This window comes from Pituophis catenifer, unplaced genomic scaffold, assembly GCF_029215685.1.
Source record: "Pituophis catenifer annectens isolate HBS135680 unplaced genomic scaffold, rPitCat1.0.hap2 SCAF_7, whole genome shotgun sequence".
Classification (NCBI taxonomy): domain Eukaryota; kingdom Metazoa; phylum Chordata; class Lepidosauria; order Squamata; family Colubridae; genus Pituophis; species Pituophis catenifer.
The window spans coordinates 21904889-22049067 of NW_027256887.1; the positions used below are offsets into that span (position 1 = coordinate 21904889).

The following is a 144179-nucleotide window of genomic DNA, read 5'->3' on the forward strand; positions in this document are numbered from 1 at the left end:
TCCATCCCCTTCAACCCAAAGTATGTTCTCACCATGCTCCTCCACTTTATGGAGCTCAATTTCTATTATGATTTTTGTCTTTCTTGGGCCCGAAAGATTCCTGGTGTCCTCCAAGATGGAGGTTGAAGGACTTGCTGGCCTGGCATTCCTTCTCTTTGTCCTCCAACAGCATTGGAAGATTTCTCTGCAACGTTCTCAAAATCTCAGGAACCTAAGAAAAGGAATGGAAGGCAGTAAAACCCCTTTGCCAGACTCCACCTGCTCTACCTGCTCTGTGTCTGGGACAGAGGGAGCATCTGGGCAAAGAGAGAAGCTCCTTCTGTGTAAATCTCTGTGAAGGAGCCCAGTCCTGAGGGCCTCCCTTCCCTCCCTTACCCCTCTCCGTTTCCCCATTCCAGGGCAAAGGCTCATAAACAAACCTTCCACCTCCCAAACAAGAAAAGACATGGAGAAGCTCTTTAGAGCAGCCCTTCTGAAGACCTACTTACGTCTTCGAAAACATCTTGGCTCTCCTCAGTGACAACTGGCAGTTGGTGACCTTTGACCCTGGATGGATGAAGTCCTACAGCCAATAGAATTCCCAGAGGGCTGAAGGCCTCCTTTGGGATCTACCAAAGGATCTGCTCCACCTTTTCTGCATACACTGTTGGCAGCCAAAGATCTCTAGGAACCTACTAACAAATCTCTCAAGCTGCCTCTTTCTCACCTTTTGGTAGAGAAGCCAAAGCTCTTTGTATGTAGCCTGCCTTTTTCTACAGGAGCTCTATTAAGCTCTATGATTAAGCAAGGCTCACCAATGCAGCTTCTGGTCAACTTCCAGTCAAAATCAGTTCTTTTGCAAGGTGTGTGTGTGTGTGTGTGTGTGTGTGTGTGTGTGGGGAGAGAGAGAGAGAGAGAGAGAGAGAGAGAGAGAGAGAGAGAGAGAGAGAGGGAGAGAGGGAGGGAGAGAACTCTGCTGGGTCTAGAGTAAGCTCCCTCTGTTCTATCTGCTTAGGTGCAGATACCGTTTTCTGCATGCCAAACTATTTTTTTTAAAGTTTTGTTGATTTTCTATTGTTTACATTTTGTTAGTGGTTAATAAACATTGTGTTTTCTGGATGATTTTATTTCCTTAGACATACAAATTACATTCTTATTCTCCACCCCTTTTTTCCAACCACTGGTAAAATGAGTTCCCTGATTGATAATATTCTGTATCTTCTTTCTGTTTAATCTTCAATGTAAGTCTGTCCATTTCTGCAAAATCCAGTATCTTCCTTAATTATCTCTTCATCTCGTGATATTTCTTCATTTTTCCAATATTGTGTAAATATAATCCTCACTGCTGTTAATACATGCAATATTAATATATATATATATTATTTATAAATTTTTTCTGGTGTTATACCTAATAGAAAAAGTTCAGGTTTAAAATCTACATGTTTTCCTATTATCTTTTCTAGCCATTTATATATATTTTGTCCAAATTTTTTTTCTTTAACACAGGCCCACCACATGTGGTAATATGTGCCTGGTTTTTGGTTACATTTCCAATATTTGTTAGACATATTTTTAAACATTTTAACTAACTTAGCAGGTGGTAAGTGCCATCTATAAAACATTTTATATAAGTTTTCCTTATAAGAAGTTGTTAATTGTTAATTGATAGTTTCTTTCCCATAAGTTTTACCATTTCTCAAATATAATATATCTAAAGTTTTTTGCCCACTCTATCATTGTGTCATTTACTTATTCATCCTCCATTTTCTGATTTAGTAAAAAAACTAGGTGTCCATTTTAAGTCTTGAGATATGATAGAACCTAGAAACGTGAGGTCTCTACTGTTGATACTGTGTTGTCTGGTATTGTAAGAGGTTGACCCTGGTTACTCAGCCAACAGTCTTGATAGTCCATTTGTCAACAGATGCCTAGAAACTCCAAAACTTAGCACAGCTCTTGTTGAGCCAGGCAATGACTGATTTAGTACAGGATTCTGTAAATTATGTCTCATCCTATCATCATACCGTATCTAATCTGATGAGACCTGTCTGATATAGCTCTCATGTTCTTCAGAGCACACAAACCCCATATCTATGTCAAGATAATACCTCAGTAGGGGGTTATTTTTGTTATTATTGTTGTTTCATGACTTTTGGTGCATTTGTGTCAATCTTGAACTCAAATTCCTGGACCACAGTAGTCCCTGTTTCTTTTTTCTTCTTCTTCTTTTTCAGAGATAGTTTGCCCTTCCGTTCTTCTTCCTATGGTGGAAAGAGTGTGATTGGCCCAAGTTCATCCAATTGGCTTTGTGCCTAAGGCAAGACAAGAACTCACAGTCTCCTCATTTCTAGCCTGGTTACTACACCAAACTGGATCACCTCTCTTTCCCTGCTTCTCTTTCAAGTAAAAACAAAAACTGAACCTTGTATGACACTGCTTTTTGTCTGAAATGAGATTAGAAAATGTTTATTGAAAGCCTGACGAGCCCCTTGCTTATAGGAAGATATACTGGCAAGAATAAGTGACCCCAATTTTTTACCATTTTGATGAACATCTTGGATTGGATCCAACTTACTTTTTCCACTTGTTTTAGTGGGTGTAATGTAACCATGAGTATGCTTTCACTAAACATACAGCCCATAAACGGCATCCTTAAAAACGGAAAGAAACCTTTTGCTGGGTGCAGGCTTCCCTTAACTCTTATTACCATAAATAGATTTGCTGCAATTAATAAAATATTAAGATAAAATGGTGGCCCAAAGTCAAGTGCTACTCTGAAATCAAGACACAATTTTAAATAATAAATTCACTGAGAGTCTTCTTCATGCTGAATAAATTATAATAAAGATTGGTAACATTAAAACCTAATTCTAAAAATACTAATTATTTCTGCTACTTTTAATGGGATGTTTTCCTTCATCCTTTTATTACTCGTGACATTTTTCTTTCTTTACAAACATCGCCATCTACTGTTCGTCATAGTAGCCACAGATGAAACCAAATTCTATTGCAAGAATTTTTGCTAGCTAGCCTTATCGCCTGTTTTAAATAACAACATAAACTTAACAACATAAACTTTTAATTAATAACATAAACATTGCTTATTTGATGTAATTTGATGAGAAGGTAATTTGATAATTGCAGGATTATTTGCAAATATTCTCATTTGAAAGAAAGCTATCTTGAACGTCATATGAACTATTTGGATGGATAGCCAGCTCTTTAAATGCTATCCACTTCAGGATTAACTTCTGGATCATTTCATAAAAGACTGAACCTCTAAATATATGAAATCCCACCAGAGCAAATAAAGAAATAATAAAAATGCTAAAGCTGCTTTAGTAGCAAGAAATAAAGAAATTAATTAAGATGTTTCTTCAGGAATTGGAAAAATCCATGCAGGTATTGCAGAGATACAGATTAAGGAAAGTAATAAAGTGACTGTAGGAAGACAGCTTGAAGTTGATACAGAAATCAGATCTGGGGAAAGGAGGAGAGACACAAGAGTATCCCAAAGAGTAGAGACACAAGAAATGAAATTCAGAAGATCCAAGGTATGGAGCTACAAATGCAACCCACGTACAACATGGAGAAGAAAGGAAAGTTTAGACTTACAACACATCTAGAAAAAAATGAGAGAGGGTAAAAGACTCTACCTGTGATGACCCAGGGCTGGGCATGGAAGCAACACAGCTGGACCGAAGGCCTAACTCCCCTTTATTGCTCCAACTTTCCCCCCAAAGTCCCACCATTCACTGCAAGTCCAGGAGCAAAGCTCTAAACATGCACATCCAATAGTGCCTGGCTGCTGTTAGTCCAGAGGAGCAGCCCAGTTCTGAGAATAGCCACAGTTCAGGGAACTTGGTCCCAGGGAGTCCTTGTCACAGGAAGTGTTCACTGGGACTGCAGTAGAACCCGGAGCAGAACTGTGTCACTGCAAATTCACACTTAGCCAGGCCAGGCAAGCAAAGCAAAAGAAGACAAGCAAGGCAAGCAGGGCAAGGCTCAAAGTATCCAGATGTCGGTAACAACACATGAGGCTGGAAAAAGGCAATGTTTGTTCCCCACAAGCGCCCCTCCCAATGGCATCTCTTTAAATCTCATTCCCCACGGGAGCCTTGTGAAGAGGGGTGGGGTGCCCTCCTCCCGAGTCATTGGGTCGCCCTGTGCTGACTCAGCCTCCTCTCCATTTTCTGTGCTCAGCAATTGGGGGGAGGTAATGGTCATTGCCAGAGCTTCATTGTTCCTCTGCTCCACTGCCTGCCCTCTCTTCCCCGTTCACTTGGTCATCCTGCACCCACTCTTCTTTGCTGGCGACCCTTCCCCAGCCCGAGGGACCTGGGACTACCTCGTCCTGCTCCTCCGGTCGTTCTTCCAGGGCCAGAGAGGCCATGCCATCTTCCTCTGTCGCCCCTAGCTCCATCTCATCCTCCTCCGTGGACCCAGGCTCCGACGGGACCATGACACTACCCTAGAAAGAGGCAGCCTAACCATATAAAAGGAATAAGAGATAAATGTTTAAATGGAAAGGTAAAAAAGATTCTTAAAGGTAAGTCCTTGACTTCCAACCACAACTGAGCTCACAATTTTGATCATACATTGTGACATTCATAAAGTGGGTCATCACTTGACTGTGCCCAATTTTACAACCTTTTTGTGGCAGTTGTTAAGTGAACACAATGGTCATAAAGCAAATACCATGGTTGTTAAGCAAACCTATTGCTTGTTAAGGGGCCAGACCCTTTGTTTTCAGAAACCATGTTTCTGTTTCTGGGATGGGGGGAAAGTAAATTGCAGTCATATGACTGTAGGACATTGCAGATTGCTGTAAATGCAAGTCAGTTGTTGGGTGCCCAAAATATGGTCATGTGACCATGGGTGGTGCCTGGATATTTTACTTTTGAATCCTAGTTTTAAGTCCCTATTCCGAGGTCCATCATAACTTCAAACAGTCGCTAAGCGACTGGTCATAAATCAAGAATTACCTGTATTATTATTTTTTAAATCAGATTGTCCGGAAGGGAGAGAGAAATAATCCCTTAAAGCCTCTGCTAATTTGAGACTTGGGAGCCTACATTTTTAAAGTAAATTATTAAAAAGCTGGAAGGGATCTTCCTTGGATAATATGTGAGATAGCTAGCTCTTTAACCTTAAAATAGTTTCTGTGTTGAAACATATCTGAGATCCAGTTTCAAATCCTCATTCATCTAAATCATATGTTGTGTATTTTTCCCCAGAATTGCCAGGGGTTTTAATAATAGTTCTAACAACAGTTCTAACACATGCACATTGAAAAATGCTATATAGGTATCCTTCGTCTTATAACCATTTGTTTAGTGGTTACTAAACAGCACTGAAAATAGCAACTTACATAAGTTTTCACACTTACAACCATTGCAGCATCCCCATGGTCATGTGATCAATATTCAGATGCTTGGCAGCTGGCAGTGGTGGGTTTCTGCCAGTTCAGCCCGGTTTTGGGCGAACTGGTAGTGGCTCTGCCTACCTGCCCGACATCATCACGGACACTCTGTGCATGCACAGAAGGTTCTGTGCCTGTGCAGAAACGCCATGCATGAGTGAAGTGTGCACACACATGTGCGCGCTCCCGGTTCCGAACCACTAGCAAAGGTAAGAGGCACCCACAACTGGCAGCTGGCATATATTTATGATAGTTGCAGTGTCTCAGAATCATGTGACTACCTTTTGTGACCTTCTGATAAGCAAAGTCAATGGGGAAACTTCTGAACAGTAAAATAGTCCAGATTAATCCCAGATATTGAGTGACATTAGGATTGTCCAACAAAAAGACTTGTCTAGGAGCACCTTAAGAAAATAATGGGGATAATTTGTGTTTCTTCTCAAGATTATTATAAACTGCTCTACGATTCCATAATAGTCTTCATTTTCTTAAAAATTCTATGTGAAACCAGAGAGAAATCAGCTAAGAGATCTCAAATGAAATGGCATTAGCATTCAGATGTTATGAAGTCCTGGTGCTCATTTTCGACCCACTTCTCACAGGAAAACTTCTGCTACCATCAGACTGTGATAGTCCAGTAAGGAATTAAAGATAGGCCAGAGATAGAATGGACTTTGCAGCCTTTCTGAAAAAGCTAAATATGCACCTTTAGAATCATGTAGAAATTCCAATGGAAAAGCAAGGGTTAATGGCCAGAAATGATTTTTAACTTGTAGGAAGTTAGCACCCACCCCTTTCCTGGAAGAATGAAATATTTTAGGAAATATTAAAAAGGCAGAATATTATATTTCCCTGGATGAGAAATGGAGAAACATGTTTAAAGACAAAGCAGCTTCCTGCCTCCCCCCCCCCCCACACCTTTGTTAATGGGCCAGAAGCAGAAACTCAATCCTTTGTAAAGGACCATCATCTGCAACACAATAGGCATCTAGGATAGAAACTCACCACATGGCACCTGGGAAGATTACATCAGTCAGCAAGGCTAGCTAAGACCCTCACCCCCTGGGAGTCTGACAACCAATCAGGATACTCTTTCAGGGCCCCAGGAAGTTCAAAGCCAGGGAAAGCATAAAAACCTGGGGACTCGCTGTATCTCACCCCTTTTCTGTTCAGGAATTCAAGCCATGTGATCATGTCCACCATCAAACCATCTTTCCAGTGTCTTTTTCCCCACTTGGAGCTGAACCCAGAAGGATATTTCTTCCCACAAACTAGTTTATGTGGAAGGTACAGGTGTTGTATCTGTAATGTATTAATAACTGTAATAATAACTAGGCTGTGATCCTCTAGAATATAAACCAGTGTTGGAGAATATAAACCAGTGTTCCTCTCTGTTCTGCATAAACCATAGTTTATGTCAAACCATAGTTGGAGTATTGTACCCATTTAGGAAAGATATGGATAACTTTAAACATACCGAAAAGAGCAACCAAAGAAGAAGATATAAAAGAAGAAAGATATGAGAAATGCGCAAGTTTGAAGAAAACAGTGGTGAGATACAATAATTACTGTGCTGAGAGGTTATAAATCTCTAAGTTTATGCATTGACCAGCGAAGCGAAGGGAGGCTGCGCTGTTAAACATTCTTTATTAGCGCGCCCAATAGCGAAAAAGACAAATTCAGATCGCTCGCAGAACTTCACTTCGCCAAGAGCGCATGCGCACCTTTCCTGTTCTGTAATTTCCGGGTTACAAATGAAAGAGTGAAAAGGGCTAGAACGTCTTGGTAGGAGAAAGGCAGAGGATTTCGTTGCGGGTTCGCGCGTGGGTCCGGGGAAGGACCGTTTCCCCCCCCCCCCGCCTTTCTTTACGCATCTTTCCCATTAAATGTGGGTCCGGATCAAGCGCCATGCCTCTGGAAGTACTGAGTGGGTCCCTTAGGGTGGTAAAAAATTCTCTGCCCAACCACCTACAGAAAGTCGATCTCGAGCATTTGCAGCTGGGGCGCGATTATACGAACCAATACATCCAGGTAAAGGCAGTTCATGCATTTCAGAGGCATTTCCAATGCCAGCCTTGAAATACGGGTAGAGTTACGGGCTGCAGAAAAGTTGCTCTGCCTCTAGTTTTCCGACATAAAACGTGGTCAAGGAGAATGGGGTATATTTAATGTTTATTTTAAAAAATGGGTTTATTTATCCATTGGGACGGATTCCCAAATAAATGGATGCAATTTGTCTTCCTAAAACAGCCCACTTGCTAAGGAGGATTGTCCTTTGAGCGTTGCCCCAAATGTCAGGGAGATAGATGTATCTTTGGAATTCCAAAGCTCTGAATTTAATCAGAATCAGAATAATTTAAGAAGACACTTGGTTGATACCTAGGATGCTGGCAGCAACCCGTATCAACCATTAGCACCAGTCAATCGTATTTATGACACTTTTTTAAATGTTCAGTTGACTTGAGTTTCATGTTTAATGAATAAAAGAGATAATGTCATTGTCATCGGGTCACTTGGTACCATGTGCAAGAATTTTACAAAACACATTGCAGCTTTCTACAATAACATCAGCGGAACTGCAAAAAACTGCGCTACTTGGAACATCATATATTTTAAGAAGATACTTGGTTGATACCTAGGATGCTGGCAGCAACCTGTATCAACTATTAGCGCCAGTCAATGGTATTTATGACACATTTTTAAACAATCAGTTGACCAAGTTTCATGTTTTGTGAATAAAAGTTAATAATAATCTTTAATATTACAAAACAATATCTACCTATTCCAGGATCTTGGGCAGGACTCAGTGGGTAGACAAAGATCCAGTCTGAAAATCTAGCTAACTTTATATACAAGTATAATATATTACATTATATGCCAGCTGACTCTCAGCATCTCTGGGTGGTTTACCCTTCCTCTCTTGTGACTAGATACCCTACACCCTCTTGTAATAAGCATTAGGTTCAGCCAAAGTTAAATCTCGTGTGTGTTTTAGTCCTACAAAATGAAATACACAGTATCTGTCTTGCATTGCTTCAGTTTAAATCTAGTCGCTGTTAAAATAGGTATCTCTTTTCCTGATCTTGAATAATACCAATTCCTGTGGGGGGGAAAAAGATCCCAAACCTAGACTATTTTACACAAGCAACTTGGTAATTCTAAATTGGATCTTTGACACGAAAACATGGTTTTTCAAATTGGTCTCTTATCCTTAGGATTTGCCCAAATTAACCTCAGTTTAAGAACCACAGGTCTAATATATAGATATTTAGAAATAAACAGGGATTTTAAGTGAACCTTTTCCACATGGGAATCCATATGATCCATTCATGTTTTAATTTTAACTTTTATTTTTGTTTTTTATTTCTTTTTCTGAAGACACACAGGCGCCTTCTGAAGGCACAATCCTAGGCGATATTACTCTATTGTGGGTATATAATATACAACTTAATTTGACTGATACAGAATTACAGCTTGAGAAATCTTTAGAATATAAAGCTAACAGTGCTGGAATAAAAACCTATCTGGTGAATTATTAGGACTTTTTAAAAAAATAGTTTATAAAGTCTCCTAGCCATTTTTTTAATTGGTAAACCATATCAGAAGGTTTTTTCTTTTTATACAATATAGAATGATTTCTATGCCTGTCAGCAATTTTTTGTTGGAAAATTGGAATAGTTATTCCAATATAAAGAGAAGGTGTGTTATGTTATATCACCTACTGTATGTGATTCAAGGTACAATAATATGTATTGGGCCTGTTGTTGACATTTTTAGTTACAGATTCCAGTCTTTCTTGGGGATCTTTGCTTTTCCTTGATGTTGAACAAGTATTTCAGTTGCTGTTTACATACTATTTATGTTTATTCTGAGGAAAACCTCTGCAGAAAAATCATGCAATCAGACTTCATTGGTATTCATATATACAGCGTGCATGACATTATGCCAAAGATGATGTGTTTTTCATTGCTGATAATGGGTGAACTGAAAACTACAAAGTAAAAAGGAGCATTAGGAAGAGCCACAGGAGTTTTGTAAGAAAAATATTTTAACTCAATTTTATCAGTTTTACAAAACGCTTTCAAAGTGGCCAGCAACGTAGTTCTATGTCTGCTCAGAAATAAATTCCACTAAATTCATTGATACCTATTACAAGGTTAGTGAAGTTAGGATTGTAGCCTGAATGGTCGTCATCATCCCAATCATAATACTTATTGTCAATGGTCCACTGTGTAAATACTGGCTTGAAGGGAAATGAAAATTATTTTATCTAACTGTATTGAGTTCCTCTGAGAATTGCTTGTGGCAGAGAAGTGATGATGTTGTCTTGCCAGCTTGTATTTGCCTTATATTTATATTTTTAGGAACATTCTCTTAATTTCTCTGCCTCTATAAAATCCCCTATATCTCTTTAGTTAGTATTCTAGAAATATTTCAAAGGGATGTGGGAGATAATATTGTCTAAAGGTATAGTTTTAAGTTCTGAATATGTTGATATGTATAAAGTTTCAGAATTAGGGTATTTTTCTCTGTTTTAGGGATCATTTGTTACGTCCTATCAATTGATTAATCTTGGAAATGGAACACCTTTCTTCAAGATAGTACTTCAAGGTATTTCAGCACAATGAGTACTGTATTCTCATGATTATATTCTTGCTTAGGTTTATGAAACAAGGTGTGTATTCAGCATGGATGATGTGGGTGAGAAATAACAACAGCAGTGAATGATCACAGAACATTTATATAGTTCCTAAGGGAATGGGTACAAGTTCTATTGTGCAGTCTAAATAATGTAAATATTGCTTGATATGATTTGAGAACAAAAACTTTCCAAACTATGAATCTTGCTTTTTAGTATTTGTTCTCGGTGCCTACCTGTAAAGCAGTGGTGAATTTTTTTTTTCTGCTGGTTCTGTGGGCGTGGCTTGGTGGGCATGGTGTGGCTTGGTGGGCGTGGCAGGAGAAGGATACTGCAAAATCCCCATTCCCTCCCCATTCCTGGGGGAAGGATATTGCAAAATCTCCATTCTTACCCCATTCTGGGACCAGCCAGAGGTGGTATTTGCCAGTTCTCCAAACAACTCAAAATTTCTGCTACTGGTTCTCCAGAATCTGTCAGAACCTGCTGAATAGCACCCCTGCTGTAAAGTGAAACAAGATGAGCATAATTTTGCTTGTAGAAAGACTTGGGGGACAGTAAATTCTTTAAGCATCCTTTCCTATTAAAAATGTTCTGGAACCTACTGCATATAAAGGAGTGTTTTCTTAACAGTCCAGGGTTTCCTTCACACTCTAATTAGAAATAATCTGGTATGCTTAGTCATAATATTGGCAAATGCGGGAGCAGGAGGTGTTGTATTTAGAGATATGCAAATAGTGATACTGTGATATTTATCTTTTCAGAATCAGAAAACTCATCTTCCAGGAATAGCAGCATCTATATTTTAATATTTGGGAAACTGGCAGAAGATTGTGCCAAAGTTGTCCAACAAGGGGTAAGGGATTTTATTTTTCTTGTTAGTAATATTAATATAGATTGTATATCTATTTTACCCAATTGATACATGTGGTATTGCAACACCAACCTATGTATCTTTATTTTAATTAATCAGTGTTCATTGTCATTTTCCACAGATTTCTTGCTGGTTTTCTTCTTTTTGCCTCATCTTTTTTAAAAATTTTGCATGGTAGTATGATGAATGTTAAATTTTTTTTCTTTCAGTTGGCTTCTAATGGTCTTACAACCATTCACATTTATAATTTTTGCAGACATGTTTTTTAGACAGACCATTGTAATCCAACACCATTTCTGTTTGCTCTAAGTGAGCATCTATTGAAGCTATCCAGCTCACAGAATTTCATATGTAAAAAAATATGGGCTATTCTATACCAAAACCAGGAAAGATTCTTCTGTTATTTCTACCGGTAAGACAAGATTTAAGGCTATATGTCAATCTGAGCAACAGCATCATTATCTTAATATCCTGAAATCCAAACGTATGTTGCTTTTGTAGAACAGACAGTTGGCAAAATAATTTCTGCTGTTCAGGTGCACTTTTATGAAAGTTACAGAATCAATAAGGCCCTCATTGATTTCCTCATCTACTATCTAAGCAGATTAATCTGTTAGTACGAAATTAGAACTATACTATTGAAAAAACAATGCATTAAATTCTGTGTAACCTACTATTAAGAATAAGAACATAAAATGATTTTGAACTGAGTTTGACTCCTGGTAATTCCTTGGACACATCCATCTGGTATTAGCAACGTTTAGGTATGGAATAAATATTTTCAATAAATACATTTCTATAAAAATTATATCTTTGAAGTATGGAATTGGAGAGAAAATCTACTTTGCCAACTCTAATTCAATCCTTCTTCTATAAGTGTCCCAGAATGGATGAAAAAGATGAAAACTAACAAAAACAAAGTTGACATCAATAAAGCAGCTTAAGAAACAGCAGAGGCAAATACTCATTTGGAAAAAAATAAATTGGCAGTTTTTAAAGGAATATAGATGCAGAACAAAGTGACAAAGTATAGAATGGAACGGAGTGCTAATACTAAGAAAGTATGAATAGAAACATCACTAATGGTTTAAGCAACAGCTATTGTCAAAGGCTCCAATAGGTGATTTTTAAAAGTTGCACAGATTCATATGAATAGAATGAATTGCAGACTCTTCAAGGAACCTTGTCAAAAGCCATTAAGAGCTTTAAAGCCTATAGCAAGAGCACTGACTTTTTCTAAAGAAAAAATGTGGGCAGCCAAGTCCACTGATAAAATAAAGAGCTTGTGTGATCCAAATAATCTGCCTGTTTTAAAATTGTAGCAGCTGCTTCTGCATTTATTGACATCTAGTAGCATTCAGTGTCAATTCAACAGAGATCATGTATGGATTTATGGTCAAGTAAAACAAGCTGATCAAGGATCTTTTTTCTAATTGTTAAAGCCGTCATATCTTTTTTCAGGCCTACTTTAGCTTTGGAAACTGCAAAACAATTCTCTAAATGGCATGGGCCCGGGGTACTTGCAGGATCACCTCCTACCGGCCTCCCACTGCCCAGGGCTGCCCTCCTTCGGGTGCCGTCAGCCAGACAATGTCGGCTGACGGCGCCCAGGATGAGGACGTTCTCTGTGGCTGTACCGACCCTCTGGAACGAGTTACCCACCGGGCTCCAGAGGGCCCCTGATCTCCGTTCCTTCCGCAAAGACCTGAAGACATGGCTTTTTAAGCAAATTGTCTGATTCTGTTTTGGGAGTTTTAATTAATTGTGGGATTTTAATCAAATCTTTTAATCTTATTTATTATTGCTGTTTTATTGTGATTTTATTGTTGTGAGCCGCCCCGACTCCTTCGGGAGAAGGGCGGCATATAAATTTAATAAATAAATAAATAAATAAATAAATAAATAAATAAATAAATAAATAAATAAATAAATAAATAAATAAATAAATAAATAAATAAATAAATAAATAAATAAATAAATAAATAAATAAAAAAAAAGATGTGCTCTTCCAAAGCACTTCTTTCAAGGATCAACAGATCCCTCTTATTCATTTGTTTAGTTTTTATTTATTTTTTAATGTGTTGCAGTACTCTTGAAGACTGTTTGTAACATAGCCCATAATAGGTCTTTGGCAGCGTATCAAAGAAGATACAGGTGGTGTTTACTAGCCTTATCCGAAGGACTGTGGCAGACTTCTGTTGGACTATTTATAAACTCTTGGTAACTCAGTACGTGCTGTGAATGAAAGGAATTCACAGCCGTTAAAATAAAGGGGGTTTTGGGACTAATTGTGTGCTTTTTACTATATCAGGAAGCCTAGGTCAGAACAATCACTACAGAAGTTTCCAGGAGCCAAGTCTGGTTCAAAGGCACAAACACATACACACACATACTGATACACACTTTTTTTTGTAATGCGTAAATGATTTGCTAGTTCTTTTTCCTGACTTGGGCCCATCCTGAGAAAATAAAATGTAATTGAATAATATTGAAATCAGTGGCACTTCTGCATGAGTCCATCACTTTCAATGGCATGTGCATATACAATTTGGTGAAAAAATATCCACCTCCCCCTTTGGATTTTCTAAACATTTGCATTTCTTTTCCATTGAAAGCTACGAGAGCTTTACGCCCTCCCAATATTATAAGTCAGTCTGAATGAACGAATTAACAGCAAAGTGCAGTTGGTTTCATAAAGTCATCTGCAAGCAATATGACATTGTGAAAATGTAATTGACCCTTTAAATTGAGCATCTGGTTGCACCAACTTTGGCTTCAAGAATTACAAAACACTTCTTTTCTCATCAGATTCAGTGGCAGAGGTACACAAAAAAGCTAAAAGGGAGTAAATACTTTTTCACAGAATTGTTTCCAAGTCCATTAGACCTACAACCTCTTTTAATGTCAAACATCAAAAATGATTTATACTGTACTGACACTGGAATAAGCTCTGTCACTACCCTGGAGATATTAGAAAATATTTTCTATTTTTCTGCCTCTGTGTGTGTATGCATAAGAGAGAGCTTTTAAGAAATTTCTGGGTTACTTATTCTGATAAGCTAATATAGTTTGGCTCAGATTGACTTCATTTCATCGTCACTTGCAAGTATTATTATATTATTTCTCCAGTGGAGTTTTCAGGTTATTGACATTTAAAATACTGTTTAGAAAGCATGCAATGGAAAGCTTCATTACAAAAGTCACTCTTCATAATGTGACATTTTTAACTTTATGACTATTTGGCTTTGAGTTAATACCATGTAGGCTGAAAAATATATGTGTATATTTGTATTTATATTCATATTCTGATTTATGAAATATATTGGTGAAGGGGTCTTTTATTAAGAATTGACTTTTTCAAGAAACATTTTTAATTTTTTTATTTGCACTTTTTCTTTTTCGGGCATTCTATTAGTTTTATCTTTATTATGATAAAAACCGACTTTTTCAAGAAACTTAATGTTTTTATAATTATCTTATTTAAGTGACTCATCGCTTTCATACTTGCACATTTCTACATCTGATTTTTTTTTTAGCTTAGTCTTATTTTGCCTTATTTCCTCTTTAATTTAAATGGTTACTTTGCTTACCATACCAGTCAGAAACAAATATGTGAAATAAACATTTAAACATCTTTCCTAGCATGAAAAAAAAATTACATGTATTTCTTGGTTAAAGTGGGTTTTATTTTAAAATCCCCATATATAACATGTGTAGTTACAATTATATAGACATCATTCAGACTGATATTTGTACTTCAAATTTCTGCTGTTCAGTTTTTCTGTTACCCAATTCTACCAAATTGTTACTACATCAAGGTTTCTTAACCAATGATAATCTGCAAATCTATATTCTATGCAATCCATTCTCCTTCATCTGTATTGTATTTTTTTTCTTATTGCATTTATTTAAAGCTCCTCTGTTTTTTAACATGCATTTTCTCTTTGTTAAAGATTTTAATATATGGAGACACTATTCATCTTAAAATGGGCAGTTTTATGTCTCATTTTATTCATTTTAGCGTTTTTCAAAATTATAGCAATAGCACTAGTATTTAGACTCATATACTGCTTCATAGCACTTTACAGCACTCTCTAAGCCAGGGCTGTCAAACTCCTGGCCTGCGGGCCGGATGCGTCACGTCCCAGGCCCACACCCGGTTTTGCGAAGGGGGAAAAAAGTCCTGATACATCACGTGATGTCTCCATGATGACGTGAGTTTGACATCCCTGCTCTAAGTGGTTTACAGAGCCAGCATATTGCCCCCAACAATCTTGACTTCTCATTTTACCGACCTCGGAAAGATGGGAGGCTGAGTCAAGCTTGAGCCGGTCAGGATCAAACTCCTGGCAGTGAGCAGAGTTTGCCTGCAATATGCATTCTAACCACTGTGCCACTACGCTCTTATTATCAGCATCTTTTTATCATTTTTAAAAGGTAGGGATAAAAGATGTGATGTAAATGGTATAACAATAGTGACAGATATAGTAACATGGTAATTGGCTATATATTTTTTTGTTTTCAATAGGATATCATCATGGTGGCTGGATTCAACTTGACAAAGTCCACTAATGATCCCAGTAGGCATGGGTGTCAGGTGGAAGTGTCTGAAGAAGCCAGCTCAACAATCTATGTACATTGAGCAAGGTTTTTTTTTCTCATTCTCTCCATTTACACTTAATCTCTAGTTGATTTAGGCAGTGATTTTAAAAGATGACTGTGGTTATTAAAATTAATTAAGATCTTTTATGATGATACATAAACTTGTCCCTTTCGTACATTAGAAACTGCCAGGTAGAAACCAGTTACGTTGCTTAAAAGTATTTCAAAGTTACATCTCTGTTTTATATTTTTCCTTTCTAGTAAATAAGAACACTAGTGGTCATTATCAATAGATAACACAAAGAATGAAGAAAGAATAATTTTAATTTATACATGATGTTTTATATTGTTTTTATGATGGCTGCTGGGAGTTTTTGAAGCAGAATGCAAATAAATAAGTATGGAACTAAACAAAAATACTAAAACCAATATAAATTTTATAGTTGCTTTAAAAGGAGTATTACTGTATACTATTAGAATGTTGTGTATCTCTGATATAGATTTAGATATATTAGTTACAATATCAAATAATGCTATATTTCTGGATCTTTAAATCTAAATACCTAAATTATAAAAAATCTGAATTTCTCATTGTCCCTTATTGTAAATAAGTGTTATAGAAGAAATAAAATCCCTAGGTAGGATTACAGTTATATTGGCTTAGTGAAGATGTTCCTAATTGGTAGGATATGCTTAGGGTTATGTTTTCAAAATAGTAAATTGGCAGTGAATCTATTTGCAAAGTAATATTTTATTTTAGAGAATGAACAATGATGAACAAGAAAATGACATCTCATTCATGAGATCATTTTCATTTTAACCTTCCATAGCACCTGAAATAAATATCCATTTCTGATATAATACTTAATTTAGTGTTTAATCTTAATAAATATTTAATGAAAATCTTGTTAAAATATTGGCATTAAGAGTCTGAAATTATTTTAAGTTTTTTATACTGCTAAGTATCTTTTTACAACCCCCCCCCCCCTCCCAGGTTTGTACTGGATCATCACGAAACGCAACTGGGGCAGAAACAGCATCCATGGTAAGTTTGAATCAATTAAATTTTGTGGGCTGAATATATAAAATTTGCCTGATGAAATCCACTACTTGAAAAAATTAACTAGTTTACATGAGAAAAAATCTCCCTTTTTTCATAATAGTTTCTACTATTTTAAATCTTAACAAAAAATAGTTCAGTCACAGAATTTTTGACCAGTTTGCCATAGATCATTTTCTAATTGGATCATTTTTATTTTATCTTGCCAGAAAGTTGCTCCCAAATACACATACACTCCTCTGAATCACCTTAAAAATGGAAGTGTTGTCAACCTGTATGGGGCTGTGAAATTCTTCAAGCCTCCATATTTAAGCAAAGGAACTGGTATGTATGTTTGAATATACACCATACCATTAGAATATGTTAGAGTATATGCCTTTTTTAAGCAAATGTGCGCCCAAGTAGATTGTGGAATAGTGGCCAATTTCAGATAAACTTCCATAGCTGATCAAGTAAACATTCAGTCATATCAGCCCCTTCTGGAGAAAGTTTTGGAAAAGGTGGTTGAATGATAGTAACAGAGGATCTTAGAGGAAATGGATTATCTGGATCCATTTCAGTCTGGTTTCGGGCCAGGGTACAGTGCAGAGGCAGTATTGCTCACGTATGATCATGATGTTTGGCAGAGCATGGTATATCCATCCTAGTGCCCCTTGTTCTCTCAGTGACTTTCAATACTGTTGACCATAATATTCTTCTGGACCAGTTGTGGGAATAGGAGTAGAGTACACTGTGCGGCAGTGGTTCCTCATGACTCCTTGTGTGTGGGGTGCTTCTGAGATTGATGATCTTCACTCTGCTAGATTTGCACTTCAGAGTGCAGTATCATCAGCATTCTGATGATAGTCAGCGCTACATCACCATCCCAAGCTGTGTAGGTGAAATTATCGTTGTATTGACCAGTGTCTGAAGGTTTTTCAGGTCTGGATAGGGTAGAACAAACTGCTAAATGTTAATAAGATTGTGTAATTGTTTGGACTCCCAGTACCTACAGCTGATTTAATATGCAGTAATAGGCAGCTCTCAATGTGCCCATGGGTTACCACTGCTACACAAGCTGCATTGACTCCCAGTGGCTTCCAAATGCAATTCATGTTATTGGCCTATAAGCCCTGTATGGCAGTGGGGACTGCATACCTGAAATAATGCTTGTCTCCAGTTGTTTATTGTCGTCAGAAATTCTGGCAGAAAGGATATGCTCTAGGTCCCTCCATTAAATGTTGTCACCTTGTGGGACTAAGGAAGCAAGCCTTCTCTGTTGCGGCCCCTTACCTTGGGACAGTGTCCCCCCCAGAGATCAGGACAACAGCCTCTTTCCTATGACTCTAGACAGCTTTGAAAATCTGGTTTTAGTCCAATTTGGAGTTGATGTTATTTGTTGAATGACTCCTGTTTTGTTTTAATATTAGAGCATTTTAATTTAGTGGCTGCCTATGATTTAATATCTTTAGTTGCTTTTATATCTTTTTTAGTTTTGTGCCCTGCCTGCGCAGTGTTTAATAATTTTGGTGGTTATTAAATTTAAATAAATAAATGAAATAAATTATGATCTTGCAGAATGGACAGGAATCTTGCAGAATTAAATTTAAAGAAGGGGGAAGTAGACATGTTCATAGCAGACAGTGGTCCAGAATAAAACCTGAATATGTCCAAACCTCTAAGTCCCATTAATTTATTTTTCTTAAGAAGATTTCTCTAATTTTATCTGACCTTAAAATTACTGAATTTAATTTTTATCTTATATCAAGATTACTCTCTCTCTCTCTCTCTCTCTCTCTCTCTCTCTCTCTCTCTCTCTCTCTCTCTCTCTCTCTCTCTTTCTGAAACTCTGAAGTTTATCACTCAAGGCTTTCTAACAGTAGAATGTTTTCTGAATTAAGTGGACACAGTCTATGGAGCAGGAAGAAAAGTTCAGCAGCTGTGTCTCTGCTGCTGAGTTTGATTACTCTCATTTGTCAATGCAGTGGCAAACTGCAGAAGAAAAGAGAAAAAGTCAAGAAAGAAGCAATAAGGACACAGGAAAACAAAGAACTTAAGAGTTACTGTTTCCTCCAAAAAAGAACTCTTTCAATTCTTTTCTTCTGCAGTTTTGCCACTGCATTGATAAGTTGGCCACAGGCTCTTCACCCATTATGGAACTTGGTTTAATAAGAGATGCAAACATTTTGCTAATGTAAGACTGTTTCCTATGCATTAATTTTGAAGGGATGCTGACTTGCATTTTTTTTCTTTGTAATTGTAACACTTATTAAGTGACCACATTGGTGTGAGTGCCTTTGGAGTAAGTAAAGAAAATATGCAATATTGAAGTAGCCAACTTTTTAAATTGCTAATGTACACATGCTAATGTATGTGTAATTTCATTTGAATTTGTTTCTGCATAAACACAATCTGAAATTTGCAGAGTCCTTGTGCAATTATATTTTTCCAAGAATAATTACTTTAAAACAGGGGTCTGCAACCTTGACAACTTTTAAGACTTGTGGACTTCAACTAGCTGAGGAATTGTGGGAGTTGAAGTCCACAAGCCCTAAAGTTGCCAAGGTGAAATCTCCTGCTTTAAAACATCCCAAACTAAAGTATACCGCCAGAAAAAGTTGGAAAGTCATGCAGAATTTTCAGAGGAGTGTTATATTCTTGTGAGTCTCCACAGATACTCAGCATATTTCTTCTGATTCTTATTTCCTAACAAGAAAGATGAAGAATACACTGTGAAATGTTGTGATTCTTTCTCATTTAAATCTCCCTTTTTTTTTCAGATTAGTCACAGTTAGGCTTATGTGTTTTGGAACGGTTATTATTGGTTCCTTTCCAAACAATTTACAAACCCATTTTGGCCTACAAACTTTATTCAAATATGCCAATAAAGTGTAATTTGGATAATTAAAATACCACTGCAAATGTAACCATAATCATACTTAGCTTTGAAAAAGTAAATTAAATGAACAGAAGTATAGGAAATTTAGATAATTTGGAGAGAGGAGTATAATTTCTTCATACTGTATAATTCATAGACTTTCTCTATTCCTGTAAAATCACTTATAAAAAACATTTTTGTTTGCTTGTGTGTAATGTGGGTTATAGAACCATGAGAAATCTTAGCTTATAAAACTAGTACAACAAAGTCATTGTAAATAATTGGTTGAATCCAAATTTGATGACATTTATTTTCATTGAAATAATTAAAATTTAATTAACAATGACTTTTGCCATTGTAATAAAATGGATTCATTGTTTAAAAGGGATTCAACTGCTTAAATAAGGAAATTTGCAATGACAAAATATGAATCCTCAAAACAAAGATTCTATGTAGTAATTGCTTTTAAGCATAAAACCATTGAAGTATAGAAAATAATCCTAGGAAATAGCTCAATTGAATATTCGTTTTTTCCAGTAGTTTAATTTAGATTTTCATAGATTACTCAATTCGCAGGGGGAAAAATCCTTATTTTTTACTTTTTAAATATTATGAAATGATTCCCACATTCAATAGTATTGTAAAATGTTACCCATTTTATAATAACAATTATAGTACATAGTTATTAGAATTTAGTTTCATTTATGAAGTACTCAAGACAAATATATGATGTGAGGCTGATCTGAAGGCATCAGATATTAACACTTAGAGACTGATTAAAAAAACTTATACTAAGAGCCAGAATTTTCATAGCTAAATAAACTAAAAAAAAAAGTTTATCTTGAGATATGAAAGAAACATTGGGGATGGTTTAGGTTTTTAATTAAGTTTAGATCTTTTTGACAACAGTAGGGTACTAAAGATAAAATGGTGTGCCACACTGAACTCATGGGCAATAGCAGTTCTTCACAATTAACTCTTTCTTTCTGCCTGAATTCTGGATGGATCAAAGTATTCTTGAACCTTCAATTGAAGGGTATTCTTTGTGATTTTAATTATTTATTTCAACAATTTTAATTCCATTCTATGAATATAAAAACTCTATTAGATATACAATGTGTATAGCATATCTAATAAACTGAAATCACTATTTTTTCTCTTCCCCCCCCCCCAAAAAAAATCCAACACCATTTATCTAAGGTATGATCTCCATCTAAACAATTCAGTTTCTGCAGCTTTATGTAAAAGGCCTGTAGCACGTTTCTCTTTCCCCACCATTTCTTCCTGCAAGATTTGTTGACTCTCTGATCATTTTGATCACTTTTTCCTTCTCTTATGTTTCTGCTAATATTTGCAAAGCAAAGCAAAGCTGGTACGCTTTCCAAGAAACTAAATGTAAGGATACTGTAAAGATCTTTTTAGTGGTATTCAATGGTATACTGGCAACGAACACACTTTACAGAGAAAACAGTAAAATTTGAAATCTTTTTACAGAATTAATGTACATGTAACCTACCTCACGGTGTGATTGTGACTATACATCGTAAAGCAGGTGAAGGAATTCTATATGTCACATTGAGTTCAGTTTTTCGTTTGATGGAAATGCAGAACGCAGGGTGGATAAAAATCAATGATTTTTTTAAAACAATCAAAAAAATCAGATTTTTTGATTTAAATCGGATTTTTTTTATTTAAATTGGATTTTTTTGATTTTTATCGAATTTATTTTAATAAAAAAATTTTAATAAAAAACTGGGGTAAAAATCTATTATAAGATAGTTTTCTATTTAAGATGCATAAATAATTTAGTTTATTCAGCATGAAATGGAGCTTAGTTATGTAGCATGAGGCTATATATTCTGCAACACTGGGACTATCGGTGAGTCAACAGTGGGTCAAAGGAGTAGCAGAGATGACAGTTGCTTTTTAAAAATTATGATTTAAATCGAGTTGATTTAAATCAAGCCTTTTTACTATGATTTAAATCATGATTTAAATTGTGATTTAAATCAACTCGATTTAAATCAAATCCACCCTGGCAGAACGTATAAATAAAGTTACAAAATCAAGTAATGAATAAACGAGCAATCAGTCATTGTTAATGTCCGATATACATATGAAGGATCCATTGCAATAAACTTGTTACCAAATCTTATGGTAATAGTTTCCATTTTTCACGCAAATTGTAATAATTTGGAACATACTAAAATAGCTCTCCAATGTGAAACTTTTGTTCAATTTCAAGTCTAGGAATCACACAGGAATTTATTTTAAGAGTGTTTACCTGTAATCCCATTATATCATGTGTTTTAAAATAAAGCAGAGTATTAGGACCTGAAAAAAAACCTTGAGGTTATATTAAATCTCCATAGAATGCCTGCAGTTTTAGCAAGTGTTAGTTGTACTTTAATACCAGAGTCTGGTAAATCCATAGGGGTATATTGACATTTGTTTCGCACTATAAATAACACAGTTGCTGTACCCCAATTTTTTTTTTTTTACACAATATAGTCTCTGTTCTTTGTGTAAAATTTTGTCCACTCTATATTCCATGTTGTTTATTGAACTGAAATAACCCATGAAAATACAAAATTGTAAATCTTAGCAATCAGAATATTTGTCTGGTTTGAAAAGGAGATTTCTTTCAAGAATATTTCCTTAGATCTTGTACAGTTTATCAAGATGTAATTTCTTGACCTTTTTTAAAAAATTGAAGCAAAATATATAATATATAAGCTTAGAATTAGATGTCAGTTCCCTTTACATCTTTTTGATAACACCATAGTGTATTCTTTTAAAAAATATAATCTGCAAAGTTAAACTATCAATATATTCAACATCTCAGCGTTCTATCCCATACTTCTCAAGACTATTCCTTTGAACATAGTAGCTCCAAAGTTATTATCTTCACCTGAAAAAAATAGTTAACATTTACTTAAATATATTAATTCAGGTGAGCATTGCTGTTTACAGATTTTTATGTAAATTAGATATTTTTGTAACATATTTGTTACCTTTTTTGATAGAATCTTTAATTTGAGAATTTATTCTACATTTTACAGTTATTCCACAGTTCCCACTCCAATTGCTCTTTTACCTTTAAAAAGAAATGTTAACTTTAATGTCAATTTTGCTTTGTCTATATGCAGTAGTTATCATTCCCATTGAATTTAATTAACCTTATTTACATATTTTATTTAATCCCACTAAAGAGAATAGTTATCTATTTGTGATTGGTCAAAACAGATCAGTAAAAATTCATATAGGTCTTCCTAATCCTGTGGCTATTAACATCCTGCCATAAAAATACTTTCAAGCGGTAATTTTGTCATGTGAGGTATAAATTTACCATGCATTTCAGTATACTGAAAGCAATTTGTATTATATTTTGGTTAGACATGGCATAAAGGAAAATATGCACATTCTCTATATCTGTGCTGGTGAACCTATGGCACTCATGCCAGAGGTGGTACGCAGAGCCCTCTCTGTACGCACGCCGTCGCCCCAGCTCAGCCAGCTGGTTGTCAGTTTTCTGATGCACACAGGCACGCTGGTCAGCTGGTCGTCGGGTTTCTGGTGCATGTGCGCACGCGCGCCTTCCAGTTTGGGCACTCTGTGCCTAAAAGGTTCACCATCACTGCTCTATATCCTACCTTTAAGGTTACAAACCAAGATTGAGCACTACTAAAAGAAAATGATTTAAGGAAAAGAGAGAAACATCAGTTTGATGGTAAAAGCAGTGAAATATAAATTATAACAGTAATTTAGCTGGAATTCAGGCTGATTTGCCCATCTTGATTTTTTGCTGCACTAGATTATTATACTACTGCACAAACAAAGATGTTCTTTCTCATCTGTGTCTCTTCAGGAGACAATAGTGGAACAGAGTTCTTCCTGCCTATGAAAAGTGACACAAGTTTCATACAATTAGAAATGTCTTGGATATCTGTCATTGATTTCTATGTGAGTGGATTTGCAAGTTTTTCTAAAATAAGGATCCCAACAAAACAGTTTTCCATTCAAAAACTTTCGTGAGAAGATATTTGTTTCAGAGTATCATGTATGAAAACAGAGGGATCTGTTTTTTGTTTTTTTGTTTTTTGCTGAGATAGAGAGCAAGAACTTTTTATTGTATATTTTAAAACTTTGGAAAAATTAGCATACAAAGATTTATTTTCTTGTTTATTTTTGAAAAAAAATACCTGTCAGGGAATTAATTTTAAATAAAGTAGATGCACAGAAAAACTCCAGCTAAAACCCTTTATGTACAAGAACCTGTATTTAAAAAAAAAAGTTTAAATCATTTATAGAACAGATTAATATTCTGATAACAGATTGTCTGATAACAACTATGAAATAGGTTGGATTTTATTGATCCCCTCATCAATTCATATTGTTTCTTGATTTTAAATCAGCAGATAGATCTAATTGATTTGTCCTGAAAGGAATACAGGAATACAGTTTGTTTGCTATGGGGGCAACAACACAACTGACAACAGTTTTGTGTGAAAAATAAGATATTGATAGAGTCAGTCTGCTAATAATTAGCCAGATTTTGCTATTTATTATATGAACTTTTCAAATATTGCTTTCATTCATTTATATTGGCCCTGTGAAAGATTGACAAGGAATTAGTAGTAAAGTCATATGGAATCTTACAGTTTAGTGCTTATATTCCTATGTACTATATGTCAGTTGTGTCAGGGAAATGAAAACCAAAGATAAACATTCTGTTCTTTTTCATTCTTTTTCTCAACATGTGCAGATTATTGTTCAGTGGTGACCATTGTAGATCAGTCCAATGTGAAGTTGGTGTGTTCATTTTTTAAGGCAGTCAAAGATGCCCTTCCACAGATCTACAGAATTGGGGATATTGTTCGATTTCACAGAATAAAGGTAATTTTAATGCACTTCCAGCCATGTGGTAAGAAAGCTAAACTATAGTCCGTTCAAAGGAAACAGAGCAGATACTTCTTGGCATTAATCTTTGACATAATTCTCTTTCATGAGATTGCTGATGTATATTGATTGCTCTTACCCAGTAAACTGAACTAGAAGGCTCTATGTGGCCTATGGGGGACATAGTGGGGGACACAGTGTAGCCAAAAAAAATTCTAAATTTTATTTTAATAGAATTAAAATTGGATTGCATTAATGATAGATAATAGGATAACTATTTAGAAATGTTGCTTTCTACTACATTAACACCAAGAGAAATTTTTAGACAATTCCTGGTTTTAATGGACTGCACAAAGTCTTGAGTCCTTGCCATAGCCATATTATTCTTGTAGATAACCAGAAGTGAAGCTTTCTTACAATACTGTGTGCATTTTGTCTTTGTCTTATGATAAGGGTGGGTTTTTGTATGTGATCTGTCACCCTGATGGTAGGTGGGTTTTCAACTCTATGACAGCAAGGTTGTTTCTGTTAGATATTTTACTTCTGTGCTATAATGTTTAAAGAAATGCAAGCATTCACAAATATTACTTAGAGATACTCTTTTGCTCCCTCTTCTTGGTCATTACTCTTCCTTATTTATTTTTGTTTGCTATTCTTTTAGCAGAATCTTAATGTCCTTGAACTTGTAACTCTCCTCTCTCACTTTTCAATATATTTCAATCTTGATGGTGCAGGGGATAATTGGGGTATTATTTTTCAACTTTGCCAAGTGAACTATGGTTGCAAAGTACATTTTACAGCTGAAAAATGTGAGTGTTTACTTTATTCACTGGGTTCAAATTAGGGAATATTCACAATAGTAAGCAATATTAATATTTGGTATGCATCATACCAAAGCATGTTGGTTTGATTGCATCACTGTTATTCTGGTGGAGTTTTTTTTTTTTTTAATTTTCAAATGGGACAACACATTTGTTCACTAGAGAATGAAATATAAGCAAACTTACATTGGACATTGATTTAGTTCCTGTTAGAACAGGGGTCCCCAACCTTTTGGACCTCAGGGACCAAGTTCATAATTTTAAATTCCAATGGACCACCATCCAGCTGAAGCACCTGGACTCCCAGTGACGGGATGGGGTCCTTCAGGCACTCTCCCTCCTCTCTCTCTCTCTCTATCTCCCACTCTTTCTCATTCTCTCTTTCTCTCCCCCTCTCTCTCCCCCACTCTCTCTCTCCCTTTCTCTCTCTCTCCCCCTCTCTCTTTCTCTCTCTCCCACTCTCTCTCTCTCATTCTCTTTCTCTCCCCCTTTCTCTCTCTCCCCCTCTCTCTTTCTCTCTCTCCCACTCTTTCTCTCTCTCCCCCACTATCTCTCTCTCATTCTGATTCTCTCTCTCTCTGATTATTTCATTTTGTCTCTCTCTCTCAGTCTCTCTCTGATTCTCTCTCTTTCATTCTCTCTCTCTCTCTCTCTCTGATTCTCTCTCTTTCATTCTCTCTCTCTCTCTCTCTGATTCTCTCTCTTTCTCTCTCTCTCTGATTCTCTTTCATTCTCTGTCTCCCTCTCTCTCTCTCTCTCTCTCTCTCTCTGATTCTCTCTGTCTTTCTCTTTCTCTCTCTCATTCTCCCTCTCATTCTGTCTTTCTCTCTCTCATTCTTTCCCTCATTCTCTCTCTCTCTCTCATCTCATGGGCCAGTCAGTGTCTTGGGGCTGAGAGGGAGTCAAGCATCTCCCTGAGAGACCGAGGTGCCCGGAGCACCAACAAGGGCCGGAAGAAGTGCGGGAGCGAAGCATTACTTTAACTTGTGCGGCATGAGCATTCACCTTGGTATATGGTGGCGGTGGCGCAAGGCAGCCCTCATCTCCTGCCGCTTGGGACTTGGAGTGGTAAATGGTGACTGGTCCGGGGAGCAGCCGGATTTTGCTCTCCATTACAGATGTCAGATCGGCCCCCTGCAAGCTCTCAAGGAGCGCTCCCTAAAGTGGCGCTGGAAACTTTGGTTGGGCTCCTTGAAAGACGAGAGCTTGCAGGGGGCCGATCTGGTGTCTGCAATGGAGAACAAAATCCGGCTGCTCCTCGAACCATAGAGATGCACAAAAGTTAGACATAGAATGCACAGACTTTTAATCAGTGCACAGACGAAGCAACATTCCTTTGTTGCTTATTTATTTAGATTAGAGATTGTATTATATAAACAAATCAAAAAGAGAATATTAAAAAGCAAGAGAAGAAAAAAAATTCACAGGTTGATAAGCCATTAAATGAGCTGGTTTATGCAATGCAGTACTGATTGTGACAGAAATTATTTAACTCTCCTAAAAAGCTTGGGGCAGTATCTGATAATATAATCCATCTATTTTCTATCAAATCTGTTAAATACAAAAGGAATCTGAAGATATGAGCATTGACTGTTATAGAGGAATACATGAGCTAAGGACTTCAGTTCCTCATAAACACATTTGCTCCAAAATGGGGATATTCTGCCTAGAACTGCTAGGTATCTTATTAATATAATATATAATATAATATAATATGCAAAAAAGTAAATAATGATTGAGTTTTTTAATATATATAAACATTTCTATATAGATATATATAGATGTGTATGCATTGGTAGGATTTTAAATAGGGGATAATAAGTTATTAACAATCTGCATCAGTAAAATAAAATAAATTCAAACAAGCATGGTGTTCTCAATCTGAATTTATATTTATATATTCTCGTTAGAAACACTTGTTTCTAATGAAAATATATAAATATAAATTCAGATTGAGAACACCATGGTTGCTTGAAACATAAGCAAACATTATATTTTGATCATGCGTTCTGTCTTTTGGAACAAAAAATTAGCTTATACTTAATCGTATTTAACTTTTAACATTTAATTTAACACCTAATCCAAAGATGCTGTTTTTTCTCAAATGTTGAAATCAAAACCATTATTCCAAAATTTAACTCAGTAGGCTGTCATTAAAGCCCATTCAAGAACAACCACATAATTGCTTCAGCAAGTTGAAGTTCTGCAAGAATTCACTGAGTCCCATGCAACTACTGATGGTAGTGAAGATAAAAACAAGATAAATCGTGCCATAAATCAATCCCTGCAGATGGAGATGCACTTAGGCGCTATGAGATATATAACCATTTATACATTCAATATGTGTATAAATACATTAAAGTTGATGATATAGTCTTTTTTTTTAATTCCCCAATCATGGATTCTTTATGGAAAGAATCCATTCCTTGACTGATGTTAACTGATCTTCTCCAAACCAGATGCATCCTTCTGGCCCAGTTGACTATACTAAGGACTTGTATCCCATTGCATTTGTGATCAAAAAACTGAACAAAAATGCAGTAGATTCAGTAAAGAGATTAGGAAAATAAATAGTCAGAGGAAGGAAAGATGACACAAATACATTATCCCATTGGAAGAAAATAACATTTGAAAGAATATTATTATGCTTGACAATGCATTCTCCTTATAGTATATGTTGGTGACCAGCTAAGTAAAGAAAATAGCCATTTCAAGTACTGATTACAGAAGCTGATTTATTGCATCAGAGACTAGTATTATTTTTATCTAGGAAGATTTATTACCTGAAGTACCTAATTTTGAAACTGTTATGCCTCTCAGATGTTGATCATTCTTTTAGCAACTAACTGCAAATAAAAATGCTATAATCAGATGTTTATTATAGCAGAACAGCTGTTTACATGAAGCATCAACAGTGCTGGCTTACATTGTTTCTAGTTCAAACACACTGAAATTCAACATTTTTGCAATCTAATGTCTTACTTCAGAAACAGAGAGGCAATCTGTAGTACTGTGTTAGTGTCTTTACTGCCACATTATTTAGTCGTTTTATGCGTTTAATTCTAGAAGGCATCACACTATGTTTTCTGCAAATAAAATGGCCATATGTCAGGAATGTCAAACTTGTTGCGTCACATTGTCTTGTAACATACTGTGACTTTTTCCCTCTTTGCGAAAATGGGAGTGGGCGTGGCCAGCACCTGACCCATTCCGGCCCGTTGGCCGTGAGTTTGACACCCCTGCCATATATGCTCAGTTTATATGTGCTGGATTTCAGATAATGACCCCAAACATATAGAAGAATGGAGGACTTTCTTGGTTCCATCAGTTGAAAATTTTAAAAAATTCAAATAAGCAAATGTTCTGAAACCATAGTTAACCAATTAAGTTGACACTTTCTAAGCATCTTTATTTTTTTTATTTCATAATTTTAGTATTGCAAGCCTGTATAAAGCCTTGACATTTTAGGAGGAACTTTAGACACATCATTTTTATTCTTATTCTGGTAGATCAGAGAATTTAATTGCCAGATGCAAGGGATTTCAGGCCCTGGATTTAGTTCACTTACATTTGATGGTAACGTTGGAACTCCAGTGATTCCCCGAACATCATCTAAAACATTTTCATTTACGGATGAAGACAGAAAAACCGTAGAAGACTTGCGTATTTGGGTGGCAAGTAATCTTTTCAGTCTGCCTCCCATGAAAAAATTGTGTGACATCCAACCACCAATGTTCTTTGAATTCACCGGCAAATTAATAGGAAAAGCTAAAGTGGATGGATCTTCCTATCTTCTCAAGGTCTGTTGTTATGATTATTCTTCTTGCACACATTATGTTTTCACTGAACAGTAATTTCATACTAATCATAGGTAGACTATAATTGAAAGTATGTTTTTCCCCCTCTCATTAAAACAATTTTTAAATCTTTTGCTAGAAATGCTGCATTTTAAGTTTCTTGAAACTTTTGGAGACCAAAGGTTTCATTCAAGCAAGTTAATAACTTACAGTTTTCACTTATCATATTTTAGTTCAATTTATGGTGGCAACTTTCCAAACTGACTATATTATTTGATGGGCCTGATTGCCATTCAAATAATTAATAATACTTTGCGAAGAAAATAGATCTATGCACTTGTAAACATCCCTGCTTGAAGCCATATCCTGTTAAATCTTTTATGAATCTTTCAGTATTTCCCAACTATGGGTTTTGATTTTTCCTCCTGTAAACCAGGGCAACTAGGATTGCTTATTAAACATAAATATATTCAAATAAAAATATATTTCCAAGGATTGAATTGCTTTGCTTCTTTCAAACCTTAATGCTTTTCAACTTGCCAATGAACTGGGGGGAGGGAAAGGGGAAATGGAATGCGAAGAGCATGAGAGTATGGAAACCATCAAGGTCACTGCTGCAGGTGTTGGAGAAAGAGATGGACTGTTCCCATAACAAAAGGACATCTCATAATTGGACACTGTGATCACCCAGGGGTGGGGAGAAGAGGAAGCTATTTTTTAACTAGGCAAGCATTTGCACGAGAAAACCAGAGTTGGTTTTGTTTCTTCAGTACCAATATGGTGTATCCAATAAAGATTTACTTTTGGGAATTGAAATCTCCCAAGACTGTTTCCTAGTTTTGGATTCGCTAGTTGTACAATTAACATTCTGTTCTAGTTCTTTTAAATTATTCTTCAGGAAGATTGCAAAATAATGTTCTTATACAGAAATATGGTCTCAGAGAAATTTAATAAAATGTATTTGTAGGAGAAGCTTTGGGAAGTTAGTCTTAAAATACCTTTAAGGCTCACGTTTTCCGTTCTTCATTGTAGTTTTTAATCTTTACTCTGGAATATTATTGGTACAATTTTCTCTAATTCCAAAAAGAGTGTTCTTTGTTTCATTGCAGGTATGGGATGGCACAAAATGCCCTTTCCCGTCTTGGAATGTCCTTGTTAAAGAAGAAGACCTAGAGGGAGATGAAAGTCTTCTCCGTCGATTAAAATACCTAACTGTGGATGTTGTAGCTTATGATAATCATGTGCATGTGGCAAAACTATTGAAGGTAAAGGAACTCCTTGACAATTATGGCTTCATTTTTATTTTTTTTCTAGTTCTGTTTAGGTTTTTTTTTGTTTTTTTTTAACTAAAAGTGAGTCTGGATGTACATTTATTTAAATTAAATTAATTGAATTTATATAAATTGTGTAATTGCCATGATTAGTCCCAACAAACCAAATCTCCCAGTTTGGAACAAGTAAAGTAAAGAAAATGCAATTAATTTATTATGAAACAGTTTCTTAATTAAAGGGCTATGAAATATCTTTTGGAATATAACTATGAACATTTGGAAAAGAGGTGAAGCCTTCTGTTTCTTTCCTATTACTCAGATACACTATTTTTTTTTAAATGTAGCTTTTCTTGTAAATTATACTGTTTCATTATTTTTTATTTTTAAAAAATAGTACTTTTTCAAAAAAAAAAACCATGGACTTCTATGAATTTGTGATTTGTTAGTAAATATTAATTTCTAAATGTTTCATTTTGTGATTCATACACCTTTTTGGAGTTCTGCAATGTAGAAAGAAAACATTTTAATCTTTATTCCTTATTAAAGAGTGACATTTTGCTAGGAAGGTTATTTGTAACGTAGGAATTATTACTGCAATCAGCTCTTAAATAAGGATATATCTAGTGGAATTGCACTTTCAATATTACAATATAATTTCATTCTACTGTTAAGGTTGAGGGTGGTACAGGTAATCATCCGCTTACTACCTATTGTTTAGCAATCAATCAAAGTTATGATGGACCTGCAGTATCTTGAGGTTACTTACAATTCTGATTCACAATTGCAATGGTGCTCCTCCCGTACAATCACATGACCAAAATTTAGACGCTCATCAACATGGCTGCAATTATACCTGTTTGCAACGTTCCAGGGTCATATGACTCTGTTTTACAATGGTTTTGCCAAAACCTGACAACCCACATACTGTATTTTTTGGAATATAAGACGCACTTCCCTCCCCCCCAAAAGAAGATGGTGAAAAATACACCAAATGCAGCCCCGCCCACCCTTCGGCTTTTTTCGGCCTCCACACGCTGTTTTAGATCTGTTCCAGGCTGCAGGGATCGCCACAGCACATTGCCGCCTCCGTGCCTCGTGTTTTTGGCCTCCGCGCATCACATTTTCGGCCTCCAAAAGCTCCATTTTAGACCCATTCCATGCTGCAGGGATCGCCACAGCACATCGCTGCCAATTGCCGCCTCCGCACATTGTGTTTTCAGCCTCCACGTGTCACATTTTTGGCTTCCACATGCTACATTTTTGGCCTCCGTGCATCACATTTTTGGGCGGTTCCAGGCAGCAGGGATTGGCGGCAGCCTGAAACCACCCAAAAACAACGCGCACGTCAAGGCAGAAAATGAGATGCGCAGAGGCCAAACTCGCAACTCGCAACACACAAAGGCAGCAATGGTCTGTGGCAATCCCTGCAGCCTAGAACAGCTGATTGGGGGTATTCCAGGAAGCCAATCCACCTGCCAATCAGCTGCTCATGCTGAATCAGGCTGCGATAATGTGCTGAAGCTGATTAGGCTGTTTGCTATTTGCTGCAAGGATGCTAGCCAGATGAATATCAATGGATGCTGGGAGGCAGAGGCAGAAAATTTTTTTCTTGTTTTCCTCCCCAAAAACTAATGTGCGTCTATACTCCAGAGCGTCTTACACTCTGAAAAATATGGTAGTTAAAAAACTTTTCCAACTTACCGTTGTTGGTATGTCTCTAATGTAGCTGGAGAAAGTTACATTTTCTTTTTAGCCATTCGCATTCTCACTTGCATTGCTGAACATGAATCACACTGCAATGCAGTCATGTACCAATTAATGCCAACCATGTCTCCGATTCCAAACTACCATATGGAAAATGAGCTCCAGTTGTTTGGGAATTTATATTTGTAGGTTTGATGCTTTGTTTTAAGCCATTTTCACTAAATAACCCTTAAGTTAAATTGGGATTTGTTTTCTTCAGTGCCACTTTTTAAGGGAAAGAGATAATTGTCTTGCCCTTGTTCACTGGAGATAAATCAAAGTTAGGGCTCCTTATTTTCCATTCTGCCTTAATTTGCTTCGGATTCTTACTAATTAAAATGCAGCAAAACAGCTTGTTTTACCTATGAGAGGTAGACTTCATCTTTTTGCTGGTACATTTTATGACAAAATAAAAACCTAATCCTGATACATTAATCCAGTTGTGCAAATGTATGGAAACTGGTTGTGTGCTCACTGTGTCAAATTCTGTTGTTCGGGAGTGAGCGTTTGAAAATCCATGCCAAGCAGAGATAGTATTCTGACCCAACTCCCCAAACACGACAAACCCTCTGAAGTGAACTCAAAAGATTCCTTCATTAGGAGTGCCAGCAGCCTTGGCAAAAAGTTTCTCTCTCAGGCTGACAAGTCCATCTGGCCGGGAGATGAATAATTGTCTATTCAGACAACTATTTAACAATAGTTGTCTGCCACATCTATTCATCTCCTCCCCCTGCCTTTTATCCCCAGAGATAGAGTGGGGCTTTGCTAGCAGCGGTGGCTCTTCCTTCCCCAGGATCAGGCCATGACTTTCCACTGCTCTCCCCTTCTCTGCCTTCTGCGCATCAGGCGCTGGATCCAGCAGTTCCTCTTCTTCATCAACCTCCTCCAGACCTGAGGGCTGTTGACTCTCCATCTGAGGGGGACGGACAACCCAGGCTCCACCACTCTCTCTCTCCCTCTCTCTCTTCTCTCTCTCTCTCTCTCTTCTCTCTCTCTCTCTCTCCCTCTCTCTCTCTCTCTCTCTCTCTCCTCTCTCTCTCTCTCTCCCCCCCCCCCTCTCTCTCTCTCTCTCTCTTCTCTCTCTCTCCCCCTCTCCCTCTCCTCTCTCTCTCTCTCTCCCAGTTCCATTCCCTCTTCCCAGTGATGGGATTCAGCCAGTTCGCACGACTTCGGGAGAACCAATTGTTAACTTTCTCAGCAGTTTGGCAAACTGGTTGCAAGAAATCATTAGGGCAGAGAACCGGTTGTTAAATTACTTGAATCCCACCACTGCCTCTTTCCCCTCAGAGCTCTCAGCCTGCCTTGATGCTGACCCTGACTCCCACGCCTCCTTCTCCTCTTCTGATTTGGTTGCTAGAGGGGCCGGCAGCTGACAGGCCACAACAGATAGATACAAGTGGCTCTTGACTTATGACCATAATTGCGGCCAGCACTACCACTGCTAACCAAGTTAATTGTGAAGTGAGTCACACACAATTTTATGACCTTTTTTTGCTTTGTTGTTAAGTGAATGCCATCGTTAAGCAAATCCGACTTCCTTCATTTGACTTTCCTTGTTGGAAGCTGGCTGGGAAGTTCATAAATGGTGATCCCACGATATCAGGACTCTGCAACTGTCAAAAATATACGCTAGTTGCCCTGTGCCCAAATTTTGATCATGACTCTCCTGCAACAGGTATAAGTTGGAGGGTCACTATTTTCAGTGCTGTTGTAACTTTGATTGGTCATTAAACAAAATGGTTGTAAGTCAAGGACTACCTGTAATAGGACTGCTTTGCTAGCAAGACAGGAGACTCTAACAAACAGAACAATGAGGTGAGGACTGAGTAGAAATACTTACTATGGAGGGGAGGTCATTGGAGAAGCAGTTGAGCAAGGGCATTGATGCTAAAGAAATGCATGAGACCATATCCTTTTGTTCCAAGAATGTTCTGAGTGCATTCGTCATCCTACAAGGATTTTCCAATGCAGGAGTTTTTTCTATTCATGGCTTTTTGGTTGCAGTTAAGCGGTTATGAATTTTTAAACATGGAAGTATTTCAATAACTAGTTTGTGCAGGCTTTTGCTTAGAATTTCCTGTTCACAAGCTAGAAAGGTAAACGTATGCAATGCTGCCACCTCCTGGAAAATACTGAGAGTGCACTAGAACTTTTTTCTAGTAAGTGGTTAAAGAATGGTTGCATTAGTTTTGTGTTATCTCACTGCTGAGAGGCACTGCTGATTTTCTAAACGACACTTGTGTGCAAAAATTCGTGCTCCATAAGTACACAACACCTGACACACCTTTGTATGATACAAAGTTAAAAAATTTTCTGAAAACTGCAATCCATATTTACTCCTTATGTTGACTTGCTTATAAATTTAACAAAAAGTATAAATATGGCCGGTGCAGAAGTTTAGATACTCTTTTGGTCAATACTTCGATATCTTTTTTGCAGAAACAATAGTTTCCAACCATTTCTTACAGCCAGTTAACTCTGTTTGTTTTTTGAGCTTTGTTTTTAACTTTTTACTACATAATTCTTTTAGCTCAAAAATATTCTTAGGTTTATTTACATGCACTATGCATCTGAGATCTTCCCATATAGTTTTAGTATTATTCAAGTTGGGGAACCACAAAAGCTGTTTCAAAATTATTTTCTTTCTGTCCTATACTTTCTTCACAGTTGATTTGAAGGTACAGTAAGGATTGAAGGATTGTTACCTTGCTGAAATATCCTACTTTCTTTCACTTTCAGTTTCTTCATTGACAGAGATATTCCTGATATCCATCCATCAACTTGCATGTCTTATGTAAAAAGAAATCCACTTAGAACTAAAGAATTCTGATTTGCTTTCTTTATATTCAGAATTGCGTCAGACTCCACTATTCTACATGCCTAGTAATTCAGTATGTCTTTAATTTTCTAGTGTAATTTTAGACAGCTAGGAAAGCTTACCATTCTATCCAGATCTACATTCAGTAACCATTATTTTACCATTTAGGATTAAGTTAAAAATTACTGTTGAATTACAAGAAAGTATACATTGTCATAATTATATGTTTTGTAGGTAGCAATAATTCAATTCTTTTTGTGTGTGTGTGTATGTTAAGATTGGACAGTTCATTTCAATGTACAACGTGCATGTGAAGACCCACAGTTCTGAAAATGGACGTGATGTCATGCAGTTTCTTCTTCATGGAGGCACCGGGCATGGCCGTGGGATTGCTGTCCTTCCTGAAAACCACCCAGATATCATAGAACTAAAGTCGTGAGTAAATAACATTTAAAATTTGGAAAGAAAACATGCCAATTTGTTCAGCCTGTTATTTCCCATTATTGGACCAGCCTTGATCAATTCAAGAATCATGCCTTGTCATTTTAATTCCATCCCCAAAATCGTAACATTCTCCAATTAACATTCCACAATTCTTTGACCAGAAATTAGAATTCTAAATGTTACGCTATTTATGAACGCTGATGTGAATCTTCGGTGCCTGTGGTAGGATATCTGTATTCCCAGGAGGGAGGGAGTGCGTTCCAAAGGACAAGAGACAGCATAGTTTAGATAGTTGGTGTGAGAGAAAGAAGGGGAAGATGGTTCCTCCTTAATAGTTCCCAAAATACATGATTTATGGTGCAAGTAGTCTGCTTTAGTTTGGCAAGACTTCTGTCTATATGTAAGGAACAGTGGTGGGTTTCAAAAAATTTTTACTACCGGTTCTGTAGGCGTGGCTTGGTGGGCGTGGCAGGGGAAGGATACTGTAAAATCTCCATTCCCTCCCCACTCCAGGAGAAAGTTACTGCAAAATCCCCATTTCCTCCCGATCTGCTGGGACTCGGGAGGCAGAGAATAGATGGTGGGGGGGGCAGTCAGAGGTGGTATTTACCAGTTCTCTGAACTACTCAAAATTTCTGCTACCGGTTCTCCAGAACTGGTTAGTACCTGCTGAATACCACCTCTGGTAAGGAACAATAAAGACATCTGCTTTGAAGAATCTCAGCATGTCTTTTCTTGGTTTTTGGAGCTTGACAAAATCTGTAAGCCAATCTTTATATCATGAATTTTTCAGGATAATTTCCATATAGCAAAATAATACTATTCAGGTACCTCTTTGAGGATAAAGCTATTATTTCAGATTTGTATTATTGTACAAAATGTAAACCGTGAGCCAGCCTGCCTGCAAGTTGTAAATTCTGGTGTATGTTACTTTTAAGGGAGTATACACAGGCTACTCTCCCTCTCTAGCCCCCTTACCGTGTGTCTGTGGTATAGACACCAGTAGTCGGTTTCTACCGGTTCGTCCCAGTTCAGGCAAACCAGTATGGCAGCAGCGGGAGGCTCTGCCTACCCGCCCACCACCCGCCCAGACGTCATCACGGACGCTGTGCGCATGCGCAGAAGGTTCTGCACATGCTCAGAAGTGCCACATGCGAGCAAAGCAAGCACGCACGCACTTACAATTCCAAACCAGTAGCAAAGGTAAGTGAAACCCACTACTGATAGACACACATGTGTGTAGATTTGTCATTTCTTGATCTGGAACAGGGTTGGGGAACAATGATTCTTTTATGACCAATACTGTCATATTGTGACTGGCTGGCACAGGAATTCTGGGAGTTGAAGTTCACAAGTCATAAAAGAGCCATCGTTCCCCACCCTGCTATGGAATAAAAGGATATCCACAGTCATATACAAGTACGATGCTTGTTACAGTAGTACAGTAGAGTATATATCAACATTTAGTTAGCAGGGAATGCATCCAACTAGGTCATTTGTCAGATGTCAAATAACACATTACGACAATATTGGTTTTCATACACCATCACATTTTCAAAATACCTTGTAATTTAACATTTTAGAACTGAGCATAACATTCTGCAAATAATGGCATATAAATTTAGAGGTGTGAAAATTATGGCACAATCAACATCTGCTAATATTAAAGTGTTGTCATACTTACCGTTACTCAGGACGATTGACTAAAATCTAATTTCCTTTTTTAATAGTCTGATAAACTTTATTTACTTGAAGTATAGTTTTTTCATTATTAGATTTCTGGACACTATCGACTTGGCCTTAAGTGACGATTCCGAAAGAGCTTCTCCGGAACCTGAAAATTCTTATACTTCATGTAAGTTTTTAAAAATGAAATAGATCATTTTCATATATTTACAGGACAGCAATGAGAAACCTGTTCCTTCAAAGTTTCGCTGAGCAACAGTCCTAGGCAGCATGTTCACCAGTGTAAAAGATACTGTGAAATAAAATTCAACAACATCTGGAAGAGTACAGATTCCTATTTTTATAATGTGGTTAAGGCCACCACTGTTTCTTTTCTTAATGCAAAATAAGATATAAGAAAAGCTAGAGCGTTTTAGTAAAAACTGTACTGTACTGTAAATGTATTCACAGAGAATAATATTTCATTTTGTAATAATAGGTACATTAATATGAAGTATTGCATTCTGAATTTATATTTAGCACTGCTATCTTGAAAATAAAATAGAATCCCAACAATATATGCAAAAATCTACATTGGTAGAATTTTCAATTTAGAATACTTATTTCACATTGCATTACAGATACGGTAGTCCTTGAGTTACAGCAGTCTGTGTAGTGACCTTTTGAAGTTACAATGGCACTGAAAAAAGCGACCATTTTTCACACTTATGACCATTGCAGCATCCCTAGAGTCATATGATTTACATTTGGATGTTTGACAACTGGTTCATATTTATGATAGTTGCAGTATCCCAGGGTCATGTCTTCCCCTTTTGCAACTTTCTGACAAGCAAATTTATTTGGGAAGCCAGATTCACTTAATAACCATGTTACTAACTTAACAACTGCAGTGATTCATTTAACAAATGTGGCAAGAAAAGTTGTATAATAGGGCAAAACTCAGTTAACAAATGTCTCACTTAGCAACATAAATTTTGGACTCAATTATGCTTATAAATTGAGGACTATCTGTATATCCTCTGAAAATCGGAATAGGTAATCCTCACGCACAAGATTACTAATCAAATCCGAAAATGAACCCCCAGTATCCGTAATTATATGTGCGTTATTAATTAAAATTGAACTCCGCTATCTTACAGCACTACATTTCCATCTCTGTATGTTATATTCTTTTTTCTTCCTGTTTATGTAAAACGGTGATAGAAAAAAAGAAAATGAATTTCCTTTCCTTTTTTTTCCAAGTAGGATCCTGTGTAGAAAGATGTCAGCAGTTGTCTGTTACAGGTAAGAATTTCACGTTAGGTATTCTGTGTATTTTGGAATGAGAAGAGAACTTCTTTTACAATAGGACTTCCTACCTAAAAAGAATAGTTGGTTTGGGGATATTTTAGAATAACATGAGGGATATTTTAGAATAGCATGGGATGTATCAGATGGAACCGTATGAATCACTGTCAGTAAATTTAATAAATACTACATTTATTTTCTTTTATAAATGCTAAAATAATTATAAATTTATAAATTAAAAATTAATTTGATTAAACTAATTAATTTATAAGCAAACTGTAATAGGGCACGAAATGGGGGGGAGGGGGGAGGGCCTTAGAGGAGCGGAAGTATTTTTTTGCTTGGCTAGGATTTTGTCCTGGCCTGTAAAATTGTGAAGCAAAACCTAGTTACCACCCAATTTTCAAAATTCTTGGATGCACTGATATTCTGCTAATATAGAAAAAACAAAACACATGCATATTTTAAGAAAAAATAAATAAATATTTATTTAAATGTGGGGTATATCCATATATTAAAAGATGAGTGCAGAAATTAAATAGGAGAATTTGTGAATATGCACAAATGTTTAATAAACTGGAAATAAGTTTGCCCATCCTCAATTCAACATGTTATACGTGGTGGCTCAGTGGCTAAGACACTGAGCTTGCCGATCGAAAGGTCAGCAGTTCAAATCCCTAGTACCGTGTAACAGGGTGAGCTCCCGTTACTTGTCCCAGCTTCTGCCAACCTAGCAATTCGAAAGCACGTAAAAAATGCAAGTAGAAAAATAGGGACCACCTTTGGTGGGAAGGTAACAGCATTACGTGTGCCTTTGGCGTTTAGTCATGCCGACCAATGACCATGGAGATGTTTTTGGACAGCGCTGGCTCTTTGGCTTTGAAACAGAAGCGCCCCCTAGAGTCAGGAACGACTAGCACATATGTGCAAGGGGAACCTTTACCTTTTTAGTTGAACAGGACACATGCTTTTAAGTGGTCTATATCGTTTAAACTTAAACATTTGAAATACCAATTAATATAAATATGGTGACAAATTGGGCAAAGTAGCTTAATGAATTACTGATGATGTTCATGCATGCCATTTGTTCTTGTTTGTCCAAATGCTTTTTATGTTTTTATTATTTTATAGTATTAACCGATCACCAGCACTTTGATTCAACTACACTGAATACTATCAGAATGAGCAACATTCCTCAGAACTATCGTATCAGAGCTAGGCTGGTTAAATTTGAACCCGAGAAACTCTATCAGTCTGTAAAACTTCATTGCCCTCAGTGCAATTCATTGTAAGTATCCAAATGACAATGGATATTGGTACAGATACCTTGTAAGTTGCTGGAGCTGTTACAGTTATTGCTTACAGGATAGAATAACATTATATATTTATTCCCCTGCAATTTAAAATGTACAATAAATTCTTCGTTTATTTTGATATTCAATATTTGATTGTTAATATTGTTGTTTTATGTATTGAAGATTCTAAACTGCCATAATCAAAGGTTTACAGTAAAAACACAAACACTAAAAGCTGAAATTTGAATGAAATCATATCCAGTAAAGTCAAATGCAGTGCAGAATGAAAACACCATACAAGCTAGGCAATGATAAGGGGTTCATTCAGAGTCTAAAACAATATGAATGTTTGCAAGCAAGTGTTCTGTTATATTCCAATCAAACTCAACATGCAGTTTTCTTGGCGGTGTTAGAGAAGATATTTGCCATTGCCTTTTCCCTAGATGCTATGTCACTTTCTCATCCACCTTACAACCCTAATATTTCTAGTCTCCCTTCCAGGCAATAACTTGGCAGTTTCATCTGACTTTTTAAAATTGGCTAGGCATTGCCAACGTCTAGCTGCACTTGGCTGACCTAATCTAGCCGCAAAAGCTAAGAAGATTGGGACTAGTTAATACCTGAATTTGATAATAATTTGATAAAGAATACCAAGATTGTAGGCTGGATTGAGAAGTAAGAAAAAAAAATCCAGGTTTTCCAATTTTTTGCAAAAAGTCTCTATCCACTACCCAAACTCCAAAAAAACCACAACTTCTACCCAAGAAAACTATGTGAATGTAACAATGCAAGTCATGAAGAGTTGAATTCCACTTGAGGGGGATGATACCTTTTAATATATGCCAATATATCTTTAGAATTCTTTTGTTTAAAAATTTACATATGCACGTACTGTATGTAAATGGTGTAGTATTTGAAAATTCAGCAATCTGACAGGTAGAGTCTGTAATTCTATTTTTTTTTTTAATTTACTCCCAAATAAAATGGCAACAGCTGCCCAGCTCCCTATTCAGAAAATCCACTAGTGAAAATGGCCAGCCAGGGATCCAGCTGTGCAATGGTCTTATCAGATATCAGGGAGTGCTTTATGGGTAGAAATAGTGTAAGGTTACTTTTTGCCCAGTATGAAGTTACCTGTCTGTTTGTATTAATATACTATCTCAAATATTAAGCAACTCTGAACCTTTTTCTTTTTTAATCAAGCTTGAATGCTTTATGGAGATTTAGTCTTCCTAGTCTTTTTTGTTTGTATTTATTTATTTATTATTTATTAAGTTTGCTTAATATCTTGCAAGGTGATACAGTAACACACCAAGGCCTTAAAATGTGCAGCCTCTCCATCGTGCATGTGGAAATGTTGAATTATCTACATTACAATTTTTGACCATATCTTATGATTTATGATTTATCACTTTGTTGATTGGATATACACTGAGAGCTTATGCGCCGGAGACAAATTCCTTGTATGTCCAATCATACTTGTCCAAAAAAGAATGTTCTATTCTATTCATATTGTATTTATTAAAAAGTTACTTTAAGCACATTTCTGGTGTTCAATTCAGGCTGTCATTGTTTCAGGCAAGAAATCCCAGATGGGACTGAACTTGATTCAGTTTTACGAGAAGCTTCAGTGACGTGTTCAGATTCAAACTTGCAAAGCCCCTCGTTCTGCAATTCTGTTGTGTGGCGGACTGAAAATCAGGGACAACGGCAGGTAGCTGTTCATTTTGTGACACACAAAGAACTACTTCAAGACCCAGAGGACACTTTAGTTTTCCTAGAAGGTTAGTTAATTAACTGTATACATTTCATTGTTCATTATAATAAACTGTTATCCTAAAAACATTTGCTTATCATCTGTTAACCCCTCATATACTTCTAATAAGTCAACAAAGTTGAAGAGAATAGTTCTATACATGTTGTGGCCCGCCAGCGGCCTGCGCGGATCGTGGCTGATCCCGATGACGAGGAGGCTGGTGTGGTGTCGTGCCAGCAGCCGGCGCTCGCATTGGACAGCGAGGAGGCTGAAGAGGATGTGGTGCCAGAGGCATTGACTCAGCCAGGGCCTTCAGAACCTCCAGAGGCTCCTTCAAGTGGATAGAGCGAAGTGGAGGAGCCTCTTCTCAATGCTCAAGCACGCAGGGCTGCCAAAAGGCAGGAGTGGCTACTCAGAAGGAGGAGGTTTCCTCGAGAGTAAGGCTTGAGGATAATTGGCCACTCCCTTAGCCTATTTAAGTCACACGCCGTTAGTAAGTTTCTTACTGGAAACAACTTGTAATTATCATCAGAGCATTTTTGGAAAAGTCTTATCGTATCTTGTTTTTTGGGCTGGTTGCCAACCTTTGCCGGACTTTGGTTTATTCTTGCTACTTAATAAATTTGATAAGGACCGTTGGTGTGTGTCAATATCCTCGGGAATCAGGAACTGGGGCAGAACAATACATTAGCAGTACATACACACATTTTTAGTTCTTACTACATAAGTACACGAGGTCTCACCTTTTTTTTTCCTGTGTTGCTTTGGGAAAAAAAGAGAAATAGAAAAGTGAGAATATGGGTATGAATAAAAGAAATACTATAGAAGTGACTTCCCACTTCACAGCAAGTATAAGCAATTTTAGTAAATTTATCACCTCTTAAAATGCAAGAAATGATGTCATCTTCCCATATCACATCTGTTTATCTATAAAGAAATCCATAAAGCATGGTCATTTCAATCCATGGTGTCAACAAAAGTCCATTAAAGATTTCCAGAGATGATTGCATATCCGTTTTATTTTTTTATGAAAGAATCTAGCTTTATATTCCTTTTGCTTCTAACGAAATTTATTTCTTTTTATTTTTCTTTCTTACGAGATTTTTCAAAACTTTAACGAGCCTCTTTATCAAAGCCAATATAGGAAAAGTATTCCGGTAACTCCTTTGGTTTATTGTTGGTATATTCCTTTTAATTATTAAGACATCAGGCTTTTTTGCTTTTAGGATGTCCAGTATAACATCTTTCTACAGACGTTCTTGTAGCCTGTCACTTGTAGACCCAGTTTCAACTCAGTCTCAATCTTGTCAGGTAGAATGTATTCCTCTTTCCTTGCATCTTACAGACACTTTCTCCATAGAAGCAGATGTTCTGTTGACTATTAAAATTAACTTTTGAGACCTTTTTTTTAAAAAAAAAAATTCTTTAAAATTAGAATATTTTGCATTCTGTAATTGTGTCTTGTGTAATTCTGCCTCTCTCCTGCTGAGAATCACCTTGTAGGGGAAATGGGCAGCATAAACATTTAATAAATAAATAAATAAATAAATTTAGTAACATTGTAAATTGAGTTAATATGTTCCTTTTTTTTTCTTTTTTCTTTTTGCTAATTTTTAGTTCCGTCTAGTTTCCTTTGACCTCCAATTTTTAAAATCTTATCTTAGTATTTTTTCAGATGTAGATATTTTTGACCTGAATGATTAGGATAGAAAAAATAATCATAAGAACAAGATGAATTAAAACAAGGAAAATAAGGATATGAAGAAATACTTGCAATAATAACAAACACAATCAGAAATTTTAACAATATTTTTATTGTTTTATATATGGGATGTGATTTCACTGAGCTATGGCTGCAAGTTGAGAAACTTGGTTTACGTAGGAAAATACCCGGCTGAAGATAGATAGATAGATAGATAGATAGATAGATAGATAGATAGATAGATAGATAGATAGATATATTACTGTATAATATGTATATTGTATAACTTACATCTATTATACAGTATGTATGTGTATGTATACACAGACATTATAATATATATAATATATAGTATATATAGTATAATATCAATTATGTTTATTTTATTTGTGTGTGTGTGTATATATTATATACATTTGTGTGTATATATATATGTATGTATGTATGTATGTATGTATGTATGTATGTATGTATATAATTGGAAGCTGCAATCAATCAGTCTTCCAGCTGATTAAAATGTGAGATGCAGTGCCTTTCTTACTGCAAGCATACTTTTAACTTAAGCATCCTCTGGATGTCAGTATTCACACAAAGATAAAACTGTATTCATACTTAAAAGCAAAGGCCTTGTAATATATTTAATTTTATAGGAGCATATAAAACTTTACTTCTGGAAGGGATTTAGGCACAGTCTACAAGATCATACCATTTCTGAGATATAGATGTGTTGGCTTGGTTTGACTTTTATTGTTTTTAGTTCTATTTGGCATTGTTTTCTCTGTAGTCTGCTCAGAGTCTCCAGGATATAAACTGGAGGAAATAAACAAATACAAATAAAGATAATGATAATTAAAAGGAATGGCAACTATCCAAGTAGATTAGTTATACACAGCCATTTAAGTGTGCCAATAGAAAGAAATTTCCTGCCTAAAATGTGTCATTCAACTTTTATGACAGCTTTTTAAATATCATATTTAACATTACAGAAGTGACTAACATTTGTGAAAAAATCACATATGTTGTAATATAAACAAATTTGACATTATATATTGGAAGCTAGACAGGGGAATATGCCCATTTGGATTCTGCTGGGATTTCTAATGCATCCAGCTGAACACTCTCAAGCAATATTAATTAACTTTCCGACTTCTCAGCAAGATGGTATAATGTAGCATAACAGTGGTCCATATTTCATAAACCTCTGTGCGCAATCATTTGGAATTTGGAGATTTAGAGTCAATTGGATGTAGCACAGGTTTTTTTTTTTTCAGTTCAATATATGGAAATCTGAATTAATCCATAGCGGAGGATAATAGGTGATGGTTGTGGTTAGGAAGACTGTGTGTGGTATGCTGGGAATTTTTTTATTTAAAAAATTGAAAAAAATAATCTGAGTTGAATTCTAAACGGTTCACCATTATTTTAACATTTGACAATCAGTGTAGCTATGAAATGTTTGTATACCTTATCTTCTATTAATCATGTGACATCTACATTTGTTTCCACAAACTACAGATACATTAATGCCCAAGGATTAATGTGGTAGTTCAGTGAATATAATACTATTTAAATAATCAAGATTTTCTTTAATTTTTTTTATAGGAGGGACTCTGAATGAAATCTTGACGTTCACTTGCAAATTTAAAGGAATTATACCAGTGACCGCCAAAGAAGACTCTCTTGTGCTATTGGATCTTTCAGTTCCATATTTTTGGGAAGGAAACATGCAGTATTATGGGTAAATGCAAACATAAAACAATATATGCTTAAAGCATAATATTGCATAAAGCAATATATGTATACATATACATATACAGCTTTGTTCATTTAATCAAATTTTGATGGTTAAATCTCTGATCTGCAAGTATGAAATGTTTGAGAAGCTATATTATAAATAAATTGAGCAAATAATTAACTATAACAAATAGCTCAGGCTACATAGTTCAGTTCAATTTATCCTATAGTTGAACAAAATGATCATAGAAAATTATCTATGTGGTCAATAATAGACAGTGACTTATTGACACATTAAAAAATGAGCAAATTGAAAAAAATATAGCTGAAACTTTACGGATTATGGTGTTTCATCTATTATAGTCTTACCATCCATTTTATGTTAGCTATAGAAAAGGTTATATAATAATTTTGAAAACTATATTGTTAAAAATTGTAAAAGACAATGATTTTCCCATTGGGCTGTACTCCTTCTAAGTGACTTAGTGTAACCAAACATAGTAGTCAAACCAATTTTACCTCCAATAGATTCATAGACTTTCAAAAGGAATTCACTGTCTCAGTGTCATTCACTGAGTGTACACTAGACAGTATCCCTAAATTAATCCAGTCTTTACGGATGGATGGATGGATGGATGGACGGACAGACAATTTTGCCTCCTAAATATGAATATCATACATGGCTTGGCTTTGCTAAATCAAGATATGTTGATTACAGCATTCTAGCAATCTATTATTTTATGAAAACATGAGGAAGATTAGTCTGAAATAATTTTTTCATACTTTGAAATAATTTTTTCATACTTCAAGTCACTGTTGACTCCTGACATCCGCCTAAACTAGTCCCTGCAGTTTTACTGGAAAGGTTTTTTTTAGAAATCTGGCCTGCTCGCACAAGCACACACCACAAGGGCTTGAAGTCTTTATTGAGGCTTCACCAGCACCGAATAGTAATTCCCAGGACAGGAATCAGAGCAAGACCCAATGAGTCCAATTTCTCAAAGTCAGGAAAAAAACAGAGAAAGTCCAGTAAAGACAAGTCCATGGTCCAAAAACACAAATCCCACAAGCCAAAATCCAATTCCAAGGTCCACAAGGTAAAGTCCCGAAACAGAGTCAAGGATGACGTTCCAAGGCTAAGTACACTGGGGCTGAACAAACACACAATCCAAAATAGAAGAGTTGTTCTCAGCGTCACTCTGCTCCATGTGCAGAGCTAAATAGCCACCAGCCAATGCAACTCATTAGGAGGGGCGAGACTGCTTCCTCCCAAGTAGCCTCGCCAACCTCCATTACACCTCTCCTCTCACTCCTGTGGCATCCTAAGATTCGGCGAAGGAGACAGTTCCTCTTTATCCCCATTCATTGGCTGTAGCTGTGCCCTTTCTCTACTCTCTGTTTTTGGCTGGTGTTCCAAGCATCTTGGCTGCAGCTGTGTTTCTTCCTTTCCGTTGTCAGCCAGCTGCTTGTCTGATCACTCCTTCGGCCCTTCTGAAGTTCCTGGTCTCTCCTCCTCTTCTTGCCCATCCCTCCTGGTTCAGAATCCCCCACATCTTCCAGATGCTCCACCACCTCCTGCTGCCAAGTTCTTGAAACAGGCTCTTCTTCATCGTCTGAACCTGGGGCTTCCATGACACTAGGGCAGAACAAGAGTGACTGGCCCAAGGTCACCGAGCTGGCTTTGGGTCTAAGGCATTTATGATCTCCCAGTTTCTAGCCTGGTATCTTAACCACCAAAGTGCATTACCCAGGATTCCCAAGCACAAGTACTAACCAGGCCTGACCCTCCTTAGCTTCTGAGATCAAATGAGTTCGAGCAGTTTCAAAGTAGTAGGTCATGGAGTTATGCAAAGCTTTCACCAAAAATATTTTTAAGTTTTGCAAAGCACGTACTTTAAATGTAGAAATAAAATGGCCTCCCTCCCCCCCCCCGTGTATATATGTGTGTGTGTTTTACTGTTCCCTGTTTAAAATTATCAATAGTTTACAATTAGAAATTATAATTACAAGTAATAGGTATAAACAATTAAAATTACTTAATTAACAGCATTCAGAAAAATACACTACAAAAATACAAAATAAAATCAGCAAGACAAACATTAAAACAATAAGAGAAAGTAAAAAGTAACAATTTAAAAGTTTAAAAATCACAGCAGAATTGATACATGAAAGAATAAAAGTATTTTTCTCAAGTGCCAAAGAGATAATAAGGATAGTGCCAGATATAACTAAGAGCCAATTTGGCGTAATGGTTAAAGCATTAAAACTAGAAACCGGAATCAGCAAATAGATTTTTAGGGATACCCCAATGTCCAATTCTCTGCATGTTCCTTTAGGTTGTATGGCCAAATAATTTATTTTTGTGGGCAATGATTTATAAAAGCCATTACTTTCCGGTGCTTTATTAAAAGAAAAACCTGTATTTAAACCTGTATCAATAAGCATGATGTTGAGACCAGCTGAATCTATATGATTTATGATGATTTTTAATTGATATTTTGTTCCAAATGCTAGGTGCAAGCACTGTTCCAAACCTAAGACTATGGAAAGTCTGGGTTGTCTTGCTTCAAAGCAAAATCCATCTTGGGAACACGCTTTTATAGCACAAGGTTATGTGATATTCTTTTGCTATTCAATAATATTGGACTTTCATTCAGCAGTTTATGTGTAACTTAAAGTAGTCAAATTATTTCTGCGGGGAAGGAAATGCCTAAAACTGTCTTGCTTATCAGGTGAATTTTATGATAGATGCCACAAGATGGTTAAATTATACAGAATATACCATATTTTTTGGACTATAAAATGCACCGGAGTATAAGACACACACCAAGATTTCAAAGAGGAAAACAAGGAAAAAAAGTTTTTGCCCTTCCCGGCCCCCAGGAGCACTCTGGCCCATTTTTTGCAAAAACTGGGCAGACAGAAGGTTTGGGAGGCCTGCAGAATGCTCCTAGGGGCTGGGGACGGCAGAAACGTGATGTGTGAGGGGTATGGGAGGTGAAAATTTTTTGCCCTCCCCAGCCCCCAGGAGCACTCTGCAGGCCTCCCAAACCCTCTGCGCGCCCCATTTTTGTGAAAAACGGGCCTGTTTTGGGCAAAAATAGGATGCGCAGGGCAGGGCTTTGGGAGGCCAAAAATTGCTGTATTCGGTATATAAGATGGACCAACATTTCCACCCTCTTTTTTTGGAAGGGAAGTGTGCCTTATACTCTGAAAAGTACGGTATACAGTAGAACATCAACTGGTGAAGAAAGGGAGACAATATATTTAGCTAAATTTTAAAAAGATGCTATAAATAAAGCACTTTGTGTATAGGACAGGAAATGCAGCATGCACGTTTCTATATTTTTGTGTTTATTCTGATATTATTTAAATAAGGCATATAGATCAAAAAGAAATAGAAAATAGATTTAGTAATCAAAGCAGAGTTACTAATTTGCAAATAATTATATCATTCCATCAAAATTGGTGAATAACTTTGTGAAAGCTTACCGGCTAAATCTTTATACCACAGTCTTTTGGCATTACATTCCAATGAGCAATATACTTGCTAGACTTTAAATGTTTATCAACATATGTCACAACTTCAACTCTGGAAAGTTTTTTCTTGATTATATTGCTGATGAAAACATTTTAAATCCCAAAGAATGGAAACATGGATGCAAAAATGACTGCACAAAATACTCACCTTTCTAGATACCTTTAAAAAATGTAAGCTTTAACCAATAAAAGAAACCTTGCCTAATTATGTATTTGCTTTTGTCACTTGCAGGCATTTTGTTCTACCAAGGAATGTATTAATGATTTGCATTTGTTAGCTTTTCTGCTATCATTTGTAATTTTTGCATGGACAATAAAAATTAGATTAGAAATATCATCAAAGATGAGTAAGAAAGGGTTTAAATGCAATTATTTATTGGCCAAGTAATGTGAGAAATTTATTTTTCCATAGAAGTAGATTTTTTTCTCTCTCTTTTTGTTCCACAATTAACAATCAGACTGCCATGGCTGACCCACAACTGACATGCAGCACTGAACACTATTATTCCACTGCTAATTGCAACAAATTAGAAAATGCTGGCGCGTGTGTGACTTTTTTTTTTCCAAAATCAAGGGTACAATAACTTTGAAGAACAGGAGGAAGAGCCACAATTAAGACAGTGGTCAGATAAGAGAAATGTGAGTCCAAAGCAGGAATGCCTTTTGAGAAAGTATCTCAGACTTGATTTTCCCTAGTTCTTTTAAACATAAGGACAAGAAGGGAGAGGACATACAGATTTTCAAAATTCTGTTACTGCAACATTATAATGGAAGTAGTATTAGCATTCATAACTTTTTGTTTCCTGGTTTGGACTTCCTCAAAGGGATTGATAGGAGGAGGAAGTATTCCGAGATATTCTACACCTATTCCCATCCATAAAGTCACCCCAAAATGGTCAGAAATCATTCCTTTAAGAAGTGGATTTAGGCACACAATTCAAAAAGGGAAAGCAAATCATTCTCATTGTTAATTTTTGAACCCAAAAGAAAACATTACACAAAAAAAGGCTTTGCACTTTTAGTGACATGATCATGTTCCCAGATGCAGCCCTCTGAAAAGTTGAGAGACTGAATCAGAGCCCCAGCTTTTCAAATGTTGCTTATTTTCATATATGAAGCTTAAAGTTGGTTCAGCCAAAAGTGTAATGACAAGTATTCTGTAAACAGCAATTTATTGGACAGCATTGCGGTAACATAAATTTCCTTGAAATATATACTCAGTCTACTCTTTAGACCAGTAAGAAAAGTGGTGAGAAACATAAACAAATGATAGATGTTCCAAAATTAATATAGTAAAACAACCTTCCATATACTGGGTTCCCCATGTGTTTGATTTCAATTCCTGTAGTCCACCATTGAGTTAAAATTCAATACATCTGGAGAACAAGATAAGAAAAGCTATCCTAAAGCAAGCATTATTTTTAAAAATAGCCTATCTACTGATGATCACTTAGAAGGATACTTTTCTCTGACTTCCCCCACTCCAAAATGTTTGAAATTCAACTGCAATCTATTTCACTGAATCCTGCATTAAGAATTGGTTATACAAAATAAATAAATAACCTGGTTGGTTGGTTGGTTGGTTTAGTGGGATGTATCCTGCAGGAAATTTCTGCAGGAAGCTGTTCTCTTTTTGAAGAATCTATAGGTAAGTTTAACTGGGTGAACTTCCAACTCCCAGAATTCCTGAGCTAGTATTGCTGATTGGGGAATTCTGGGAGTTGAAATCCACCCAATTAAAGCTGCCAGGGTTGAGAAACACTGATCTATAATATTTTCCCACTGTCCTGATTAGAAATAATTCTGAGTAATTAAAATAATTCTGCCCAATGGCAACAAGGTTTAATAGGGGCTGTTGGTCTGAGCTCTGAGCTTGGCAATTTGGTTGCAAACGTTTCGTCACCATTCGAGGAGACATTGTCGGTGCGCTTTGACGATGTGTCCTTGAATTATGACAAAACGTTTGCAACCAAATTGCCAAGCTCAGAGCTCAGACCAACAGCCCAACTACCAACCTGAGCTATTTATGTTCAAATACATTCAAGGTTTAATATACCCAAATGAAGCTACTGAAGTGTTTCTTTAACCTTACATTAAATGTATACCTTGTAAACTGTCTTCTAATAACTTTTGCTTTTGCTTGTCTTCTAATAACTAAATGCTTTTGAGCACCTTTCACTGAGATATTGATCATGCTTGGTCAAGGGGTTATAAATGAATGAGTCAGCTCTGTTTCAGTGGCATGTGGAAATACTCAGCTCAAGTGTGCTACAGTACGTTGTATTCTAGACACATAGTACATGTGTGTGCATGTGTGTCCACAAGAGCATTACAGCTGAGATCTCCTTCAGCTTTTCTATAAGAGATTTCAACCAATAACCCTTGACTTCATGAGACTTTTGAAATAAATTAATTTATATTTAATTATTAAATGCTATTGTTGCCTTGAGTCATTTTTAAATAAAGTTTTTGCTCTGCTTCTGCTTAGAGTTAGGAATTGTACCTCTCGAGTACGTCTTCATGATGAAGTTTACATTGGATGATGGAACAGGAACATTGGATGTATATCTCCTGGACAGTGTAAGAGAATAGATTATTGGTCTCTTGAGTTAATTAGATTAAATCTAAACTTATATTTGATCAAAGCTATTTTTGTAACAAAGTGAAGATGGCAAGGACTATGTAGTAATTAAAAACATATGCTCAATTCCATGTACAGTTGATTGAAAAATAAGTATATCCAAGTGCCTTTGTAAATATAGAAAGAAAGATACTTACACTGGGCTTGGTTTCAACCCGTTTACTTATTTTCCAATCCTCCTGGAACATCCTTCTGGTTTTTTCTATTTTAAACGTACTTAATTCACTGGGACACTTTTGTAAATAAACAATTTATTTAATAAACACAAGGTAATATAATCAGTGGGCATACAAACATACAAACAGCATGTATACACAAACAACAAGGTAATATAATCATAAAGGTTGTCACCTTTAAAGCCTTTCATGGCTTGGGACCAGGTTATCTGAGGGACCATCTCTTGACGGTCACTTCTATCCGACCTATCAGAACGGAGAGGCAGGTAATGTTGCAGGTCCCGTCCCCAAGGAGATGCACCTGGTGGGACCCAGAAGAAGGGCCTTCTCCATGGTGGCTCCCTCTCTCTGGAATATCATTCCCCCAGAGATTAGAATGGCTGCCACTCTAATACTCTTCCGGAAGGCGCTGAAGACCTGGTCCTGCCAGCGGGCCTGGGGAACCCAGAGCGGGATGGAGCCCATTAAATGGCTCGTGTGATCTGTCGCCATGGGTGTGTATGTGTGTGTGATTTTGTTATATTGTACTATATTAATTTATTTGGTTCTTTTTGTTAGTTTTTATTGTTTTAGAAGTGATCTTATATTCTGTAAGCTATTTGCCATGGGCAAATAGGCAGCAATATAAATGCAATAAATAAATAAATAAATAAGATACCAATAGGAGAAGGTAGTAGAAAGATGAGAAGGATAATAGTAATACAGCCATACTATATTATTGTATGCCCATATAGCCATGGGTAAATAGCCTTAGACATAAGACAATACTGTGGTAATTAGATGTTTAGTGATGGCATAAGGGAAAAAACTATCTTTGTGTGTCTAGTTGTTTTGGGATGCAATGCTTTCTAGCAGTGTCCTGATGGGAGAAGTTGAAACAGTTTGTGTCCAGGATGTGAGGTGCCAGTGGATATTTTCTCAGTCCTCTTCCTGATCTGTGCAGTAAACAGGTCCTCAATGGAAGATAGGCTGGTTGCAATTGTTTTTTTCTACAGACCTAAATATCCGTTAAGTCTGTACCTGTCCTGTTTGATTGTTTTACCAAACAGGACAAAACAAAATAAAAAGCTTTTATTAAAACATAAAATTAATTTGTATTTTATGACTTTCAGCTCTTATTCCAAAATGAAATATTTGGAAGAAAAACAGACTGTTTAATAACGTCAACATTATTTTTATTCTTTCTTCCAGAAAAAATTCTTCCAAATTCCAGCTTCTAAAGTCTTAATCAATAATATATTTCAAGAGAATATGGAGAGCATTATGAGTAGACTTTGCCCTGCAGGCAGAACCCTAGGTAAGAAATTTATTTTGATGAAACTATGCAGATATTCTTTCATTATGCACTTTTTATTATCTGTTATATTTGTCTGTTACATCTGTCTTTATACTGCAATTTGTCTTAACCCTAAGGACGGGAAAATAAATTAATTTACATATTTTCTAACTGCATAATAAATCCCTTTGGTTAAGTTCTGTAAAGACAGCCATTTATATTTGATTCTTCCAATGTTAAACATTTCATTAAGGATAATTCACCTGTAGGCTCATACCTAATCACTAGGTGATTGCAGTTAGTTGCCATGAGAATATACTTGAGATCTTTCTGATTAACAACATCCTAAAAGGGCTCTGGTTACCAATGTAGGCTTTTTGTCAGAATGCAATTTGAATGAGCTTCTAGATATCTACTACTGCAAAAGAGGAATGAAAGTTGTAGGTTGAGGGACAAAAGGAAGGTGTTGAACTATCTCCCATTGTATCTGTCTATCCTTTTTAATATGGCAGAGTTGACACACTCAATTAAGCAGTGCTATTTATCGGGATCTTGGAAGCATGCTTTCTCTGTTGCAATGCCCTCTGGAAGGAGGTTCCTCCTAAGATCCAAATAGCCCCCAGTCTGCTGGGGCCTGAAGATCTAGTTCCTTGCCTAGGCTGTTGGCAAGGATGACTAAACCTTCCTTTTAAGTTAGGTTGTTTTCTTTTGTTTCTACCTGGTTTATTAATCTGCTATGTCTACCTTTTTTAGTTTCTGCTCATGCTTAAATCATTTGTAAATTAATGTCAGGCAGCATATAAATTTAATCATCATCATCACAAAATATAAAGACCTCCAGATGACTAGCAAAAGAAATCAAAGATAGTACCAATAGTAATAGGAGTCTTGGTGCAATCCCAAAACATATGGAACACCACTTGGCATTAACAAAATCACCATCAATCAATTGCAAAAGGCAGCTTTACTTGGAACAGCTTCCATCCTAAGACATTACCTTCAATATTATTAAACAACAACACCTGTCTATCCCAGATTATTGGGAAGGGCTCAATAGCTGGACAAAAGAGCCAAATCCATTTTGAATTTCCGGTTGATTATGTGACCATTAATCATAATATCTTGACTATTACTAGTTGCAGGAGAAGAAATAGTCAAAAAACAGTGGAGTTCTAATGGGACATTTGCAATAAAGTGAACTGAGAAAAAGGTGGTTTATGAAATAAGAAAGCAGGGGAAAATTAGAATAAAACAATCTAGTACCAGATACCTTGGAATCATATTCTTAGATATTATTTCTGAACAAGGAAAATAACAGCACTATGGCTAGAATTCTCTACCCTATAATTCTCTAGAGTAACAGAAACACAAAGGAATCCATACAAAGAACAGATTTTTGCCTATCTCTGACAAGAAGATCAAGGAGTCAGTGAAATCTCTTTTCTATAGTAGGGAGGTACTGCTCCTAACTTCTGAACAATGAGAACATAAACTCTTAATATGAAAGCAGTCCTGCAGATATTCCAGCAAAAATCTCTAGCCAAGATGTTGAATTGCATCTAAAAAGTAATTGGAAACTATAACATATATATAAATGCAGGCATTACGTGTCAAACAATTGGAATGAATAAAATAAGAGAGAAAATGTTAGTTGAAAAGGGTCATTCTTGGTATTCTGCCAATGCTTTGACTTGAATAAGAGAAGCTATTCCAGCATGTCACAAAACTGCTGCTATCAAGTATAACAAAGAAAGCCTATTAACATATTTTGGAATCATGTTTAAATACTAACATGAAAGCCAGCATAGAGAGCTGCCAAATTCCTGTTTCTATAGGTAGAAAGATGCAATATAAATGTGATTACTTCCAAGCTAATTTTCAAAAATCTAAGTACGATGTCAACCATATTGCCAATTTTTTTCACAAACCAGTTGTATGAACCTAAACAATTAGATTAATCCATTATAGTCTAGAAATAAATGACAATTCACTCAGTGACCTTCGTTGGAGAATTGCAGATCAGAAATACGTCAGTGATTTGCCTTGATATGTATTGAAGCATTGAAGTTTACTGAAAAGTTCTGTCTGAAATATTTTGCTATTTAGTAAACTTTCTTTGACAGGAAATCAAGACTTATTTTTTCTCTTTTTTTCATTGCAGCAAAATATTTGCAAAAGCTATGCATTTATGTTGGTTATTTTGTTTTGAGTGTATTCAGTTCGGGGGTGTGTGTGTGTTACATTCTTCCATTCAACTGGATCCGATCCTTGGGGACTGCTTGTACAAGTCCCTGTAGTTTTTTTGGCAATGTTTTTCAGAAGTGGAAAAACCTTCCTAGGGCCAAGAGACTGATTGGCCTATGGTCACCCAGTTGGCTTTGTACCTAAGGCTATAGTACCTACAGTAGAGCTCACAGTCTTCAGGTTTCTAGCCTGATGATAACTTTAACTGTTACACCAAGCTGGCTCTCAAACCTACTTAATCCTATGCATCATCATCATGCAAAAAAACTATTCATTTGGATGCTAAGAATGCAACAGGTGCATGATTGGAAGAGCAGAAGGTTCAGCTTAAGGACAAGTCATCATGAAGAAAATCTATGTGGTTGTGAAGTGCCTAACAAAAACGTGTGGGGCAGATCAAGCAATTGATCAAGAAAGAATTCCCTTCAAAGATACACATTATTTTCGAGACAGTAATTGCATTGTCCCTCTGTTCTTGGAAAAGATAATAGAGTCCTTCTTTTCCACCCTCATCACTTCTCCAAATATATTATTAGGGCAAATTTAGGGATTTTTTTACTTTGAAGTCCATGTTCACAGTTATTTGAGATCTATCCTTTAAATTTGTCATTTCATAACTTAAAATATATGTATATGAGATCATTTACTATCCCAGTTCACTATATACCTTATTTTTCGGACTATAAGACGCACTTTCCTCCACCCTCCAAAAGTGGGTGGAAATGTCTGTGTGTCTTATAGAGCGAATATAGCAGCAGCGGGAGGGGAGGGGATTGGTGCAGCGCCGATCAACTGTTCTAGGCAGCAGGGGCCGCCATTGCCTATTGCCGCCGCCTGTTCGCCACGGATCATTTTAAATGAGTGGTGAATGGGCAGCGGCAATCCCCACCGCCTAGAAGAGCTGACCGGCAGTATTCCAGGAGGCAAATACAACTGCCAATTGGCAGCGAAGGCTCCAGCATTCCCCGACGGCAGCAGCTCAGCTCAGTTGACCGGTGGTAGGCACAAGTAGCAAAGCCCTGATGAGCCACGTGCTGGAGCTGTGATAATGTGCTGAAGCTGACCAGGCTGTTTGATATTTGCTACAAGGACGCTAGCCAGATGAATCCCGGATGGATACTGGGAGGCAGAGGCAGATTTTTTTTCCTTGTTTTCGTCCTCTAAAGCTAGTGTGCGTCTTATAGTCCGGAGCGTCTTATGGTCTGAAAAATACGGTATATCAAATCATTGAGCTATAGTCTGGAAAGAATCGGTAGAGATGACAGTGAAATGTAGATGGCAGACCGATAGGCTTACCGTATTTTTCAGTATATAAGACACACCTTATTTTGGGGGGAGGTAAATAAGAAAAAAAAAATCTGCTTGAGAGGTTCTCCATTTGAGAGGCTGCATTTGCAGCCTCCAAAAGCTCCGTTTGCAAAGGAGCTTCTCTTTGCAAAGGGAGACTCTCAAACGGACCTTTTAGAGGCTGTTTGAGAGGCTCTCTGGGAGGTTGCATTTGCAGCCTCTAAAAGTTTGGGGGCCGGTGGGTGGGCGGGGCTACATTTGGTGTATAAGACACACCCAAATTTTCACCCTCTTTTGGAGGGGAGGGAGTTCATCTTATACTCCGAAAAATATGGTAATTCCATAAAACTAATTAGTGAAAAGAGCTGCTATACTTGAAAACTAGATGAAGACATGGCAGATTAAGCCTAATTGGATAGAAGAGGCCTTTGGGACAGCGAAACATATGCTTTGATTTCCAGTAAAGTTGATGAATATTGAAGAGTGAATATATAGAAAAGTATAACTTTCCAAGAGAAGATCTATGTTGCACTGGAGAAAAGGAGTATTCTCAATAGTGGAGTCCTATTCTTTTTTATATGACACTTCCATTATGTTCGGTGTAAGAACTACATTGTATTGTGGGATGTTAACCATGTCAGACAAAATCACACATAAATGATTTGCTGTCCCTACAAACAAAGTCACAGATGGTGTAAGTTGTCTTTTCTAATCTTTATAAATGCTTTTCTTCCCATAAGCCTCACAAAAAGATTTATCAACCTAAATGCAATCTGCATTTGCCAGCAGGATTAGTCTTGTTTGTTGCAAAAGTAGTTTATGTTCCCCACTATATATTTTGTGTTTTGTGAATTAAAGTTGTGTGATGTTTTTGAGGAAGAGGATAGAACATTAAGGGCAAAAGCTAGCTTCTGCATAATTTTGTGTTGTATCGACAAGTTACCTTGTAAGAGCAAGGACTACAATTGAATTCATGACATTAAGAAATAGAGTTTTCTCTTTAGAACTACAAATATCTGATAGAATCACAACTGCCTTTTGAGATATATGAATTTTATGCTGGTTTTTTTTTGCTAATTATTTTTTACATTTATTTCCAAAGTAACACTCCAGTGAAGCAGTTTGACCATTAAATTAATGTTTCCAGCCCTGTAAAATCTATTTTGAAATAGGTCATACTGATAAAGTACAGTATATATATTTAAAAAAACCCTCACATTTCATTTATAGATAACTTCCCGTGGCTTGAATGTTTCATCAAATCTTACTATGTCCGAGATGGAACAGAAAACCGACTTTGCTATCAAATTTTTGATACTACAGTTGCTGAAGATATCTGAGATCTAACTGCTGAGAAGATTCAAAGGTTATAATTTTTAAACCTTCCTTTGAGCAAATAAGCGGCATAGCTGTTTTTAATAATGTACTTTTCTATCATGTGCGTAAATAAAGAACTTACCTGAGAGTATAATATTTTGTCAAGAGTTTGCAGCGGTCCAACCAGCACACAAATAAATAATTCAGCAGGATTCATTTATAGAAGAAATTTGTTTCTATACAATAATATAAAGCTTGATGCATACCCTATTTCCCCCAAAATAAGATATCCCCAGATAATAAGCACAATCGGGCTTTTGAGCACATGGCAATAAGGCCAAGCACTTATTTCAGGGTTCAAAAAAAATATAAGACAGGGTCTTATTTTCGGGAAAACACGGTACATACCTATGCAGCAGAAACCAGAACCAGAAAACCAGAACTCAGAATCCAGAAGCACAGAAGCCTTATATATGTACAGACCAGTTAAGCTAAGACACGCCCAGGCTCCCATGGCTCACAACAGATCCTGTTTCTTAGTCACCAAACAGCTCCCATTGGCTGACTTCTTGTTATGGCTATCCCAACTCATAATTTCTTATACACTGACATATTTAAATGGAACGTTCTATTTTTCTCTACAGAAAACCCATCCCTGTTCAAATTTCTTTGCATTTTTTTCAGGATAATTTAATGAATACTGCATCCAAATTCTTAATCTCTATAACCACGCCAAATCCTGAATGTTTCACAAACCTTTAAATTATTTTTTTTTCTTGCATGAGATATAAGCACAACTGATCTACAGGTAGTTCTCAAGGATGCTAATTGGGACTGGAAGCTCCATTATTAAGCAACATGGTCACAAGTTGAAACACTGTGTGACCACACCACAAAATGGCAGTCTCAGTTGCCATTGTTAAGTGAGGACATCACAAGTCATTAGCGATAGCGATAGCACTTAGACTTATATATCGCTTCATAGAGCTTTACAGCTCTCTCTTAAGTGGTTTACAGAGTCAGCATATTGCCCCCAACAGTCTGGGTCCCCATTTTACCAATCTCGGAAGGATGGAAGGCTGAGTCAACCTTGAGCCAGTCAGATTCGAATTGCTTGCAGTGGGGCAGAATTAACCTGCAATACTGCATTCTAACCACTACACCACCATGGCTGATTAAGTGAAAACCTCACATGACTGACTAGCAACTTTCTGCCATTGACTTTGCTTCTCAGAAGCCTGGGAAGGTCACAAATCACCATCATGTGACCGTAGGGACACTACAATAGCAGTAAGCAGTAGCAATAGCAGTAAGTATAAAGAACCAGTCATGACTACCATGACTGTCATTCAGTGCCACAGTAAGTTTGAATCGTCATTAAACCAGGACCACCTATATTTGATTCATAAGCTATTCTGAGCCCAGCTTAAATTCTGTCATGTCAGACAACTTCAGTGTAAGAAGGGAAATTCTGTCATGTCAGAGGACTTCGATGTAAGAAGGGCAAGAACTAGAAAGTACAAATTTAAGTTCATTAAAGCAAACGATGGTTAAAAGAGAGGTACAGCTTTTGTATGCAAGGGTTCTCCACCAGTACTACATGGTTTCCATATAATTACTGTAATTATCTCAATGCAGTAAATCCATTTACAATTTAGTTTGGGTGCTTAAAATACAGTTAGCTTTATATTTTATTATTCCAAAACAATGAAGCAATTTCTTTTATGCCGAAAGAAGAAAAATAAAACACAGGAGCTAAAGCCGTAATGCCCTCTTCACTAGAATGCTCCTGATTGTGCATATAAAACACATGCATTAAAGTAATAGTATTTGAATCAAAGATGTGATATAGGCATACAATAGGGGATGATTAAATTATGAAAAAATGTAATACCAAATCCTTTCATTAAGTAATGCATGTGGTTGCCTTTTAATGCATTTCCTAAGAGATTGCAAGTAATCTAAGCGGCTAAATTTGGTCTTGGGTTACATTCCTGCTAATCCACTTTCCTCTTTTGTATAATCTGGTTTAGTTACTAGTTTAAGATATTAAGATTTTTCAGTCTGATTCTGAAAATTGAAACAAATTACTGTTGGTTGTGTTTTTCTTCCAGTGGTGTGTGCATGTGTGTGTTTGTGTATTGAATTTATATAAAAATATGTACAATTGTGCTTGCTATAGAACATGGAATGAATGCATATATGTAAATCCTTTTTCACCCCCATAGTGTGTGGTTAGTGTATGTCTTCCACCAAAGACCTGGGAATTTGAGGGTTCTGCACAAAGCTATTCCTAGCCCAGCACTCTTTTTTTTTTTTAATTTGATTTATATGCCGCCCTTCTCCGGAGACTCAGGGCGGCTTACAATGCGTTAAGCAATAGCCTTCATACTTTTGTATATTTATACAAAATCAGCTTATTGCCCCCACAATCTGGGTCCTCATTTCACCTACCTACCTTAGAAAGGATGGAAGGCTGAGTCAACCTTGAGCCTGGTGAGATTCGAACTTACAGTAATTGCAGGCAGATGGTGTTAATCGCAATGCTATCAGTCTGCTTGATTTTCATTCCTTGTCTCTTGCTGCCTCTGATATTCTTTCAGAAGCTCGTCTTTGTGTGCCATCTTACTGATGTATTCTTAGATGCACTGGGTTTCGTGAGAATTTCGACACTTACCAGTCCCAACAAGCTCTCTTTCTGGCTGGTGTACAGTCTCTGGTGTTGGACTTGGGGTGATAATCTCCATACATTGCAAGGCGCTTCAAGATCTTTACATCGACAGTGTCCACGTCCTCCTTTGGCCAGCTCATTATATTGGTAGGATATCTGATAACTGGCAGGGCATACCTGATGATGGTATGGTTCTAGTTCTTCTCATTGAGCTGGCCCTTCAGGGTCCGTCTTATACTTCAGTTGCATTTGGATGTTGCTGTCTTCCTTGCCTTATCATCATGGTTCACAGATTTTTGAAATATTAAAATATTCAGCGAGTTTAATATTCACATCAGGTCTTGGTTACTATACAGCGCTGTCACAGCCAAACATTTCTGCTTATTTCAGTGGGATTTAACATTTGCCTACAATTGAATTAATTGACAGAAACAGATTGCCTTGCATTACCTATTGACTACTCCTAATGCTCCTAAATAAAGTTATGTTCATCATTTTTGTAAGTGGAAGAAAATGCTGTGGAGAGTGTTTTATAGGAAGTGCATGAAGCAGTTAGAATTTCAATGTAAAGAGGCTTCCTGATGTATGATAAGGTGTGTAGTAAGATAAGTATAGGATTTACAATGCAGAAGTTAGAGATGTTGCAATAAGTGGGACTGTACATTCAGTCAACTTTTAAAACTCTATTGTTTTTATTTCCATATATTTGTAATCTAAATTTTTACCACTTATTTGTAATTTCTCAACAAAACAAGTAAGCCGCTCAGGACAGGTTTTAAACTGGTCCACAGCTTTTATTTTAGGCTACTGATTAGTCATTAGGAGATTTTGGGCTATGCAGTAAGTTGGACTCAAAGGCCGAGAAAAACTGTAGAACACTTGCTGAACTTTCCCAGAACATCTGTTTTCCACTAATAGACCTCAGTCAGTATATCAATAAATTTTTACTACTGTTTTTCCTAATTTCATTAAAATGATTCTGCTCATGCTTATAAATAACATTTGAATATAAATTTGCAAGTAATCAGAGAGATTTAGTATACATATGAACACAATCATATATTAAGGAGAAACATCATACAATGCAAGTCTTTGGAAAGATGCCGAATATTAAAACAATTAAAACTTGAAATATCAATATACCATTCAACCAAATGTGTTATTTCCATTGGGAGAAGTTTGCTTATAAAGTTCTAACAATTTACATTAACAATTTAGAAGGTTTTTTAATTTTTTAAAATGTAATAAAAATTTAACAATACACTGACCAAACATTAAATATGAAAAGGAAAGAAAAAACAAACTTAATTTGGAAGCAAATATAAGTGTAGTTAATACAGTAAAACAGGAGTAAGTTTTAAACATTCACATACAGTATTTATACACCAAAAGATACTTATATAATGCTGCCAACCCCACTTGGTAGATCAGATCAAAAGATCAACTCATGAAGTCAACCAGAGCTACACTTTACCAAGGGGCTGCACACAGAAGAAGAAATGAACCAATTTTCTAAAGCACTAGAAGGCAAGACAAGAAGCAATTGATGGAAACTGAACCAAGAAGCAACCTAGAACTACAGGGAAATTTCGTGACAATAAGAACAATCAACCAGTGGGACAACTTGCCTACAGAAGTTGTGAGTGCTCCAGCACTGGAGGCTTTTAAGAAGGAACAGGACATTTGTCATGGTACAGGGTCTTCTGCTTGAGCAGGAGTTGTACTAGAAGACCTCCAACTCTGGTATTCTGTATTCTGAGATATAATAACAAAAGTTTGAAAGTCTGAACGTGCTGTATTTCCCAATACTGTCTTGTTTCCCAGGACTTAATATTTCACCCCCTCCTTTGACTAGTTTTTTTTTCATATTTCTATCAAGGTCACCTTTCTTACTTACAGTCCTTAGTTAAGGACTAAGCACTTTTTGTATATATTTTTTACACAGTAATATTTTCCTTATCTGTCAGCTAATAGATATTGAATATACATTTAATTTGGGTGGCCTAGAATTTATTTTTTAAATAAAAGCTAGATTAACCTCAGACAAGAGTGAAAATGCAATTTTCCGAATTGTTGACAGTTTTTTGTTTTTTTTTAATTTGATTTATATGCTGTCCTTCTCCAGAGACTCAGGGTGGCTTACAATGCATTAAGCAATAGCCTTCATACTTTTGTATATTTATACAAAGTCAGCTTATTGCCCCCACAAACTGGGTCCTCAATTTACCCACCTTAGAAAGGATGGAAGGCTGAGTCGACCTTGAGCCTGGTAAGAATTGAACTCGCAGTAATTGCAGGCAGCTGGATATTAAATGCTGCTTTAGGAGGCATTAGCCTCCTACGCCACTCAGCCTCCTCAGCTGGGTAGCATATAAATTTAACAAATAAATATAAATAAAATCTGTAATTGACCTAATCTCACTTAATTTGTATAGGCATAATCTTTTGAGAGTTGGGATGTTACATTGTCAATCTTTCAGAAGATGGACATGAGGAAATTATTCAAAAAAACTATAAAAAATGGTCATTTTCAGATAGCTATTTCTGGGGTTGTCTAAGAGTTCAATAAACTCTTTGAGATTTGTCTTAAATTCTTCTGAGATTATCTCCCAAATCCACAGCTTCACAACATCATTAACCTTTTCTCATTCTAAGAATAATACAGGATTTGTTTAAGTGAGAGACACTAGGGGAGATTTTATTTTTAAAGTCCTACCACATTTACTCTAATTCAATGTACTAAAAAGCCTACACTGTAGTTAATCATGCATGTGTCACTGGTTATTTTTCCATGAAAGATTGGACAGAATTGATATATCAGGTCAAAATTTCCTCTGTGTCATCGCTGTAATGTGATCTTTCATATCAGCACTGGATTCTCAAGGGCCCTCAAACTGCAAACCTGATCCTTAAGAAGAACTCCTCCTCTCTCACCAGGTGTATCTCCTGAAATCCAGATGTTCATCTGCATTTCCATTTGGTCCTGGTTAAATTTCCATTTCTTATCCCCCAATTAGTCTTTTACAGCTCAGAAATTTATAGACGCTCTCAAGAAGATGGAATTCTTGAGCTATATAGTTTGACTCCCCAGATACTGTATATTATGCGTGCATCCAACAGACGTATATAACATTTCAATGACCTTTGAAGCACCTTACGTTTTACTGAAAGCTTAAAGTCACATTATTTAAACAATTGCATATCATTTCCCCTAATTAGGTCTATATCCTTAATATTTGGAATCTCAAGGACCATTTGGAGCAGAAAAGGTTGGCTAAAAGAATTATGATTTGACACTGGAAGAAGAAATCCTGGGTTTGTATGACTAGATAGTTGTCTATCAACATTTGAATTAGGCTTTTGGTTCTGGGGGGGGGATATGAGTTGGGGAAAGGGACAAAATAAGTTTTTGATGTTCTGATTAGAACAAGTTTTCCAATCCTCCCTTTTCTGAAAAAAATTTTTTTTTTCATTGGATTGGTTTAGTGCAGTGAAATTATTTAAAAACAAAGCCCATCTCTATTGGATGCAAACTCTATTGGCCCAAATAATCACCAGATTAGACAGAAGCATTATGTTGAATATTGGGAACTCTTTTATGTATTCAGCAGACTGTACTTTTGCACCATAAAACTCAACCAGAATACAGTTATTAGAAGTTAGACTTTGAAATCGCCCCTAGATAAGTCACTGAAACTTATTATAAATGTTAAACATAAACCCAGCAAACATATAAAGGTTCTTCTGGCAAATATAAAGGAGTAAGAAGAAAATAGTAGAAACGATGGCAACCTGATGGTATCTCTTCTATGAACACCCAATAAATTATTAAATAAAATTCATTCTACAAAGCTAAAGTCAGCTGCCGCCTTTATTATTTTTCACTCCCATTCTCCTTAGCCTGAAGCAAAAGACTAGCCTCCAGTTGCCACTCTTTTACAACAGCAGAATATTGGAAACCTCATGTCAGCCTTACAATATCCGTAGGAAATGGTAGTGGGAATTGTGTGTATGTGTGCAATTCTTTTGCATTATATTTGAGTACCTGTCTTCAAAACCTTCATTAAATCTCAATAAACTTTTCTACTGAGCATGGAGAACACTAATATATCACAAATGTTAGTGTTTCTAAACCAGAAATATTCATTTCTTGTCCATTCCTCCCAAGACGCCATACATTATATGCAAACAGATATAATTTATTATCTACATAGAAACAATTTGATGTTATGTTACAAACTGAAAACATTTACTGACTGAGGAAAGAGTGGTATGACCTTGTGGGACAAGGTGCTTACAGGTAGCCATGCCATTTTCAACTTTTATTTCATTCACAAAAATAAATCTGACAGCAAAAGCAGTATATTAGTCCTTTACAGCGAAGGCGCTGACATCCTAGTTGCCCAAACATCTTGCCTAGAACCCTGAATGACTCTTTAATATGTTGCAAAATCACAGCACTGCATATGTCCAGAACAAGAAGGCCTGATGGGTTTTACTTTTGATATTTTACCATGCAGGCACTGAAGATCTTCAAAACACTTTTGTTGATGTTGCAAATCAATAATCCTGATTGCAAAAAGAAGCTACATTTGAGAATTTTAGAGTGTTTGATTCACCAAGAGAGACTTTTATCACTTGGTCTAGGATACAAAAGTTAGAGAAGCATGTTTTGTAATTAACTGATAAACATTATGGAGTACTAATTTTTTAACCAGATAGTAAGCTTGCCTTAGTCCTTCTCATATTTTAAGATTAATGGGGTCCATCATGTCAGTGTTCAGTGAAGATTATATGTAATTCACAAGAATATATAAGGATGCTTCCATATTAATTATTAGTGTGGTGACTAAGACCGGGGTGTCTTGAATGTCAATAATCCAGTTACAGGATTCTCTGTTAAAGATTGATTCTTCCCATCATATTTAAAAACCATCAACCATTATTACATCCAAGGGTCCTGCAAATTAAACACTAGTAAAGATGGTACAAGATAAAACATTGAACAACATCAGTGTCATCATCAATTTTAAACTGAGTTGCATTTATTTAAAATAGATGTGTGGTCAACTGCAGATAAACTGCTTCAGTGCCAAACATCCTTTCATGCAAAAGTTATTTTAATCACTGTTTAAAAATTTATAAACAGCATGATTTTTCATCCTTTCATGTTAATATTTCATCTACTGATAGGTTCCTTACATTTGCAGTTTCTCAAATTATGTAGGAGTGTGGGAGGCAAGTGGTTTGGAAGAAGTAACACAGTCCAAACGGGGGGTTGAGATGGGTAAGAATAAGTTCAAAAAATTGTCTTAATTGGATTGCTATAAGTTTTGCTGGGAAGAAGGAAAAAAGATTAAATCTGCGTGGAACTTGCTTCTTGAATTTGCTAGCTATGTGAAGTTTAACAAATGGTTGGATAAACATATTTTACAAAATGGCTATTAAACAAATGTATTATGCATTACAGGTAGTTCTCACTTAACAATGATAATTGGGACCAGAATTTCCATTGCTAAGCAATGCAGTCATAAAATGCAACGTCACATCACTGCACCACTTAGTGAAGGCTGTTCTAGCAGTTCTGATTGCTGTTAAGTGAATCATGTGATGTCATTAAGCGTGACATCACATAGTCATTATTTCTGACCTCCTGCCAGCTTCCCCATTGACTTCGTTTTCCATAACTGACTCCCTAATTATTTGTTCAAGTATTTATTGGCAGGGTAGATTTTTTGTTTAGGCATCAATTGCTAATCTCCTAGAGACATCAATGAAGCGTTAAACCAAATTGCACTAATTCTTCCATAGACTGAACATGTGTTTTTCTGGTGCTAATAATTAGAGCCATGATGGCAAACCTATGGCATGCGTGCCAGAGGCAGCATGCAGTGCCCTCTCTGATGGCATGCAAGCCATCGCCCCAGCTCAGCTCTGCTGCGCGTGCGCACGTACCTCCCGCCACCCAGCTGGTCTTCGGGTCTCTGCCGTGCATGGGGGGGATGCATGCATGCATGGGGGTGGAGTGCATGCACAGGGGGCTCACGCGCTTTGAATTTTGGGGGTTTGGGCGTGCCTTGGCCACTCAGTCTGGAAAAGGTTAGCCATCACTGAGCTACAGAGACCCAAAGAATTTGTATTCCGATTTACCCTTCCCATAGAATGAGGTGTTTCTGCAGCCATCAAACCTATGATGACCGCACACAATATATTTTAAAAAGTGTAAATATCTCTCAATATAAAAGAAGATACAGCCTACAATAAGTTAGATCAGGTTAATGTTCCTGCTAACATAACTTCTCATGACATTTCAAATATAATATGTGAATCTCTGATTATGATCATCCCATACTTGTTAAAATTATGGAACAGAGACGGACTAAAGAGATTAAAGCATTTACAGGAATTTGTATATTAAATGCTCAGACCCATACTGTTATGTATTGATACTTTTAAGCGGGAGTTTCAAACCTGCCTATGTTTCTGATTGGCTGACAGTCCCTCCAGGATTGTATATAAGGAGGGCTGCAGCCTCTGAGTTTTTGCTGAAGTCTCATTGTAAATTAAAGAGCTGTTGTCACTTGCTTGGTTGTGCCTCTCGTTATTCCCGAACCACTTCATTGGCGACGAAGGTGGGATAGAGGTCACAAGAAGCGAACCAGTGAGACCACGAGCTTCAGCTAGGCGACGAGGTGAACTACAGGAGGCATACCGAATATGTCTGCCTACATTCCGCCCAAGCCTTTTGATCCGACCCGCGAAAAATGGGTCTCGTACCTAACGAGGTTCGAATGCTCGCTCGAAGCCAGCAACATGCAAGGGCTCTCCGCTAATCGGAAGAGGGCCTTCTTCCTAAGCCACTGCGGACTGGACGTGTTCGAGATGGCAGAGTCACTGTGTGAGCCAACACCGGTCCAGACCGTCTCCTGGGACACCCTGATGGCCATGCTCCCGTGCCCTCCAAGTTCGTGCAACGATACCAACTCAGACAGCGCGTTCAGCGAGAGGGAGAACCGGTCAGCGCATACATGGCCAGCCTGAGGAAAGCCGCAACCCATTGCGACTATAGAGACTTGGACGATGCGTTGCTTGAGCAACTTATCTGTGGTGTTCGGGACATTAGGCTGCAACGGCGCCTGCTCGCCAAGCCTGATTTGATGCTTGCTGGAGCCCTAGACGAGGCCAGGGCTCATGAAGCCTCCACAAAAGCCGCAGAAACGCTGCAGCGTCCGCTGACTAACAAAGACAACCCCAAGTCTGCCCCGGTGCACAGAGAAGACGCCGGATCCAGCTCGGAGTCCGAGTCGGATGAGGACGTCTTCCGAACGGAGCACCAGAGAAAAGACACAGGCAGCCCACGGCGAAGCTGCCCCAGCTGTGGAGGGCACCATGATAGACTGTCCTGCAAATACAGGGAAGCTATCTGCAGGCGTTGCGAGAAAAAAGGGCACTTGGCGCGAGTCTGTAGAGCCATTCTGCCCAGAAAACACCAACCACGTGAGCGCCGCAGCCAACCAGAATCATCGCGCCAGAAACAGCCAACGAGAGAAGGCGGCGCGGAAAAACGGCGCAAATTTGAATCTCGAGATGGCCGCAGCATTCACATAGACCAAGCCAGCGTGGAAATCGAGGACAAAGTCAGCACGGTGGTCGAAATCAACGGCAAGCCATGCTCGATGGAGATTGACACCGGATCAGCTCTCTCCATAATGTCATGGGCGACCCTAAAGACCCTCCTGCCGTCGTTCCGGAAGGACCAGCTCTCCAAACAGAGACTGCGCATCCTAGACTACCAGGGGAACCGAGTCCCCCTCAAGGGCGTGGGCACGTTCCGAGTCACCTACGGAGACTATGAAAGAGACCTGCCACTGACCATCGTCACGAAGCAGCTTCCCAGCCTTCTCGGCATGGGGTGGTTCCGAGCCCTCGGCATGGGCTTCACCGGCGTCCACCAGGTGCTCAAGTCATCGTTAAAAGACAGTCTCCTGACCGAGTTCCAGGACGTTTTCGGGGACACGTTGGGCAAGTATGTGGGGACCCCTATCTCTCTTAATCTAGACCCCAACGTAGCCCAAATAAGACTCAAGGCGAGACGGGTGCCCTTTGCATTGAAACCAAAGATCGATGCGGAACTGGACAAATTAATTAAACAAGGGATCTTGGTTCCCGTTGACCATGCAAAATGGGAAACCCCCATAGTGACCCCAGTTAAGTCAGACGGCTCAATTAGAATTTGCGCCGATTACAAGTGCACGATCAACAAGGCTTTGCAGCCGAGCGCCTATCCGGTGCCGATCGTGCATCATCTACTACACTCCCTGGGGCCCGGAAAAATTTTCGCCAAATTAGACCTGGCCCAGGCCTATCAACAACTTCCTGTCGACGATGCCACGGCTGAGGCACAGACAATAGTAACCCATAGGGGTGCATTTAAATGCACCAGGCTCCAGTTCGGGGTGAGCGTAGCACCCGGCCTATTTCAAAGCACCATGGAGCGCCTGTTGCAAGGGCTTCCCGGGGTGGTGCCATATTTTGATGACGTCCTAGTCAGCGCTCAGGACGAACAACAACTTGGGGACAGAGTTAGAAACGTCCTGTTCAGATTCAGGGAAGCGGGACTCAAGTTAAAAAAAAACAAGTGTATGATAGCAGTCCCCTCCGTTGAATTTTTGGGGTACAGGGTGGACGGCACAGGCATCCACCCTACCAAAAGCAAGGTGAGAGCTATTAAGAGCGCACCTGCCCCCAAGACCAAAGCAGAGCTCCAAGCCTTCCTTGGACTGCTCAATTTTTACTCAATGTTCCTGAAAGACAAGGCTACCGTAGCAGATCCCCTGCACAAGCTATTGGGGAAGAATGTACCATGGGTCTGGGGGAAACCACAAGCAGCCGCTTTTGAGGCAGTAAAGAGACTTCTATCGGAAGACAGTTTCCTAATCCAATACAACGCGGCGCTACTGCTTGTATTGGTTTGTGACGCCTCCCCCGTAGGAGTTGGTGCCGTCCTAGGCCATAGACTGCCGAACGGCCTAGAGGCGCCCATTGCGTTTTACTCTCGCACTCTGTCAAATGTGGAGCGAAACTATAGTCAATTGGACAGAGAGGCTCTGGCTGCGATTGCGGGGGTTAAAAAGTTCCACGAATACCTCTATGGCCGGCAATTCGAACTTGTGATTGATCACTGGCCCTTGCTAGGACTTTTGGCAGGCGACAGGCCCACCCCCGCTGCTCTTTCCCCACGTTTGACTAGATGAGCTATTTTTCTTTCGGCCTATTCATATCAGCTTGTACATCGACCCGGACGGACCCTGGGTCACGCGGATGCCCTCAGCCACCGCCTCCTACCTGACTTACTGACCAATCCAACACCAGAGGCCTCCGTCCTTCTACTGGCCACATTAACTTTGGGACCTATTTCCTCTGCCGAAGTGGCGAAAGCCTCAGCCAGGGACCCGATCATTCGCACTGTGATGGGGTGGGTGCTGAAAGGGTGAACGGTCAAGGTGGACGGGGGGGACTACCAAGGTTTTGTGAACAAACGAAACGAACTGTTTACGCAAGGTGGTTGTTTGTTGTGGGGTGACAGGGTGGTAGTGCCAACGAAACTACGAACAAGGGTCTTAGAATTGCTGCACGAAGGGCATCCGGGCATTGTCAGAATGAAAAGTTTGGCCCGCAGTTATGTATGGTGGCCCAACATGGACCAAGTCATCTCCGAGTGGGTGGGGAAGTGCAGACCCTGCCAGGAGTCTCGCCCCGATCCCCCGGTAGCGCCCATCCGAGAGTGGGAGAAACCAAAAGGGCCATGGGGGAGGATCCATATTGATTTCGCTGGCCCCTTCCATGGGCAAACATTTTTAATTGTAGTGGATGCCTTTTCAAAATGGCTCGAAATAATTCTAATGCCCTCTACCACAGCCGAGGCAGTTATTAAAGCCCTTCGCAAGCTGTTTGCCACACATGGCCTACCGGATACTCTTGTATCTGACAACGGCCCTCAATTCACAGCAACCCTGTTCGAGGGTTACTTGGCCGGACTGGGCATCCGCCATGCCCTATCAGCCCCGTTCCACCCGGCTTCTAACGGATTGGCCGAACGTTTTGTAAGAACGGCCAAAGAGGCCCTATCCAGACTAGATAACGGGGACTGGCAGGCCAGGATAGACCAATTCTTAGCTGTCCAGCATGCCACACCATGCACATCCACGGGGAGAAGCCCAGCAGAGCTCCTCATGGGCAGGAAGCTTCGGTGCGTGTTAGATAGGCTTCACCCTAACTATTCGCACGAAAATTTCAAGGGAGAGACCTCTGGACTAAGACAGTTTCAGGTTGGGTCCCCGGTGTTCGCGCGCAACTATGCCAGCGGACCTCTATGGGTTGCAGGAACCATAGTGGGCATAACAGGCCCGAAATCTTATACGGTAGACGTAGGAGTAGACAGACTCTGGAAGCGCCACATAGACCAACTGAGAAAAAGGGTAGTCGGCGAAGCAAACATCAATTTAGACATCTCCGAGCCTAACTATAACAACTTTCCCAAAACAGCTAACTCAAGCCCGGGTTCGCGAGAATACTTAGCTGACAAGCCCTGGTTCCAGCGCTGCCCCAGCGAGTCGCCACTCCCAACCGGGGATAACCACGCCCCGGACAAAATCCAGGAGGTTCCATTGGCGGAGCCGGGAGAGACAGAAAGTCCCTCCGACCAGCTCGACGCCCCACCAAACACTGAACTGCGCAGGTCAACTAGGATGAGAACTCGGCCTGGGCACCTGCGAGATTTTGTGTGTACTTATGTAAATATTTGAATGTTAGTGCCTTCTGGGAAGGGAGGGGTGTTATGTATTGATACTTTTAAGCGGGAGTTTCAAACCTGCCTATGTTTCTGATTGGCTGACAGTCCCTCCAGGATTGTATATAAGGAGGGCTGCAGCCTCTGAGTTTTTGCTGAAGTCTCACTGTAAATTAAAGAGCTGTTGTCACTTGCTTGGTTGTGCCTCTCGTTATTCCCGAACCACTTCACATACAGTGAAAGGCTGGATGTCCCAAACATTATCTTTCGGGCATGCCTCACCTGGTAATCAATGGTGGGATTCAGCCAGTTTGCACCATTTTGGGAAAACCGGTTGTTAACTTTCTGAGCAGTTTGGCAAACTGGTTGTTGGAAGAAATCATTAGGGCAGAGAACAGGTTATTAAATTACTTGAATCTCACCACTGCTGGTAATCCATCCCATAACCTCAGTATACTCCCTTTCTGATAATTAACAAGTCAGAATGCAAAAAAATTAATCATTTAAATGGTACCATCTCCTGGATATGTGATCGAGGTTTCAATTCCCTGCTGGATATGTGATCGAGGTTCAAAATCAAAAATTTGATCCCTCTCCCCCAAAAAAATCAATCTTACAGGGGATAAACAAAATACACTTTATTATTTAAAAGCATGAACTATAAAAAAAAGCAGTTTGGACTTTAATATTAAAATGTAAAAAAAAAAAAATCACTGTGGAAGAAGATTATAAAGCCACCAGGTTGCAGTAATAGAACATCTTGCAATTTTAAAAAAATCCAAAAGTAAATATAGTACTCCAGACAGATCATAAGAGCTCTCAACAGATTACAAATTACAAGATAATTCTAAAGAAAAAGAAATCTACCTCAAATGGCTCATATCTTCAACATCAGTCGTGCGTAATATCAAAGCTCCCTCGGAGGGAGGGAGGGGGAGAGAGGGAGGATTCACGAAATGAAAGGATGTCCCAAACAAAGGCTGGATGTCTGAGCTCTCCTAGTTTCCCAGCGGCAGAGTTTCGGAAATGTTCGAATTTCTGACTTTAAAATATCCTGACTACAAATCAGAGGTGGTATTCAGCAGGTTCTGACCAGTTCTGGAGAACCGGTAGCGGAAATTTTGAGTAGTTCGGAGAACCGGTAAATACCACCGCTGACTGGCCCCACCCCCATCTATTCTCTGCCTCCCGAGTCCCAGCTGATTGGGAGGAAATAGGGATTTTGCAGTATCCTTCCCCTGCCACGCCCACCAAGCCATGCCATGCCATGCCATGCCAATCAAGCCACGCCCACAGAACTGGTAGTAAAAAAATTTGAATCCCACCACTGCTACAAATATGTGAATCTTGCCTGTCCACTTTACCCATTGTTTTCCCCTTCTTTTCTGAAACTTGCCAAGGATAAACATTATTTTATCCCATCATTTGTTCATGTCACAAGTTCAAAGTATGTAAACTTCGTTTGCACACCAATGACATCATTAGCCATTATTTGGTCCAGGACTGCAATCTGCAGGTTGCAGTCCATGATACCCTTAGCAAACACCTTCAATTCCACAATTCAAACCTACCTTCTTTCTCTCACTCTTTCTCAGCATCCAACTTTTACAGCCATATATTATTATTATTATTAGAAGAAGAAAAACATTGGATCCTTATTAACATTGAATTGTTCTTATCCTTCGTGATCTCTTCTAAGCTTGTCATTTTTTTCTTTTCAGTCATGTCCAATTATTTGAGACTTCTTGACAAGTCTCTGCAGTTTTCTTGGCAGCATTTTCAGAAATGGTTTGCCATTGCCTGCTTCGTAGATCTGAAAGAAACTGGCCCAAGGTCACCCAGCGGGCTTTCGGTCCAAGGCAGGACTAGCACTCATGGTCTCACTTTTTTCTAGTCTGATGCCTTAGACTTACATCAAACTAGCAGTCTCAGTTATTATGTTTCTTCCTAAAATTAATGTCTTTTTTTTACTTTTTCAGAACACGATGCAAATTTGTTCCTGAGTCCTAGACAAGAAACTGCTATCTTCTGTTCTTTTCTGTCAGCTACATGTTCAGTAGCACACACATCAACGTTATTTTTTAATCTTAATTAACATTAACATTTCTATTTTTACTTTCATAATAAACTTTTCTCAATATCTGGCTAACAAAGTGATGGGTCTTTTTTCCTGCCTCAGACTTTTAACATTAAAACATCCAGCCAACTTTGATTCCAACAATCATGTATCCTAGTCTTGTCATTTTTATATTTGCTATATAATTTAAAGATACGAGAACAATAGTACAGTCCTGTCTTTCTCCCTTTCTTATTTAAAAACCCTCTTTTCCTCCAAATTCAGTTCTTATTGTAGCTTTTCTTTTACAATAAACAATTCTCAGAAAGAGGGGTTCTGGAAAATTCTATTCGATTTAGTATGTTTCACATTCTTCCTGGATAACAATTGCTGATGAGTTGAGAAGGGATGGGAAAGTGAATGATATACAATTTCGGAGACTGTTTTATTTATTGTTTTCTTAACATCTGGCGGAAGAGGATTTTTATTTTTCCTTTAAATATTAGGGCAGAAAAACATCTAGTATGCAGAGGATAATCTGGATGTCAGATTAGGAGGCAAATAAAATGTTCAGTCTCCAATAGAAACAGCTTTTTTTTTTAGAGTTGGCTCTCAAAATGCCAAGTAATTTGGGGCTAGCAACCATGCTGCAATAACACTTATAAATGCAAACATTTTTTAGCCCATCCCTGGACTCTTAAATCATTTTATTTACAATAATGTTTTTCATAGGTATTTTGGAAAATAGTTAATTGGCTTTCTGCTCAACTCTCACACACATACCCCCCCAAAAAAGAACAAGAAGAGATACAGTTCTGGAAAGTAGGTATTCTGGGCCTAGATACCTTGGCTAGGCCAGTTGTTTTGAAAATGGACAATAACACTCCATGGCGGCTATATTGTGTCATATTCTCAGCATTTCCAAATATGCTTAGAAAATCTGGGAATCCCTGCAAAACTGGATCCTTTATGCTAGTGGTGGGATTCAAATAATTTAACAACCGGTTTTCTGCCCTAATGACCGGCTGGGTGGGTGTGGCCATAGTGGGCATGGCCAGGGGGTTTGACAGGCAGCACTCAACCTCCTGCACCCCCTGGGAGCAAAAACAGGCTGTATGGGGGGACACCCCCCTGTACCCCGTTTTGGGCCTAGGAGGCCTCCCTGAAACCTCCTGAGAGCAAAAATAGGCCATGGGGGGTGCTACACCCCTCACACCCCTTTTTTTGGCCTAGTAGGCCTCCCTGCACTTACCTGGGAGCCAAAATGGGGTGTATGTGGGCTCCTGAAAGGGGCGAGGCGGGGAGCAGCGGGGCTAGCAAGCAATTTAACTACTGGTTCGCCCGAACCGGCTTGAACCAGTTGAATCCCACCACTGCTTTATGCCCAAAATAGACTAGTAGCCCAAGAACCTGTTCTGTCTACTCTGCTGACCAAATGCAGACTCAAGGATCGGGATATCTCCCAAATGGATGTGTTTCTCTACCCATCCTTGCATATTACTCAGTTGTATATGGAGATACTGAACCATTTGCAGATTTTGAAAAACCGAGGAGCAAGAAATGCTGTGAAGATTTCAGTGTGGTTTCTTAAGAGGTTCAGCGGTGTTCAAGACCAAAATCTAGTCTGATTGTCTTGGGACTTAGTAAGGAAAGCTAGGAAGGTGATGTAAGCGTCTTTTACTTATCCAGAGGGTATTGGAAGTATTATCAGCCAGCAGCAGGGATTTATTAAGTCCACATCAGAGGAAACAAAATGTGATTGCTTTAAAAAGGGTTGAATTTCCAGAACATGAGAAAAGGACTGTGACTTTAATGGTGCTGGGTTCAATGCAGCATTTTATAAAATGAATTCAAACTGCACATGAGAGACCTGTAGGAAGGAAAGGAGTATCAACAAATAGGAATGCTGAACAATTTATCTTTATGGTTGCAATTCCAAGATAAATATATATATATATATATAAGAAAAAAAAAAGAGGAAAGGGGATGAAAAGGAGAGTGAAAACTCCGCAGTAAATGAAAAACAAACAGCTTTCAAAAGGCATCAGTTAAAACAGTGCTAAAATGTCACCTTGTAACAGATTAGTAGCAGGCAGGAAATGAGAACACAATATTCCATGTAGTCTGTGGGGAGGAGGGGGGGGATTGAAGACAGCTGGAGATGAATAATCTACATCTTGGAAATCTGCTACCAAATAGATTTGACATGAGACGAATTGACATGCGTGCAGGCATGATGTAATGACTGAACAAAAGACTATAAAATTGAAATATGCTGTGTTTTCTATACCATACTACCTATAATCACACTTCCCAATCTGGTTTCAGGGTCTGTGGCACTTCAGTTCTCATAATTCCCAGCCAGCATTATTTTTAGAGTGCTTGTTGGCCTGATTTCTTAGCTCTTTTTTTTTTTCCCCCTAGCTTTTGCAGTTCCAGAGATACTGGGAAAGATGTGGGCTGTATTTCGATTGCTGGTTCAATAAACAGACCTGCTCTGGTTGTTAAACATTCTGAATCAAAAGCCATCTGAAAATTTCAAATTAGCCCTACCTTCCCTCCACCCCTCCCCCAACATTCATCATTAAAATGTAGTAGAGGAACATTTGTAAGAAATGTAAAAGGTTTTTGATGTGCATAGAAATGCATTAACTTGGAGGTCCTTTCAGTAACAGAAAATGAATTTTCTAGGGCAGGTTCTTGTATGGAGGAGCTGCAAAATATATCTATATAACCAGGATGGCTGGCTAGAAGTGAATAGTAGGGATAACATGTAGATATAATAAGAATGATAAGTCAGCATTATCATATACAGTCCTTCAATCAGAATAGAGCTGGAAGGGACCTTTGAGGTCTTCTAGCCCAACTCCCTGCTCAAGCTGGAGACCCTATACCCGTGATAGCAAATCTATGGCACGCGTGCTGGAAGTGGTATGCAGAGCCATCTCTCCGGGCATGCCAGCCATTGCCCGTTGCTCTTCCAGTTTCCGGCGCCCCCATGTGTGCATGCTGGGGAGCTGCTCTTCTGGTTTCCGGCGCTACCCCGCACACACATGCTCCCGTTTCAGCACTCAGTGCCGAAAAGTTTCACCAATACTGCCCTATACAATTTGAGACAAGTGGCTGTCTAGTTTCTGTTTAAAAACCTCCAGTGATGAAGCACCCACAATTTTTAAAGGCAAACTGTTCCACTGGTTAATTGTTCTCACTGTTAGGAAGTTTCTCCTTAATTCCAGGTTGCTTCTCTCCTTAATTAGTTTCCATCCATTGTTTCTTGTCTTTCTTTCTGGTGCTTTGGAAAATAAGTTGAGGCCCTCATCTTTGTGGCAGCTCCACAAATACTGGAACATGCTATCATGCCACCCCTAGTCCTTCTTTTCTCTAGACTAGCCATACCCAAATCTTGCAACCATTCTTCAGTCCTTCTTTGACTGAACAAATGTATTGAAAGGACCCATAGGTGGGCACCCCATTCTCTTGACTGATGTATATTTACCAATAAAATTAGTTTAAATGAATACATTAAATCTGTGTGATTTAGCAAATAAGGAAAATTATCATTCTAAAGAACTTTAATCAATTGGGTTCCGACAGATACTGCAAAATGTAAAGTGGTCTATAAAGATGATCATGGTCTGTCTTTGTTTTGCATAAGACCAAATTAGATTTGCTGGATGGAATTTGTGAGCTGGCAAATAGCAACTGTATTTGTCTGGAGAAGAATTAAACAAGAAATCCCTAATGTTTAAAATTTAAAACTTGTATAAAATTAGCAGCAGCAGGAGTAGGAATTATTGTTCATGGATGCCCACATCTATTGGGCTGAAAACTACAAATGAGTACGGAAAGTACATATCCATAATTTTTTTAAAAAACATTTTTCTAGAGCTTCATATAGTCATTCAAAAGTGGAGGGATCTAGTTTTCATAAATATATCTTCCTCCGCATTTGCTGTTTAATGCTAAATCACCAATATTCTGAGTATTTGAGGCGATTCCTGCATGTGTTGGTATAGTAAACCTTAATTGTTATGGCTTTTCCAGTTTTGTGCTCAAAATCAGTATCAGAAATAGCCATGCAGTTGAAGTGCTCTCACTTTTTCTGTTGGTTGACTTATTTCATGTACCAGGGGCTGATTCTAGGAAAGCTTGGGAATTATATTGGAGACAGTTATCTCTGGCCGAACACACACCAATGGTTATATACTATCTCTTTGTCAGCAGATTAGGTGGATCAGTTTGCAGAACAACAGTTTACACTAAGTTTGCCATTCAGACTGTCAGAGACTTGGCTCTGTATGGCTAACTCATGTTACCAAGGATTAATTTTGGCCTTTGGACTGATGTCAATAGATGTCCAGCATGGTCTCTTCAACCCATGGGCTTGATCCTTGCCCTCCTGGCTTCTTCATGAAGTCAAAGAAGTTATGATTAGCTATATCTCTACGTTATTACTAAGTAGCCTTCATAGAGATTGTCTACGAAGGCTACTAGTAATAGGTACCTTCTTGTGGCCTGACCATTAGTGGTTCCTCTACCTAACCATCTGGTTTTAATCTGCCTAATTTTCTCCGGTCGAAATTGAACAGAATTAGGTGTGATACTGGAAGAAGTGCCTCTACTCTATTAGTGGGGATGGATTGCCCTTGTTGCAGTTGTGGTGCTGATATGCAAACTATTAAACATATTGTACAGGATTGTGTTCTCTGGTTCCCTGGATGAGCTGCACGAAGCAATGCCAGAGATGACATGGATAGCTGAATTGGACATTGAGTTATGAGACCATTGGCAATGGTTATAATTACTGGACTGAGTATATATGTTTCTCTTTTGTCATGTTCTAATCCTATGATAAATAAATAATAATAATAGACATAGTGGTTTGCTCTTAAGAACCTTCCGTGAATATAAACTAGTCTCAGTTTTCCTTTCTGCTGAGTAAGGAAGCATCTGCAAGGTGCCCTTGAGGAAGCAGATTAGCTGGGCTCTCTTCAGTCACGATACAGACCTAGAAATGGCACTGGAACAGCTTTGGCCACCTAGTGGGACCTAAATAGGATATATTTCAGAGGTGAAATCTAAAATTTGTTACTACTGGTTCTGTGGGCGTGGCTTGGTGGGGGGGTAATGTGACTGGATGGGCATGGCCAACTTTTTTTTTTTTTTTTTTTTACTTTTAAAAGGATTTTTTCAACAACCTTAAAAGGTTGCAGAAAAAAAATGCTTTTAAAAGCCTCTGATGATCAGGCAAATCAGCTGGGATCATCAGAGGATTTTAAAGGCATTTTTTTTTCCTACAACCTCTTCAGCTGAAGAGGTTGCAGAAAAAAATGCTTTTAGAAGCTTCTGACGATCAGGCAAGTCAGCTGGGATCGCCAGAGGCTTTTTTTTCTACAGCCTCTTTGGCTGAAGAGGTTGCAGAAAAAAATGCTTTGAAAAGCCTCTGACGATCCCAGCTGAGCCGTGCGATCAGAGGCTTTTTTTTTTAACTTTTAAAAGCATTTTTTTGGCCAAAGAGGTTGGGGGGGATAGGGATTTTTGCTACCAGTTCTCCGAACCACCTGCCGCCATCGCTACCGGATCGGGCGATCCGGTCCAAACCGGGAGCATTTCACCCCTGATATATTTATATTCTACCATGGGCATTTTAAGTTGTTGATGGTGCTTATTGCTACTATACTGCAAAGTGCTGGGAATCAGTTGAGAATACTGCAGTTTGGAAATGTGATTTATAGGCAGGTAAGCAGCTGTGATCTCATTATTCCAGGTTTGGGCCATGCTTGGAACCAGATTCCAGGTATTTCAGGTGGTTTAATTTAATGGTATATGGAAGTAGTACTAGTATTTGACAAATCTGAATCTTGGTTTAATATTTGTGCAATAAATTAACAGTACTGTATGGAAAAGAACCTTGCTTCCCTCCTTCCTCTCCTTGAATGCTGATTTCTTAGGTCACATTAGTTCTGCAGCGTCATCATAATAGACTGAGACTGATATAGAAATGTATGGACTGAAAGTCCTGATTTGCCCCACTCCTTACTAGCACTGATGGCATTGCCAAGTTTGGGTAATAAAACATCTGCAAGAAGACAACCAAACTCAGAGGGCACCAAGCCCACCCACCCCCCATTTCAACCCTAAATTACAAATATTCTCCCTTATTGCTATAGCAACACCATTTTTTATTTAAGCTAAGTCCCACAACTGGATTTTGCATAGTATGCCAGAGGCCACACTGCAAAAACCAGATAGAGCCAGATAGAACCAGTTAGAAAAAAAAAGGCAAGGCCAGGAAATTCAATTTGATACAAAGTTAAATTTAATTAAAATGTAATTAATTAAGGACAAGATGGTGACATCATATGATGGAAACCGAAAACCTGGGGACTGAGATTCTGCACCCATTGTTTAGAATCTTTGTGAACCCCCTCTGGTAGCTAAACTATGAGTCATGATTGAGCACGTTGTGTTAACTGAGCCAAATTCAACAAGCTGTGGTTATAACTCTAGTACAAATGTAATTGAATGGGAAGTAGATGTATATCTCTCTGTTGGATGTACTCTGCAATTGTGAATCACCACTGACTGCTGATCAGTCGCTCCAATTCTGTCATAGCAGCAAGAAACCATCCACGCATAGCAACCAGTTGGCCCAGAGGTACATTTCCTTTCACTGCCAAAGATATGCCCCAGCCCAATAGGTTGAACATCACACGGGAGGTGCAGCTGTATCGGCAAACTGACAATATAAAGCTTGTTAGATGCTGGACTGGGAGACATACGCTTCTCTTATCTACTTGTGAATCCCTCTGGGAGGTTGAAGGCAGAGTAGTCTCACAAGGGTAAGCTCATTATGCTCATTACCTCTTTTCACAGCAGCTGAGCAGAGACTACATTGGATGTGTTTCTGTCTCCCGGTTTCCCTCGCTGCCCTTTCTTATGCAAACACCAAGTTTGTTTGTGCTAAGGAAGTCTGAGCTACTCAGAGAAGAAGAAGAAAAAACGATGTGCTGAATGATACCTATTTCATCAGCTCTACCATAGTAGATTCAAACCACTATTTGCAAGAGGTAACCAAGGACTACATATTACAATGTAATATGATGGCAGAATGCAGTCAGTTTTCATCACTGATCCTTTCCTCCTAACAACAGTTCAGGGACTCTGCTGTAGGCAAGTCATGAATTTGCTGTCCTGATGACAGGAAATGGAAATGGTGCTTCTGGATCAGAGGTGGGTTTCAGCAGGTTCTTACCAGTTCTGGAGAACCAGTAGTAAAAATTCTGAGTGGCCCCGTCCCCATCTATTCTCTGCCTCCCAAGTCCCAGCTGATAGGGAGGAAATGGGGATTTTGCAGTATCCTTCCCCTGGAGTGGGGTGGGAATGGAGATTTTACAGTATCCTTCCCCTGCCATACCCACCAAGCCATGCCATGCCATGCCACGCCCACCAAGCCACACCCACAGAACCGGTAGTAAAAAATGTTGAAACCCACTACTGTTCTGGATCATCTGACAGCAGCTGTGGTTTTAGAGAGACTCAACATCTGGAACATTCCTGTAGAGATTGGGAAGAGCTACCCAATATCTTGTTGGCAAAAGAAAATCAAAATTGTGATTGCATTTAAGCACATTCATATTTAAATCACTGAGTTGCATTTTTAAATCGAAGAAAAAGGTTATTGAAAGCCCTTGAGATGGGGATTTCAATATATTTAATATACCCTCTGTGGCTTCCATAAAGAAGCAATGTTCAGTTCTGAAAAACTTTTACACCTATTTAGAAACAAGTCCCTTTAACTCAATTGAATTTATTTTGAAATAAAAATGGATAAGTACAGGTTTCTTTGTATAACTAGAAAGCATTAGAATAAATATAACAAAAAAGATTATAAAGAACTGATGGAACATTGTATAAAGTTTTTCCCCTACTCACTCAAAAAAAAAAAAGAAAAAAGAAATGATTCTGCAAAGAAGACAAACAATAGGTAAAATAATAGTTCCAAAAGTTATTACTCTTTTATTGGCTTCATTCTTTATAAGGTATTCTTGTTTGTTATATTAAAAGAGGGACAGGAAACACCCAAGAGCCACTTAAGAATGAAACTGGAAGAAAAGGGAGATGAGAAAGTTACAATTCCCACACTACATTGAATCATAAACTAACCAAACAGGCTAAGGGTTTGCACAATATGCTAAACTCAAAAGCAAAACCTGCCATGCCATGTCAGAAAGACAGTTTAGAACTGATAAAGGTATAGTAACCTTAAAGGAATTTATGAAAAAAATAAACATAAGTTTCCCAGAGCCAGCTATGGCAGAGAGACTGGTTTGGTGGACAATGGGAATACCAGGGACTTAGTGTACCTTGATCTCAATGAAGCACGAGTCAAGAACTCTCATAATATTGTGGTCCAGAAGAATCAATGTTGGATTTGCAACTTGAACAAATTCATCCCATATATATATACTCATAAATAGGGCAGCATGGTGGCTCAGCAGTTAAGGCGCTGGGCTTGTCAACTGGAAAGCTGGCAGCCCAGATTCGAGAACCGAGCACTATGGGTTGGGGTGAACTCCTGCCCACCTAGCAGTTCGAAAGCATGCAAATACAAGTAGATAAATAGGTACCACTGCAGTGGGAAGGTAACAGCGCTCCACTGTCATGCTGGCCACATGACCATGGAAATGTCTTTAGACAGTGCTAGCTCAATGGCCTTGAAATGAAGATGAGCACTTCCCCCTATAGTTGGCTATGACTAGCAGAGTGAAATCCACAGGGGACTCCTATACTCATAAATGGTTCATCATCTCCCTGCAAGGAAGCATCAGGTGAGGTGGGCCCAGGATTACTCAACCTCTTTATACGTGCGTAATACCAAACTATAAGGATTGGTTAATTCTTTGCAGGACACAATCCCAATTCAAAATTGTGCCTGAACACATCAAATTTAATAGGCTGATGTTCACTCATGTCCAATGGAGTATCCTGCTTTTGGGTAGGAGAAGTCAGATGTACAAGTAGAAGATAGGGAAGTTACAGTATGTCAGGTGGCAGGGCTTGTAAGAAGATTGAGTAGTAGTAATGAACCACTAGACTGAGAAAACTGATGCAGCAACTCAAAAGGCCAATGCAATATTGGGTTGCATTAACAAAAATACTAATCAAATCACAGGAGGTCATTATTCCACTGTGATTCCATTAAATATCCCAGTAGGTAGATTATACTATGTCCAGTTCCTGGCCAGACAAGAACATGTCAGGGTTCAGAGGACATCTACTAGGCTTATACTAAACCCTGTAAGTGTAAAGTACAGTAAAAGGAGCTGGCTTCCTTTAGCTTGCAAACAAAAAAAAAAGTATGAACAATCTGCAAAAATTTAGAAGCTTGTTATATGAAAGAGCCAAAAAGGGTAGTGACAGAACTACCTTCTTGCCTATTTTAACATCTTCCACCAATCTTGCCTGTGGGAACTGCTGATTGAACTTGTTCTAAGTTGAAAATAAGAGTAGACCAGGATCTAATTATTAGAAGACTGATTGGGAGCAATGAAACCAGCCCCCGTCTTACCAGTAATGGTTTTCCTCCTTGGAAGTTTTCAAATGGGGGAGCAGGGCTGAATTCACCATACAAGAGGTTGGACTAGAACAGAGGTCTTCAACGTTGGCAGCTTTAAGACTTGTGGACTTCAACTCCCAGAGTTCTCCAGCCAGCTAGGCTGCCAACGTTGAAGACCTCTGGACTAGAACGATAACTCATCCATTCCGTGAAGAAACAAAGACCAAGCTTAGCATATTCATTGACCAAACGCAGTTAACTTAAGTTTTGTCTGTAAGTAGTGCATTGTGTTACTATAGCTATCACGATTTCCCTCAGGAGCGGGTGTACTCTCTCAACCCCCTAGGCCAGGGGTCAACAACCTGAGGCTCTGGAGCCACATGTGGCTCTTTCACCCTTCTGCTGTGGCTCTCCGTCATTCAAAATATGCGCCACAACAAGCAATGTGCAACACCCATCAGTACATGATTTATTGAGCTTTCCAACCCTCGGTTAGGCCAACCATGGATAAATCCAAGAAAAGTTTCAGAAGAAAACAGAACGTTTAATGCAACTACATATGCTAGTTTTGTGGCCGCTCAAGAAATAGTCAGGCACGGGAAGGGTTTTGTGGCTCCCGGTGTTTTCTTTTCTGTGGGAAACGGGTCCAAATGGCTCTTCGAGTGTTTAAGGTTGCAGACCCCGCCCTAGGCGAAACGAACACTAACCGAGGTTAGTGTGTAGCAGCGAGTCTTGCAAACGTCCGCTGGTGTGAATGAACTCAGCTGTCGTTGCGGTGTGCTTCTCTCACACGCCCGCTCCCTCAACTTATTCTAGCCCAGTAACGTCCAGCGGAGAGTAACGACAGGTGTACATAAAGGGCCGGGAATTCCCTCTACGTCGAGGCGACTCTCCTGCACCACTCTCGAGCCTTGCCTTAATTAACCTAAGAGCTTCTCACGCTCCAGGCTGCGAGCGCGAGCGCATCAGGTTTCCCGGGGATTTCGCCTCGCTGCGTTTCGGATCGAACAATTACGTTCCCAGGGCGGGCTCGCATTTACGTGGCCTTGGCTCTTCTATTACCCGGCGTGGGTGCGTGGGACGCCTCTGCAAAAGATCAACAAGAAGGAGGAAGGTCCCGCTTTTGTCTTAGGAACCAAGAGAGGCAAGGAGCAACGAGTTCTGCCCCCCCCCGCGTCCTCCCCTCCCCCCGGCTTCCATTCCGGAGCCGCTTCACAGAGAAAGAAGCGCTGGATTGCCCGAAGCCAGGGAAGCGCGGCGCGTGCGCACTCGGAGACCTCCAGCCTCTTCTCCCCGCTCCCTCCCTCCTTTCCCCACCTTTACTCCCAAGCGCGAGCGGAGATGTGGGGTGAAGCTTAGCGGAGGAGCGGCAGCCGCCAGGGGAAGCCGTTTGCCCGCCTCTGGAGCCCGAGGCAAAGAAAGAAAGAAAGAAAGAAAGCGAGAGAAAAGGAAAGGGAGTCGAGCGGGAATTTCCACCGGCCGCGGCAGAACAACAGTCGCCGCCCCGTGTCCTTCCCACCCACCCCCCTCAGCGCGAGGCTGTCTCCCGTCCGCAGATTAAGAAGCTGCCCCCTTTTCGTGCCCGGCTGGCAGGCGCAGGTACGGCGGGAGGAGCAACATGTTGTCGGCTCTCGAGCGGCGCTGCTCTCAACCTGCTCGTATCTGACCCCGTGGAAGCAACTTTGTGGGCTCCCCCTTCGGCGGGGGAGGAACGAACCGCTCCCTCCAAAGCGAAGAGTCGCCTCTTCTTCACTGCTGGCGACCCACCCCGCCTCAGCCGCTAAGGACCAGCCTCACCCCAGCTCTTGTTCGGTTCGCCACAAGGACCAGCCCTTCCGCGGGCTTCACCTGCCTCCGGGGAAAGTGCCTGAGGGAGCTCCGTTGCGCCTCCGGACCGAGAGGGCGAGGGGGCGATTGTCCGCCCTCGCCCCAAGGATCGTACCTCGCCCGCCGGCGAGCGGCTAGGGGAGGACGGCAAAGCCGGGCAGCCCAAAGCGACAATCGCTGGGAAAAGGCGGAGCGCACACCGAGCGAGGCAGGGAGTGTATCTCCAGCGGGGAATCTTTCTTCGCGATCCCGAAGCCGCGATTGATGCAACTTTCTTTGATTTCTCCCCCGCGGGTTAACTGGGGGACGGAAGAAAACTCTCCCGCCCGGAAAGGGGATTTCTTATTTCGCGGTTTTATTATTTTCTTCGGAGGAGGAGGGGGAGGAGGTTAGTTCCTCCTCATCTTTTAATTGCGCCTTCTTGAAACGGCGGGGCCATGTGGTGAGGGCATGACTCGAACTTGACACCTCTCGAGGAAATCATCAGGGTTTATTTCTCGACAAAAAGAGACTCCTCGCCTTTCTTCTGCTTGGGAATCGGTTGGTGAAATGAGTTTAAGTGGCAGCTCTTCCAGCTTGGGCAAACACTGTTACTAAGGGTGTGGTTGGAGGGTACCTACCAGGTCCTTGGCTGACCATGCATCTTCTCAAAGCGACATTTGGCTGGCTGTGGCATATGGGCACGCTGTATATCTTTGCCCAAGCAACATTAAACAGAGATGGTGTTGTCAGAAAAGGTGGGGAGTGTGAATTGTGGTGCCAGACAGCTCCTCCGCTACTTCAACAAGTGGCCCACAAACAAGAAGCAGCTTGGGTTGTGGGGCACTTAGGTGGCATTCCTGAGATTTCCTTACCCAAAGAGCATCCAGTCAGACTCCAGGCTAAGGCTGGAGGTCAGGAGGGCTGGGCTCCATTGAAGGATTATAGTGATGCCCACAAAGACTGGACGGTCACTCAGACTGTCAAGCATGGAGAAGGTGTGCAAGGGGCTGGGGATCACTTGGGAAAAAAAGACGAAAGTCATTTGAGGCGAGATTCTTCTGTAGCCTTGAGGACCAGAAGTGCTCTGAAGGCTGAAGAGTGGGAGAAGAGTTCAGCAAGAATTGGGCGCAGGAAATATCCAAGAAGCAAGCGGGGGGCTGGTGAGTCCCAGGATACAAGAGAAGCAAGAAAAAGTAAAACTTTCAAGAACAGGCACCACGTCAGTGTCTTCAATATCTCAGTGGATAGTCAGACAACTTCCTTTCATGGAGTTGTGGGGAATGTTGTGCCTCAGGCATTACCCTTGAATGGCTCAGCCAGTCACATGGCAGGAAGGGAACCTGCTGCCCTCAGAAATGGGACCTTCCAACCACCTCATGTAAAGAACCCTTTTTACCCACTGACTCAAGAGTCCTATGGTGCCTACGCAGTCATGTGTTTGTCAATAATAATCTTTGGCATTGGGATAATGGGGAACATGGCAGTGATGTGCATTGTCTGCCATAACTACTATATGAGGAGCATCTCCAACTCTTTGCTGGCCAATTTAGCCTTTTGGGATTTCCTTATAATTTTTTTCTGCCTGCCTCTGGTGATCTTCCAAGAACTCACCAAAAAGTGGCTGTTGGAGGATTTCTCCTGCAAAATTGTACCTTACATTGAGGTAAGTAACAATAAATGTCACCTACCTGCAATTTCATAGAGGCTCACAAGATTGGGATCATGGGCCCAATTAATGAATTGGAATCAGAATCCCATTGCTTTGGTCTTTCATATTTACAGATATTTACTATTGACTCTACCACAGGGGTTTCAAACTTGCGGCCCCCGGCCCGGATGCATCACGCGCTGGCCACGCCCATCCAGGTTTAGCAAAGGGGAAAAAGTCATAAAACATCACACAAGTTTGACACCCCTGCTCTACCAGACCCTTCGAAATTGGGGATGCTCTGCTTCCTTACATCTGGTGTGTTTGCTTTCACTTTTTGCATTTTATCCTTGATAATGGAAATCATTGTGCTAAATTCAAGACATGAACTATTTATATTATTGTATTATTGAGTTGAGAATATGTATGGTTCTTTCTCAATCTGCTAAATAGTTCTGTTTGAAGAAGGCACTGCATACATAAATTAAATGATGCCAGATTTATGTTTAGATATTCAGCTCTGTTTCAAAGATCTCAGGTATAGGCATTGTCCATTCTTGTTCTACAAACTCCAGTAATTTATTCCAAGGGCATGCAATCTGTTACTCTCCCTTGCCTTTGGCTATGCTGGTTGCAGCTGATTGTGGCTGGAATCTCAAACATCTGGAAGGTACTAGATTGCTTAATCTTTATGTATTAAATCAAAACTGTTGTGCAACCTTCAATAGATAAAATTTCCCATACTGAAGAGATGCATTTAAAGTTAAAAATTGTGTTTCTACATTTCCCACTGCCTTTTGATTTACAAATGAGAAATGGTTAGACATAACTAATATAAAACTTTTGTCTTTATTTTATGAAACAAGTTGCATTAAAAACTGTAACATTTGCTTCCAACTTTCAACTTATAGGGTGTAGAAACTGTATATTGGCTTACATCCACGTATTGTAAGCCAATAGATGGAATTAAACAAATCTTTGTTGGATCCGATCCAAGTATTTGCATCCGAACATATGCATGAATATAATATAGGAAGCTTAGTTTTGTATGATGTAAATGTCACAAAAAAGGACCAGGAAAATATTAATCCTTGTTACATGTCTTATCAGATTTACTACAGAAGAAAATATAATAACAATCATAAAATGGATTAAAATTACAAAAATTCAAATAAACTAAAAGTATTAAAATATTAACTTAGTTTTGGGCCCCTTTTTTTGTTATTATATGTTTTATTTTTTTAAATATCCCAGGTTCTGATTAAATCCTTGGCTTCTGGCAAGGGAATAGATATTTTGCTACCCAGCTTGGACAGAATCCTTTTCACTGTTCGGTTGTCTTGTTTATTTATTTCCTGGAAAAAAGAAACCATTAAATCTGGGTGATAGTGTGAAATGATTCTATGCATGTGACAGTATGCTTGATATCATTCATTTAATTAGCAGATGGGTAAATGAAGGGAAATAGGATGCTCATAGTCCCTTAGAAAGTCCATTTCTATTAGCCCATTAGTCAGGCAAAAAAATTATTTCCTGAATTACATTTAAATTGCATTCATGCCAAGGAATGGAAAATAAGATATGGATTTTTTTTTATTTTTTGGTCCTCTTATAGCGGAAAGTGCAATGCTTTGGAAATACATTGCCCAAATAAATCACTTTGATTTGTAACTTTAAAAGCTTGCCTGTAAGATATGACCCCTAACTGTAGAACTTACCATAAAACACAGGAGCATGGAGTAAACATGACCTTTTCCAAGACAGACCTAGAGCCATTTAATAAATTTAAGATGTCAGTGTAACCATCTGTCACTTTATATTGGAGGGTTTCTACCTTGACAGCAATAATGGGGATAAAATAGAGATGAGGAATGTCTCATTTTCACAGAACTACATCTCCCAGAATTCCTCACAACTGAGCATGGTGTGTTAGCTTAAATTAATATGTAAGCTTAGAATTCTTTTATGTTGGGTCAAGGATATTTTAAAGTACAGGTGTATATTGAAAATATATTAAAACAAGTATTGCTGTATCAATTGTGGCATCAAGTTCAATAGTGTATAACAAATGACTTTAGTAGGAAATAAAAAAAATGGAGTAGAGCTATGCATCATATAGAAGATGTATTTTATTCCAAACTTGGAAAATTCCAAGCAATTATTTTATAGTTCCAGCAATTCAAAGAAAACATGATTTGAGTGTTCATGCTCGAACTCGTGCCTCTCAAAACAACCATGTTTTGTTTCACACTTGAAACAAATCTTTCATAATGTATGTTGTGTTTCATATTCAGAACACTGACAATGGCCATTTTGAGCTCAGAACATTTCATCATTATAATGTTTGTAGACAGCACATGAAAAAGATGCTCCCCTATTTTTAATCCCAAGCATCCACCGCTTAAAGGCATGTTATCTCTGAACATTTGAAGATAAATAAACCTTAGTTGATGTATCTCTCATATGTTCATCTAATCCCTTGTAAAGCAGGATAATAATTCTCTTCTAGTGATTGATCAACTTTACTGTAGCATTACTGTAGTGGTCTTAATTTGCATCAGCAATAATGAAAGCAATATTAAGGAGTTGTACTCAATGATGGGATTCAAGTAGTTTAACAACCGGTTCTCTGCCCTAATGATTTCTTCCAACAACCAGTTTGCCAAACTGCTCAGAAAGTTAACAACCGGTTCTCCCGAAGTGGTGCTAACTGGCTGAATCCCACCACTGGTTATACCTCAATAATCTCTGGAGGGTCTCATAGTTTCTAAGAAAAAAAGTATTCCTCAGTTTAAGTCCTAGTACAGGGGTGTCAAACTCGATTTCATTGAGGGCCACATCAGCATTGTGTTTCACCTCAGGGGAGTGGGGTGTGTGTGGCCAGGGTGTGTGTGGTCAGATTGATGTCACTCGTGTTGGGGGCGCCTGTGGTAACCCGAGTATTCTGCCAGCGAAAACAGGCTCCCAAGCTCTGTTTTCAGCTATGATGGCCTCCTGCAAATCTCTGCCAGTGAAAAATGGAGCTTGGGAGGGCCGCTCCATTTTTACTGCCAGAGGCACCGTGGGCCAGTCCTTCACTGTTTCCAGGTTTCACGTGCTAGATATAAGCACCCTGTGGGCCGGATCCAGCCCCCGGTCCTTGAGTTTGACCTAGTAACCTTACCCTGTCCTAGTAAGTTTATGAACAGTGTTAGTGGAGTTCAAAATGATTTGCCATTGATTGCTTCAGTTTTCAGGTTACTTGAAACTTTTGGGTTACTTGAAACTAAGAGTGAATATGGTAATGCTGTTAATCTTCCAAACTAGGAAGTGATTTTTTTTTCCACCATGGAGAAAAAAAAATCAATTTTTGCCATCTTCAGATATTACCTACTGTGTTCTCATGATACAATCTATGAAATTTGATATTGCAGAGAAGTCAACTTCTCTGCAAAGAATCACTTTGTAACCTAAATGTAAGGTCTTTAAAACCTTTACAGTTCTTTTAAAAAAATGCTTATTAAGTAAGCATTGTCATACAAAAGGCTGATAGCGAGTCCATTGTAAAGGTGTCATTAAAGTGATCTGTTTATTTTATTTATTTTTCATATTTATAAGGCCACCCTTCTCACACAATTTAACTTCGGGAGGTATACAATAAAAACTAAAATAGCAATATAAACAAAAATTCTACAATTAAAAGCATTAGTATTATGATTCAGGGGCAAGGAGATAGATGTTACAAGCAATGAAGCTATCTCATTAAATAATCATTCCCTTGCCTTAATACTAGTAGTGTATGTGTAATTTTTCAATATGCACTTTGCTCCAAGAGGTTTACAATCAACTTAGAAATAAGCACAATAGAAAACTTTATACCTTATTTCCAGGTATAACATTGAAGTCTGACTTCAATAATTTATAGAGTAGGATAATACAACTTTCTTCAATAATACAATTTTCTTGTAGACGTGGCTTGTTTTGTTTTGTTTCTATTATTGTATTTAAGTTTAGAAGAAAAATGATAGAAACATAAAAATAACAAAAAGTAGATATAAGATGTACAAGCATTACAAAATGACCTAAAATTTCAAAATGACATCTAAATTGGTACTTTGGAATAATTTATGTCAATTAAATATTTTAAGGCAATGTATTAATCTAGCAATGCAGTTATTAACAATTATTGTTATATAGAGTTCAAATTGTGAGTTATAAACTGAAATTTAAAAAAATACTGTAATTGTCTGTAAGCTAAGAAATATGGTGAATTTAACAGATCATAAAGATGTCTATTGAAGTGGTTCGGGAATAACGAGAGGCACAAGCAGGCTAGTGACAACAGCTCTTTAATATACAGTGAGACTTCAGCAAAAACTCAGAGGCTGCAGCCCTCCTTATATACAATCCTGGAGGGACTGTCAGCCAATCAGAAACTCAGGCAGGTTTGAAACTCCCGCTGAAAAGTATCAATACATAACACCCCTCCCTTCCCAGAAGGCACTAACACTCAAATATTTACATAAGTACACACAAAATCTCGCAGGTGCCCTGGCCGAGTTCTCGTCCTAGTTGACCTGCGCAGTTCAGTGTTTGGTGGGGCGTCGAGCTGGTCAGAGGGACTTTCTGTCTCTCCCGGCTCCGCCAATGGAACCTCCTGTATTTTGTCTGGGGCGTGGTTATCCCCGGTTGGGAGTGGCGACTTGCTGGGGCAGCGCTGGAACCAGGGCTTGTCAGCTAAGTATTCTCTCGAACCCGGGCTTGAGTTAGCTGTTTTGGGAAAGTTATTGTAGTTAGGTTCGGAGATGTCTAAATTGATGTTTGCTTCGCCGACTATTCTTTTTCTAAGTTGGTCTATGTGGCGTTTCCAGAGTCTGTCCACCCCTACATCTATGGTGTATGATTTTGGGCCCGTTATGCCCACTATGGTTCCTGCAACCCATAGGAGTCCGCTAGCATAATTGCGAGCGAACACCGGGGACCCCACCTGGAACTGTCTTAGTCCGGTGGTCTCTCCCTTGAAATTCTCGTTTGTGTAATTGGGGTGAAGCCTGTCTAATACGTACCGAAGCTTCCTGCCCATGAGGAGTTCGGCTGGGCTTCTCCCCGTGGCCATGCATGGTGTGGCATGCTGAACGGCTAGAAATTGGTCTATCCTGGCCTGCCAGTCCCCATTATCTAGCCTGGACAATGCTTATTTGGCCGTTCTTACGAAACGTTCAGCCAAGCCATTAGAAGCCGGATGGAACGGGGCCGATAGGGCATGGCGGATGCCCAGCCCGGCCAGGTAGCCCTCAAACAGGGTCGCTGTGAATTGCGGGCCGTTGTCAGATACCAGAGTATCCGGTAGGCCATGTGTGGCAAATAGTTTGCGAAGGACTTTGATGACTGCCTCGGCTGTGGTAGAGGGCATTAGTATTATTTCGAGCCATTTTGAAAAGGCATCGACTACGATTAAAAATGTTTGCCCATGGAAGGGGCCGGCAAAGTCAATATGGATCCTCCCCCATGGTCCTTTTGGTTTCTCCCACTCTCGGATGGGCGTTATCGGGGGATCGGGCCGAGATTCCTGACAGGGTCTACACTTCCCCACCCACTTGGATATGACTTGGTCCATGTTGGGCCACCAGACATAACTGCGGGCTAAACTTTTCATTCGGACAATCCCTGGATGCCCCTCATGCAGTAACTCCAAGACCCTTGTTCTCAGTCTCGTAGGTATTACCACCCTATCACCCCACAATAAACAACCCCCTTGCATAAACAATTCGTTACATTTGTTAACATAGCCCTGGTACTCCCCACCGACCACCTTGACCGGCCACCCCTTAAGGACCCAACCCATTACAGTATGAATTACAGGGTCCCTAGCAGAGGCTTTCGCCACCTCGCAAGAGGAGATAGGTCCCAATGTCATGGTGTCGATCAGTAGAACGGGGGTCTCCGGCGTGGGGTTGACCAGTAAGTTGGGGAGGGGGCAGCGGCTGAGGGCATCCGCGTGGCCCAAGGTCCGTCCGGGTCGATGGACAAGCTGGTATGAATAGGCCGACAGGAAAATGGCCCACCTGGTCAACCGTGGGGACAGGGCGGCGGGGGTGGGCTTGTCACCGGCCAAGAGTCCAAGCAGGGGCCGGTGGTCAGTCACAAGTTCGAATTGGCGGCCATAGAGATATTCATGGAATTTTTTAACCCCCGCAATTGCAGCCAGAGCCTCTCTGTCCAACTGACTATAGTTCCGCTCTGCGCTTGACAGGGTGCGAGAGTAAAATGCAATAGGTGCCTCTAGGCCATTTGGTAGTCTATGGCCTAGGACGGCACCAACTCCTACGGGGGAGGCGTCACAAACCAATACAAGTGGTAGCACCGCGTTGTATTGTATTAAGAAGCTATCTTCGGATAGAAGTCTCTTTACAGCCTCGAAAGCGGCTGCTTGGGCTTTTCCCCAAACCCAAGGTACATTTTACCTAAAAGTTTGTGTAAGGGATCTGCAACTGTGGCCTTGTCCTTCAAAAACATTGAATAAAAATTGAGCAGTCCAAGGAAGGCTTGGAGCTCTGCTTTGGTTTTGGGGGCTGGTGCATTTTTGATTGCTCTCACTTTACTTTCGGTGGGATGGATGCCTGTGCCATCCACCCTGTACCCTAAAAATTCGACGGAGGGGACAGCGATCATGCATTTATTTTTCTTTAATTTAAGTCCCGCTTCCCTAAATCTGGATAGGACATTCCTCACTCTGTCCCCTAGTTGACGTTCATCCTGAGCGCTGATTAAAACGTCGTCAAAATAGGGCACCACCCCCGGGAGCCCTTGCAAGAGGCACTCCATGGTGCTTTGAAAAAGGCCGGGTGCAGTGCTCACCCCAAACTGGAGCCTGGTGCATTTGAATGCGCTCCTATGAGTTACAATTGTCTGTGCCTCTGCCGTGGCGTCGTCAACTGGTAATTGTTGGTAGGCCTGAGCTAAGTCTAATTTCGCAAAAATTTTGCCGGGCCCCAGGGAGTGTAGTAGATGATGCACGATCGGCACCGGATAGGCGCTCGGCTGCAAAGCCTTGTTGATCGTGCACTTGTAGTCGGCGCAAATTCTGATTGAGCCGTCAGATTTAACTGGGGTCACTATGGGGGTCTCCCATTTCGCGTGGTCAACGGGGACCAACACCCCTTGTTTAATTAATTTGTCCAGTTCCGCATCGATCTTTGGTTTTAATGTGAAAGGCACCCGTCTGGCTTTAAGTCTTATTTGGGCTACGTTGGGGTCTAGGTTTAAGGAGATAGGGGTCCCCACATACTTGCCCAACATGTCCCTGAAGACATCTTGGAACTCGTTCAGGAGGCTGTCCTTCAGTGATGGCTCGGACATTCGGTGGACGCCGGTGAAGCCCATGCCAAGGGCTCGGAACCACCCCATGCCTAAAAGACTGGGTAGCTGCTTTGACACGATGGTCAGCGGCAGGTCTTTTTCGTAATCTCCGTAGGTGACTCGGAACGTGCCCACGCCTTCGAGGGGGACCCGGTTCCCCTGGTAGTCTAGGATGCGTAGTCTTTGCTTGGATAGCGGAACAACGGCAGGAGGGTCTTCAGGGTTGCCCACGACATTATGGAGAGAGCTGATCCAGTGTCGATCTCCATTGAGCATGGCTTGCCCTTGATTTCGACCACCGTGCTGACTTTGTCCTTGATCGCCATGCTGGCCTGGTCTATGTGTATGCTGCGGCCATCTCGCGGTTCAAATTCACGCCGTTTCTTCGCGCCGCCTTCTCTCATTGGATGCTTCTGACGCGTTGATTCTGGTTGGCTACGGCGCTCATGTGGTTGGTGTTTTCTGGGCAGAATGGCTCTACAGACTCGCGCCAAGTGCCCTTTTTTCTCGCAACGCCTGCAAATAGCCTCTCTGTATTTGCAGGACAGTCTATCATGGTGCCCGCCACAGCTGGGGCAGTTTCTCCGAGGGCTGCCTGCGTCTTTTCTGTGGTGCTCTGTTCAGAAGACGTCCTCATCAGACTCGGACTCCGAGCTGGATCCGGCGTCTTCCCTGTGCACTGGTGTGGACTTGGGGCTGTCTTTGCTGGTCAGTGGACGCTGCAGCGTTTCTGCGGCTTTTGTTGAAGCTTCATGAGCCCTGGCCTCGTCTAGGGCTCCAGCAAGCGTTAAGTCAGGCTTGGCGAGCAGACGCCTTTGTAGCCTTATATCTTGAACCCCACAGATTAGTTGCTCAAGCAATGCATCCTCCAAGTCCCTATAGTCGCAGTGGGTTGCGGCTTTTCGCAGGCTCGCCATGTATGCGCTGACCGGTTCTCCCTCTCGTTGTACGCACTGTCTGAGTTGGTATCGTTGCACGAACTTGGAGGGCACAGGAGCGTAGTGAGCCCGGAGAGTTGCCATCAGGGTGTCCCAGGAAACGTTGACTCACAAAGTGACTCTGCCATCTCGAACACGTCTGGTCCGCAGTGGCTTAGGAAGAGGGCTCTCTTCCGATTAGCGGAGAGCCCTTGCATGTTGCTGGCTTCGAGCGAGCATTCAAACCTTGTTAGGTACGAGACCCATTTTTCGCAGGTCGGATCAAAAGGCTTGGGCGGAACGTAGGCAGACATGTTCGGTATGCCTCCTGTGGTTCGCCTCGTCGCCTAGCTGAAGCTCGTGGTCTCACTGATTCACCTCTTGTGGCCTCAATCCCACCCTCGTCGCCAATGAAGTGGTTCGGGAATAACGAGAGGCACAAGCAGGCTAGTGACAACAGCTCTTTAATATACAGTGAGACTTCAGCAAAAACTCAGAGGCTGCAGCCCTCCTTATATACAATCCTGGAGGGACTGTCAGCCAATCAGAAACTCAGGCAGGTTTGAAACTCCCACTGAAAAGTATCAATACATAACATCTATTATTGTATTGTATTGTATTATTATATTATATTATATTATATATATTATATTATATTATATTATTATATTATATTATATTATATTATATTATATTATATTATATTATATTATATTATATTATATTATATTATATTATTATATTATTATATTATTATATTATATTATATTATATTATATTATATTATATTATATTATATTATATTATATTATTATTATATTATATTGCTTAATTGAGAAAACCCAAACTTTGGATGCAGTATGAAATAAACATCAGTTTGTTTTCAATATGTGGCAGATTTATTTAGGTTACCAAAGGTATGATGCCCAGTATGTAAAGTACATCTTGGCTGATCAATGCACTCTATGCCACAGGAAGTAGTTATAAACACAAAATCCATTACTTCTTTTGCACCATATGGTTAATATTTCCTTGGTCATCTTATGAATAAATTAAAGTATTTCTAATTCATTTTAACTGACTATTAAGTAGAACAAGGGTTAGGTCTATGTAACAAAACTGAAAAGGAAGTAGTTCTTTTCTAGGGCAATTTCATAAAAACATTAATGAGTTGAGGAAGATGGCTTTGATAGCACTTGCATGTCCCTTTGGTGAACCAAATCTATCTATATGGTCAAATCATTAAGAGAAAACCTGTGCATGTTCTCCTTCCTCATGAGATTGATGAGCTATGGACCTGCAAGTACTGATGGCATTTTATAAACAAACTAAGCAATTTTATTCCAGAATCTCATTCAGTTTGTTTTGTTTTATGGATGCTAAAGGATAACTTTTTAATAATAATTTAATATTGAATGATTATTTTTGCAATACAGTACTGTTTGTTTTATCCTGTTGTATTCCTCCCAAATAAAGGGACTGGACTAGAAATATTACCAAATAAATGATATCTAATTTAGTGTATTCCAGTAATTTTCTAGAGATAACAATGATAACTTCAAAGGTTTGCTCTCTCAAAACTGCCACTGCAGTTTTGCAAAACATATTGTAGTTTCTTAGATGACAGCAACCATGATTTGATCCTGGTATTAGTTGCTTAGTATTACCTCCCTTCAGGTCATTTCTCACACTCACAGTGATATATGGGTGTTTTTAAACAGGTGGATAGGATTATAAAATGAATGCTTTCCATTAGCATCATCAGTGATCTTTAGGTAAGAAAAATGCAGATATAGAAAGTTCTCAAGTTTTCTTGTCTACCTGATCATAGCATTCATGCATCAATTATATGTTTCCTGTTTTGCTTTAGTTCAGTTTTCACCCTGTCATTCTTCCATGAGGTAAAAGTAGCTTACCAGGGAATCTCCTTTCATTTTATTACCCTCAACAACATCTATGTGAGGTAGGTTTCACTAAGAGAGAGACTAGTCTAATGAACTTTCAAAAGTGTGGATCCCTCCACCACTAATATAGTACTGTGTCTTATGCTCAGGAGATTGTTCAATGAAGTTGTAATTCAAGTGTATAAATCTACTGAACCAGATCTTAACACACGAGGAAGGAACTAAAGTAATATTGCAGCTAATGTTGAAACCATGTTCTTGTAAATCTAAACAAAGAACTATAGAAAGGAAAATGTGGATTTCATCTTAATTGCATGCCATGAATTTATAAATATATATTAAGGCACTTGATTTGTGGTTTATGGTCAGCATGAATTTTTTGATCTTGGTTAATTAACATTTGTTAAGTTTTTTCTACCAAAGATGGAAAACATTTTGTTGAATCTCTTTAAAGACTTAAAACCCAATTTTCTGTTAATTTTCATGTGGCTATTATAAAACATGAAAGAATTATGTAACAGCAATTTAATTTCCAGATGCATTGTGGAATTTTAATTTGCTGTTAGAACAATTACATTCATTTGCTGCTTTATTTTTAATTTGAAACCTCTTTTTTATACTGTTTATGAATTGGTTTTTAATCAATAATTTAAAGACATATTGTATAAAGTCTATCCTAATTGAAATATTGCTTATATTTGTAGTAATTCAGAAAACACTTATTGTAAATTAGTAAGAAGTTAGAAAACTTGTAATTTCTTGCTTCATTTATTCTGAAATACGTTTTCTTTCTATTAGTGTTCTTGATTTTAATAGAACTGCTCCTATGAATTGATACTTAAATACAGGCAATATTTAGAATAGTTAAGATCCAAGTGCATTACTCCATGCTTTTTCTAGAATTAACCCACAGTATATATATATCATGGATTACAACTTCAAACAAATAATGTGATGACATCACAATAGCAATAGCACTTAGATTTATATACCACTTTAGTGCTCTCTAAGCAGTTTACAGAGTCAACATATTGCCCCAACAATCTGGGTCCTCATTTTACCGATCTCAGAAGGATGGAAAGTTGAAGTCACAATAATGATGTGACGGCTTAGTTCTTACAAAGCTGGTGCCACTGCCACAAAGCAGCATGTGTGTTAAACTAACAGTAGTGTTAAAGATAGTTATTTAATGCTAATTCAATTATTGGCTCACGTCTATGGTATATGATATATTAATGACAATAAATATACAGTAATTTTAGAGATATATCACTGAATAATCAGGATCAATTTATGAGCGTACAGGTTAATCAGTTTATTACACTACAAACATGCATTTAGCATAGAACTTCGCTAATCCAATTTAACATTGGTTAATATTTGTAAGGCAGTGATTTGTATTTCATCTATTTTTAGAACTGATTTGAAGTAAATCATGGAACTAATCAGTAACAAGAGGTTTGACATAAATAATGTTAAAACTTCATGAAGTGTTTTGTGGCATAACTTTTAAAATATTCCCTGTATTTTTTTTTAAACCATATTTTTCTTGTGTGTATTAGTGTACATCAGGTGTATCAAACTTGATTTCAGGGTTGTGTTTGACCTTGGAGGGCTGGGGTGGGCGTGGCCATGGTGGGGGTGGCCAGGGGTGGGCATGACCATGTGGGCTTGACATGGGACTCATGTTGCGGCACCTGTGGTGGCCAAGTGCTAAGGCAGGACTTCCCTGAGACCCTCCCTCATTCTCATTATAATCTCCTTCCTTCCTTCCTTCCTTCCTTCCTTCCTTCCTTCCTTCCTTCCTTCCTTCCTTCCTTCCTTCCTTCCTTTTCTTCTTTTTCCTTCCCTCTTCATTCTTCTTCCTTCCCCTCTTTCCTTATTTTTCCTTCCTTGCTCTTTCCCTTTCCCTTTCTTCTTTCCTGTCCCTTATTGCATGCTCAAATGCAAACAGGGAAACATTTCTCCTTTTATTTTGTTTTTATTTTGTTTTGATAGGCCTCTGCCAGTGAAAATGAAGCCCGGGGGGCTGTGCCCCATCTTCAGATGTGACAGCCTCCTGCAGCCCTCTGCCAGCAAAAATGAAGTTTGGAGGGCCCACACACAGCCCCCAGAGCTCAGTTTTCACTGGCAGAGGCACCGCGAGCTGGTCCTTTATTGTTTCCAGGCTGGCCCCACAGGCCAGATCTAAGCATCCCATGGATCCGGCCCCTGGGCTTTGAGTTTGACACCCCTGTGTAGATCATGCTATTAGCTAAGCAGTGTTAAACAGCAATGTGGTAGTGATACTTCTTTATACTCCCCACATCCATACAGACTACAATGTCTATCAGCTAGAACTAAGTAGAGGCAGTATTTTTCAGCCTTAGCAACTTTTAAGATATGTGAACTTCAATTCCCAGAAGTCCCCCCAGACACGGTCTAGATGGAGCTACCCTTGAAAAGTGTTCGGAGACTACAGTTGGTCCAGAACGCAGCCGCGCGAGCTGTCGTGGGTGCACCTAGGTACACCCACATTACACCAATTCTCCACAAGCTGCACTGGCTCCCTATTGGTCTCCAGTCACAATTCAAGGTGTTGGTTATTACCTTTAAAGCCCTACATGGCTCAGGGCCAGGTTATCTTCGAGACCGCCTTCTGCCGCATAGCTCCCAGCGATCGGTAAGATCCCACAGAGTTGGTTTCCTCCGGGTCCCGTCAGCTAAACAATGCCAGCTGGCGGGCCCGCGGGGGAGGGCCTTGTCTGTGGCTGCCCCAGCTCTCTAGAACCAGTTACCTCCTGAGGTCTGGACAATCCCCACCCTATTGGCCTTCCGAAAAGCGGTGAAGACCTGGCTTTTCCGGCAGGCCTGGGGCCGTTGATCTTGCCCTTGTGATCTGGCGACATCCGGCTATGAATGAGTTTTTAATGTTTTTAATTTTTAATTTTTAATTTTTTTTTTTTTTGTGGTGATTTTTTGAAGTGTATTGTGAGCCGCCCTAAGTCTTCGGAGAGGGGCGGCATATAAATTGAATTAATTAAATTAAATTAAATTAAATTAATAGAGAAAGGAATTTTAGATGGTCAAAGTCTACCCTATCTGGACTACAAAGGTCTGATTGACCAGACACTGGAAACAAAGAGGTAGAGTTTTCTATGTCTCTTTGCTGCCAACTTGTGCTCAGCAAGATTTTGAAGCCCTAAGTGTGACCCAATCAACATTTTTCAGAGAATGTCCTTTCTTTGATACATTTGAATTTCATCCATTATGAACATGGATATTTCAGTAATAAAAAAATAAGTGAGACATGATTGTTCTTGCATATGTTATTTTGAGCTGCCCAGAGTTGATGATTCGGGCAATATGTAAGTGCTGTGGAAAAAACCACGTACAAATTTAAGCAATGAAATTTCCTTGTTATATTCATCTTCTTTTCTCACAGTGATGAAAAGAAGTTTCTTGACCAGTGAAATAAACCTACAAAATACGTGAGCATTTCTTAGAAAAGTCAAAGTGGACCTGAAAACAGGTTGAACTTCTAGTGCAAGTCTGCACGTTCAGTGAGACATGAAATTATAACTTTGACAATTTCCCTACCAATAAAACTAGATCATTTTAAATCCCTCTTCTTTTTTTTTTTCTTTAAAAGATTCAGGATCCATGTATGCTTCTCAACAAGCATACAAAGGCTTTGCCAACCAGACTTTGGTCAAATGATCAGCCTTGTTTTTCTGTTTACCCTGATATTAGAAATGTTTTGGGATCATTTATACGTGCAAGTGAAAAAGGTAACATTTGCATTGGCTAAAATGGTCCACAAACATTTGTATTTGCCCAACATATGTGAAATTTCAAAACAGAAAGGAATTGTCTTTGACAGAAGAAAACAGAACTCAGCAGTGTTTTATGGGTGACAAAAGCTACATTTGTTATCTTGCTGCTGTAGAAATTAGTTCTAGATGTTCTTGGAATTAAACTCCCTTCTAAGTTTACACAATAAATGATGTCAGACATTATTGTTAAATATGAAAAGGCAACAGTACTGACAACTTTGATTTATCTCCAATCTGATTCTCTCCATGTCTTCCAATTGTAAGTTTTCAAATTCTTAGAAAGTATGAAATGGAGGAGAAGAGATGTGTTAGTCTGTGGCAGCCAAAAATCAGAAGGTGCTGGTAGCACCTTTTCAAATTTAATTGAAAGCTATAAACATTAATTAACTGTAATTGTATTTCACAAAAGTGATGCCTTTTAATTAAATTTGTAAGTCTGAAAAGGTGCCACCAAACGCCTTTGATAGTTGGAAAGTATGGAGGGTGCCAAATTGAAAAAGACTTGTATTTCAGTAACTTACAATTCAGAGAGTAATAACAGCCCATTTGAAACAGTTTTGCAGGTCCAGATGTGCATATGAAATTCATATCCCAACATAATCCTCAATCTAAAATTTAGTTCACTCCTGGTGTGTGGGTGCTATATTTCAGTGAAACACGGGAAGGTATGTTTAGAGATGAGAGATGACATCTGTTCTTATCTTTTCTTGCTGGTTAATTTTGGCTAGATTGAGGCTCTATCTATAATTACATGAGAGAGTTCTTGTTTCCTTGAGTGAGGGATGTATTTAAAGAAGGCAGTCATATTGCTTTTACTGAAAACACTATCCTTAAAACTGGAACATCTTTATAATTATAAGCCAGTCTTCAAATCTTTCATTCTTAGTGAAGGTAATACTCTTAAAGTGCAAGATATATCTGGATAAAACATCCCACCTACTTCAAGTGGAGTGCCATCTAGGATATGATACTGAGAATACTTTGTTCACTTTGATGAATAACTACGCAAGAAGCTAGATTCAAGGAATATGGCACTGCTAGTTCTATTACCAATCTTCAGTAGCATTGGCCATGGTATTCCTCTGGGCCATGGTAGAGACACTGTTTCAGCTTATTTCCTGTTTGGATGTACCTAGAAGGTGGTGCTACTAAACTACTGTTTGAGATCTGTGTCATTGACCTATGACATTATTTATGTGTCCTACATTGTTCCACATTTTCATGAAATTGATGGGAATAATCTTACTAGGGGTGACATGATAGCAGTCTTCCAAAATCTAGTAGGCTGCCACCAAAAAGAGGGACTCAACCTATTCTACAAAGCACCTGAAAGCAGGACAAGAAGCAATGGATGAAAATTTATGAAAGAGAGAGCCAACCTAAAACTTAGAAATAAGGAGAAATTTCTTGACAGTGAGAATAATTAATCAGTGGAACTGCTTGCCTCCTGAAGTTCTTATCCTAATTCTGAACTTTTCAAGTTAAGTGCAATTATCAAGCTGGTAAAATCCTGTTCTTTTGTTCCCTGTGAAAGTTGGACTTTGAATGGCTGTAGCAAAGAATATATTCATACTGCTACAGATAATATGCCAACTACAGTAATTCTTGAACCATTCAGGCTGTTAGTCATGCTTGAATTTCAACCTATTATGATCAATGCAAGGTGCTTTATCAGGGATTGTCTGTGCAAACGTCGAGGCTGCTGACTGGCCCTGCAAACAGAGGAAATGAAAGAACTGCTCTAAATGCAAGTTGCCCCCTGGGAATAATTTAATAAGCTGTGGTTGACCTTTCAAGACCTAAGCAGCTTAGGGACAGACTATCTGGAGGGCCACCTCTCTCTCATAAATACAGGAGATCTGCTAATTACTACCGACTCATAGTGGGCGCCTGAGTCCCCACAGTCTCACTTTGCATCCTTTACAACCCTCTGACCATGAAGCTGACACCAATTTCCCGGCCGTTCTTGGTGGGAAAGGGATGGATAATATAACAGCAAACACACACATACACAAACCCCCTTTTTCCCCAAGCCCATCCTTACCTGCATATGTGATACAATTCGACTCATCTTGCAATCTTCGATTCCTCCCCCTCCCCTTGTTGTGTTCAAACCCTGCATGCCAAAAGGTAGTCCATTTTGGGAACAGATGACGTTCCGTGGAATGGACTAATGATCTAACTGGGGAAAAGGTAGCACTATGTTCTTTAAATAGCTCTTGGTTGGAATTTGCTTTCATCTGATGGTAGATGCTTGTTTTAGGTCATTTTTTTAGCAGACAGGATAATATGCCAAAGGAGCAGAGCAGCAGAGCATGAACTGAAAAAAAAATGCAATTACACTGATTTTCTGCTGCTGGCAGAATAGAATCAGCTTTAATTTCAGGTAATACCTTTTTATTGGACCAAGGTGCAACCTGTACAAACTGTAACAAGTGGCTGGCTCCCTATTATTATTTATAAAAATAAATAGTGTTATTTATTTAGTTATATACCCCAATGATCATGGTGTCAGATTTAAAACAAATTATAATAGAATGTTGTTGTTAGTTGCAAAGTCGTATCCGACCCATCGCAACCCCATGGACAACTTTCCTCCAGGCCTTTCTGTCTTCTACCATCCTCCGGAGACCATTTAAGCTCACACTGACTGCTTCAATGCCTCCATCCATCCACCTCATTCTCTGCCGTCCCCTTCTTCCTTTGCCCTCAATCGTTCCCAGCATTAGGCTCTTCTCCAGTGAGTCCTTCCTTCTCATTAGGTGGCCAAAGTATTTGAGTTTCATCTTCAGGATCTGGTCTTCTAAAGAGTAGTCAGGGTTGATCTCCTCTAGGACTGACCGGTTTGATCACCTTGCAGTCCAAGGGACTCGCAGGAGTCTTCTCCAGCACCATAGTTCAAAGGCCTCAATTCTTTGGCGCTCAGCCTTTGGTGCTCAGCCTATGGTCCAATTTAATAGAATACTAGAATACTATTAAGCTTTTATTCTACCTGAATTTTCACACCTCTGTTTAATTCCTAATATATTGAAGCAATTACCATTTGTATTTTAATTATTTTGGTTTGAGAGGAAGGAACCAAATTATTTTGGTTTGAGAAGTCCGGCTTGGACTTATGGGGTAGTATTTTTTAATTTTTTAAAATACTTTTCTGATATTTTTTATGTATATTTGTTGGTTTTTAACAATTGCTTGGTCGATTGTCATTGTGAGCCGCCCTGAGACCTTGGAGATAGGGCGGCATACAAATTTTATAAAATAAAAATAAATAAATAAAAATAAAATATGAATGCCATTTAAAAGAAGTGCTCCATGGATTGAAAAAGTGCTGGAACTGGCTGTGATGGGAAAGTTAATTGTGCTGATTAAGGAAAAGAATGTATCAAGCTTTCTTTCTACTTGGAAACCGCTTCTGGACTTTCTGCTCAAAAGAGAAAAAACAAAACCCCTAATTTTGGGTTGTGATGATTAAAATAGGTGGTTGTTATAGAAATGGCTAATACTCAGTATTATGTAGAAGTGAAAAGTTGAGTTTATAAATTTACTATGTAACTGTCTATGGAGATTCTCAGTCATTCGTGACATAGTTGTCCCAAACGTTCTTTGTCAAAAGGCAACTGGATTTTCTTCGTTTTGCTTCAGTCAGAACTGAAGAAGCTTCTGGAACGAGAAGTGAAACGTCTTCAAGCAAAACAAAGAAAATCCAGTTGCCTTTTGAAAAAGCACCTTAATGTAACTTAATGCACCAGGAGAAGTTGGAAGTCACAGTTTTTTTCTTCTTCCATCTCCCCCAGACTTTTCCTTTCCCTTTACTTATTTCCCAATTGCCTTTATTTTCATTTGTATTTTATATTTTAAAAAATTTCAATAAAAATAAAATTTTAAAGGAAGTGCTCCACCAATAAGGAGACATTATCCTATAACAAGTTTATAGGTTAGTCTGGTAGTTTTTTTGGAAGTCAAGATATTTTGTGTTTGGTATCAAATTGTGTATATCCCACCATCCTTGTATCAAAATTCTGATTTATTTATTTTTCCTCCTTATCCAGGTAGCATCTCTTGGAGTAACAACCTTCACATTATGTGCTCTCTGTATAGACCGATTCCGTGCTGCCACCAACGTGCAGATGTATTATGAAATGATTGAAAACTGCACATCTACAACAGCCAAACTGGCTGTGATATGGATTGGAGCTTTACTGCTGGCTCTTCCTGAAGTGGTTCTGCGCCAATTGACTAAAGAAAATTCCGAAATCAGTGGGAACCCACCTGTGGAACGATGTGTGGTCAAGGTTTCTCCCCACTTACCTGACACAATATATGTGTTAGCGCTTACATACGATAGTGCAAGGCTTTGGTGGTACTTTGGCTGTTACTTTTGCTTACCGACACTTTTTACCATCACTTGCTCATTGGTGACTGCCAGGAAAATCCGAAAGGTGGAAAAAGCTTGCACCCGTGGGAACAAGCGACAAATTCAGCTGGAGAGCCAAATGAATTGCACAGTGGTGGCGTTGACCATTTTGTATGGTTTTTGCACCATTCCGGAAAACATTTGCAATATTGTCACTACCTACATGTCCACAGGGGTATCTCAGCAGACGATGGACCTTCTCCATCTGATTAGTCAGTTTCTCTTGTTCTTTAAATCTTGCGTGACTCCAGTTCTCCTCTTTTGTCTTTGTAAACCATTCAGCCGAGCTGTTTTGGAGTGTTGCTGTTGCTGTTGCGATGAATGCATTCAGAAGTCTTCTACAGTAACAAGTGACGATAATGACAATGAATATACCACAGAGCTTGAACTGTCCCCTTTTAGTACGATACGTCGTGAAATGTCCACATTTGCCTCTGTGGGAACTCACTGTTGATGTTCCCTTTGATCAGAATTCTTTTCCAACTTAAAATAAAATTGGTTTGAGTTTTAGATGTAATTTCAGTTGGATCCTGTTTTTTTTCCTATGTTTGCAAAAGAAAAAGTAAATTGTGTAAAATTTAAAGAATGCCGGTTTGTATATAACAACTTTTCTGTGAGAAATAACTTTAGTTACTAAAAAGAACGGACTTAACAGGGATCTTTAGAATCATTATCTTGATGGTGCTAGCATTTCTTTATTAAGGGAAGGTCAAACTAGTTTTGGCCACTCTCTTCTATTATTTAAACTAATACAGATTTTGGTTTGGGTAATTATTACTGGAATTTCATTCATAGTGTTTATAACAAGCATTTCTAAAGTTGCAATCCTAAATAAAGATACTTGATAGTAAATCTTCTTAAATTTAGACTTCTGCATAAATATGCAAAGGATTCCACTGTTTGTCTATGAACTTTTTAAAATATGGAAACAAATATTAGTAAGTCCATTTATTTTGAGGCATGTAAAGTATGTGCCTATATATTTTACTAATGGGGTTTTAAACTGCTTAACCAAGATCACTGTATCCTTACCCCTCCCCCCCAAATGTTTTGACCAGACTATGTGATTTAGAGTGTTTGAGAATAGTTTTAAATTTGTTTGATGTAAATAATTATGAGATAGTTTGACACAGAAACAATAGCATTTTTATTGTATTCCCTGTACTGTTAGCCAGCAATTAAATAATTTTACCAAGTAATATAAGAAAATTTCCATAGAGGAAAGCAATCATTTTTATGTTGACTTGTAATAAAATAACTAAGATGGTCTTCATAATATGCTGTTCCAGTCAAAAGCATACATCCTATGCATGTATATGCATAAAGGTGTAAAGCCTCTTCCTTTGCCAGTATGACCAACAATAACCATTTATGGAGTAGAGTAGGATATATAATTGTATGGGTGGCTTCTAAGTATGAGCTCTAATTGTATGTTAACCCATTGAATTGAAAGTTAGAACATATCTGCACAACAGGTTCCCAATATTGTACACCTTTCAAAAAATCATAACAAATCCCTTAATTCTGCAGTACACAATACTCAGGCTGAAGATTGTTTCTTTTTAACCCATTGTTGTATGCAAAGGCATGTATTCTGTCTGTCCCAATGGGGATTCCCACTCATATTGGGTGTATGACTTGTGATTCTATTAGTTTCTTTTTACAGTATTTTCTACAATAAAGGTATGTCTTCAGTCTGTGTATATAACACTTGCTGTAAGTGAAAATGCCATTTGTAGGAAGTAGAGAATTGCCACAGAATTAGTGACAATAAATTTGGAAGGCTTACAATGTGTGGTGCATATTTTATTTCCTGATATTGTTTCTTAGAAATACATAAACATAGAATTGAAATCACATTTCAGAAACTCAATGGTATATTTATGTTGCTTTATGAAGACTGTTTACATCTTCTGTAGTGAGAGGTAGAGGAAGAAGGTTTTTTTTTTAAAAAAATGTTGAGTGCTTTTGTCAAACTTGATTGAAACAATATCTGTGAAAACAGTGGGAACAAAGCAAGTGTTCTTGGTGTTTTTAAGTAGAAATTCAAGCAGATTTTATACAATATTTCCCTTCCTACTGCCTAATACAAGCCTAATTCCTAACCCTAATACTGTATACATAACTGTATTTATTCACAGCTTTGGTCTTCCACTTGTTCTTGATATAAGATAAAAAAGAGGGCATGATAACCAGATACCATAATCACACTGCATCATAATGTAGTGATTAGAAAGTTCAGAATTTACATTTTTTATTTTTAAAAAATTTGAATTGATATAATGTTAACCAGTTATAGCATGCTCAAAAAAATTTCTATCAGTCAGAGAGTGAAAGTTGAACAAATTTGAACTCTACCTGAAATAGGTTAGTTTGGAACACGATGAAAATGAAAGGTTTTATGTTACAAAAGTTGGGGAATACAGAAAGCACTAATCCTGAATGAAGATCGCTAAGGTACTAGAGACCCCTTCATGGATTACTGCCTTCTCATGGCGAAGGGGCTTGCATAGCTCAATGAAGCTATGAGCTATCCCATGCAGGGCCACCTAAGACGGACAGGTCATAGCAGAGAGTTCTGACAAAACATGATCCACTGGAGAAGGAAATGGCAACCCACTCTAGTATCTTTGCCACAAAAACCCCATGGACAGTGCCAAAAGGAAAAAAGATATGATGCTGGAAGATGAGCCCCTCAGGTCGGAAGGTGTCCAATATGCTACTGGGGAAGAGCCGAGGGCTAGTACTAGTAGCGCCAGAAAGAGTGAAGCGACTGGGCCAAAGCCGAAAGGACGCTCAGTTGCGGATGCATCTGGTAGTGAAAGGAAAGTCCGATGCTGTAAAGGTTTTTTCTCCATAGGAACCTGGAATGTATGATCCATGAATCAAGGCAAGCTGGATGTGGTCAAACATGAGATGACAAGGCTGAACATTGACATCTTAGGAATCAGCGAACTAAAATGGACAGGAATGGGTGAATTTAATTCAGATGACCATCAGGTATACTATTGCAGGCAAGAATTCCTCAGAAGAAATGGAGTAGCCTTCATAATCAATAAAAGTAGGAAAAGCAATACTGGGATACAATCCCCAAAATGACAGAATGATCTCAGTTTGAATCCAAGGCAAACCATTCACTATCACAGTAATCCAAGTCTACGCCCCAACCAGTGGTGCTGAAGAGGATGAAATTGACCAGTTCTATGAAGCCCTACAGCACCTTATAGAATTAACACCAAAAAGTGATGTCCTTATCATCACGGAGGATTGGAATGCTAAAGTAGGAAGCCAAAAGATAACTGGAATAACAGGCAAATTTGACCTTGGAGTACAAAATGAAACAGGGCACAAGCTGATAGAATTCTGTCAAGATAATTCAATGGTCATAGCAAACACTCTTTTCCAACAACTCAAGAGACGTCTCTACACATGGACATCACCAGACAGTCAACACAGAAATCAGATTGACTGTGATCTGCAGCCAAAGATGGAGAAGCTCTATACAGTCAGTAAAAACAAGACCAGGAGCTGACTGTGGCTCAGTCAGTAAAAACAAGACCAGGAGCTGACTGTGGCTCAGATCATGAGCTTCTCGTTGCAAAATTTAGGCTTAAATTGAAGAAAGTAGGGAAAAGCACTAGGCCACTCAGGTATGAACTAAATCATATCCCTGATGAATATACAGTAGAGGTGACAAATTGATTTAAGGAATTAGATCTGATAGATCTGATGGACGGAGGTTCACAACATTGTACAAGAGGTAGCAACTAAAACCATCTTAAAGAAAAAGAAAGGCAAGAAACAAAATGGTTGTCTGAGGAAGTTTTGCAAACAGCTGAGAAAAGACGGGAAGCGAAAGGCAAGGGAGAAAGAGAAAGGTACACCCAGTTGAATGCAGAATTCCAGAGAAGAGCTAGAAGAGATAAGAATGCATTCTTAAATGAACAGTGCAAAGAAATAGAAGAAAACAATAGAATAGGGGGGACCAGAGATCTCTTCAAGAAAATTGGAAATATGAAGGGGATGTTTCATACAAAGATGGGCATGATAAAGGACCAAATGGCAGGGACTTAACAGAGGCAGAATATTAAGTTTCCGAAAGATGCCCTAATTAATTCATGAGCCATGAGCCGAACTTCAAAAGAAATACAGTCATTTATTAGGAGCACCATTTCGGCAATATTCGGATGCAGTTACAACTAATCCCATGTAGATTTACGTTCCCCTATGACCCTGTCTCTCCCCTCCTCTCTGGCCATGTCATAAATCACATTCTCCAATTAACCACTTTGGCTGGCTGTGAAATCCAACACCCTCCTTCTGATTGCGGTCAGGAAGAATGTATGGAATGCACTTCAGTTAGGGAAATCAATCAGCTCTATCAGTTCTCCCTCTGTCCTGCTCATGGCAACTTGAAAGCTTTGCAAGTTGATACAGAAGATACAGAAGATTAAGAAGAAGTGGCAAAATTACACAGAAGAACTATGCAAGTATGAGCTTAACATATCTGATAACCTTGATGGGATGGTCACTTACCTTGAGCCAGACATCCTAGAATGTGAAGTCAAATGGGCCTTAGAATATCTGAGCAACAACAAAGCTAGTAGAGGAGACAATATTCCAGCTGAGCTATTCAAAATCTTAAAAGACAATGCAGTAAAAGTGCTACACTCAATTTGCCAGCAAATTTGGAAAACTCAACAGTTGCCATAGGATTGGAAAAGGTCAGTTTACATTCCAATTCCAAAGAAAGGCAATGCCAAAGAATATTCAAACTATTGCACCATTGCACTCATTTCACATGCTATTAAGGTTATGCTTAAAATCCTACAAGCTAGGCTCAAGCAGTATGTCGATCAAGAACTACCAGAAATACAGACAGCATTTCGAAGAGGCAGAGGAACTAGAGATCAAATTGCCAACATATGCTGGATCATGGAGAAAGCTAGGGAATTCCAGAAAAACATCTACTTCTGCTTCATTGACTATGCTAAAGCCTTTGACTGTGTGGGTCACAACAAATTGTGGCAAGTTCTTAAAGAGATGGAGTACCAGACCATCTTATTTGTCTCTTGAGAAACCTATATGCAAGTCAAGAAGCAACAGTGAGAACTAGACACGGAACCACTTATTGGTTCAAATTGAGAAAGGAGTCTGGCAAGGCTATATACTGTCACCCTGCCTATTTAACTTATATGCAGAGCACATCATGAGAAAAGCAGGGTTAGATGAATCAAAAGTTGGAATTAAGATTGCCGGGAGAAATAACAACAATCTCAAATATGCAGTTGATACCACTCTAATGGCAGAAAGCGAAGAGGAACTAAAGAGCCTCTTGATGCAGATGAAGAAGGAGAGTGCAAAAGTTGGCTTGAAACTCAACATTAAGAAAACTAAGATCATGGCATCCGGCCCTTTCAATTCCTGGCAAATAGATGTGGAAGAAATGGAGGTAGTGACAGATTTTATTTTCCTAGGCTCCAAGATCACCACAGATGGGGACTGCAGCCAAGAAATTAAAAGACGCTTGCTCCTGAGAAGGAAAGCTATGGCAAATCTAGACAGCATACTAAAAAGCAGAGATATCACCCTGCCAAAAAAAGGCTATGGTTTTTCCAGTTGCAATGTATGGCTGTGAAAGCTGGACCATAAGAAAGGCTGAGTGCCAAAGAATTGAGGCCTTTGAACTATGGTGCTGGAGAAGACTCCTATGAGTCCCTTGGACTGCAAAGCGATCAAACCGGTCAGTCTAAAGAGATCAACCCTGACTGCTCTTTAGAAGGCCAGATCCTGAACATGAAATTCAAATATTTTGGCCACCTAATGAGAAGGAAGGACTCACTGGAGAAGAGCCTAATGCTGGGAATGATTGAGGGCAAAAGAAGAAGGGGATGGCAGAGAATGAGATGGCTGGATGGAGTCACTGAAGTAGTCAGCATGAGCTTAAATGGACTCCAGAGAATGGTAGAGGACAGGAAGGCCTGGAGGAACATTGTCCATGGGGTCGCAATGGGTTGGACACGACTTCACAACTAACAACAACAAAGGTACTAGAGTACTATAGTTAATGTCTAGGAATTAGAGATAGTTTTTGATTTATAACCACAGTTGAGCCCAAAATTTCTGCTGCTAAGCAATGCAGTTGTTAAGTGAATTTTGCCCCATTTTGTGATCTTTTTTGCCACAGTTGTTAAGCGAATCACTTTAGTTGTTAAGTGAATCATGCAGATGTTAAGCAAATCTGCCTTCGCCATTAACTTTGCTTGCCAGTTGCCAAGTGCCTGGATTTTGATCTCGTGACTATAGGGATGCTACTTCAATGGCTTCTAAATGTGAAAACTGGTTGTGAAATGTAAAAAAAGTATAAACAGAGCTCAGAGGAGTGTGTGCGGCCCACCTGGCCTCCATTTTCAGCCATGATGGCCTCCTGCAGCTCTCTGTCAGTGAAAACAGAGCTCTCTGCCAACAAAAATGGAGCTGGGGGCGCGGGGCTTGCTGGCAGAGGCACCCCAGGCCGGGGACCATCCCATGGACCACATCTAAGCACCCTGCAGGCCAGATCTGGCTCACGGGCCTTGAGTTTGACACCCATAAGCTAGGGCTATTTAGTTTCAACCAAGTATTATATGTTTATTTTTTTTAAAGTTCAAACAAAATATTTCTCTTTTAATTTCTGTCAGTTTAGGTTGAATGTACAAAGGTGTTTGAAGCAGGAGTGAAATCTAAAATTTTTTGCTACCGGTTCTGTGGGCGTGGCTTAATTAGTGGGCATGGCTTAGTGGTAAGGTGACTGGGAGGGCGTGGCTTGTTGGTCAGGTGGCTGTGGCCAAGTCAATGTCACTTCTTTGCCCTTTTTTAACCTACAAAACACAACGCAATACAACTGGCTCACCCACAATATAAAAGCAGCTGTGCTAGACCCAAAATGGCCCCTGCAATAAGCAGGAACCTCACACAGCCACAAAAAGCCCAAAAAACCAACTTTCACACTTTACACACACAAAATTCCACATACACCTTTGTGAGATTTTGTGTGTTTGTGTAGTTAGAGTGAAACACTACAGAAACACACTAAATCTCAGAAAGCTGCACAAATATTATTTTATTTTAATTTATTTTTATTTTTATATAAAAGCAGCTAAATTTAAAACTTCCTAAACTTTAAATGGCTAGGTCTAAAAAAAGAACAACTAAAAAAACCCCCAATTAACTATTTTTTTTTAAAATAGTTTTTTGCCCCAAAGGGCAAAAAAACTTACCCAATAGAACAGGGGTCTCCAACCTTGGCAACTTTAAGACTTGTAGACTTCAACTCCCAGAATTCTTCAGACAGCTTTGCTTTGCTGGCTGAGGAATTCTGGGAGTTGAAGTCCACAACTCCCTGCCTGCTTGATTGCAGGCAGGGAGATTCAGTTGCTTGCTGATGCAATGGATTTCAGGGATTACAGTAAAGCGTTGTGACCAGCAGCTAAGGTAAGCAAGCTGGGGGGCGGGGGCAGGGATTTTTGCTACCAGTTCTCCGAAATGCCTGCCGCCATCGCTATCTACTCGCCCGAGCCAGTCCGAACTGGGAGCATTTCATCCCTGGTTTGAAAGCATGCCTCTTTCATTTTAAATCACATTTTGGAAATGATTTTTCTAAGAGAGGGGAGAAATGGATGTGTAACTGTACTTGGTTTACCCAGAAAGCCTAGAAAGGGGTGTGCTGGTCAGTACCTGGAAGGAAATTACTATGTAAACTGAAGGTTGGAGGCCAAATTAAAGAGTCAATGGAATGTTTCAGACAAAAGTAATGACAAACCACTACCATACTGCTGCCTAGCAAATTGCAGTTATGTCAGTGTATGTCAGCAAAAATTGAGTTTGATTGATAAAGGTGATATTCTATTTTCTCCATCAATATCATAATTCTTTAACGGGAATGGATATTTATCACTGGGCTGACTTGTTAAAATTTCATTGTTTCAAAAGGCTATATCACTAAATGCACACAATCAAGCATGCTTTAATTCAGCTTCCTGTGTTGAGGCCTTTTCCAATTTATTACCTTGAGTTTGTGAATGAATGATGGTCGCAGTCCAAGAATACAGGATTCAGCACCCTAAAGCAAGTGTTAGCAACCTGCGGCTCCAGAGCCGAATGCGGCTCTTTGGGCCCTCTGCTATGGCTCCCTGTTGGGTGATCCCATAACTAGCTGGCCCCGCCCCTCGCTCTCCCCTCCCAGTCACTTCTCGTCTGGCCTTAGAAGATAAGGGTGACGGCGGGGGATGGCTGGGGCAAAGACAGAGAGATACAGAGAAGGAGGGAGGCAGGGAGGGAGAGAGAGATGTCAAAAGGGTTTTGTGGTTCCCAGTGTTTTTTAACAACCGGTTCTCTGCCCTAAGGACCGGCTGGGTAGGCATGGCTGGGGGTCATTGGACTGGTGGAAGTGAGTGACAGGACAGCCAGGTTTTGTGGCTCCTAGTGTTTTCTTTTCTGTGGGAAATGGGTCCAAATGGTTCTTTGATTGTTTAAGGTTGCAGACCCCTGTCCTAAAGCATCAGCAGCAGGGAGGTGTAGAATTGTCCTGGGTATTTATGCAATAATGGTGAGATAAGGCTAATATGAATGTCTCCAAATGAAGAATGGTGTTCTGTGTTTCTACCTGTACAGAGTCACAGGGACATTCTTTCTGCAGGTAGGGAATCTTTCTGTATCAGCCTTCTAGAACAGCTGAGGCAAGAACATGACATGCCGAGAATAAGACCCTCCAGGGCTTAAGTACTTCAAGTTTAGTTAAGTTTGTCATAAGGGAGGCATTGTATTTGTTGGATTTACTGACAATAAAAGTTGGCAACCTGGCAAGATCCAATTAGCATTCTGTGATTGCTATATGCTGTTTAATGAGTGCTTTGGGCTGATTATATCCATGCTGAGTAGAAGACCTGGAGAGAAGCCCAAGGATGAAATTTTTGTTACCACTGCCTTTTTTCACGTGGACTGAAAATCATCCTATGAAGGATAAATAAGGCAAGGTCACACATAATCTGAGCCAATAATTGAGTATGCTTATTCATATTCTAATCTCCACTTTCACGAGGTCTCAGGGTGGCATTAGAGACATTTGGGAGGGCCCAGCTTAGAAATTTGGGTTCAACAAATTTTAGTGGTACAAAATTGGTGGAGACACCCAGCTAGGTGCCATAAAAAAGTCGTCCTATTGAGTTGGCTTTAATTTGAGTGCTGCAAATATATAGTGGACACCTCTTGTCTTGAGAATGTAAAGATGTCAAAAGAGCATTTTCACCAATGTAGTCCCCATAGGGTTTCCTACTATTGTCAGGATGAAGGATTACTCCCAAGTATTTAAACAGGAGAGCTGTTCAATCTATGCTCCAGAAGTGCTTCTTGGGCCTTTGACAAAGGCTATTATTTTAGTTTTCTGATAATTAAGTTCTAGATAATCTTTGCAATACTTTATTAGTGCTTGCTGCTCATTTAAGGCCAATCTTGAAAATATTGCTGCATCACCTTTTTTTTAAAGCTTCTCATAGCCTTTGATTTCCTTTTTTTTCAACAGGAAATTCTGGTTTTTTTATACTTTAACTGTAATAAAGTACTTGAAAATTCAATAAAGACCTGAATATGATTCAATGTCCTACATTTACCACTTTAAAACTATTATGTTTTTACCCTCTTAGGTTTCAATCCTCCCAACATTTCTTGATATATCCTTTCCCTTGACTGTGTTTTGAAAACATTTTTAAACTATATTATTCCAAATAAAAATGTTTACTCTTCTGATTTTCCAGTGACAATGGGTCTTTTCTTAATGCAAAGCTATAGTACTGCCCACACATCATTAAGCCAGCAGAAAAGTAAAGGAGCATGACATTTGTTGTTCCCGCTTCAACACCCCACACACCCTGATGCTATTAAGTGCAGATTGAAGTTTTATTGTACAATTTACCAGCCTAAGAAATGAATGAATTGAATTTTTTTATATTGCTTTTCTTAATCAAATCAATGGATTTGTGCAATGAACTTTTTAAGTTGTTAAAATAAGCATGGAACTTCACTTCTACCTGTGGAGTCACCTAGGTTCATTTGTATTTCTCAGGCCAAACCACTCTGCCTCCTGAGAAAATAGTTTTAATGTTTTTCTGGGATAACAGAAATTGTGGTGTAGGCACAACCTACGTAATGGAGAAATGGCTTCATTAAGAATTGTGCAGGTTTCTACTCCTACAAAAGAATGTTGGATTGCAGTCAGATAAAGCAGTATCCTCTGCAAATGACCTGGAGTGAAAACTATAATACCCTATATAAAAACTTTCTCATTTTATCCAACTTATAGAAATAAGTTGTAATGAATATCTCAAACTTTAAAGTGATATTAAGGACACTTTGGGTGGATCCCCTCATGCATCTAACCATGCAGATAAGTGCTCCAGCAACATTTCCTTTTTTGTGACCTTATAATGTTTTTTGTTTGACTTGTCTCTTACACATAAGTAAGACAGAGGTGTGTTGTAAGATGTAGTATGTATCCTAAAATAATATATTTTTTTAAGTTTATTCTTGGATTGTCAGGACAACAACCTCATGGCCTTCGTTACTCGGACCATCTGCAACCGGCAACAGCTCCCCATAGTCCGGTGCGTTCTCACAGGGAGGGCCTATTCAGGGTGCCGTCGGCTAGACAATGTCGGTTGCCGACCCCCAGAGGTAGAGCTTTCTCTGTGGGTGCACCCACCCTTTGGAATCAACTCCCCCGGGGGCTCCGGTTGGCCCCTGACCTTCGCACTTTCTGCCGCGAACTAAAAACATGGCTATTTAAATTGCCCAGACTGGACTGATGGGGTTTTGATTTTTAATGTATTTTAATATGTGTTTAATATGTATTTTAACATGTTTCTTACTTGGATTGAGATTGTATATCTTAATTGTTGTGAGCCGCCCTGAGTCCTATGGAGATAGGGCGGCATATAAATCTAATTAAAATAAATAAATAAAATAAATACTCATTTCTCGGGAGGGAGGGAAGTCAGGTTACTTAAGTGACTGATCACATAAGCAAATTATATAAAATATACAGATTTGTAAAAACTACAAAGAGTTTACTGAATGTAGCTTTTACATAACTGCCTGGAAATTAATTACGTAAACTATAGGATGCCTTTGGACTTGCAAATGTTGTTAAACTATAATTCCCATGAGGCCTCATCATTGGTCATGCTAACCAGGCTGCTGTAAGTTGTAGGTTCAACACTATTTGAAGGAATGTAGGCTTTTTAATGTATTTTTTCCTAAATTTAATAATAATTAGAATAAGCCCATAACAATCACTGGTACAAATCTCTCATGACTAGTTTCATGACTAGGCTATCTATTTCAATGGACTTGCTCAAAATAATTAATGCTACATTAACATTTATTAGAAGAAGGAAAAAAGACTCAATGTTGCTAATGAGAAAGATAAAATCATTCACTGTAAATATTTTCCAGACTTTTTAAACTTCTGATCATTCAGTTTTATTTTTCCCAGAAGAACTATGCTAATTTAGAATCTAAAAAGATTACAGTCTTGAATACCATCCTCAGAAGAAAAGGCTAATCTGGCTACACAGACTAGAGTTTGCTTGCTGTAATTACTATTATTTAACATCTCTTCCAAACAAGAGATTCAAGCCTTTCTTTTCAAGCTATCTTTGAAATTTATAAATGCAATTAAAAAACAATTTTGAATGTATTTCCAAGATGTGGGACGGGTATAAAAAAGGCTTGTTCCTCAGTTCATTTATTTTCTTATTTTTACCCTGGCTTTATTATTTTTGCAAATATCTCAAGGTAGTGAACATATCAACCAATGGTGGGCTGCTCCCGGTTCGTACCGGTTTGCAAGAACCAGTAGTAAAAATTTGTAGTAGTTCGGAAAACCGGTAATAACATTGACTGGCCATGCCCCCGAACTGGTCCCCAGCCTGGTTGCCGTTCTCTTATCCTGCCCACCTCATCAGAGGCTTCTTTTTTTTTAACTTTTAAAAGCATTTTTTCTACAACCTCTTTGGCCAAAAAAATGCTTTTAAAAGTTAAAAAAAAAAGCCTCTGATGAGCAGCGAGTATTAAACCTTCCATTTCTTTCTTGATGGTTCCCATCTTAAGTCATGCCCATGTAAAGTTGTCATCACATTTTCCTTCAATGTTTTTCAAGTGCTGTCCATGCAAAGCTTTGGTTTTCCATCTATTTAATCTGTCATCCAGCTGTTTTTCCTTATATTCTGCCTTTGTTTCTGTTGTTTTTATAATGTTCTCCGTTTTCACAGCCTGAAGCAATTTTTCTGTACTTTGGTTCACATAATCATTCAAACTTTGTTTTTCTTCTTCTACAGTTTGATGGATTTGCAATAGTCCTCTGTCCCCTATTTTTCTTGGCAGGTACAACCTGTCAATGTCACTTCATGGATGTAAAGCATGGTACATATTGAAAAGTTTGCATGTTTTCCGGTCCACGTTTTCCAGTTCAGCCAAAGTCCAGTTGATGATTCCAGCTGAGTAGCATATCACTGGAACTGCCCATGTATTAATACCTCTAATTATTTTTCCAGCATTCAGTTTTGATTTTAATATTTTGCGGACCCTCCTGATGTATTCCTTTTGCGTTGACTCTTTGACTTTTCCATTCAAGATGTTATCTGCTTCCAATATGCCTAGGTATTTGTAACCATCATCCTTTGCTAATGCTTTTATTATGTTTCCATTTCCCAGTTCTATTCCTTCTATTTTTTTCATTTTTACTTGCTGCATGGATAATATAGCACATTTTTCAAGTCCAAAATTCATTTTGATGTCGCAGCTGAACAGTTGAACTGTGTTGAGTACTGATTTAAGTTCAGTGGGGATTTTCACATACATTTTTAAGTCATCCATGTATAGTAGATGGTTTATCTTGCCATGTTGGCTTGAGATTTGGTATCCCAGTTTTGTGTTTTGTAGGATTATTGTCAATGGAATTAATGCGATGTTGAACAGTGCTGGTGAAAGTGAGCCCCCTGGAAGATTCCTCGTCTGATGTTGACTTCACCAATGTTCTCCCCATTTGCTATTAGAACTGTTTTCCATTTTTGCATATTTGCTTTCAAAAATGTACAAATATTTTTGCTGATTCCAAAGTTTTCCAGGTGTTAATCCAATTGTGGGGCAATGAGTCAAATGCCTTCTTTTAATCAATCCATGCCATATTTAAATTTGTTTTTCTTCGTTTTGCATTTTTTAGTACCATTTTGTCAATGAGCAGTTGATCTTTTGTTCCTCTTGATTTTTTATAATTTCCTTTTTGTTCTACTTGATACAAATTGTTTTCCATCAGATGATTGAATACTGAATTTGCCAGTACTATAAGTAATATTTCCTGTCCAAAGTCTGCAAAAAAAAAAAAGAGAAATGATAGAGAAATGACAGAGAAAGAGGTAAATAGCCTTGTTGTTGTTGTTGTTTTTATTTTATTTATTTTATTTTATTTCTATACCGCCCTTCTCCTGCGGGACTCAGGGCGGTGTACAGCCGAGATAAAACATTGCATATAAAATTTAAAAACAGTTTAAAAAACAATTAAATAATTTCGGCCCAAGATTTAAAACAACCCAATTAAAAACGAATTCAATTAAAACTGAGAGGATGGGATCAAGCCAGCTCGGCTAGATGGAATAAGTGTGTTTTCAGGGCCCGATGAAAAGTCCGGAGGTCTGATATCATGCGTATCTCAGGGGGTAGGTCATTCCAGAGGGCAGGTGCTGCCACAGAGAAGGCTCTCCCCCTGGGGGTCGCCAGCCGGCACTGTCTGGCTGACGGCACCCTAAGGAGGCCCTCTCAGTGCGAGCAAACCGGTCGGTGGGAGGCTATTGGCGGCAGAAGGCGGTCTCGCAGATACCCCGGCCCTAAGCCATGGAGCGCTTTAAAGGTGGTCACCAACACCTTGAAGCGCACTCGGAAGACCACAGGAAGCCACTGCAGCTCGCGCAGGAGAGGTGTCATATGTGAGCGCCCCGTCGCTCCCATAATCCCCTGCGCGGCCGCATTCTGGACTAACTGCAGCCCCCGGGTGCACCCCAAGGGGAGCCCCATATAGAGAGCATTGCAGTAGTCCAGGCGCGAAGTGACGAGTGCTTGAGTGACCGTGCGTAGGGAGTCCCGATCCAGAAAGGGGCACAACTGGCGTATCAGGCGAACCTGATAAAAAGCCCCCTTGGCCACGGCTGTCATATGCTCTTCTAAAGACAGCCGTGCATCCAGGAGGATGCCTAAGTTGCGAGCCCTCTCTGTGGGGGCCAGTGATTCGCCCCCAATAGCCAGTGATGGCACCAGCTGGCTATATCGGGACGCCGGAAGCCACAGCCACTCGGTCTTGGAAGGGTTGAGTCGGAGCCTGTTTCTCCCCATCCAGGCTGTTGTTGTTATTGTTGTTGTTGTTGTTGTTGTTGTTGTTGTTGTTGTTATTATTATTATTATTATTATTATTATTATTATTATTATTATTTGAAGTGCTGGAAAGTTTCATAAGGGTAGGAAATAGAAAGGAGTAGATATAATGAAAACATCTGAACTGGCTTACTTGCCAAATTCACACAAATGTAGGATTCCTGGGAATGTGGAATCAGTTTTTATTGGTATATAGACAAACCAACAAAAAGGCTATTTACCTCTTTCTCTGTCATTTCTTTATCATTTCTCTTTTCTTACAGACTTTGGACAGGAAATATTACTTATAGTACTTAGCTGAATTCATTTGATTTCATCATCTTAAAGATGCTAAGGGAGTGAAAAAACAAGAAAATAACTTTGTTCACAGCAATAGGAAAAGTCAAAGACAAGTCTTGTAAGCTCAAAAGATTTACTAATTACTAACTGCTTTTGTGCTTGGCTAGGTCCAAATTGATATCATTAAAGGAATCTAAAACCACTGATTTTAATGAGCTTATGCCTGTCTAAATTGGCCTTATCTCTATTCGTTTATTAAAACAACTTAAAACCTTTCTATGCTGCCCTTTGATTTTTTAAAAAAATAACTTCATAAAATAATAAAAAAAATATCTAACTACAATGAAACAGCAAGGAATTCGGCAGAATTTGAATGGAATCAAATGCAAAACCAAAAATTAAAGCTGGCTAGAACAAATTGCTGATAAGTCTGGGCAAAGAGAAATCTTCAATGGCAGCAAAAAGATATTTCTTTACAGCTGGTCCTATCATTAGGCAAATGCAGGCAATCACACTATGTCGAACTACCGTAACTAATTTTTAGAAGTGAGAACTGTGCGCCATGTTGTTTAAAACCTATTGCTTTCAGTCCACTGACGTACACTGTGTCTTCCTGCTATTAAAGTAAGATTCACCTAGCAGTCAAGTCATCTTTTTCTGCATGAAATAGCAGTTGTGGCAATTTTCCTTTGCCTCAGGCAACAATGCTGAGACAATTGTATGTTTTTGTTGTTTTGCTAGTTATTTTTCCCAATTAAAGCAAACGAAATGGGAGTTTGGTACCTATATAGTAAAGGCTCTGCAAGGTAAAAAATCATCCAGAAAGTGGTGAATATATTCTGACAAATTTGCCTGTAACTTCACCACCCAGGAACAAGTGTGTGTGTGAGTGTGTGTGTGTGTGTAAACTTAATAAATTACAAAGTCAGCCCATTTTCACGAGCTAATTAAAATAGTCTGTCAGTTTAGCCATAGCCTGAAGCTATCGTTTCACATTGAGAATGATCCACAAGCCTAGTATGATTCTTTTAAAAAAATGTATGAAGATAAGGAAGAGAGAATAAGAACAAACAATAAAAGTTTATACACTTTAATAATGCAGATACTTCATTTTATTGCAAAAGAAAGTAAATATAGTCTCCATGTTTCATTAAACGACTTCAGCAATCTTTTTCGTCCTTGGAAAGAAAGAACAATATTGAACAGTATTACAATGTAGAGAACAAAAGGGTAGATTCTTCTCTTTCCCTACTGGATAGAGAAAGCATTATTGTCAGATGCCTCCCTGAGATCAGCATAAAAACTCCTGGTTATAGTACACAGAACTTCACTGTGACCTTGTATTCAACAGTTTCAAAAAAACTCTCGATCTATGGTGCCATGTTATGTAATTGGTGTAACACTTTAAAAACATCCTTTACTAAGGTGCTGAGAATAATAAAAAAAAGGCTTCTGCATCTTTAATAATGTTTATCAGGAGGTAAGCACACAGAATTAATAATAAAGCCACTGTATGTGTATTGGATGCATTTGTGTTTTCCCCAGATAGCTAGTTATGAATTTATAAGTCGAATAAAACTAGTGGTTTCTGCAGCTGGATTGTCTGAAATATCCTTATCAAAGTAGGCATGAAGCTCTTCAATACATTTTAAAGAGATTACTATTGTTTATGGGGTTTTTTTGCATTTAATTGTTAGATTCAATCCTTATTTATTTGAGCTACTGTTTCAGAACTTCGAGCAACAATAGCTACATATCTCAGGAACAAGCCCGTCCTTTCCATTTGGAATTCTGAAAGTTAAATTTAGATTTGCCCCAAAGAATATTTGCTTGTTTTCTTTTTTCCTAACAGAATATTTGGTGTACAGGGTTCTGTCTGTCTAACATTAGAAAAGATATCCTGGAGAAAGGAGATTGATACAGAATTCAATAATCTTCTTGTACATCTCAAGGGATACTGAGATATCAATTACTGAGTGGTATGTGTTTGCCAAAGAGTCAACAATCAGTTAAACTTTGGGCTGTAAATATACCAAAGATTAGTTTTTGTTTGGCATGTGTGGGTATACACATGATTCAATTATCATATTTTGGACATATTATACAAAGATCTACTTCTCTATAGAGCTAGGAAAAGTGGGAGGAAAGAGTAGAAGAGAATGACCAGCAGCAAAGTGGTTCGACTCAGTAGATGGAGTCACTGCTGGAAGATCTGAAGATCCACAAAACAGATTGGGGATAGATTATTTGGACACAATCTATCTATATGGTTGCTAAGATTTGGCACCAATTTCATGGCACATTTTAAAACCATATATGGTGGACTAACTACATAATTTAAGGAAAATTTGTTCTTGAGTTGACCTTACCAAATTCCTTTTGAGAAAATTGAATGATTTGGCAAGTTTCTAGATTTAAAAAGGAGATTAAGAAATTCTCAAATGCAATCATGTGGTTATATAATCATTGAACTCAACCATATGTATAAGACATCAAAACCACAGAATAAATATTCAGTTGTAAGAAAAATGCATGTGCTTGTACCCAATGCTCAGGGCTAATTTTACCCTTAAGAAGAGTAAGATGGCTGTCACAGGAAGTTGATTTTGTGTAATAAATATAACAAACTGAATTATTGACATATAATTGTATTAACACTAATCATGATATAGAGTCAATGCTACTAATCAACTTTGGAAATATTCTGCCTTCGGTGCAAATGAGTTGACTTCCCTTGAGTTCTCATGGATCAAATTCTAGGAATGAATCTGATAGAGACCACAAACCAGTGTATGGATGAGACAAGTCAATGGGAGATACAAGATCAGATCAAAAAGTGAGTGGTCACTTCCACTGTCACAACGTTTGATATCCTGCTTTATTTCTGTGATATTCTCTCACAGCTATGTCACTTTCTCCCTATGAAAAATGATGCCAAGGATGAATTGCTGTTGCATGAATATTCAAATGTTTGCCTGCAGAAATTAGATGAAATGCTGCAGGCAGATCTAGGGTTGAAGACTGCCTAGCTTTGCAAATTTGGGCTGGACAACACTTAATATTCCACCTCAGATACCAAAATATTTCTTTTGGTGATGGTGATCTGGATTGCAAAAGTCTAGATCACCACTCAATGGCACCAAAGACATCTAGAAAAGCGGTCACCAAGTGGTGGTCCATGGATCAGTGGTGGTCCGTGAGAAAATTTTGGTGGCCTGCAGAAAAATTATTTGCATTTTTTATATTGCACTAAATCAGGGGTCCTCAAACTACAGCCCCTGGGACAGATACATGCAATGAATGTTTGTGTTGTTGCAGAGAGTCTCCCCCTTCAGGGTCTTTTTGTGTGGGTTGGAGGGGACAGAAATTCTGACTCAGGGTCTGCTTCAGCCTCCTGGTGCAGGGCTATGGGTGAAGGCTGGAAGGAAATGCCACTGGTGACGAAGAGCCAGAGGGCCTTGTCCCAGTGGGACTGCATCATGGCCTGGAACTGGCTGACCATCTCAGCCCGCTGAGCCTCCAAGCACCTGTACCTGGCCTTGCACTCCCGCAAGTCTTCTCTCTGCTTGGAAAGCCTATGCTCGTAGTCCTCCATGAGGTGCTTCTGTTGAGCCTCCTTCTCCGTCAAATCCAATTTGAACTGAGCTGTTTTGCCAATTCTTTCTTGTGGCAGCTGCTTAGCTCCAACAACTGCTTCTGTTGGGGCTCTAAGGAGCCCGGGCGGGGAGGCAAGGAGTGGCTGGGAGAAGAGGGGTGAGTAGAGGCTGGTAAAGCACCCCTCAACATGAGTAACATAGAGTTGGCCATGCCCACCCAGTCACATGCCCACCTAGCCACGCCCACCCAGCCAGTCAATAGGCAGATCATATTAGTGGTCTGCGGGATTTAAAATTATGAACTTAGTGGTCCCTGAGGTCTGAAAGGTTGGTGACCACTATCTAGAAAGCCTTCTTGACATCTAGTGGCCATCTGAAGTTTTGCCAGTCATATCTGCTAATTACCATCTCTATGCAATCAAGAGTCAGCAAAGGCATTTAAGGGAAGGCAGGCAGTCTTACAGCATAGATTAGATTACTTTGAATGCTTCTACACACATTTGTTGTGGTTAGTTCCTAGACCTATCAAGAATTCTTATTGGAATCCCCAAAGACCCGGATTATGAGGGCAATAAACTGACTTTGTATAAAAAAAGAACACCACTGGGGGGTGGGGGGGGGGGCGAAAGCCTTACTAAGCAGGTATATACAGAAATATGAAGGCTATTGCTTAATGCATTGTAAGCCACCTTGAGTCTCCGGAGAAGGGCAGCATATAAATTGAACCAATAATAAATAAAGACAGTTTTAATTCTTTGTCCTATTTCTATTTATTTCAACTTTCTATTATTTAACTGTTAAGCAACCATATACACATCCATACATTCCACAGGTACTAGAAATTGCCTTTGTACTAGCAAGAGGGAAAGGAGAAGAGAGGGAGGGAAGGCTGGGAGATCTGAATGAAAGCCATTCTATTACCTTGGCAACGCTACCATCAACTCCACACCACTCTCTCCTATTCCTCCTTTTTCTATGAACACAGCCTTTGTCTTGTTATTCTATTGCTTCCCTTGTTTTCAAAGCTCCTATTGCCTGTATATGAGGTGGCATAAATTGAAAAGCTTTCTTGGCAAAAGCACAGGATACGTTCAGTCCAATAACAAAGAATGAGTGAACAGAGAGGGAAGAAAAACTATGATGCCCTGAACTCTGCATGAAAATGTTGGGAGGTTTTTAGATTGTTTTCAGAATTTTTAAACAAAACTGTAGAATAGCAGATATTTGCAGATGATTAAAAAGCCAGGATGAACAGCACATGAAAATTAAGGTGAAAAATAACAAAATAGGAAAAATGTATACATCAATATCTGACAATTCTTCTCAGTCCTGCTTTAGGATTAGTTCATTCATTCATTCATTCATTCATTCACTAGAATGCAATTGTAAAGCTTTTCCTTCTCCTATTTACCTGCAACTAGGTGTACAAATTGAAAGAATGTAAGAAAAACCTGATTGGTCCAAGAAATATTTAATACTGTACAGGGAGTCCTTGACTTACAACTGGTTGCTAGGAACTGTTTGAAGTTCTGACAGACCTACCTGGGAGGGGCTATTTATAACCCAGATTTGAAGTTTTGATAAAGTTTGCTTCTGGTTTCTGGCAAAATGACAGCCGCATTCAATTGACTACAGATTCACTTAATGGCCATGGTGATTCACTTAACAACCACCACAAAAAAGATTGGTCACATAACCCACCTATGTTATAACCATCAATTGCAGTTGCGAGATGGAATTAAAATACATAAGCATATACATTTTAAGATTTTTATTTCATTCATTGCTTGCTTATTTCCAGGATCCAGCTTTAGGACACTTTCAAAATCTAACAAAGGTAGAAAAAAGGAATTTAGGCTTTTAATATATATTTATGAAAGATACAAGTAACTGCATTCCTTCCAATATACACATTTATTGTCAATGGTAGAGTTACATTTATAAAGGGCAGTTTCATTGACTTCAGCAGGACTTCCAAAGCATTTCTTTGATTAAAATGTATAGGATTTTCTTAATAGTAGCATTACCTATTCTTTAATTTTTAAGTTGATAAAAAGCAACAAGAAAAAAAAAATTGGTTCATAAAACATTAAAATGTCATGCTGCTGTACATCGCAGCATTTTGAATATCCAAAATGCTATTGTTCGATTGGAGCTGCTCCCCTCAAAGAAAGGGTCAGCATTAAACAGGCACACAACCATACATTGCATAGCTGTTTTGAGTTTTCCCAGGGTAGCTCTAGCTGTGCCTCTTCTGGCAAAAGCTTTAGAACAGGAATGTCAAACTCAATTTCACTGAGAGCTACATCACGGTTGTGTTTGACCTTGGGGGGGTTGGGGTGTGTGTGGCCACAGTGGGCATGGCCATCTTGATGTCACTCCTGTTGGGGGTGCCTCTGGAGGCCCAAGTGCTCTGCCAGTGAAAACAGGCTTCCAACCTCCGTTTTCGGCTGTCATGGCCTCTTGCAACCCTCTGCCAGTGAAAACGGAGCTCACACGCAGCCCTCCCGAGCTTTGTTTTCACTGGCAGAGGGTTGCAGGAGGCCGTAACAGCCGAAAACGGAGCTCAGGAGCCAGTTTTCACTGACAGAAGCACCGTGGGCTGGTCTTTCACTGTTTCCAGGGAGGTCCCGCAGGCCAGATCTAAGTACCCTGAGTGCCGGATCCAGTCTCCAGGCCTTGAGTTTGACATCCCTGCTTTAGAATATGAGTAACATAGCTGGAGTGCAATCTTCCTCTGCTTCTTCATATCTTATTGATAAGAGTTGTTTGTTTAAAAAATACTTATTACAGCATAATAATTTAATACAGTTTTGGGCCCTTAAAGCATAGAGTAATTCTCACCTATTCCAAACAAGGTTTTCATATTTTTATGTGAGGTATAAAAGAAATATATATACTAGAATGCATGTAAAATTATCTCAATAGATCAATGATCATGTTATGCAGGCTCCATTAAGGTCATAATTCAAGATTGCTTTTATCATCTTTTTAATGTGGCTTGCCAGTCACCAAAAATGAAAAATGAACGAGCAGCTAATAAAACGACACACATTCCCCTAGTGATTGTGGAATACAGTGGTGCTCTGATTATCACCATGACATTTTGCAGAAGAGAATAGTTTAAATGTATTATGCAAAACATTCCAACTCTAATATTCCAAGCTCAAGTCCTCATTCTGAGAATTTCAAACTTGAAAACCGAGTTGTGTCCAACCTCAAAATGAAACCCACTGGTTTTTGTTCCAATCTGAAAAGAAAATTAAGCCCTGTTCATTGCTTTGAGGGTTTTGAGAGCCTCAGTTCCAGTGATTGGTGTGTTAAAATTCAATGGATTTAGAATATATATTTCTAGATAATAAAGCAACCTGCTGCTCTCAGCCAAGAACAAAAAAAGAAAGGCACAGCAATAAGGAAGAAAAAGCAAAGAAGGGCATGTGATATTCACTCACAGAAATGACATGATTTCTCTCATCTCAGCCGGTGGTGCACAAATCTTCAAAGCCCCATCCTGCAGTTTCAGTTTTTTTCCAGTAGCTGATTCAAAGACTTAGAAATGGGTTTCTGCGTGTGCTTAGCATGGATACCCAAGCTTCTCTCAGCTATAAGAACTGCAGGATGGGGACTCACATATTTGAATATTTTGAGGGGGGCATTGCTTTGTATAGCATCTAAAGATGAACCACACAACTATTTATTGGAAGAAAACTTTGCTTCAAAGTTTTGCATGGGGCTATTAAGCACCAAGGTAATATTTCTGAATCTCAGGGCTGATTCAGTTGGGTCAGGCAGAAGATTGAAGCAATTTTGCAGTACCACACTTACCACACTCAAACTTAAGAACTGATCGAGATCAGTCACATTGCTTTCCTCCTTGTTTGGGGGAAATGAGAATTGTTGGGCAATCTGTGTTGTGTTTTGTATTGGGCTTTCCTTAGCAATTGGACTATCACTAGATAAATGTATAAACCATTCCTAGTGCTGACAAGGTTGTAGGTTACAAACTGTGAGGATGGTTGGCTTTGTTTATTTCTCCCCCACTCCCCCCTCCATTTTATTATGGATTCTCTGTGTGCTCCCTCAATAAATATCATCTTCCAGACTCGATGCTAAATGCAAAGGCTGAGAGTTGTTTTGTAGTGGCACCATTTCCATCCTAACTTTCTAGATAGCATGGCTTCTATACACAAAGGCAATCTTGTACGTAAAGCAGGAAGAGGCTAGCCATGGTCTATGGATTATTTGCATCCCTATGAAGAAATTTAGCACCCACCCCTCCTAGAAGAATGAAATATTTTGGAAAATATTAAGAAGGCAGAATATTGTATTTCCCTGGATGAGAAATGGAGAAACAGCTCCCTGCCCCCATCATTGGTGCACATTAAGACTGGGCCAGCCTATCTACAAAACAAAAAAACTCAGCTCCAGGGTGATGGGATTAAGACATGACCCTCCAGGACATTATCTAGTTCACCACATGGCACAACCAAGCCCCTTCATTGCATCACCCAGAAAGGTTCAACCAAACAAACATGACTCCACATGGGAGTCTGCAACCAGTAGGATACATGCCCTTGCCACAGGAATAGGAAGCTCAAGTTCAAAGCCCAAGAGAGGGTATAAATAACACCCATTTTCCACTCCATATGTTCAGCTACATAGGACTTCAAACCCATGTGGTCCTGTTCACCGTTAAACCATCCTTCCAAGCAGCCTCCATGTTTCCAGTGTCTTTCTCCCCACTTGGAACTGAACCCAGGTGGACATTTCTTCCAACACCTACCTCAGCTCATTTTCTATTGCTTCTGTGGTTTTCCTAGATTGTATCAGTGAAATTTGACAGCAAAGAAGCAAATGAACCAAAATAAGAGTCATTTCCACCTGATTTTCATGGAGCAGATCAATTAAAACCTGCCCTAAAGCAAATTTTAACAAGGTTTGAAATTCCTGCTTCTGTTCCTCCAGTGAGTTTCTTACTATTGCTCACAACACCACTTGGTTGTGTAGTGGACCTTGTAGTGGACCTTTGATTGGCAAAACAGCAACAACAACACAACATGAATGGAAGAGCACAGTCTTCAAGGCTTCTGATGTTCAGTTATGCAATAATCCAGCAGCAAACTAAGGCCAGAGAATCTGAAACATGCTTCATAGCTGGATTTTCTTCAAAGGCTATAAATTGACCCCATATTAAAATGCAAATCCAGGAAACAACCCTTGGTAATACATCAAATTTGTATTTTTCTCCATGAACTAGATGTGGTACATAGCGTTCTTCCTGCAATTGCCTATGGCATGGAAGCAAAGACAAAAGCATAAAGCAATTCCATCTAAGCAGCCGAATAGAGTAATTCAGTGTCCATTCACTACCCATATCATGCATGCTTTCAAGCCTCTACAACATCAACAGGGGTCATTTTGTTTTCTCTACCCAGTGGTAATGTATCTGTATATTTTCATTTAAAAAAAAACTTGCTATATGAAAAAAGGACATTTTGTAGCCGTTGTTACACGGATGTTTTACAGAACTGTTTCTCAGAAAATTCTTTTGGAGTTCCCCCCAAGGCTATTGAATTAATATTTAATTAATATTCACTGCTCACTTTCATAAAACCAAATTTCATTAAATATAAAGGGATCTCCTGAGAAAAACTGAGAGTATCAAGTTGTACAAAATAGAATAAAATAAGGAAAGAAAAAGGGAGGAAAATACTTGCTTGATTCCCCCCATGCTCTTGATCCATGCCATCACCCATCCTCTTTTTTCTTTTCTTTTTTAATGCTGGAACTCTAGAATGGCTAGAAAGTGGGTGATCATGAGTTCTAATCCTGCCTTAATCACAAAAGCAAGCTGGGTGACACTGGGCCAGTCACACTCTCTCGCCTCACCTCACCTCACCTCATAGAGTTGTTATAGGGAAAATAGGAGGAGGAAGGTGTGTTGGATATGTTTGCTGTCTTGAGTTATTTGTAAAAAAATAATAAAGGATACAAGTAAATAAATAATCCTACAGAGACTGGGCCTGCAGTAAGCAACAACACCTATGTCTTTAATCTTCCTTTCACACAACTTTTATGACGGATTCATTTTCCCCTGAAAAAGCTAGCCCTCCCTTACAAAGTGGCTCCCTGCTGCTCATTAAAACCTTTTAGCTTCTTACAGTTCCTATACTACTTCGGACATTGTTGTAAACAAATAAAATATTCCAACACTAGCAAGTGTTAACAACTGAGCTCTGGTCAGATTTGGGTAATTTATTGGTAGTTGTGGAAGGGAAGTGTCATTCTTAATGTTTGTAGGAGGTTGAAGGCCACAGTGGTGCAGATGTAAAAGTACATGAAGGCAAGATTGTATTTTGGGGTAGAAGGTTAAGGTATGGAGATTCTTTGATCTTTTTTTTCATAAAACCACATTAAACTTTTGCAATGGAACTACTTTACATATTTTCACCTCAAATTATTGAGAAAACTTATCATCAATTTCCCTCAAACATTGTGTAGGAAGAAATATCCTTCTGGGTTCAGCTCCAAGTGGGGAAAAAGACACTGGAAACATGGAGACTGCTTGGAAAGATGGTTTAATGGTGGACAGGATCACATGGTTTGAGTTCCTGAACAGAAAAAAGGGGCGAGATACAGCGAGTCTTCGGGTTTTATGCTCTCTCTGGCTTTGAACTTCCTGGGGCCCAGAAGAGTATCCTGATTGGTTGTCAGACTTCCAGGGGGTGGGGGTCTTAGCTAGCCTTGCTGGCTGATATAATCTTCCCAGGTGCCATGTGGTGAGTTTCTGTTGCTAGATGGGTCCCATTCAGTGGTGGGTTCCTCCCGGTTCGGTCCGGTTCGGCCGAGCCGGTAGCGGTGATGATATGAGTCACCGAACCGGTTCTCCCCCCCGCCTTCCCACCCCCCACCCACGTTATTCTTACCTTTTATTTGGTCCCACCCCCAATCTATTGCTGCCTCCTGAGTCCCAGCTGATGACTAGAGGGAAAAAAACTGTTTAAACTCTTGCCGCGGGGCTTCAAAGGGCCGTCCTACAGCTGATCAGTGTTAAAAGCAAACAAATGAGTTGGGTCATAAGTGCGAGGACTGGTCGTAAGTGCGAGGACCTTCCAGAAATGACTCTGACCAGCTAGCCATGCCCACCTAGTCACATGACCTCCAAGCCACACCCACAAAATAAGTCACACCCACAGAACCGGTAGTAAAAAAATTTAGAACCCACCCCTGGTCCCATTGTGTTAGTTTCTGTTGCTAGATGGGTTCTATTGTTTTGCAGATGATGGTCCTTTGACAAAGGATTGGGTTTCTGCCTCTGGCCCATTAACAAAGGGTAGGGGGCAGGAAGGTGGGAACTGCTTTGTCTTTAAAACATGCTTCTCCATTTCTCATCCAGGGAAACATAATATTCTGCCTTTTTAATATTTCCCAAAATATTTCATTCTTCTAGGAAAGGGGTGGGTGCTAATTTCTTACAATTGTCACATTGCTTTGAAGGATCATAGAAGAGAGAATTGGGGAACCTATCAATTCCTGGCTGGACCCCTCTACCCCAACTTGACATTGAGCTGTCGATCAGAAAGGTCAGCAGTTCGGCAGTTCAAATCCCTAGTACAGGTCTCCTGCGTGATCAGGGGGTTGGACTAGATGACCTCCAAGATACCTTCCAACTCTGTTACTGTTACCTCATGTCTTTCAACATTATAACTAAACAACAGATCATTTTGTTTAACACAGTAATCCCACTGCAGTGAAAAATATTCTTATTTTTTTAAAATGAGCATTAATATGATGACATTAATGAAAATTGGTGTTTTACTGTACCAGCCTAATGCAATTACTATGGAGTTATGTTGTGCGGGAATTAAATTGTGTTAAGTTTAAGGCTAATGGAAATGGGGTGGGGGGAAAAAAGAAACATTTACAGTAAAAGAGAAAAGTGTTGAAAGAAAGGAAAGAATTGAAGTAAATGTAAGCATTGACAGCAAAAAAAGAAATGTTTTTATATAGCAGAAGCAGTAAAAATTCCTGGTATGCTGTACTTTGTAATTATATAACATATTCTGATCTCAAATCTTTCCCCTTCACTTGTTTTCAAAATGAATCTAAATTTGATGGTCAAATCATGTCTGGTGGTTTCCAGCAGACATTTGACTGAACAATTTTTTTTTATCATATTGAGAAAGAATTTAAGATTATGCTTCTGCTGTGGTAAATAAGTTTGCATGACAATTTCTGTAAAAATGTTTATGGGTGCAACAGTCCTCTAAATTTACCATATCTTTCCAAAATAAATTAGCTTAGCTCTATGCTTCTGGTGATGGAACTAGGTCCAGATAAATGAAAGAAAGCCTGTCCTACATTTTTATACTGAGAAATTTCTGCTGGTGGAACCAGTGTGAGCTTCCTCTGCAAAACGGCTCTTGAACTGTTATTATCATGTTTCATTACTGGCTGAGCTAGGTAGGATTGTGTGAGAACAATAACCTTAATAATGAGCAGGTTAGAAACTCGGTTGAAAAAAAGTTTTAGAAAATAGGCTGTATTTTATCTGAAGAATATTGGAAAGGCAATAGATTGAGCAAAGTTGTCTTCGCTGCTGCAGAGGTAATAACCACGAACCATTAATCCAAGTGAAGCAAATGACTCAGGCACTGAGAAGCAAGAATGGCAGATCCTTAGGTGTTTCTTCTGATCATCTTTCCTTTCATTTCTCTCAAGCTTTAGTGGATCCTATCTAGCTACTAGATTCAATGTAAGCTGCCAATTTAATTAGTAGATGGAACAGAGTTTATGGAGCTGGTCCTATCTCAAGGAGCAAGACTAGAACAATAGGTAAATTTTGCAAGAAATTGATTTCAGTCAAAGATAAGCAGAACTGTCTTAAGAGTAAGAGCCGTTCAGCAAGGAAGCAGACTGTTTTCAAAGACATTTTCTTTTTCTGTAGATATTTAAACAGCACAGGTAGACTTACAACCCAACTGAGCCCAAAATTTCTGTTGCTAAGCAAGACAGTTGTCAAGTGAGGTTTGCCCCATTTTACAACCTTTCTTTCCACAGTTGTTAAGTGAATCGCTGTAGTTGTTAAGTTAGTAACATAGTTGTTAAGTGAATCAGGCTTCCCCATCGACTTTGCTTGTCAGAAGGTTGCAAAAGGTGATGACATGACCCTGGGACACTGCAACAGTCGAAAATATGAACCTGTTGTCAAGCACCTGGTTTTTGACTACATGACCATGGGGATGCTGCAACAGTCATAAGTGTGAAAAATAAGTCACTTTTTCTATTGTTATTATAACTTGGAAAGGAAAAGTTGTAAATTGAGGACTACCTGTAGTTCAAAAGTCCATTGCTCAGGCATGTGACTGTGACATTCTACATTCAGCAAGAAGTTGAATGTGATGTTTTCTAAAGTATCTACCAATCCCAGGATTCACAGCATAAGTTAGTATCATGTAAACATAATGCATACTGGTGAATAATTACAATTGTCTTATTGTAACTGGAATACAGGGGATTCCTACCAGGGATCATATATCTTCCACCCTTATGTGATCCAGGAATCTGTTGAAGACCTGGTTGTTCTTCCAGATTTTAAAGTCCTTTTTTATCCTTTTATCTGTTTTGTTGTGTTTTGTTCCATTGTTGTTTTGAAAATTTGCTTTTCTAGTCAGTTGTATCTTCTGCCTCTTCTCTTCTCTCTCTCTCATTCTCCCCCCTCCCCCCTTCCCTCTTCTTCCTAGCATTTTTCCATAAGTGCAGGGTCTGGTTGTTGTTTTTTCAGCTCAACTGACTGTTGATCCATTGGTTGAGAACAGGCCAAATAGCTTGTCACCTGAGTTTGATGTCATGGGCTGATTGGCCCCAAGTCATTCAGCCACGTTTCATGCCCAAGGCAGGACCAGAATTTATAGTCTTCTGGTTTCTAACCTGGTACTTTACCACTAGACTGAAGATGATACGTGGATGAAATAGATAGATAAATGACAGACAGACAGACAGACAGACAGACAGACAGATAGGTGTGGGTGTAGGCAGGGGTGGGTTCTACTTATCTTTACTACCGGTTCACAACGGGATCGCCCGCACACATGCCTTGCTTCTGTGCATACGCAGAAGCTTCTGCGTATGTGCAGATCACTTCTGATGATGTCAGGGTCAGTGGGCGGAGCCTCCTACTGGTTTTACTACCGGTTCTATAGAACCGGTCCAAACCGGGGGCAATCCACCACTGGGTGTAGGTGTAGGTGTAGGTGTAGGTGTAGATGTAGATAAATAGATATGGATAAATAGATAAATAAATAGAGAAAAGGTCCTGGTAAGAAAACACAGAAATCATAACTGTGATTTGAGATAACATAACATAGCCAGTGTATCTTCACACCAGGACATATTGCTTTTGCAATATGTGTGTGTTTGCATCCCCTTGATATACTATCTTGCAATCTTTTCCATTTTTCCTCACTTCCATCAGCTGTCCATTTCCCCCCCCCACTTCTTTTATTTTTCCCTTCTGAGATCTTCAGGTGAAACAAACCGAGAAAAGACAACAGCGATAAAAACACAATACAAGAGCACAATTGGCTTACATGGGTCAGAGAAGATCTTCTTTTTTCCACTCTAACAATTCTGCTGCTTTCGTAGAACATTCGGTTACCCAGCTTCAAATCTTTTACTGAGCTTCAAAACTTATAGCTGACATGGTATATTACAACAGTGACCTAATCTTTAACCACAGTTATGGCTCATTGAGATAAGGAGGACATGATTCCATGACCCACTGACAAGACGGTTAGAGACTAGCTTTGTTATGCATTCAAGCTATTTCACAAGTATTAATGTGTGCATAAACAATACAATGAACCATTTTCTGATGTAAAAAACACTGTATTGCAGACAATGTTTATAAAGCTGCTGGGGACAAAGAGCCCTTTAGAGGATTTCGTCTGTTTAACTTCGCAGTTAAACATTTGGCTGGTTATGCTATGGGCTGAGTCACATGACCAATTGAACAGAATCAGAATTTGAATATGTTGCGTTCTATATTTACTTGAGTTTTAGGTTCCCCATTTTTTTTTCTTGCTCATTCTGTTTTGGGTAAAAGCATGGTGAAATAAACATGCTAATTAAATAATAAAGATCTATCTCATAACTTATTCAAATCAAAACTTTAATACTGTAGTGGAATCCTTCATTCTCTCTGAGCTTGGTTGTTTTCTTGCAGATGTTTCATTACTCAACTAGCACAAATTTGTATAGCTGTCTGTCACACAAAAACGCTTTCTTTCTTTCAGACCACGGAAAGACAGTCCCTGTATAACAGACTCTATGAGCATTGACTCTTGTTTTCAACAATATTGATTTACAATAATGGTGGTGGTTCTACAAACAGCCCTTGCTACAAATGTTCTACTCTCTGAAGTTGTGTTATTAAGATGCTCCTTAAGCAACTTGAATATGAAAAGCTATCAAAATATATCATTTAACATTATCATGCTTATTGATATTAGAAAAAGTGCAAGATATATTCCTTGCACTAGTTCATGTCTGAAATTAAATAAAATTCCCTCCTGTTGTCAGTGCAGGCAATATTAGCAGAGTGCTTAGGAGCATCCACTCCAGATGCTCCTAAGGAACTCTGATATTGAAATTACTTTTCTCTGTCCTTCATGTCTGTGGATATGTGTCCATGCATGGATGGATGGATGAAAGAAAGCAGAGAGCAATATGGGGATGACAGAGAAATATAAACACCACCAAGCCAAGAAATTAAAAATGGGATGTCAGTCAAATCCCAGTTTCCATGGAGTCCAATAAGGAGATAAGAGAAACCAAGCATTGTTTGTTTGTTTTGTTTGTTCATGTGTTCTATCTGAGCTGCATCACAATGATTTTAGGTTGCTTTAGGTTGCTCTGGGAAAAGTAGGCAAGCCAGCAAACAAATATACTGGAATGTGTTATTAAAATGCCATGCTCGAAGAACAGTTCAAAAAGTGTTGTAGTAGGGCAATGAAGCAGAAAGAGACTGAGCTGAGCTGACAAACCTATATTTTAAGAGTGCATACAGCATACACATTCCCTTTGCAGGCATTTCTATAGGCCATGATCATAGTCAGCTCTTGCTGATATAATCAAGAATTTTATTGGCTTGCATACACTAAGAGTGTCATTCGTGTGCTATGGGTACAAGGTAAAGTTGGTGATGTGTGGGGGAAAAAAGGTTGAGAGCAGAAGCCTAATTATACTGAGTAAATACTCATATGTGGTTTTTGCAGCTCTCCTGACTGGCAGCTTGTTCAATGAATAAAAGGTTGGTAATAAGAGAGGCGAAATTGCAAAGCTGAGTGATACCTGTTTAATTGCCACTTGCCCTGGATCAGATCACTAATGTTATCAAATTTCGTTTGTGTAGTTACACAGGCTTCTGTGCAAAATGGGCCATCCCTATAGCCTTAACAAATAGTGCAAATAAACCACCACAACAAAAAGTTATCAAATATTCCCCGGGTTATTATTTTAGCAGCATGCTTGCTTCATTATCTCCAGCTTATCTTTGTGCGTTGAGCCATTTAAAGCAATAAAATGGAAACAATATAATAATCCTCAAAATAGCCGTGCCAGATAAATACACATTTCAAACATCTTCCCAATGGTACAACAATTTGTTCTGGGAAGAGTTTATCAGCACGATAGATTCTTCTGGTTTCTAGGCTGCTTAAATACTGCTCTCCTGCAACATGTAATCATTTGGCTTCATATGCCCATCACTGAAAATTTAAGGGGGAGGGGGGGAAATACTGGATTTTGCCTGGTGAATGGCTTCACTAGCAGCTTTGTTATCTCTGTTAACTGTATGAGAATGATGCCTTTGCAGATTGCTGAAAGGCAACAACTTTTCTCCCACCAGTGGATTTCAAATAGCAAAATGTCCAGTTGTATAATAGCATCTCAAATGAGATGGCACAAACATTTGACAGTCAGTGCTAGGAATTAAGAGGAGTTAGAACCGTTTACAGGTTTTGAATAGGAATTTCACTGAAGCAATACCAGGACCTATTTAAGCTTTAAAAAAACTAGAACGGCCAACTCCGGGATGGAAATATATCACCTAGTGAACATTTGGGGTTTTATAGCCACATGTAGTAATGTTATAAAAGATTGATTAGAGAACTGTCAGCCTCCTCCCCCCAGAACCAAGAAAGATAGACAGGATTATATCTCAGCAATTGACTCTCACCTATAGACAGAAAGTTTGCCAATCTAAAGCAACTACTTATATCATTAAAGATATATTCTGGGAACTTATTAGGAAAGAGCTTTCTTCACCCAATTTTTCTCATACGAACTATCTAAACTTTGCCGTCTCTTGACTTGCTGGAATATAGCCCCTCCCTCCTGAAAATCTAGAACACACATGGCTGGCAGTGGGACATTTTGCATTCAACACCCTGTACTCCAGAGGTCTTCAAACTTGGCAGCTTTAAGACTTGTGGACTTCAACTCCCAGAATTCTCCAGCCAGCTGCCAAGTTTGAAAACCTCTGCTCTACTCCTTCCAATCTTGTTTAGGTGTAGTTCAGCAGTCATCTGTCAGCTGATGTGCGGTGAGATCTCTCAAGCAATGGAGGAACCTTTCAGAATAGACTGGAATAAATCATCTTATTAAGAGACTGCTAACAAGAACCACCTAGGAAGAGAGACACACCTGAGGGGCTATGCTTTTCCAAATAACATTACATATACTGTATGGCTTGCAATTGACAGTCATTAACAATGAAATATAAGGTTGCCCAGAATATGTGTTCCCATAAAGGCACATTGAAATGGAGATTTAAAGAACAAAATGTATGCACTACTTATTCTGTATCCAGTAATGATAATGGTTTATTGGTTTTCAGCACTTATATCTCAAACAATAGAAACAATAGAGAAAAATGTACACGCAACCTCAAAAAACACCCACGTGCACATAGACAGAATGAAATCCCAACAGGAGTTTGGCAAGTCCTCTAACATCCTGGCCTGGGGACAAAGTTAGATTTTCAAGAATTTCCAGAACAAATGAAAGGTAGCACACACACACACATTATAAAATTCTTATAATTAATGGCAGAATTGAGAGAGCCCTGGACAAGGAATTTTCCAGATATATAGATTCCCCAGTATTTTGGGATACTTCCCCTCCCCAATTTCTCAGATAGTGCTGGAAAGCAAAATAGAAAGGCTTTTATAAGAAGTAGGTCAATAGTATGTACAAACCAACTGTTAAGCTGCCCTGGAGCTTCCTTCATGTTCAATATCTCCCACCCCCAAAGTGTTCCTGATAAATCAAAGAGCACCACAGTGAAAATAGAAGAGGTGGGGAGAAAGGAAAATGCCACAATTAATCATCAGGCTTGATCTGCTGGGCCTTTGGTCCATTGTGCTGGACCTATAGCCGTTTCTGATACAATGAGATATCCCTGAGGAGATTCCATTCATAAGACATGTTAATATTGCATCCTTCTAATTGTGCAAAGATAATTTCCACTGATGCTGAATAAAGATAGTTAAATAAATCTTCTGTGGCTCCTTAAATCTCTCTTGCTTGGAAACTGATTCCATCAGAATAACTGGCATATATGAAGTATTTTATATTAGATCCATTTTTAAAATAAACAAATCAGGTTTAACATTCTTGAGTATCATCATATGGACAGCAGAGGTGGTATTCAGCAGGTTCTGACCAGTTCTGGAGAACCGGTAGAGGAAATTTTGAGTAGTTCGGAGAACTGGTAAATACCACCTCTGACTGGCCCCGCCCCTATCTATTGTCTGCCACCCGAGTCCCAGCTGAACGGGAGGAAATGGGGATTTTGCAATAACCTTCCCCTGCCACGCCCACCAAGCCACGCCCAAGCCATGCCCACCAAGCCACGCCCACAAAACCGCTATTAAACATTTTTGAATCCCACCACTGATGGACAGAATACATATATCCTATCTTTTTCCATTTCAATCTTTTTTGTTTCACATAATAAAAAAATCAGAACAATGTCAACTCGCAAAGCATCCCTGGCCTGCTCTTGAGATTCCATAGGCAAGAGGGATGGGAAAACAAACTCTGCAGCTGCAGCGAGGGATCATTCCCCATTCTTTTAATAAAGTGGCAAAAACTTTGTTCTAATATCAGGACTTTACTAACATTTCCCCACCAATATATCGCAATTAAAACATGCAAACCATGATTTTTATAGAATATGAATCCTTACGACATTTCCAAAACATTTTTAGTCAGATTTTATTTATTATTCAGACTTAGGGGTCCAGGAGGTATCATTTGTTCATAATATTATCAAGGAAATGATATGAGGGGCACATGACATGGATTTTGTAACTTGTTAACTAACATAGTTATTTTTGTATTTTAATTTAACTTATTTCTCTCTTTTTTAAAATGATGATAAGGCTTTATCAAACCGTTACAGATTGGAATGTAAGAAAACTTTTTATCCTATTGCTGTATGGATTGTTTGATAGCTTTTAACATTCCTAAATCTAAAGATAAATTATAGAAGGGATGACTGGAGAATATCTCCTGATAAAAAAAAGTTTGTTAGTGCTAATTGGCATCTGCTTTCTCTTCGTGAACTCCAGATTACTTTTCGTTAACTTCTTAAATTTTACGCTCCTTCTGATATGAGATCTCATTTAAATGGACATACATGTAACACATTTGATTACATGTAACTCAGTGGTGGGTTGCTAGTGGTTGCATGCGCAGAAGTGTTGCACGCACGAGCGAACCGGCAGCAAACTAAATTGAAACCCACTACTGATGTAACTGATTACTTTTATCCTGCCCAATCAACTTTTATCTTGCATTTTATTTGATGTGTTAGCTATAAAATGGATTGTAAAGTAAAGATCTGGGTTTCCTCTTTGTGTGAGAGGAATCCCTTTTATCTCAATATTCTGATAAATTGTAATTAAATGATCATTAAATGATCTTCCTGTCTCAGTCTGTCTCATTGGAAAATATGCATACCGAGGCATGGGTCTAACAAACCAGATCTTATGGGTGGTTTTGTAATGTTATGAGTGGTTCTGTAATGTTACGGGTGGTTTTGTAATGGCTGGTTTTGTATTATGGGTGGTTTTGTAATGTCCCGATCTCCAGGATGAAAAATGAGAGCTATCATTTTAAAGATGCTCCCAAATATAATATGATATGAATAAAGAACGGACACAGAAATAAATGCATTATTTATAGAGGAAAAATCTTAGCTCACCTGTAACTGTAAGTTTCATACCAAAACAGATGTTTCAAGTGCTCTTTACTGTGGCTTAAATTCCTACCTTATGTATTTTTGACACGTTTTATCTTCACAGACACACATTTGGAGAGAGAAAGTACACATTTTCTTCATGCAGTCTGTTACAGGAATGTCTATAATCATTTGTTCTAAATGCTTCTAGAAACAGAAAAGTAGTGCCAACTTCAGACACATTCAGAACTTTACAGATTATCAATTCAAGCCATAGGTAGAAGATGGTTTGTACCATCCCTCCCCCCCTCTCTCTCTCCCTCCCTCCCTCCCTCCCTCTCTCTCTCTCTCTCTCTCACACACACACACACACATGCACACACAAAACAAGATCAGTGTTCTTGTTTTCAAATTATGTCTTATAGCCAAGAACAGCCTGTTCTGGCTCCATTACAGTTATATGGTGGCCAACAAGTAAACTTGCCTCACAGTTCCTGCATGTTGAAACAGGGCATTATTGTCATCAGTAATGATTGAAACTTTGCTAGGCTGAGGGAGTTCTTAAGTGAATTCCTCCAAAGCTTAATACTTCATTAACAGCTATGGGTAGTTATGTTAAAGTGGTGCTTCACTCCATTAATGAAGGGTGAAATATTCTCCATTGCCTAATTACTACAGATGTAGAAAGTAGAGCTAATTCTTGATAAAAGTGCAGAAAAATTATATGCAAGTTGCATCTTTGTCTTTTCCCAAATCCCACATCATTAACCTTGATTTGCAATCATGACCAATATTGTTGCTGACTTTTCCTATTATGATCTAAACATTTACAGAATAAATAGAAAAAGTGGCTACAGTTTAAGGCTTGCTAGTGAACCGAAGCTAAAATTATTCAACTTTAGTTGGGAAAAGATAAAGATGAGGAAAATTATTCTACTGAATCAACAGGTTTAAGTTATGACTGTTTCCTTAGAGAATACATGCTCTCACATTTCTCTTAAAATAAGTTGACTTTTTAAAAGTTAAAACTAATGATAGAGGTACAGATATAACAAACACCAAAACATATAAGAAACAGCAGCCAGAAAAGCTACATAAAAAAAAAGATTAAAAAAAAATGAAGAATGGCAGGAAAATAAGAACAAGGTTATTTAAATCAAATATTTAAATAGTTCATAAAAGTTCAATAGAACTAAGAAAACATGTTCATCTTTGTTTCTTAGCTGAGGAGCCAGCATTGACTGAAGACATTTCTGTGGTCGTGTGGCCAGCTAATTTCTCAATTTAGCAACTTTATGTGGACTTCAAGTCCCAGAATTCTCCAGACAGCATGTTTTTCAAACTTGGCAAATTTAAGATTAATGGACTTCAGTTCCCAAGCATGCTGCCTGGGAGTTGAGAAGTCCACACATCTGGGAGTTGAAGTCCACACATCTTAAAGTTGCCAAGGTTGAGAAATACTGCTCTGGGAAATACCTGCCTCTTTGGGAAGCTCAACAATGAGGATGGAGGTTCGTTCTCTGAGCTTGTGGGTTGGTTGCTGAATGTTTCATTATCAGGCTAGGTAACATCTTTAGAGGAACCCTAAATTCCACTGAAGATGTTACCTAGCTTGGTAACAAAAAATTTGGAAACCAATCCACAAGCTCGGAGAACGAACTTCATCCTACACCTGAGCTACAGATATTCACCACTATTGCAAGCTCAACAATAGAATAATTGCTTCATTTAGAAGAGACTAAACTCTTCCAGTGTGAATATTTAATGTTGTGAGAAAGTTTTTTTCCCCATGCTAATTATTAATTATTAAGGACTCATAAATAATGACCAAGAACTATATTTGGAGATGGGTTTTTACAATAGATTAAAAGAAAACAAGGATAGGAAAAAGAAAAATTACAGTTTTGTCTACCATGGATAGGTTAAAAGTAAAGAGAAGAGGAGACAGAGAAAGGGAAAATAAAATCAAAATGTCATGCAAATAAGATCATTTTGATCCAATATACAGAATTGCCTGGAGGCCAAAATGTTTAAAATGTCCTATAGTTGAGCCAGTCTGGTATAGTGTGGTTAACACATCATGCTAGAAGGCAGGAGACCATGATTTCCAGTTTCAGGTTAGCAAAATGCCAGCTTGATAACCTTGGGCCAGTCACCTTCTCTCAGCCGTAAAAAGGTGACAATGGCAAATCATTTCTGATATTGCTGCGAAGAAAACTGCAGGGACTAATCTGGGCAGTTGCTAGGAGTCAAAACTGACTTGATGTCACACACAAAAAGAAATAAAACGGAATGGAAAGTTAAAGAATCAAGAAAACAGATACTTAAACTTTCCAAACAAGGTGGTGGATATTTTGTGATAAGAGATAAGAGATGACAAAGAGGAAGAGAGGGAGAAAAATTAGAAAGGAATAAAATAACACATTTTTATTTTTTCATTTACATGAATTACATACCCCTTTTTGGTTTTACTAATTTTATAATGAAAAATGCTATTAATTGGAGCATCCTCAAGCTCATTTGGGGAACAATTGTATTTTTTTTAAAAAAAATAATTTGTTTGGCACTTTTCAGAATTAGCAGACTGTAAAAAAAAAAACAGTATTTTTAAAGAAATAAGAGTCTTCTGAGGCTTCATTTTCCAATGAACAGTTTCAGTAATTTGATATTTGCATTACTTTTTCCACTTAGAAAGTAAATTCACTAGAATAGGAAACTAGAATAGGAAAACTACTCTTACTTAAGAATGAACCATTAAATACAACCTTTTGTTCTGCAATTTTTAAAGAATCATAATACATGAATTGTGTTGCATTTTTGATGATGATTATGTGCTATCAAGTCAATGTCAACTCTTCAGGACCACATAGATAGATTTTCTCCATGAAGTGTCCCTAACCTGGTTTTCCAGTCCTTCTGATGATGCATCCATTGCATTCCTAGCACCCATTTTTTTTTTTTCAGGGATGATCTTGTACTGCATTAAGTAAGCTTAAGTGTCAGTTAGTGTAGTAGTTAAGGCATCAGGCAAGAAATCAGAAGACCATGAGTTCTGGTCTTGCCTTAGCAAAACCAACTGGGTAACCTTAGGCCAGACACTTTCTCTCAGCCCTAGGAAAGAGGCAATGGCAAACCACTTCTGAAGAACCTTGCCAAAAAAACTGCAGAGGCTACTCCAGGCAGCCTCTAAGAATCAGATACAATTGAATGGAAGAAAAAAAATAAAATTAAATTGTATTAATTATATTAGTTTCAAAAATGAATATTTTTTTAGAATGAATGAACAAATGATTTTGACCTCATTCAATTAACATTCAGTTATTTTAATAAAAATGAACAGGTGCTGTTTATAAAATCTTGAACCCTTCGTTAGTGAAAGTAAAATTTTCAAAGATGAAAGATTAGATTGGCAGTGGGCAAAATTTATAGTGAGTGTACTTTTATTCTTTATTTTATTTTATTTTATTTTTTATTTTCAGATAAGAAAACTGATAACTATCAATGGATGCTGCTCATTTTTATTTCACTGATCTACAAAGGTGAGTTGTGTTAAATGTGCGTAAGAGAGAAATCCCAAAGCAATGACAAAGTTAATAATGAACCAAAATTATTGCTTATTAGCTTTTAATAAGTAAAAATATAAATATTTGGGTGTTTAAAGAATAATATATAGCCATGCTATATATTAGAAATTATTAGCTTCCAAAAATTCCCAGAACACTGTGGTTTATATAAAAAGAACATGTAAACTTTGGAAAGATATAATCAAAAATAACAGCAAAAAATAGAGTTGAGCTACCATACTAAGTCTGGCTTACACAACATCTGAGAGTTGGAGTTACAAATCAAGTGTTGATCAGCTCAAGGTCAAAAGAGGATATCTGGCAGTGCTGTGACATCACTAGCATAATTTAGCAGAACAATCAGTGAGGTTTTGATATTCAAGGTAGATGCTTAAAGGTGTGACTAGGAGAAGTTAAATCCTCAATGTTAAAAACCCCAAACCCTGAAATCTCACAACTATACAGTGATCATTTTCAACCCAATTTCAGCAGATGACCTGAGAATGTTGATGGTCAGGTTGCCTTCAAGCTATAGTTTGCCCACTGAGCCATACATATTATAATTTGCCTGGTTTCCCCTTAATAAATTGTTAATAATATTTCATTCATGATATTTGTAAACAGGGTTTATGTAGAACAGTGCTTTTTCTTTATATTTTTCCATTCTTTTGATATCCAGTTGATAGCAATAGATGTCCTCTCCTTCTTGTCATGTCTCTTGGCAGCTATTTCTCCAGAATTACATTTTATGTGACCTTCTCATTAATTTCCTGTCTTAATCTTAAGCCAAAACAGACATTTAAGAAATTAAGAATGTACATTTGCTCACGCTAGTATCTTCGCTTCATCAATCTGTTCTTTGATCTCTGTGCCCTCCCCATTCTCAAAATTATGGTTACAATTTTTGATTCATTCAGAGGTCATTCCACAATTGTTGCAAACTGATCTGAGACTCTCTATATTGATCCTATACCTCATTATGTGACCCTGTTCTTTAAATGATGAATAAATGGCCTAAAAAGGGGGAAACCTGCATCTGATCTACATATTCACCTCTTATTTTTGTTTCTTTTTGAAGTGCAAAAATTAAAAAGCTGTAGTTATTTTTTCTTCACAAGAAGAGGGCACTACAATACTCTTTTCTCAATGCCACCCTTCCCTCTACTGATGAAAAAAGGGGCTGCAGACATTTTATTAAGAAGAAAATGGCATGATGGAATGGGAGGAACCAACGTTTTAAGGGTGGTGGTTGGGTGTTATGGGACAAAAAGAGCACAAGAAAATATTTGGACTCCTCCTACTGAGGTGGTAAGGGGGAGGCTCTGGATGCATCGGCTAGTTGTATGTAACATGCTAACTGCACTTTTAGCATGCATCAATAAGACTTTTATATAAATTGTAAACCACAGCAAAGGAAATAAGGCTTAGCCATTCAAGCAGAAACTTAGGAGTCAAATAAAAGTACCGTATTTTTTGGAGTATATTCACCCTCTAAAAGGGAGTGAAAATTTAGGTGCATCTTATACACCAAATGTAGCCCCTCCCACCCACTGGCCCCCACCCTTTGGCCTCTGCTTTGCAGCAGTTACCTCCTGGCAAGCAAACAGCAAGAAAAAACAGCTTCAGCACAGCCTAATTAGCACAAGTTGATTGGATCGGCCTCCTGACTCTCAGCTGATTTGCTCTCAGCTGTTTTGCGCAGGACTCTGCTGCTTGCTGCAAAGAGGTAAATTGCTGAAACAGATTTTTTTTCCCCTTGTGCTAATCAAGCTAAGCTGAAAACGAAAATGAAAGTTTCATGAAACAGGCTGTTTGCTGTTTGCTGCAAGGAGGCAAAATTGCTCAGAGGCAGAGGGAGATTTCTTTTTCTTTTTTTCCTCACCAAAAAAAGTAGGTGTGTCTTATACTCTGGTGCATTTTATACTCCGAAAAATATGGTAATCAAAAAGGA

General features: G+C 38.8%; 2 protein-coding genes across 3 annotated transcripts; both read left to right on the forward strand.

Annotated features, from left to right (window-relative positions):
* The first annotated feature begins 7188 nt into the window (after positions 1 to 7188).
* On the forward strand, positions 7189 to 63138 carry POT1 (protection of telomeres 1). Of its 2 annotated transcripts, XM_070946837.1 has the most exons (20): positions 7189 to 7432; positions 9940 to 10012; positions 10805 to 10896; positions 15443 to 15547; positions 16511 to 16561; positions 16786 to 16900; positions 24199 to 24329; positions 28663 to 28953; positions 30060 to 30215; positions 35060 to 35217; positions 37002 to 37081; positions 38155 to 38196; positions 39331 to 39487; positions 41073 to 41278; positions 44555 to 44690; positions 47201 to 47295; positions 50715 to 50806; positions 52235 to 52340; positions 57081 to 57216; positions 63058 to 63138. In XM_070946837.1, the coding sequence occupies exons 1-19, from the start codon at positions 7310 to 7312 to the stop codon at positions 57188 to 57190; spliced, it is 2319 nt and encodes a 772-aa protein (XP_070802938.1). In that variant the 5' UTR covers positions 7189 to 7309; the 3' UTR covers positions 57191 to 57216; positions 63058 to 63138. The 2 variants fall into 2 exon arrangements, with proteins under 2 accessions (XP_070802938.1, XP_070802937.1); XM_070946836.1 differs by lacking the exon at positions 63058 to 63138 and having other exon boundaries at positions 57081 to 57321.
* Positions 63139 to 84706: 21568 nt separating this feature from the next.
* Positions 84707 to 104541, forward strand: GPR37 (G protein-coupled receptor 37). Its single transcript, XM_070947439.1, has 2 exons — positions 84707 to 85714; positions 103723 to 104541. The coding sequence occupies exons 1-2, from the start codon at positions 84707 to 84709 to the stop codon at positions 104539 to 104541; spliced, it is 1827 nt and encodes a 608-aa protein (XP_070803540.1).
* Positions 104542 to 144179: the final 39638 nt, after the last annotated feature.

Coding starts and splice junctions, on each gene's coding strand:
- GPR37 (XM_070947439.1), top strand. CDS start 84,707: ATGCATCTTCTCAAAGCGACATTTGGCTGGCTGTGGCATATGGGCACG. Junction 85,715..103,722: donor AAATTGTACCTTACATTGAG/GTAAGTAACAAT, acceptor CTCCTTATCCAG/GTAGCATCTCTTGGAGTAAC.
- POT1 (XM_070946837.1), top strand. CDS start 7,310: ATGCCTCTGGAAGTACTGAGTGGGTCCCTTAGGGTGGTAAAAAATTCT. Junction 39,488..41,072: donor TGCCCTCAGTGCAATTCATT/GTAAGTATCCAA, acceptor TCATTGTTTCAG/GCAAGAAATCCCAGATGGGA. Junction 50,807..52,234: donor ATGTATATCTCCTGGACAGT/GTAAGAGAATAG, acceptor TCTTTCTTCCAG/AAAAAATTCTTCCAAATTCC.